The sequence below is a fragment of the Panicum virgatum genome, chromosome 6N (assembly GCF_016808335.1).
Source record: "Panicum virgatum strain AP13 chromosome 6N, P.virgatum_v5, whole genome shotgun sequence".
Lineage (NCBI taxonomy): Eukaryota > Viridiplantae > Streptophyta > Magnoliopsida > Poales > Poaceae > Panicum > Panicum virgatum.
In genome coordinates, this window is record NC_053150.1 from 51,770,766 (window position 1) to 51,899,862 (window position 129,097).

The 129,097-nt window shown below is 49.5% G+C and overlaps 17 protein-coding genes and 2 pseudogenes across 28 annotated transcripts; 11 read left to right on the forward strand and 8 right to left on the reverse strand.

Annotated features, from left to right (window-relative positions):
- Positions 1-2,800: 2,800 nt before the first annotated feature.
- LOC120678761 (MYB-like transcription factor ODO1) lies at positions 2,801-9,474 on the reverse strand. 10 transcript variants are annotated; one of them, XM_039960083.1, is made up of 4 exons: positions 9,286-9,474; positions 6,309-8,948; positions 4,868-6,233; positions 2,801-3,666 (listed from the first exon to the last, which is right to left on the reverse strand). In XM_039960083.1, the coding sequence occupies exons 3-4, from the start codon at positions 5,128-5,130 to the stop codon at positions 3,144-3,146; spliced, it is 786 nt and encodes a 261-aa protein (XP_039816017.1). In that variant the 5' UTR covers positions 5,131-6,233; positions 6,309-8,948; positions 9,286-9,474; the 3' UTR covers positions 2,801-3,143. The 10 variants fall into 10 exon arrangements, with proteins under 10 accessions (XP_039816017.1, XP_039816015.1, XP_039816016.1 ...); XM_039960081.1 differs by having other exon boundaries at positions 6,309-8,960; XM_039960082.1 differs by lacking the exon at positions 9,286-9,474 and having other exon boundaries at positions 6,309-8,710; positions 8,811-9,022.
- Positions 9,475-10,338: 864 nt separating this feature from the next.
- Positions 10,339-13,982, forward strand: LOC120678655 (ER lumen protein-retaining receptor erd-2.2-like). The gene is made up of 6 exons (XM_039959916.1): positions 10,339-10,680; positions 11,897-12,096; positions 12,466-12,606; positions 12,697-12,777; positions 13,423-13,547; positions 13,637-13,982. The coding sequence occupies exons 1-6, from the start codon at positions 10,455-10,457 to the stop codon at positions 13,683-13,685; spliced, it is 822 nt and encodes a 273-aa protein (XP_039815850.1). The 5' UTR covers positions 10,339-10,454; the 3' UTR covers positions 13,686-13,982.
- Positions 13,983-15,038: 1,056 nt separating this feature from the next.
- On the forward strand, positions 15,039-17,882 carry LOC120678654 (E3 ubiquitin ligase BIG BROTHER-related-like). Its single transcript, XM_039959915.1, has 7 exons — positions 15,039-15,429; positions 15,563-15,842; positions 15,923-15,984; positions 16,498-16,539; positions 16,663-16,784; positions 16,877-16,985; positions 17,511-17,882. The coding sequence occupies exons 1-7, from the start codon at positions 15,199-15,201 to the stop codon at positions 17,562-17,564; spliced, it is 900 nt and encodes a 299-aa protein (XP_039815849.1). The 5' UTR covers positions 15,039-15,198; the 3' UTR covers positions 17,565-17,882.
- A 483-nt stretch (positions 17,883-18,365) lies between these two features.
- Positions 18,366-19,198, forward strand: LOC120678656 (chaperone protein dnaJ 11, chloroplastic-like). The gene has a single exon (XM_039959917.1). It carries the CDS (start codon positions 18,514-18,516, stop codon positions 18,925-18,927), a length of 414 nt encoding a protein of 137 aa, XP_039815851.1. The 5' UTR covers positions 18,366-18,513; the 3' UTR covers positions 18,928-19,198.
- A 708-nt stretch (positions 19,199-19,906) lies between these two features.
- On the forward strand, positions 19,907-22,714 carry LOC120678653. The gene is made up of 2 exons (XM_039959914.1): positions 19,907-22,253; positions 22,348-22,714. The coding sequence occupies exon 1, from the start codon at positions 20,255-20,257 to the stop codon at positions 22,154-22,156; it is 1,902 nt and encodes a 633-aa protein (XP_039815848.1). The 5' UTR covers positions 19,907-20,254; the 3' UTR covers positions 22,157-22,253; positions 22,348-22,714.
- Positions 22,715-29,605: 6,891 nt separating this feature from the next.
- LOC120678526 (thaumatin-like protein 1) lies at positions 29,606-32,336 on the forward strand. Its single transcript, XM_039959758.1, has 3 exons — positions 29,606-30,107; positions 30,238-30,913; positions 31,656-32,336. Exons 1-3 carry the CDS (start codon positions 30,035-30,037, stop codon positions 31,855-31,857), a joined length of 951 nt encoding a protein of 316 aa, XP_039815692.1. The 5' UTR covers positions 29,606-30,034; the 3' UTR covers positions 31,858-32,336.
- Positions 32,337-33,356: 1,020 nt separating this feature from the next.
- LOC120678307 (F-box protein At5g49610-like) lies at positions 33,357-34,668 on the reverse strand. Its single transcript, XM_039959433.1, has one exon. The coding sequence runs from the start codon at positions 34,655-34,657 to the stop codon at positions 33,458-33,460; it is 1,200 nt and encodes a 399-aa protein (XP_039815367.1). The 5' UTR covers positions 34,658-34,668; the 3' UTR covers positions 33,357-33,457.
- A 2,863-nt stretch (positions 34,669-37,531) lies between these two features.
- Positions 37,532-40,466, forward strand: LOC120678527 (proteasome subunit alpha type-7-A-like). Its single transcript, XM_039959759.1, has 3 exons — positions 37,532-37,839; positions 37,957-38,371; positions 40,060-40,466. Exons 1-3 carry the CDS (start codon positions 37,667-37,669, stop codon positions 40,219-40,221), a joined length of 750 nt encoding a protein of 249 aa, XP_039815693.1. The 5' UTR covers positions 37,532-37,666; the 3' UTR covers positions 40,222-40,466.
- Positions 40,467-53,086: 12,620 nt separating this feature from the next.
- Positions 53,087-54,327, reverse strand: LOC120678525 (myb-related protein Zm38-like). Its single transcript, XM_039959757.1, has one exon. The coding sequence runs from the start codon at positions 54,151-54,153 to the stop codon at positions 53,473-53,475; it is 681 nt and encodes a 226-aa protein (XP_039815691.1). The 5' UTR covers positions 54,154-54,327; the 3' UTR covers positions 53,087-53,472.
- A 2,816-nt stretch (positions 54,328-57,143) lies between these two features.
- On the reverse strand, positions 57,144-60,899 carry LOC120678528 (probable L-ascorbate peroxidase 4, peroxisomal). Its single transcript, XM_039959760.1, has 9 exons — positions 60,604-60,899; positions 59,819-59,943; positions 59,011-59,060; positions 58,846-58,911; positions 58,718-58,766; positions 58,021-58,103; positions 57,867-57,946; positions 57,674-57,776; positions 57,144-57,550 (listed from the first exon to the last, which is right to left on the reverse strand). Exons 1-9 carry the CDS (start codon positions 60,714-60,716, stop codon positions 57,350-57,352), a joined length of 870 nt encoding a protein of 289 aa, XP_039815694.1. The 5' UTR covers positions 60,717-60,899; the 3' UTR covers positions 57,144-57,349.
- A 475-nt stretch (positions 60,900-61,374) lies between these two features.
- Positions 61,375-66,350, forward strand: LOC120678529 (beta-galactosidase 11-like). Its single transcript, XM_039959761.1, has 15 exons — positions 61,375-61,968; positions 62,042-62,154; positions 62,263-62,329; positions 62,507-62,599; positions 62,722-62,865; positions 63,027-63,121; positions 63,255-63,360; positions 63,519-63,603; positions 63,717-64,003; positions 64,138-64,322; positions 64,456-64,565; positions 64,707-64,816; positions 64,920-65,129; positions 65,231-65,376; positions 65,458-66,350. The coding sequence occupies exons 1-15, from the start codon at positions 61,675-61,677 to the stop codon at positions 65,954-65,956; spliced, it is 2,544 nt and encodes an 847-aa protein (XP_039815695.1). The 5' UTR covers positions 61,375-61,674; the 3' UTR covers positions 65,957-66,350.
- Positions 66,351-67,528: 1,178 nt separating this feature from the next.
- Positions 67,529-70,183, reverse strand: LOC120678531 (acyl carrier protein 3, chloroplastic-like). 2 transcript variants are annotated; one of them, XR_005676619.1, is made up of 5 exons: positions 69,916-70,183; positions 68,743-68,841; positions 68,314-68,436; positions 67,723-67,979; positions 67,529-67,675 (listed from the first exon to the last, which is right to left on the reverse strand). XR_005676619.1 is itself a non-coding variant. In XM_039959763.1 (4 exons), the coding sequence occupies exons 1-4, from the start codon at positions 69,961-69,963 to the stop codon at positions 67,851-67,853; spliced, it is 399 nt and encodes a 132-aa protein (XP_039815697.1). In that variant the 5' UTR covers positions 69,964-70,183; the 3' UTR covers positions 67,537-67,850. The 2 variants fall into 2 exon arrangements, 1 of the variants encoding a protein (XP_039815697.1); XM_039959763.1 differs by having other exon boundaries at positions 67,537-67,979.
- A 5,242-nt stretch (positions 70,184-75,425) lies between these two features.
- On the forward strand, positions 75,426-76,494 carry LOC120678530 (protein FD-like). The gene is made up of 2 exons (XM_039959762.1): positions 75,426-75,873; positions 75,975-76,494. Exons 1-2 carry the CDS (start codon positions 75,538-75,540, stop codon positions 76,062-76,064), a joined length of 426 nt encoding a protein of 141 aa, XP_039815696.1. The 5' UTR covers positions 75,426-75,537; the 3' UTR covers positions 76,065-76,494.
- A 1,906-nt stretch (positions 76,495-78,400) lies between these two features.
- Positions 78,401-79,017, forward strand: LOC120679930. Its single transcript, XM_039961588.1, has one exon. The coding sequence runs from the start codon at positions 78,483-78,485 to the stop codon at positions 78,873-78,875; it is 393 nt and encodes a 130-aa protein (XP_039817522.1). The 5' UTR covers positions 78,401-78,482; the 3' UTR covers positions 78,876-79,017.
- Positions 79,018-88,205: 9,188 nt separating this feature from the next.
- On the forward strand, positions 88,206-89,210 carry LOC120679328 (trinucleotide repeat-containing gene 18 protein-like). The gene has a single exon (XM_039960898.1). The coding sequence runs from the start codon at positions 88,530-88,532 to the stop codon at positions 88,998-89,000; it is 471 nt and encodes a 156-aa protein (XP_039816832.1). The 5' UTR covers positions 88,206-88,529; the 3' UTR covers positions 89,001-89,210.
- A 6,712-nt stretch (positions 89,211-95,922) lies between these two features.
- Positions 95,923-99,259, reverse strand: LOC120678363 (probable 26S proteasome non-ATPase regulatory subunit 3). The gene is made up of 8 exons (XM_039959510.1): positions 99,056-99,259; positions 98,764-98,954; positions 97,831-97,968; positions 97,618-97,754; positions 97,438-97,492; positions 97,236-97,346; positions 96,766-97,005; positions 95,923-96,684 (listed from the first exon to the last, which is right to left on the reverse strand). Exons 1-8 carry the CDS (start codon positions 99,141-99,143, stop codon positions 96,172-96,174), a joined length of 1,473 nt encoding a protein of 490 aa, XP_039815444.1. The 5' UTR covers positions 99,144-99,259; the 3' UTR covers positions 95,923-96,171.
- Positions 99,260-99,634: 375 nt separating this feature from the next.
- Positions 99,635-102,199, reverse strand: LOC120678362 (protein DETOXIFICATION 33-like). 2 transcript variants are annotated; one of them, XM_039959509.1, is made up of 5 exons: positions 101,916-102,199; positions 101,487-101,885; positions 100,859-101,400; positions 100,663-100,749; positions 99,635-100,532 (listed from the first exon to the last, which is right to left on the reverse strand). In XM_039959509.1, exons 1-5 carry the CDS (start codon positions 101,946-101,948, stop codon positions 99,959-99,961), a joined length of 1,635 nt encoding a protein of 544 aa, XP_039815443.1. In that variant the 5' UTR covers positions 101,949-102,199; the 3' UTR covers positions 99,635-99,958. The 2 variants fall into 2 exon arrangements, with proteins under 2 accessions (XP_039815443.1, XP_039815442.1); XM_039959508.1 differs by having other exon boundaries at positions 101,487-102,199.
- Positions 102,200-105,796: 3,597 nt separating this feature from the next.
- LOC120680148 lies at positions 105,797-107,470 on the reverse strand (annotated as a pseudogene).
- Positions 107,471-110,616: 3,146 nt separating this feature from the next.
- On the forward strand, positions 110,617-113,320 carry LOC120678308 (annotated as a pseudogene).
- The last annotated feature ends 15,777 nt before the right edge of the window (positions 113,321-129,097 follow it).

Here is a 129,097-nt window from a genome sequence, read left to right on the forward strand (position 1 = left end):
CTAACTTATGCGCATTAAGGTATCATTTCAAAATTCGAACTCAAAATTAAATTAAGAATATTATCTCTAATCGATACTCATCTGGATCGTCTTTTAATGGTTTAAGGAATTTATCACATAACAAAGACTCTCAAACAAAAATTTACATAACCAGCTAATAATTAAAAATTATACTCATGTTAAGAAATTTTAAAGTGTGTATTGAGTTAAAAAAAATATTTCTACATAAACTGTTCCCTTTTTCTTCTGACCCATATTACCAAAAGAATAAGGCACAAAATATGATGGTGAAAAAAACATAGGTGATATCTTCGATTTAGATCATTAGGACTTCCATAACAGAATTAAATGAAACTATACACCCATTTCTTCAAGTAATAAAACTTAAATATCAACATAAAAAAATGCTAGCTACCCCGCGCAAGTTAGTCTATAGATTCAAACAGCTCATCTTGGACTAATTCTTAGCCTACCAATTCAACACTAAAAGTTAGCATTCAAAATTAGCTCTAGACTAATGTTGCAAACATGATCCAAATCTTGTACCTTGCGGATAGTACACGAGTTTCTTTTTTTTTGGAAATGAACCGGGTAGGCGAGGTGACGTTCCCGTCGACAGCGAGACGTCTGTGGTAACTTCGTCAATCTCGAGAATTTGCCGGTTCAGTCTTCGAATATATGTATGTTCATAGGGGTGTGAGTGTACGTGCATTGTAAATGTCTGAGTTGTACTATTAATCTTTAAAAAACCAAATCCTAATCAAGTCGTCATCATCACTGAACAACCCCCCGCACACTTTTCAACGCATACAGTTGGGGGCAGCTAGTTTGCGGTCGCCCGTAAATATCAAAAGTAGCGGTCAATTTCCGACCGAAGCTATCCTTTCGTTTTGTTACGGAGCACGACTGCCTTCCTTTCTGATAAGAACTGATCCCCACGCCTATCTCAACACATGCGCCTAGAAATCGATAAATTTATTATACAAACAAAATAAACAAATGTAAAACGTAATTTCAAACAAAAAAATCTAAGAAAAAAGTTGGGAAAAAATGGGAGGCAAAATTAGGAAACAAAATTCAAAGAAAAAATAAGAACAATTGGAAGGAAAAAATTTGAAACAGAATTTCAGGAGCAAAATTTGAAGAAAAAATAACACACAAGATTAGAAAATTTGAAAGGATGGAATTTTGGAAATGTTAAAAATTAGATAGATAAATTTTTCAAAAAAATATGTAACATTAATTTGAATAATATTTAATAACAAAAATTAAGCAAAAAAATTGAAAATAAGTTAAAAGTTATATAGAAATAATTGGAAAAGGAGAAAAATGAAAAAAAAATTTGGAAGAACAAAATTATGGAAAACAAGAAAAGTGGGGGAAAATTTTGAAAAGGAAAAATTAGAGAACAAAAGTTAGAGAAAAATATCAAATAAGGTAAACAAATAAAAATTCGCCGCTCCGATTAGGTGGCGCCCCGCGCGGACCTGGTTGCTCTGATCCGCTCGCGCTGCCAGCCATGTGCTCCTGTGCAGGAAGCTTGGCAGCCACACCGCCGCTCGTCGCGCCCCGCGAGCTCCGCGGCGGGGAGCTCGCTCGCCGTGTGCTGCGATGCAGGAAGCTCACAGGTCTTGCGGTCGCTCGAAGCTCGCTCTGGCTCCCGCTTGGCGCCGCATGCCTCTCTCACCGCCGCTCGCCGTGCGCGCTGACCTTGTGGCACGTGACGCCCAGGAGGAGCGAAGGGCCGGAAAGAGAGATTGGGAGGAACGGAAAGAAGTGAGCACGATACATTTGGAGTGGGCCCCACAGCCGAGAGGGTTCCGTGAAAAGAAAAAGGAAATGGGAGTGGGTGCTGCTCATCGACCTTAAGAGCAAGTATTGTGGCGGGCGCGGAGCGGGCGAAGAGCTTACGTGAAGAAAAAGAGAATCGTACTGCCGTCTCGCTATGCGCCGACTGCGGCCGACGTCGAGAGCCTGACTCTGCTCCTATTGGCTGAAATGCTGGGGCCCACCACCATCACGAGTTTCTCCCAGCCGGTAGCGGGCGGGCAGCGGGCGTTGCCATAAAACTTGCTCTAAGCTCGTAAACGAGCGGGCGATTGTAGAATTAGGATTTCGGTCAGGGGCCTTGCTTGCTTTTGGGGGCAGCAAACTGGCATATATCCTCTCCCACTCTCTCTCTTTTCTAGAATGCGCACGCAGTGTATCATTGTATTAAGATGAAGAGAAAATTGATACATTGTTCGATTACAACCCAAATGGAACGGACTCCACATGAACACAAACCGGCGAGCCAGCTAATCACAACCCGAAAGAGAAATTCCAATATGAACTACTCAGGTCCCGCACAAACTCTCTCTCGCGCGCGCTGGTCTCTCTGAAGAAAGAAATCTTCAGGGAGGAGGTCCCGTCACCTCGGTCTATCCTAGCGTATGAAGGAAAAGTCTTCTGTATGGGGTTGGAAGGATCACGTCACCATGACGCGGCATTGCAGAATCCTTATCAAACTCTTTCCAGTCTCATGTACGGCATCGCACGACATTCTTCTCATTTCTGTTGTGCTCGTGCTGCTTATTACCCCATAAACAAGTTTTAAATTGGCAGCCAGAATCAGTCAAGACTGTAAATGTACGAGTATATCACGACCATGTGTATGACTGTTGGTATTGGGAGGAGGGCCGGGCTTCTAACTTGTTCTGAACCCTGAAATTGCCATGGACTGCTACAGCCTATACAGGGTGATGGCCAGCGTGTGTTCCAGGAGACAAACCTCGCTGTCGCCTCAAAGCGCAGCCTCAACTTGCACAAATCAACAGGTTATGCATTGCTGTTCAGTAGAAATCAGGAACCTGCTGAGCATTACACAACCTCTTGCACGTAATGTACAGTCAAGTTGCTCATTGGATGTATCGCATGTTCAGACAATGAGACTCTGTAGTCTGTACTCCTACAACTTCTCATACTGAAGAAACATTTGGGTTCTACCAACACAAAACCCTTAATTTTAAGGGCAAGGTATCACTATTCTATGGCCTAAATACGCCTCAAGCCCGTATGTTTTCAGTCTTATTCATGTATGTATTGATTGTCGATACTAGGAACACCGCAGCGCACACACACCTGACGCCTGTCTTCTATGATCTTCAGAAGTTTGATCCATCTAAGCTGGGAAGTGTTGAATTGTCGATCAAGTTCAAGCTGCACATGCCAAAATATTGGTAGTCAAGCAACCAATCTGTTGCTCCGTCCCATGGCAAGGGCTCCTCCACGATGCCAAGCGCATCATGGTTGGTGCTCATAAAATTCAGCCACGGCTCATCCATGGGCAGATCTGTCTCTGGCAGCCAATTCACCAGCTGCTCCTGGTCCTGACCACTGCCATCGTTTCCTGACTCCACCCAGCTGGACTGCTCCGACGAGTCAGTGGGCAGTGCCATGTCCCTACGGCTACCTTCCTTCACACCCTGCTCGTCTCTGGTGTCACTGGATTTTGTCGATTCAGCTGTATCAGTGGATTGTGAAGTAGACGCCTTGGAGTTGGCCAGAGGCTGGTGCGTGGCTGGGTCGATGCCCATCTTGATGAGCTTCTTCTTGATGTGTGTGTTCCAGTGGTTCTTGATCTCGTTGTCTGTTCTCCCAGGTAACTTGGCAGCAATCTTGGACCATCTGCACAGATTTAAGCCAATTAGGAGTGAAAAAAAGGCTGCTAATATTTTTTGAAAAAGACCAGCTGACCAGCCCTTTCCATTCATTTTGCAGACTCCTGAATTCCAAGCAACGTATTAATTTGCAATTTTCCATCGTTTTCACAGATGTGTGCCACATGGCTGAGGAGGAGTTTGCACTACACGTGAAAGAGCTTGAGAATGACCTGGCCAGTGCAATTAGTATCGTTCTCCAATTTTGGAGCGCTCTTCAACTCACATTCAGGTATCTTGTCTACCTCGGCATATCATTAACTATCGATTCAAAGTGCAACAACTAAGAAAAGATAGCAACTACGGGCCTATTTGGCACAGTTCCAGCTCCAGCTCTGAGATTCAGGATTGTCTAAACTGTAATATAATGATTCATAAATGCTTTCCGCGTACCTCCAGCTCCAAACCCAATATTTATTGGAGCAGGAGTTATGCCAAACAGGGCCAACATTTAGTGCTTTTTTAGATAACTTAGCATTTACAAGAGCACCAAATGCATTGAAGCAACCAAGACTCCAAGCGGTTACTGTTAACCTAGGCTGAAGAACAGAAATAAGTAAAAAAAAAAAAGAAGAAGAAGAAGAAGAAGAGAAAACTCTCTCTGCCAACTATAGGTTTATACAACGCAAGATGCAATAAGCTCAATAACCACGAAAATTGTTTTTCTTCAAATTATAGCAGATATTGTTAGGTAAACCTGATTAACTGATTCTGGTGCTGGAGGACTTATTCAATTTATATCTCACTAGAGAACTTTGTCTCAATGGATACCCATGGTACACAAGGGGTTTTGACAACAATACCACACAGATATGACTTTGCTACTATTACTTGATGCTCATGAATTCAGCTGGCTTCAAAATTGCACCATTATTTTTACAGTAAGGAGTGCTGCTATACTTTGTATAGACACTTATGACGTACACACTAGCTGCACTTAAGTCCGCTAAGTCTTAACTGAGTATGAAGCAAGTATTCCTTGATCAATATGTTGTGTGCTTTCCTGTGCACTTCTAAACTTAACCAAGGGAATTCACCCATTCGGGGGGGGGGGGGGGGGGGGGGGGGACAGATGCGTATCATAGCACAATGAAGATGGATGGACATGCAAAATGTTGAATATGCATCCATGCACTCGTATGATATATATACCATGCAAGCTAGTATACCTATTGCCGAGCTTGGCATGGAGATCAATGACGAGCTGCTCCTCGGCAGTGCTGAGGAGGCCACGCTTGAGATCAGGGCGGAGGTAGTTAGTCCACCGCAACCGGCAGCTCTTTCCGCAGCGCAGCAGCCCTGCCAGTTTAGGCACTGCTCGCCAGCAGCATCGGCCGTGTGTCAGGATGAAGCTGATGAGCTTCTTGTCCTCCTCTGCTGTCCATGGCCCCCTCTTCACCCCCTGCTTGTCACAGCACGGCTGCCTCCCCATCGATCAATTTACTATTAGCTGGCGCCAGATTAAGTACTGAGTTAACAAGGCTGCCATTAAGCTTCTATTGCATTTTATACATGTTGTGAGCCACCAAACTCTGCAGACAAGCATCAGACAAAAGGGTCATGAAAGCTCTGTTGCAACTGCAATGGATGTCTGCCCGCATATATGTATAACTCCGTGCAATTTCACTAGAAAAAATTGTCCAGTCCTTTTCAATTTTCATGCTTTTCTATTCGCTGATGGAGATAGTGATGGTGATTTGATTAACTTAGTGTGATCTGGAAGCAAGAGTCCAGTCTGACCCATAATAATCTGTGCTGTGTTTAAGTTTTTTGTTTAAAAAAACAGTTACCGAAAGTAATGCAGCATCACGGGGTACAACTACTAGAGTTGTTGATCCTGCTTGTAGAATAGTAGATGGGGAAGAATAGCATTTATTGATTACGGATACACATGAGTACATATAGGCCGTAGCCTGGAGTATCCCGACCGGCCAGCACCGGGACTCTAGGAGCTATCATGCACAGCATGTACATGCATGTAGCACGTACATGCATGAGTATCTCAAACCAACATTGCTCACTCAAACAAAAATATATGAAGCTCTGTGACCAAGTCGATTCTTGTACTTCAATATTCAATATGGTACAAGGGGTTGGTAACTTGGTATGATCTTAATTAGTTAGCTATCCTTTTCTAAAACGACAATTTGTTTGCAAATGATGCCACAGGAACCAAAAGTATGACGTCCCCTGAGTATAGAAGCTGCAGCACACCTGATGTATCACAGCTTTTATATGTGTCTTGACCTCTTTGCCATCTTAAGAAACTATATTTCAACAACATTTCATCATCTGGTGCACTATAGCAGATGAGTGGATGAGAAACAACCTGACCTTCATGTGTCCACTGCAAGCTGCACGCCTACCGTATGTCTATGGATTTATGGATTATGAACTAATATGATGATATTGAGCATCCTGATGTTAAAATGTGTTAAGAAAGTTGGAACATACAGGCAGTCAGCATCCTAGGCTTGTAGCTCTCCGGAACTGGTCGGCAATGACTTATGGGGTAAGCTTAGCCTCTGCAGAGTTCTATTTACGTATCAAGTTAGTACACCAGATAAGAAAAACAGTAACTAATCTACATATGCGGCAGCGGTACATCACCTCGGTTCTTTTCTCCTCCTTAATGCAAAAACGTCCAGTGCACAATCATGTTTGCTAAAACAACAACGACATACAACTTGAGCATAGACCCCGAATCTTTGTGACTATGCTCCGGCCTTCACTGAATCTTGCATAGAAACTTTAATCTGCTAAAGGATGTGCGCCAAAACTTCAGCATCTTATTATTTATAGACAATGATAGCATAAAATGATGAAACTTGAGCAGATTACTATTTCTGGACGAATGCAATCCAATAAAAAAAAGGCTGTGTGCTCTCTCAGGTATACTGCAACAATAAGAGACATAATTTTGGTTGAATAGAAAATTATCTCATTTAATCTAGAATATAGACATTTTGGATGAAATAAGAGGGAAAATCTATGAAAAAATGGCCACAGCACAAAAATTGCATCTGTTAAATTGTTACTCTCATTGTACCGTTTCTAGGCCCAGGTACTGATGTTTATTTCTGCGCTGAAAGTAAAAGCAGTAAACAGAAGTTTGCCTTTCGTAGATAACTAATGGCATAATAAAAATAATATTTTTCTACATCAGGTCTATTCCATCCTGCCTTCCAATATGTATGCAAGAAGCTATAAGTTGTGATGTGCATTTCTAGGAGACATCCGATGCAGATCACGCAATAGGTGTTATACCGCTATCATGATAAATACTATTGCTTTGTTATCAAAACATAATATGAAAACTTCCAAAAAACTTTAAAGGTAGTACTCAAGGATCTGGCATCATATAAATTCTCACTCTGACACTGAAAACTGTGGACCTAGAGAAAACCTAAAGGGAGAAAACTGCGCAAATCATGATTTCTGTTTGTAATTTTTCTTAATTTTGTTCTTTGTTTTTTTCGAACAGTTTTTATTTCTTTGTCATAATTCCCCCCTTGGAGGTCATCAATAGACGGTGATTAATTCATTAACACTTGCTGAATATCATTTGGTGGGCAGTTTGTGTATTTTGAAAAAATAAAACCTTCAAGTAATATCATGTCGGAGCCATTTCTAAGTACTTCAAGGACTTAAATACTCTTTAATAGACGAAAATAAAAGGATTTTGACAGTAATATCATGTTGGAGCCATTCCATTTGAATTGGCACTTCCCCATCACGACTCATGGAAAGAGACATCGGCAATAATTCACCTTGGATAATTTATTTGTGAAAATGTAGTTGTAAGATCAAGTGATATTATCTCATAAATGTGCCCAGTCAGTAAAAATAGAAAAAAGTATATAAGCAAGTGATATTATCTCATAAATGTATTTTTATGATCAAATTTTATACCATATTTTAATTTTTCAACTAACCTTACAAGATAAATCAAACTACTGAAGTCCCAACTTGGAAGTCTTAGACTATTCCCTTCAAGTAAGGATAGTGATTCACCAATGTTCGAGCTGGACAGCTCTGGCTAATGATAGAGAAGGCGCACAGAGCAACTATAAATTGACTGTCTCATGCCTGTGCAATTACTGACAGTCAAAAACGCAGTATAGTGTAACATCTACAAGACAATACTTGGCCTTACTGATCATGTTATGAAGAAACTATTTTTATGAGATACTGTTAAAAGTGAATGGGTTGAGTGTCGCCAGATCCCATCAGCCTGAATTCACTGAATAACAACCTGGATTACCAACCTTCCAGCTAAGAAACGCTGCAACTGATGTGGATTGACAAGAAGCAACAATTGTTTAAGGGGAAGGACTCTACATATTTAGGCTTTGAAACTTTTTATCTCCTAGACACTTTGATTTTCAATGAAGACGTCCTCAGTACCACATCCCACTATACTTAGCGCAAGGACTTCCTAAAAAGGTTGAAAAAGATGAGTAGGCTTCCACAAAATATTATATTTATCTCTTAAAAAAGAAGCCAATTTTGAATGAAGCCAATCTGCAACTGATGTAGATTGACAAGAAGCAACAATTGATTAAGGGGAAGGACTCTACGTATTTAGGCTTTGGAATTTTATCTCCTAGCCACTTTGATTTTGAATGAAGATGCCCTCAGTACCACATCCCACTATACTTAGCACAAGGACTCTCTGAAAAGGTTGAAAAAGATGAGTAGGCTTCCACAAAATATTATACATCCCTTCAATGAGAAGCCAATTTTGAAACTCACTAGTAAATGTAGCTTCTGACTGACTAAAATTCCTGAATATTTCTTACCCTATTTGGCAGATAATTAGCTGGTAAGTCATCCCGTTTGAAGAATTCGATGGAGAAGGCTGTACTGACATGTTCATGACGAATTCATACCGACAACATCTAGTCACGACATTTGAGTTGGAATGTTCCTCTCATGCATTCATTTGTGCTTGCAGGAATATGAGCCGCGGGGCAGCGTCGTGGCATTACATGCCTTGGTTGAATCTCCCCCTTGAATGCAGTGGATGCTAAATTATATGAGAACAGAGGTACAAGCTTCCCAAGGAAGCAACGATACTACCAAAAAGGACAGGACCATGCTAGTACCTACTTTGATCACTCTCCGTGACCAAATGCCATGACTTTGATCAAGCTGTTCCAAACAGACTCTAATTCCAAAACTTTTGCAGAACCAAGTGCCCGACGAGCCAGGACGTTGATTACCATAGCAACAGATAAAAATGGGTACCTGCGACAACAGCTGTGGGTATAATTAAATTAGGCGTTGCATCTTGTTATGCATTGCGGCGATTTTCTAATCAAAATTAGCGACAAGATGCAGATGACTTTAGGTCGCAGCGATTACCTTGTCGGCCGTATCAGAACAAAAAAAAAAGGGGGGGGGGATCGGAACCTCTCCGTATCTCCTCAGAAAGTAAATTTTGAGCCATCGTGCTCCTAGGCACAGAACCAGCAGGCCCCCACCAGAGATCTCAGGGAAACGAAAAAAGCTAGGGCTCGAATCCGCAACGTGTGGCCGCAGACAACCCGAGCGAGGAGAAGCAGGAACCTTTGGTGGGACTCACCCTGTGACGCTGACGACACGGCGCGGTGACGGACGGGAACCTCTCACCCTGCGCGGCCGCGGGAGTGGCACCCGGCCGACCGCGCGTACCCTACCGACCCCCTCTCCTCCGTCCGTAGCTCCTGCTGCCCACGACGGCGACGCCCGGAGAGCGACCGGGCGGCGGGGCAAGGATCGCGTGGGCCCCATGGCGGGCAGCGGCGGCCGGCGGGGGAAGGATAGCGCGGCGCGTCCGGGAGGGAAGGAAGATTAGCCATGGACGTCGCGCGAATCGACCACGGCCCAGTCTAACCCAGTGGCGACATGGGCCTTTTCAAGTTTCGTAACTGGACCTCTATTATCCGCGGCCCATCGGTCCGGACCTAGACGACCGATGATGATTCCCAGCCCGTTCGTGTACACTGGCCCATGGTGTAGACTTCTGCGTGGAACGTGCGTTGCCTCCCCCTTTCCATGCTCCAAGACCGAGAGCTACCTGCTCAAAAAAAAAAAAGACCGAGAGCTACACGTACTACCTGACAAGTGACGACTACTAGTGATGAGATGAGATCACGAGGAAGGCAAGTCGCCGTCGCCGCCGCCGTCGTGGTGGTGGTGCCCCCCGCTTCACGAGGCGCACTAACAACTCTCGCGCCGGGTCAAACACCGGGTGGCGCGTTCAGTTCGATCAGATGCCCTAACCCCACCTCCCCCTCGAACCAAACCCTACCGCCCCGGTTCGTCTGTCCCACAGCTTCCACGACGTGTCGCGAGGATCGAGCGGGAGTTGAGCTGTACGACCATGGAGGTTATTTAGGTGGTGCTGGTGATAATCGGCCGCCTATTTTAACATTGGACTATCACGTAAAACCCCACAATTAGTTTTGTATTTTTTTAGTGTCATTTCCAAGGATTTTGGTCTGCAATAGACGAAAAAAGAAAAGTTTGTTCGTTCGTTTAAATTTGAAAAGATTTCAAAAAGATTTGCTTGCTCGAGGGGGGGCCGGGCCCACAGTCCATGAATGCCACGAATCGAAACAGCTGCAACAACTAACCCAACCCGACCCGACCCGTCCCCATTAACCCCGCCATCCCTCTTCCCCGCCCGTCCCAGCCCCCTCGCGCCGCGCCGCACACGAGCCGGAATCCGGAGCCGGAGCTCGCCTGCCTGCGCCTCCACCGATCGGCGGGATGAGGGGTTCCTCGCGGAGGCCGCTGGCCGCGGTCATGGCCTGGGTGCGGCGCCAGCCGCCCAAGGTCAAGGCCTTCCTCGCCGTCGTCGCCGGGATGGCCGCGCTCGTCTTCATCCGCTTCATCGTCCACGACCACGACAACCTCTTCGTCGCCGCCGAGGCCGCGCACGCGCTCGGGATCGCCGTGCTCATCTACAAGCTCACCAAGGAGAAGACCTGCGCCGGTTCGCCCCCCAGCCTGCCCCCTTTGTTACCGCTGTTGCGCCCCCCGCTGCTATCCGCTCGATCCGTCGGGCTCGATGGTTCTCGATCCAGATTGCGGGAACCCATGCGTTTGTTTTTCACTTTCACCTCGTCTGTTGTTAATTTCCCCCCCGGGAAGCACCGGGTGGTCCTCCGTTTATGCTATATAAGCTTATTCTCGTGCGAATCATGTTGCCTGCTTCGGTCGATTTTGCCTCGCCTGTCCGCCTGATTCGACCAAGGCAGTAGATAGCTTCTTTTGCTGTTTCAGTTGGGTTTTTGCTGTTTCGGTTAGGTTGTATGAATCGACAGGTTGGATTTAGGAGTGAGGTAATTGCTATACTGAATACTGCATGCAACTTGTGCTGTGTTGAATACTGCATGCAACTTGTGCTGTGTTGAATACTGCAATGGAAGTGAGAGGTTAATGTGTGCCTGCTATTTGAGGAAGGATTCTCAAATTGTTCCATGGTGGTATCACTGGGTGAGCCTTCAGTCAGAGTCTTCTGTGGTGATATCACTGGATGAGCCCAAGAGAAGTATATAAAGCTTGCACCTGTTCGATTCGATGGCAGATTCCAGGCAATTTGCACTTTGTTCCAGTTATAGAAATGCAGTGCTGTTCTTGGATTTGTATGACATAAGGGTAGGCACACTGGTTTATGCAAAATTGGGAAGACATGTTTGCCGGGAGAATGACATCACTCACTCTGCTGTAGAGATGGTAGTGGTTTTAGTTTTGCTTCATCCGTACTACGACACCTTTCTCATTTATGGGCTTGCTGAATTTTGCTTTCAGAATCTTTCCTGATTCACCTTTCAAAAAAATTGTGTGCCTAAATTCTTTGTTAATGCAAATCAAGGATTTACTGAGGGGTATAACTCTGGATATTTTTGCATTAAAAGAATTGGCTATGGACAATATTAATGGCATGGTTCATACATAGCATCTTCATTTTTATATTATCGTATATTATGGTCACCCTGCTGTGACGGTATGAGGATGGTTTGTTAATCTGTCCTGTAAATGATCTCTAACATGTCACTGTAGATAATTGGCTAGATTTAAATGCTACTAGAGTGGTATATCAATTTCATATTAAAAACTAAGATAAGTTTTACATTTTTTTCATGGTTCAGGATGTATAGATCTATATTCATGTTCTAATTTTATCCAAATTTTTCGCTTTCTTGCAGGACTGTCACTCAAGTCTCAGGATTTGACAGCATTATTTCTGGCTGTTAGGTTGTACTGCAGCTTTGTTATGGAGTATGACATCCATACGATTCTGGATACAGCTACACTAGCAGCCACTCTTTTTGTTATCTATATGATTCGGTTCAAACTGAGGTCAACATATATGCTGGACAAAGACAACTTCAAATTGTACTATGTGGTAAGAACAATATTAGATTCTTGACTGCAAAGTTAGCATCTAGGCTATTCAACATAATGGTGTAGTATTCTGTATTTTCAAGATGTGTACGTTGCTGTTTTACACTGCGTTGCTTGACCTGGACTTTTCAAAAGGTCAATTGCTTGGGACCTCTTGAGTTCCCTGCTGACCAGAAACGAGCATTTCCGGTTGTATACTTTAGCCCCCCATAACCACTATCACACTTTGATGACATCACTTGTAGAATGGAATTAACCTTAGCTAATGAATTGCACCAATGTTGGTGCCTATTTCTGCCCATTTATCATTTGTTTTATTAGCCCGCTTCTTATTCAGATACTGTAGTACCTTACTAGACTTCCTTTCCAGGTAGTGCCTTGTGCTGTGCTAACGTTTATTGCCCATCCTACAACATCGCACAACATAGTGAACAGACTTTGCTGGGCCTTTTGTGTTTATTTGGAAGCTGTTTCAGTGCTGCCTCAGTTGCGCTTGATGCAAAATACCAAGGTGAATCTTTAAACATACATGGCTCCAATCAGTAGAGTAGTAGACAATTACTCTATTTATCTGAACTTTTCTTTCTATGCGATTTTGCAGATTGTTGAGCCATTCACTGCTCATTATGTGTTTGCACTGGGTGTTGCAAGGTTTCTGAGCTGTGCACACTGGGTCCTTCAGGTTCTTGTCTTTCTGTCTCCTTTCCTTTTTGTTTTCTTTTAAAAGAACTACCGTGCTAGTTTGGTTTCCTCCTTTTCGCCAAAGAGTTAACTGGTCATCTGGTTCTGTGCCCCTAAATGTTAGTAGGGACAAATGCCTTCCGTGTCAGTCACAGTGTGAAACAATCATAGCAAAGGTCTGGACTTCCAAGATACCCCAGCCTGATAAATAACACTGGAAACAGAGCTTAGCAGAATAATTCAATACATCATTGAGTATAGATGGTCAGTGATTAATGAAACAGCAAAGTGCCTTTTTTCTAAAAGAAAATAGATGTGTTTACCTCTTTGTCGATGCAGAATATACTGGAAAGTACTCTGTTTTACCTCGTCCCCTGATGTATGGTATCTTAGTATCTGCAGTTTCAGCTGAAATTTGTTTAGTTTATTTAGTGGTCCTTGTTCTCCTTTACCTGTCAAGTTTGTTTGAAAAAACAGCTTTGTTAATGTTTGCCTTATAATTATATCTGTACATTATCCCCCAATCTTTTAGGTTTTGTGGGAATATATGAGGTTTTGGAAGGATGAAAGTTTGTGTTTTGCAGAATCCAAGGTTTTTCTGCGTTAGTCCATCTCTGATATAAGCTTCGATTACTCTGTCCTGTAGGTTTTGGATACCCGTGGCCGGTTGTTGACTGCTCTGGGCTATGGTCTGTGGCCATCGATGGTGCTTCTCTCCGAAATCGTTCAGACTTTCATCCTCGCAGATTTCTGCTACTACTATGTGAAGAGGTACGTAGGATCTGTCATTTCTGATAATCTTATCACTCAGGCAAGGCCCTGGGCATTGAATAACGAGTCATTTCTGATGGGGCACGCAGTGTTTTTGGTGGGCAACTGGTGCTGCGGCTCCCCTCCGGGGTGGTCTAGAAACTGCAGCAGGATACAAAGCATACTGTTGGTTTCTTCTCTGCTCATCAATCATCATACAATGCAACAGTCATTATGCTCCTTGTGCCTAAACTCTAGCATTATCGAGTGGTTAGCAGAGCCTCGTTCGCTCTAATTTTTTTTCTCTTTTCATCTGTAAACTGTTTACGTGAAACCTGTACCAAATACCGTGAAACGTAGGTTGTCCATCAGACTTTTCCGTCCAGGCTAGAGTTGTTGCAGTTCCAGAATAGAGACAGACGGGATTTCCCCATTGCAATGACTGCGTTCCTCCTTCGTTGTCGCTGATCTCGTCCTATCGCTTGGCATCGCTCTGGACTGACGGCTTTGGTTAGTTCATCAAGGCTGTTTACCATTTCGGCCTGAAAGATTAGCTAACTTTCTCTCAAACAAACTTGACATGTGTCGCTTCCTGTCTTCCTCGATCCTCATCGAGGACATGGCTGATTCTGTTCAAAGCAAAAACTTGGTCATGCCGGGCACAGCATGTGTGCATAGGCCCAGCAGTCTAGGGCCTGTTTGGTTTGCGACTGGCCAAAGCTGCCTGGGCCAGGCAGCGCTCCCAGGCATTGGATTTTGATCGCCTGGGGCTGAGATCGCTGCCTGGCTAGTGAGCTGCCTGGCAGGTCACCAACCAACTAGTCCCGGGAAACACCCGTAGAATATCCATGTCGCACCCGTGCACGGAACGAGGTGGCACCCGCCTGCAGGCAAAGCGCTAGCCCAGCCCAGACTCCCCATATGCCCGGTTGCTGGCAATGGCATGATCCTACGTACTTGCCGTGCCGTGAACCGGCGGGCTGCTGCTCTCGCTAACTAACTTCGCCGGCAAGGTAGAGATCGGCCACAAGTTTGATACATCCCGTTCCGTCCCGTCAGCTATTTCCCCAAAACCTCGCCTTCTTTTCCTCTATCACGGTATAAACACCTTCTCCTCTAACGAGGCCTATCCAACCATTGACCGCACAGATCATCTTGCAGCATAGCCGCGTTTGTCCTTTCACACACGTATCATGTGATGTGATTTTTTCCTCCAAGTTCTCAACGAGATTTGTGGGTTGAAACTTGACGAAACGAGGCGAAGCCAAGCCTCTGTGGCCGGCATGTGGGGCCCACCGCCTGCCGGTTACAGGGAACCGACCTGCCATGGGCCGCGGCCCAACACGAAAACTCGCCGCGCGTGCCACGTCTCCCACTCGATCCTGAGCTCGTATGCCGTTAGCCTTCAGCTCGGCTCGCGACAGGAGGGCGCCCCCGGTTTAAATGGGAACGCGACGGCTCCCGAGCCCGGGCCATCGCAACCGCAACCGCAACCACGCCACGCCGCCGCCTCCCCATCCCACCGCTGTTTCTGTTTGTCCGCCGCCCGCCGCCTCATATCATAACCCGGGCGCGCTCGCTCGCTTACTTTCCCGAGTCTCAACGTTAACCCACGCACGCCACCGATCCCCATCCGTCCCCGTCCCTCTCGAATCCCTCCGTGCGCGCCGCGATGGACGGCTCCTCCAAGGGGATCGGCGGCGGCGGCGGCGCCGACAAGCCCAGCCCCGATCTCGACCAGAACGCTAGCCCCAACGTCCCGGCGCCCGCAGCCGCCGGAGACGACGGCTCCTCGGCCGCCGCCGCCGCGGCGGTGGCGGCGGGGGCGGAGGGGAGGCGGCCGTTCACCAGCCTCAGCCAGGAGGAGGCGGACCTCGCCCTCGCCCGCGTCCTCCAGGAGCAGGTAAGCGCTCGAGATCTCGCGGGGTTGGTTGCGCCCGGCCCGGGGTCCCATCACCCCATGGGATGGGGTCGGCATGGGGAGTGATCTCAGGCCGTTCTGATTCGTGGCGCGTTCTGCTGGATTTGCGGCGCAGGAGCGGGCGTACATGATGCTGACCGCGCAGTACGGCGGCGGCGAGTACGAGAGCTCGGACGCCGGGAGCTACGACTACGACGAGGACGAGGGGAGCGACTACGAGGACGAGGAGGTGGGTGGGGACCCCATCGTCGAGGACGAGGTGGTCGCCGGCGCCGAGGGGGCCGCGGCGGACCCCGCGCGGTACGAGGACGACGAGGCGTTCGCCCGCGCCCTGCAGGACGCCGAGGAGCGCGACGTCGCCGGCAGGCTCATGGCGCTCGCCGGGATCGGTGATTGTGAGTGCACAAAACGAACGTCAAAATTCAGATCCCCACCCACCTTTGAGTATGTTGCTGACCCTGCCGTTGTGTACCAGGGCGAGCGATGGAGCAGGATGATGCTGAGATCGAGGAGGAGGAAGATGGGGATGATCAACAGGTGAAATTTCTTTCAATTCTCTTCATGGTTCGATTGATATGGGCAGGCTCAGGCAATCATGAACTCGCTGAATTGGATTATGTTGTGCACCTTTAAATAGTCTCATAAAGATTTCTAAGTTTAATGTTGGTAATAATGCAAAACACAGGCACTAGTTTGTTTCTCCACTACCCATTTATCATTGCTCTAGGGATAGATGTTTTACCACATCATTTCTCATTGCTCCAGGATTGCTATTATTTCAGATTCTTGAGCGGGTAGTTAGAGTTGTGTTGCTTATTGGTAAGAAATGGAATGTTAGTGGAATTGACTAGAAAAGGTATAATTTGAAGTCGAATTTTCATGTTCCTCTTGATTGAGTTGACTGTGAAGCAATTTTTATAGCTGCTTCCATCTGAAACTGCATATTCAATGCAAATTCATCTATTTGGAAACACCCCTTGTACTCTTTGTATATTCCCTGAAAAATCTCCTGGGAATGATGCTAGTATCTGACATTTATTCAAACTTTAGGATGCACGGGAAGATGTTGACCCAGATGAATATTCTTATGAGGTAAGTAATTTTTCTCTGAAAAGAATATGATGTTCTCTACATTTTAAAATTTTAATGTACACTATTGTGTGCGTAGCTGCAAGATGCATTATTATTAATCATTCATGGTTGTGGTGATCTCAGGAACTAATTGCATTGGGTGAAGTTGTCGGTACAGAAAGCAAAGGCCTATCTGCTGCTACTATTGCCTCACTACCTTCAGTAACTTACCAGGCACAAGACAAGCACGAAGGCAACATGGAACAGTATGGACTATGTTTTCTTATGCCTTATCCACTCACAGAAAAAGTTCTCTCTGTGTAGAATGATATACCAATCGATCTAATTTCATCTGCAGATGTGTTATTTGCCGCGTGGAGTTTGATGAAGGCGAAACATTGGTTGCACTTCCTTGCAAACATCCATACCATTCTGAGTGCATAAACCAATGGCTGCAATTAAACAAGGTATAACCACCAGCGCCACCACTTACCTTCTGAATTCCCCTGCCATATATGATTTTGAAAGGATGTTCTTGACGAACACTACATCTGTTCTCAAATAGATATCATTCTATAATGTGGGCAATCCTATCCTACTTCGAACTTTGACTATAAATACACACAAAAATTGTTAGGATTTGACACATGAATATCATGTGTGGATTTGCCATGAAAAATCTTTCACTTGGTATTTGGTAATATTTCCAACAATCTCTATTATAAAAGGTAGTGTCAAAACAAAACATGTGTGTTGGAGACTATGTCGATGCCTAGACAACAAGTAAAAAACAGTGATAGAAAGCCATTGGAAGTGCATTATTAGGGGGATTTTTTTCACAACCCTCAGACTGCATAATGCTGCAGTTCATTCCAAGATACACCATGTGACATGCTAAATTGCTAAAACAAACAAGAACAGCTCATTGTAATCACAAAATCTAAATACCAGACACTTGAACTGTGTGACATATATCATTTGATTGTTTGCAGGTATGCCCGATGTGCAGCGCTGAAGTTCCCACCTCTGTGAACAAGAAGGGATAGCTGCTTTACAAGTAAGGAATAGCGGCAGGCGGCAGCGTGATATTTATATGCCATTAGTGAAACGAAAGCAGCGTGCCAACTGTTGAGTTGTTCAGGGAAACAAGGGAAATGGCAGTGTCTATCTGCCCGTTTTCTTCAGTTCAATTCAACAGGTTTAGTCGCCCCCTGTACCTGCTCCTGCCGCTGACTTCCATGACCATGCCGCTGGTTATTTATGCATTGCGTTAGACTGCTGATGATTCGTGCATGATTCATTGTTTGTAGATGTAAAATGACAATCATATCAATAGCCAATAGCCATTCTTTGAAGTCTTAGTCTGCTCTTTTCGTATTTGAATGGTGTCAATGTTTTGTTCCTCGAGATGCTGGTTTTGTTCAAATTAATTAGTGAGTTGCCATCCGTTGAGAGTGACCATGAGCCGGAAGAAACAGGACTGTATGTACGGTTTCTTGCCGAAGAGTATCTGCCGGGTAATGGACCTGGTATTGGTTTGTAGATTTGTGCTTGAGCCGGAGATAGTGGCAGTGGCGTGTGGCGTGATAGCGGGTAGCCACGCCGCACCTGGGAAACGGAGAGCGCCCAACGTCCATCCGGAACCCGGCACCGGCAGGCGGAATCTGAATCCACCACCGCAGCAACCAGCCAGCAAGCGAGCGGCGCCTCCCGTCGATCAGGGGGCCGCCCAGCCAGAATCCGGCGGGCGCCGCGCGTGGGCGTGTCCCCCAAGCACAAGGTCGACGCTGACGCGTACCCACCTCCTCTCTCCCTCTCTGCCTCGTCCCGTCCGCTTCTAGAAACAGACGGAGGGCGCCAGCGCCGCCCCACGCCCCCAATCCACCCGCTATAAAGACGACCACGGACTTCAACTCCTCACCCAACTTGGCTTGCCTTGTGCCATTCCCTCCCAGATCTGCGCGCCTGCCCGATTCGATCCCCTTCGTCTGTCCGATGATCTCCGCGCCTCCGCGTGTGCCGGCCGCCGCCGCCGGGACGCCGCCGTTCCGGTTCCGGTCCGCCCCCGCGCCCATCAGGATCCGGTGCGCCGCCGCGGCCGCGGCCGCCGCGCCGGCGGCGCCCACGCTGTACGAGGTGCTGGGCCTGCGCGCCGGCGCCACGGTGCGGGAGATCAAGGCGGCGTACCGGCGCCTGGCGCGGGAGCGGCACCCGGACGTGGCGGGCGCCGCGCCGGGCGCCGCCGCGGAGTTCGTCCGCCTCCACGACGCCTACGCCACGCTCTCCGACCCGGACAGCCGCGCGCGCTACGACCACGACCGCGGCGGCGTCGCCCGGCGCCCGCGCTGGGGCGGCGTCTCGGGCTACGGCCGGCCGCGCCGCACCTGGGAGACGGACCAGTGCTGGTAGCGGCAGTGTTCGGATTGCTAGTTTGTTGTGAATAGTAGGTGTCAGCAGTGTAGAAACACCTCCTCCTCCTGCCGCCATGCGGCCGTGGCGGCTCACCTTGGTTGGATTTTTAGTACCGGTGGCCACCCATGTGACTCCTCCATCTCGTTTCCGTCCTTGTTCTTGCACTTTGTGAGATGCATGTAATCTTGAGAAGCGATTGCGAGCAAATTGATCTACTATGTAAGATGACTGCAGGTTTGAAGTAGCCCTGCCTGCCTTTGTCGTTCAATCTGAGCTCTTTTTCTCTCGTTGATTCCAATATGCCCTGCGGTTTCACATCACAAATTCCGGCGAGCAGAGCAGTCTTCTTTCTTCTATAGGATTATTATCGGAAGAGGAAGAACCAAAGAAGAAAAGTCGTGCCTCGGCGTCATCGATGCCATCGCGGGGCGAGCCCACAGGAGAGGGAATATTCCATGCCACGCCTTTTCTCCTCTCGCCAAGGTCAAACCATGCCAATTGGCAGCCGGCACCGGCGGCTCTGCTCCGCAGCCCTTCCTGAGGAGTGACGAGGACATCAAGTTGTTATTTTTCCTTGCTTCTGACTCATTTTTTCTACTCTATACAAACTCCCTACTCTATCAATATATACTCCTATGCGGGGCAGTTTGGAGTGCCAAATTGCAGCTCGATGAGGCTAAACTTTCGAGTGCCACGGGACGAGACACAGCTTGGTCAGACGGCTGAACACACAGAAACAACATTGGGCGCTTTCTCGTGCGAGTAAAAAGGGGTCTTTTGGTCAACCAGGATCCATGTCCCGTGTTACGGTAACAAAGTTGCACCTGCACCCCTGCGCGTGCTACAGTGACATGCCGCTGTTTTGGCACGGGCGAGTGAGATACGTGTTCCACGCAGAATCCCAGGCCCCAGGGTCTCGTGGCGCTCCATCCTGGGCGTCGATCATTGATCCAACGGCCTTCGATCCAAACCGCATCGGAGAACTCGAACGGAGCAACGGAGAACTGCGCGCGCCTCGCCTTTTTTCCCTCCATCCCACATTCCCACCACGATCGCAATGGGGTGGTACGATCGCGGCATCTAGGGCAGGCCACCCGGCTCGCCTCCACCCTTCCTCTCCCCTTCCAAATTTAGCTCCTCGCCTCCGGCATCACCGCGCTCGCTCGCGTCCCACCTTCGTCCCCAGCCGCCGGACGGCAGCCGGCCGGCCGGCCGGCCGCGACCCGGATCAGAGGGCTCGTCGTCGCATCGCGCGCGGCGGCATTACATCGAACATTGATCGATCCCGGCGGCCGATCGACCGGAGCTGTACGTCCCGCGGGGGATGGACGACCTGAGGGCGAGCCTGGCGCGGCCGATCCAGCTCGCGGAGCAGCTGATCAAGTGGGCGGACGAGGCGCAGGCGTGCCGGTCCGAGTGCCAGGACCTCAGGTCCCGGATCGAGCGCCTCTCCACGCTGCTCCGGCAGGCGGCGCGCGCCGAGCTCTACGAGCGCCCCTCGCGCCGCATCCTCGGGGACACGGACAGGGCGCTCGACAAGGCCGCCGCGCTCCTCGAGCGCTGCTGCGGCCGCGGCATCCTCCACCGCGTCTTCACCATCATCCCCGCGGGCTCCTTCAAGAAGGCCGCCCACCTGCTCGACAACTCGCTCGGGGACCTCACCTGGATCCTCCGCGTCTCCAGCTACGCCGCCAACGACGACGACGACGACGACGAGGACGACCACATCGGCCTGCCCCCCATCGCGCAGAACGAGCCCATCCTCTTCCTCATCTGGGAGCAGATCGCCGTGCTGCAGTACGGCGGCCTCGAGGCCCGCGCCGACGCCGCCGCCAGCGTCGTCTCCCTCGCGCGCGACAACGACCGCTACGGCAAGCTCATCATCGAGGAGGACGGCGTCCCGCCGCTGCTGCGCCTCATCAAGGAGGGGCGCGCCGACGCGCAAGAGAGCGCCGCGCTCGCCATCGGGCTCCTCGGCCGCGACCCCGAGTGCGTCGACCTCATGATCCTCGCCGGCGTGTGCACCTCCTTCGTCAAGATCCTCAAGGACGCGCCCATGAAGGTGCAGGGCATGGTGGCTTGGGCCGTCTCCGAGCTCGCCGCCAACCACTCCAAGTGCCAGGACGCCTTCCTGCAGCACAACGTCATCCGCCTCCTCGTCTCCCACCTCGCGTTCGAGACGGTGCAGGAGCACTCCAAGTACGCCGTCGCCTCCAAGATGTCCATCCACTCCGTGGTCTTGGACAAGAAGACCAACGACAGCTCGCAGGAGCCGCCCGACGTCGGGGTGCAAGCCACCACCAGCGCGGCGAAACCCACCGTGGGCGGGGGCGCGACAGGCGCTGGTTCGAGCGCGGCAGTTCCCGGCCCCAGCAGCGCCGCAAGCAGACCCGCCGGCATCGCCGGGACGAGGATGCACAACGCGTCCATGTCGGCGACGAGCACGCGGGGGAGGGAGTACGAGGTCCCGGAGATCAAGGCCTACCTCAAGTCCCACGCCGCCCGGGCGCTGGGCACGCTCGCCACGGGCAACCCCGCCATCTGCAAGAACATCACCGAGTCGAGGGCGCTGCTCTGCTTCTCGATCCTCCTCGAGAAAGCCACGGGCGACGTGCAGTACAACTCAGCGATGGCGCTCGTGGAGATCTGCCGCGTCGCCGAGCAGCACCCCGAGCTCCGGCGGTCGGCGTTCAAGCCGACGTCCCCGTCGGCCCGCGCCGTGGTGGACCAGCTCCTCCGCGTCGTGGACAAGGCCGACTCCGACGACCTCCTCGTCCCCTGCATCACGTGCCTGGGATGCCTGTCGAGGACGTTCCGCGCGACGGAGAAGAGGGTCATCGGGCCGCTCGTCAGGCTCCTCGACGAGCGGGAGTCGGAGGTGACCCTGGAGGCCGCGTCGGCGCTGACCAAGTTCGCGTCCACGGACAACTACCTGCACGTCGACCACTGCACGTCCATCATCGCCCACGGCGGCGCCAAGCACCTGGTCCAGCACGTCTACTTCGGCGAGCAGGGGGTCCAGACGGCGGCGCTCATCCTCGTCTGCTTCCTCGCGCACAACGTCCCAGACAGCGACGACCTCGCGCAGGCCGAGATCCTGACGGTGCTCGATTGGGGCTTGAAGCAAGGGTACATGTCGCAGGATCCCTTGATCGAGAGCTTGCTGCCCGAGGCCAAGATTAGGATGGAGCTCTACCAGTCCAGAGTAGCCAAAGGGTACTATTGATCAAACAGTTTCTGTTGCAGAGAGGCAATGTTACCAGGACAACGGAATGGCCTGCTCCTGTTCACATCAGCTGACTACTGTATATATATAGATTCAGGTAAGTTTATCCATAGTTCGATCAACCTTCTCTATGTGTTCGGCTAACAATTCTGAAGTAATCTATGTGTTCTTCATGTTTGGCTGGGACCTAGGTTCTTGATACCAGAGGCGATCCGTACAGATTTTTGTTCTGAGGATATCAGAAAAGTTTTGTTTTGTAGGCTATTTATGCTCAATCTCAACTTGTATCTCATTTGGTGATGAACAGAGCATATATAGCTAGCCCCTTTTAGGGGACCGGGAGATCATTAGCCCTTGATACTGGAGTCAGTCTGTAAACTTTTGTTAGAGGATATGAGAAGTTTTGTAGGCTTAATTTGATGTTTGCACTTGAGTTTTTCCTGTATCTCTTTTGGTGATGAAAAGAAAGAAGTACAGCCCCTTCCTGGGGGAGATTAGCATGTTGTACTCTGACTTGATGTATATTAGGTCTTCATTTACTGAGAAGAATTTATTTGACTCCAATAGTGTTGTTTCTTTTCTGACTGTCTGAAATCCGGATATACTGTGCTAATTCAGGAAGTTCTACCATTAAATATGCTGATCTTTTTTTTTCTCACGAGTCACGAACTATGTTAGCAAAAAAGAAGTTGGATCTTCATTTGTTAATTTTAACATTTATTGGCAGCAGCGCCCCTGTTTGTTATTATGCATCCATATGATGAAGTTCGGAATCCAGAACAATTTAGCTCCCGTTTCCACGAAGTTCAGTTTGCAAGTCTAAGGTATAACCGACCATGTTATGAATAAAACATTGGAGAAAGTAGGCTTGATGCCTTTTATTTGGATGTTTGCACTTTTGCTACTTCTGGAAGTAACTAACCATCTCTCGGTTCAGAAAGGGAGAAGCTTTCAGGTTTCCTTCTGGGATGTCAAACTGCTAACAGTTTGGGTTAAAACTGGTTGTAGTGGTTTGGAATTTATATTGGTTCTACTTTAATTTAGTGGGAAATGGTTTCTCTAGCAATCAATCCAACTTGGTTTGGTTTTACAAGAGAAACTGTTTGCTTTGGTTTAGAATATTAATATCTCCGAGAGGTTGCTACACTGTTTTGCACAGAGTAACTGTCAATTGTACTGATTATCTCCAAAAAATTCCAAACTATTTGGATAAAATTTGTAGTGTGGACAAGGGTTATTTTCGGGTCCTGCCCTTGATGTGGAGTCCACGTGTTGTTCTAACCTCATTTGCTTTGCAGAAAGTAACTCTTAGTCATACTAAATCATGTCCAATAAATCTCAATTAATTTGACGGGATCGTTTCTGCTGACGTACTATTTGGATCCGATTCATACATGATGCGATCAACATCTTATCGTCGTGCGCACACAGTAGACAACTGCTTCTGCGAATTGATAGGTGTCTGTCCAGGTGATGTGGTCATCCGTTTTTTTTTCTTTGGTGATGGTTGGGATCACGAATGGTTTAGTCCCGAGCAAATCTTACTCAGATCACGCCAATAAATTATAAAAAGTCCGCGATCATCTGTGTTCCGTCGGTCGTCCACTTGCAGCTGATCTTTCTTAGGCTGGGTTTAGTTCATGAAATTTTTGGGTTTGAATATTGTAGTACTTTCGTTGTTATTTGATAGTTAATATTTAATTATAGACTAATTAGATTTAAAAGATTCATCTCGTCATTTCCAGTTGAACTGTATAATTATTTATTTTTTAATTGTATTTAATACTTCATGTATGTGTCCGAAGATTTGATGTGATGAGTACTATATAAAAAATTTTGGGAACTAAACAGGCCTAAGGCCCAGCTGAAGAATCTTATCGGCGTCGCAATTTGCAGCGCCAGAATCCGAACCTGAATCGAATGGCAGGTGACTGACATCGAATGCTCTACTCAAAAACCTCTGTCTGACATCGTCCAAAATGACAGATTCTTGTTTGGCAGGTTAAAAATTTGCAGATTCTCGATGGGTAATTTGGTAGGCAGCGGTAGCTTTCCATCAAGCTGAGCTGCAAGGTGATGTGCAGCCACGGCGATGCAGCATGACCAGTGATCAGCGACGACGACCCAACAGGGAAAGGCCGAACAGCGTCGTGGCCGGGCCGGCCGACTTGCAGACGCCCATCTTTAGTTTACACGCACAGTAGGATCCCGGCGAGAAGGAAAAAAAACACATAGAAACCTGTCGCTGTCTCGTGCTTTTGACCCCGATCGTTGTTGCTTGTGTGTGTCCTAATGGGATCCGATGGAGACATGCAATCAACATCTTATCGTCATGTACACCGTCGGGTTCAGTCAATTCTCAGCAGTAGACACTTGTGGTTTTTCCCGATGAATCGAGATGTGTCGTCTTGTGCTGAAGTTGCCCGATGTGGTGTATACATCTTATCGACATGTACACCGTCGGGTTCAGTCAGATGGCCATCGCCCATTTCAGCCTTTCAGGTTCATGATGATCACCAAAGGTCTGACTGCTCTCGAGCGGATTTTACTCAGATGTCGCGAACAAAAAAGGGGCTCGATCATCTTGCGCTGCAGATGAATCTTACCCGCGCTGCAACTTGCATCGCGTCCAGATGACCAGAATCTGTGCCTGAATCCAAAAAGCAGGTAGGCATGCTCCGCAAGATGCTAATGAGATTCGATCCAAAAATGCAGCGTCGCATGCTTACTGAAAATTGAAAAGGCTCTGACTGGCATCCAAGATAACAGATCCTTGAGCTTGATGCAGGTTGCAGGGAGCCCGTCCCGACTAGTCGGCTCTCGGCTGGCTGGATGGAACAAGGGGCTAGTATCTCCCGCCATTGGTAGTAGCAGGACGACCTGCAAAAGTTGCGAGCAGCCACGAGGGCGCAGCTGCAGATCCTGATGACGACCGGTCACTGCTCACCCAACAAGAAAAGCGCATGCAGCGTCAGGGCTGGCCGGGCCGGCCGCCCGATAGTGCGGACGTGGCGCTGACACACGCGACGCTGGCGACGTTTTTTTTCTTCACCTTGCGCCGGTGCGCTCGCCGGCCGGCAGGATATTCCAGGTCCGGCAGTAGCCGTCGACGGGCGCGGCAAACCCGGGATGGTGGGGAACGACGCGTCGCAAGCCCACTTTGCGCAGGAGCTTGTGCTGCGGCGCGATGCTTTTCTTCCCTATCTTTTCCACGCGGCTTCTTCTCTTTCCAGGCAGAGAGGGAGGAGCGGTGCAGGGCAAAGGATCAGGGGCAGGGAGCGACGGTCAGGAAGCTTTTCGTCGGTCGATCATGGAGACGCCGTGGCCATGACCGGCCGCTCGCTTTGTTAGTTTGCTTACGTGCGAAGAATCGTCGGCGACCCGACCAGGGCGTTCGCACGTGGATCCCCACCATTTCCTGCTGGCGCGCGCCTGGCCCTCGGATCGCCGATCGGACGGCTCATAGTGGAGCAATCCACCGCGCCTACTCCGACATTCAGTCACGGCGCACTTCATTGGATTTTTTTTCCAATGAAGTATCCAGTATCTCAAGTAGGAAACTCCAATCTACTAGGTGGACAACTCGTACCGTCAGTTCTCAGCTTGGGGATATTCACTCACACACACACGAATCGTGTCAAACTGATGATATACATGGGTCCCGGTCTTTCCAGGATCGCACACACAAGCAAAATGACAAGACCAAAACCAGGCAGAGGAAATCATCAAGCAATAATGTTGTGACCAAGCTGCTCACCAAGCAAACTACTCCAAACACCAATCATCGCATCAGCCAGCCACTGGTGAACAAGTCTCAAGTTTTTTTTTTCTTTTTGAAAACAAATATCAAGTTTTAACCCGTAGAAAAATTTGATCCAGAACGAATCTGCAATTTAATCTAAATAAAAATGGGCCAAACGATGGCAAAACGTTCCAAATTTGTATTTGTCCTTTAGAGCAAGGGCAATAGTCCTCGCCCGCTGCCGGCTGGGAGGGCCGCGGATGGTGGCGGACCCCACCGAGAATTGATACGTTGGTGTTTAGTTACCAAAAATTTTCACTTCGAAATTTATGCATTATTTTTGGACACATGCATGGAATACTAAATGTAGTTAAACAACAAATTAATTGTACAGTTTTGATATACACGACGAGACGAATCTTTTGAGCCTAATCAGTGCATGATTAGCCATAAGTGCTACAGTAACCCACAAGTGCTAATGATGCGGTCAAAGACCTCAAAAGATTCGTCTCGCGGTTTCCAGGTGAGTTCTGAAATTAGTTTTTTAATTAGTGTCCGAAAAACACTTCCGATGTCTAATCAAACCCTCGATTTGACATCCGAAAATTTTTGGTTCTGGAAAACGGCCCGTTTGATCCCAACCGGCGGCAAGCGAACGGTTTGGCAGATGTCCGTTTGAGTTTTCTCTCTCCGCCACGTTGGATCCAACCGGCTCTCAGTCGATTATTAAGGGCGTGTTTGATATCAGGGCTGTGCAAGGCCTGGCCAGCGAGCCAGCCCAGGCCAGCCACGGCCTGGCCTGCGGTGCACAAGTGCACTTGTTTGAATTGCATGTAGCATTTGGGCCAGGTTATTACTTTTCTGTGTTTGATTCACAGCCAGCAGTCTGGCCCAACCCCAACTACCATCAACTACCAAAACGAGATGGTGTTTGATTCCAGCCAATCCAGCATGGCCCATGGATTCACAACTCAACATATTTCAACAGCAACACATGAAAATAGCAAAGTTCATATGATCAGGTCTGAAATAATGGCCTCAGGTAATTACCCAACATCATCGGCCATTTCAAAATAACAACATTGAGTTGGAGTTAGAGTTGACCAACATCATTGGCCTCAGATTCAATTTGCCTTTTCATTTAGTCTATTAACTTGGAGCATAAGGGAAAGGTAGGCAATCTGTACAGTCATGAAGGCCATGAGAGCGTGACCAACATCCAGCCCAGCAATCAAACACGCCCCAAGTATTCATAAGCCCAGATCCTGACAAGTTACTTGGGCATGGATGTTATTCACGGTTCGATGACAGTCATGAAAAATAGTTTCATCATATGCCCAGTACCTCACAAGTTAAAGACCATAAATGTAAACCTTTCCTCACCATGGCATTGGTATCATCATAGGCATTAAACAGGAGAAGCACACAAATCAGAGGGAGAAACAAGGCCTCAGCTGCTGGCATAATCTATAAATCATCATGGGTGCAAAAAATAATCAGGTGGCATGAGATTCAGAAAAAAAGTCACAAGACATCAAATGCTTTTGGAATGCAACAAAGCCTGGCAGGAGTATGAACTCAGCTTGGTTACAGCTACCACTAGGCTCAGTTTCATTCCAAGAGACAAGAAGAAGCAAAGCCACCTTATTGATATGGAAAACAAGCAAATGCAGTGGTGGGGTGGTTTCTGTTCCCAAACTCACTCAAGTGGTATCTGACCCCCCTAAATGGAGGCAAGAAGCCAGGTCTGCATGCATATCCACCATCTACCAGGTAAAAATGACCTACAATGTGTGTAGAAGCAGTGTCAACATGTGTACTAGGTTGCAGTGGGCATAAGTAAATCTCTAGCTAATGCAGTTACCTGCAGGGACAGTGAAGCCATCATTTCTCTCAATGGCATCAGCCAGGATTAGTGCATCATGGGCTGAGCCCTCCCAGCCAGCAAGAACATATATAAACTTTAGGTCAAAGCTCACTGCAGCCATCACATTCTGTGTTGGATGCTTGTGTCTACCCCTGAAAGCTTGTTGCATGTGTCTAGGCACCCTTGCCAACACATGTGTGCCATCAATGGCACCAATGCAATTCTACAAAAAATTGGCGAAGTGCATTTAAGCAACAAGTGTACCAAGTGTCGCCAACCTAATGAGATGTGCATCTAATGAACAATTACCTTCAAAAAAGGAAACCATCTGTGGCTCCCCAAAATCTTTGGATGTGTGGCAGTGGAAGGAGGCTTCATCATGTCAGCCCTTAACTCACCAATTGCATACAACACTTGGTGAAAGACTCTACTCACCGTCTCAATGGACCTCCTAAAAGATTGGTGCACTACCCTAAATCTCTGGTTGTGACCAACCACATGCAAAAACATTGCCACCTGCTCTTCCACAGGACACCCTACTGTCTCAGGTACAAGGCCTCTATTTCTGAGCAGGTTACATAAAGAAAAAAAAGGGACTCTTCTCATGCGCAGCATTGCAACGCATTCAACATCGTTGTAATTGTACATCAATTGCAGTGTGCTCTGCCTATGCCTCTCAGCATGAGTCCTAGGGCCATAAGGGATTACCTCTTCTCCACTAATCCTTCTAAGCCTATTTACTACAAAGGTCACCATCACAACAACCATCCCAGCTGCTTGCCTAGCCATCAAAGCATGTTGTGCATTTGCATCCATCTACATTCATTCACAAATGTATAAGTAATTTAGGTAGACCCTGGCTGGCCTCTGCATGGTAGTGGAAGCATTCACAAAAAGGCACGGCCCGCATAAAAAATGCCTCCCTGTGCCACATAAGCTATTCATCATCGACCATTCATCTCCCAGTACCAACAAAACATGAACATCGACAAGAATAGTAACACTATGAAACAAATCAACGAAGTACCAACAATAAGAACAAGTAACCATGGACGACAATAGGCAGGATTGACCATGAGTATAGTAAACATCAAAAAAAATATTGAGATCCGAGGCAAACATTAAAAGTAGACCGAGAAGGTTGGGGGAAAAACCGATTTCACCTCGGGTGAGTCGGAGGGGTGCAGATGCTGCTCAAATCGGAAGGTGGTGGGGAGGAAGGAGCAGATCTGGACGACGAAGCACAAGAGACGCAAGATCCACGAACAGAAACACCGCCTCGCCGGAGAAGAAGAAGAAGGAAGAAGCCCGCCTCGCCGGAGCCCGCCAACAGAGGGAGCCGCGCCGCCTGGACGCAGATCCACACCGGGAGAACGGAGACGAACCCCGCGGAACGCAACTGACGCGCCGGCAACGGAGCTCACCTCGACGACAGTACCTCAACGGGAGTGGAGTGTGGAGAGGAGGAGAAGAGCAGAGAGAGGGAGAAGGGGGTTCATATAGGCCATGGATTTCGGCGGGGAAGGGAGCGCGCGGAAGTTTCCCTCTTCCCGCGCGAGCCCGCCAGAGCCGCGCGCAGCCGCCGCGAATCGCCAGCGCGAGCGCCGCAAGAGCATGGCCGAGGAGAAACGAAAACCTAGAGCGTATGGCCAGAGCCAGGAGAGAGAAGGGATTTTGCACGCCGCAGGCCAGGCTCCCAATCCGGGCCAAGTAAATCAAACACCCGCTCTGCACGCCATGGGCTCGGCCTCCCCTTTTGGCCCATATCAAACACGCCCTAAACTTGCTCTTAGAGAGGACCGTTGCAAATTGCTGGTGCCCGCCCCCATGCGATGCGAGCGACGAATGAGAATCCACCCACCAGTCAGCTGACTGGTCTGGTTGGCGGCCCACGGCCAGCCTTCATCTCGCCGCCGATCGACCGGCCCGGCGGTTATAAAGCCGGCGAGCGCCAGCGGGGGAGGCTGGTTTCCTTTCCTACACGGCCGCGCCGCGCAGCCTCGCCCACGCACGGCACGCCTCCCCGCAGCCCCACCACCCGCAGCGAGCGCGAGGTGGGGTTATGGGCCGTGCCGCTCGCGCCCACCTCCCCCTCCTCCTCCACTCCTCAACCGCCGCCGCCGCCCCCGCCGCGGCCTCCTTATTACCCGGCCGCACCCGCCCCGGCTCCTCCTCCCTCTAGGCAGCACCAATCGCTGGTCCAGTCCGGCAATCGAGCTCCCCAACCACCAGCACGCCTCGGCCTCCCTCTCCAAAGAGCGCGGCTTCAATGGCCTGTTCGCGGGCGCGCCTGCTCGGCTCGCCGGCCTCGATCGCCGTCCTCATCCTCTCCTTCTTCCAAGGTACGACTGATTCGTCGCCGTTAATGCTGCAGGGGCTGTTCGCCTTGGGTTGCTTTGGATTTGGGGGGCAAAGCTGCGAGCTTTCGGGATTTGGATTTGAATCGCGGCGCTCTCCTCTCCTCTCGCGCAGGGTCGGTGTGCGGCACCACCTTCAGCTTCACCAACCGGTGCCCCGACACGGTGTGGCCGGGCCTGCTGGCGGGCTCGGGGACGCCGCCGCTTGAGACCACGGGCTTCGCGCTCGCGCCGGGGCAGTCGCGCTCGCTGCCCGCGCCGCAGGGGTGGTCGGGCCGCTTCTGGGGCCGCTCCGGCTGCGACTTCGACGCCTCCGGCAAGGGCTCCTGCGCCACGGGCGACTGCGGCTCCGGCGAGGTCGAGTGCCGCGGCGCGGGGGCGTCCCCGCCCGCCACGCTCGCCGAGTTCACCCTCAACGGCGCCGGCGGCAAGGACTTCTACGACGTCAGCCTCGTCGACGGATACAACCTGCCCATGCTCGTCCAGGCCGCCGCGCCGGACTGCCCCGACACCGGCTGCCTCGTCGACCTCAACGAGCGCTGCCCCGACGAGCTCCGCGCCGACGACGGCCGCGCGTGCCGCAGCGCTTGCGAGGCGTTCGGGAGCCCCGAGTACTGCTGCCACGGCGCCTACGGCAACCCCAACACCTGCCACCCCTCCCAGTACTCGCAGCTCTTCAAGTCGGCGTGCCCCAAGTCCTACAGCTACGCCTACGACGACGCCACCTCCACCTTCACCTGCAACCACACCGACTACACCATCACCTTCTGCCCCAAATCCACTCCGTCCAGGTGCTCACCTCTTCTTGCCCGGATTTTCAATCATCCAGCAGTGCCGCCTCCTTCAGTGTTTACTTACTTTAAGCTGCAATCCTGAGCTTCAGATTTCAGCATTACTACATACCCTTGTTTGAGATAGATTACTTGAGAAAGGTGAGATCTTGATTCGGAATGTGGAATTCGGGGGAAAGAGTTAGGCTTGGAGCAAAGCAAAGAAGCTTTGATCTGTACTCTTCTTCTCTTTCCATCTTTTGCCTTTCTCCTGTCCCCACACAGCACCTTGCCATCTTTGTGTGTTGGGTCTGACAAGGAAGTTGCAATTACCTTGTTGGAACTTTGCAACTGCAAAGAAACACATCACTCTGAAACAGGGTCTAACATCTACTCCCTTCAGTCCTGAAATGTAAGTCATTTTGCTTTGTCCTAAGTCAAAGCAGTCTAAGTTTGACCAAATTTACAGAGAAGAATACTAACATCTAACACATCAAATAGGTAAATTAAGAAAATATATTTCATAATGGATCTAATTATTCCCATTTGACATTCAAAATGTTATTACTTATTTCTATAAATTTGGTCAATCTTGGAACAGTTTGACTTAGAACAAATCAAAATGCCTTGCATTTCAGGACAGAGAGAGTATTGCTTAAATTAACTTCATATGTTCATGGTACTAATCTTTTGACAACCAACAAAATATACTGTGCAAACTTGAACTTATGTGAGCAATCGTTTGTTTTTGACATTTTTGCAGCGATAAATCCAATCACTCATCACGGAGACCAAGCCATGAGCAGCTTGAAGATTCAGTTTGGCTTGCTTCCTTGAAAAAAAGTGACGCCGGCGCTCTGGCAGTGGCTTCATGGTCGGCGTCCATTGTGATCCAATTTGCCCTGGCAATTGCTGTGGTGATCACAATTGTTGTATTGGAGCAACCTCTGTTCGGCTTGCTATGATTTGGCAAGGTTGCAGTTCTTGATCCAAGCCTTTTTTTTTTCAGACCGAAAGTGGATTAGAGAGTAGTGATGAGCAATGGGGTAGAGAATATTGTGTAGCCTTTTTGTTTGTGGATAGGTGCTAGAGAAGGAATTATGAGTTACAAGTTGGCAATTGCAGTTTCCATAAATGCATTGCATTGGTCCATTGCCCTTCAGAAACATTGCTCTTTGCATTAGTAGTATTCTTTTTGTCCATCAACTGTTTTTATTTGGGGGCATGATCGATGTTGCATGTTGATCCAGCTGCACCCTGGAATGAGAAGAATATGAGATCTGATACTCTGTTGTCATCAGGTCCCTTTCTCTCTAGTTTGTTCAGCAAGGTGCACAGAAAAAATATCGCAAGTAGATTTTATACCATTTGCTTTTGCAGAGGTGTCACTTTGCTTTCTCCTCTGATGTAGCAATTGCAAGTTGAATGATAAGCATGTTAGTGAGAGATCTCATCTCATCCAGAGGAAAAAAAAAGTTTGAGATCACTCCCATGTTCTTTCTGATTAATATAAAGGAGTGAGCACTTATCTGAATGAAAAAGGAAACAGATGACCCTTTCTTTTTTTTTTGAAAAGGACGAAAGGGGGAATATAGGAAGGCAATTAGGCAAAGTCGTTGGTAGCGCTGATCAAAAGGAAGATCAGTGGCCGGCTGTGATAATCTATTAAATCGATGAATTGATATCACACTGAAGCCAAAGCAACCAGAATTTGACAGAACAGGTGTGGTAGATTACTCCTAGTCATTCTCCTGTCAGTATGAGCAGAGGAAGCTTCTACGGGCCATGGAATTCGATTTTGTATGCAGATAGGATTACTTTACTTCAAGCAAAACAATCGACCTCCTTCCCTGAACCCCTGTCAAGTTTCATTCGGCCCATACTGACATCCCGGCTCGGACCACAATCTTCGAAACCCAATAGGCAGCCTGCAGCGCACTGTTCCACTGCCTGGTCGGAGTGCCCTAAAAAAAAATCGCTGGTCGGAGTCGGAGGCGAACTCACACCGGCGGCCGCTTAGGGTTAGTTAGGTCGTGAGCAAAAATGGCGTTGTCCACTCGCCGGCGGAGCTGCTCTCCTCCGTCCACCGCATCCTCGCCGTACTTCCCGCCGGAGCTCTGGTCGCAAGGTGCCTCACGAACCTCCAGGACTTCTTCGCATAATCCTCTGCTCTTGCCCTGAATTCATCTCTCCCGATCCCAATTGCTTGATCTCTTCCTACCCCCGCTATCTGCTGCTAACACGCCCCCTGGTCTGGACGGCGTAACGCCTCTAGTAGGTTGGCAGGATTGAAGTTTGATTTTGGCTAATTGAAAAACCGGTTCGACTAGTTCAAAAATGTTTTGTGAAAAAGAATAAGCTGAAATAAACCGGAATGAGCTAAAAGCAGACAAGCCGACCGACGCCAACTGGCAAAGCTTGCATTGGCACCAATTACCAGCACATTTAACTCTCATCAGTACCAGTATATGCCCACCGCATACGATGAATACTACTACATAGGATCAATATAATCCTCGAATAATGGTAAACTAGTTAACAAGAGCACCTGATCGAACACAACACCTATATATCTAGAAAATGATCAGGAGGAGCATGGCAGCGTGCTTTGCCCAACTCGCAGGGGATCAGGTCAGATTCGTACTTGAACACCTCTTGTATGCAGACGTGCTTCACCTTCACCTCGGCCATCTTCTTCCCTCTCGAGAAATCATACCACATGACTCTGCAGAAAGTGTCGAGGAAGGCGACGTCCGAGGAGTAGAGGTGTTGGAGGATCACGGCGCGCCCTTCCTGCGCGTGGAGGCCATTCAAGCTCACCGCCATCTTCTTCTCCCACCTCCCCTCCGCGTACCCGGCCATCTCCCACACCTCCAGCACCTCCTCGTCCGCGCCGCCCACCTCCGAGGTCACCATCAGGCACAGCCTCCCGTCCACGGCCGATATCTGCTTGCGCGCCCACCGGTCGCCCCTCTCGTCCACCTCCCGCGGCAGCGGGACGAGCCGCCACGCCTCGCTCCTCAGGTCGAACGCGAACACGTCCTGCACCTCGGTCTGCCTGTCGGCATGCCGGAGCCAGTGCATGGCGCCGTGGGCGCTCACGGCGGGTGCTGAGGGGGCGAGCGACTCCGGGCGCAGCGGCACGTCCGCGGCGCGGCGCCACGCGAACCGCCGCGAGTCGAACACCTCGCAGCGGAGGCGGTCCCACACCTTGGGGACGACGGAGAAGCGGGCGATCTTGAACTCGGCGGCCGCGCCGGCGCCCGACGAGGGCCTCGCCACCATGGCCGTGGCGACCGTGTCGAAGCGCACCCGCGGGTTGGGCAGCGCCCGCCACTGCCGCGTGGCCGGCTTGCACACGTAGTAGCAGGGGCGGCGCCGCGTGTCGGCCTCGACGCAGCAGGCGAGGCCGCCGCGCGCCGCCACGGCCTCGAGGCGGACGTGCGCGGACGGCAGGAAGTCCAGCGAGACCCCCGGCGCGGCGTGCATGGAGACGAAGTCGGCGCGGTAGCGGTGGCGCGCCATGCTCTGGACGAAGCAGCCCGAGACGGCGGCGGCGCGGCGGCAGTGCAGCGGCGCGAACGCCGGCTCGTAGGTGATGCGCCGCCAGCGCGTGGACACGACGCGGCACGCGGCGAGGTCGTCGAGCGGCACGCGGGTGAGCAGCTCGAACACCTGGTCCTCGGGCAAGGCGGCGGCGGCGCCCTTGTCCTCGTTGTCGTCGTTGGTGGTGGCGCTCCGCCGCTTCTCCGGCGACAGCGACATTGCCGGCCGGAGGTAACAACGACGACCTGCTGCAAGATCTCTCCTCAGTATGTAACGGACTACCGGTAGAGAACCGCGAGCGAGCTCTGGTCAACCCTATAGGCAAGGTCGACCAGGAACTGTGGTGCCGTATATATATACAGTACCAGTACCATGGTGAAAACTAAACGTGCTCGGTCTAGTCCGTCGAGAAGAATTAGGAATCGGACGGGAGGTGGACGACGACAGCCCGATCCGACCAATAATCAGGCGCCGCCGCCGCCAAGGAATCGCAGAAAAAACTAAACTTGGCATATTTATTTAATTAACATGGTGCACGTTTATACACAAGAAAAAAGAGGTAAATATCCGTGCTGGACGGCAGTTAACCCTCGACCAAGTTTCCGTAGCAGCCAAGTAGGGTATGGTCTCCCTCCCGTTTCTTTCCATTCATGCAGGGACTGACTGAGCCGGCCGTTGGCAGGAAAGGGCTACCTGGCTGCAACCGCATTGTTGGGTTCTCACCAGCTAGTAGCCTTCCTCTCATCCGCCGTGTTTGGTTGGTAGGTCAGAAATTTTTCAACCCGTGAATCTTCAATGCATGGGGCACTAAATGAAGATTATTTGTAAAATCTTTTTATAGATGAGTGCAGTTTAGCGCGACGAATCTAATGAGCCTAATTAATCCATGATTTGCAACAGTAATACTATATTTCTCTAATTATTCTCTAATTATGCGGTCAAATGTCTCATTAGCTACAGTATATGCTACAGTGCCATAGTTATGGAGGTTTTTTTGTAATTAGACTTTATTTAATAACTCTAATTAGTGGTCAAAGTGACGAAAAGTTTTCATGAAAAATTTCTCAGCCCCATTCAACACACGATAGGTTAGCTAGTGATAGATCCCTGGATGCATGCATGCATGCTGGGATGGCGGCCGGCTTTGACCAGGTCGGTTTCTTTTCTAATTGAACGCTGGATCGAGAACCCTCTAGCCTCTTCCCGGCCGGAAACAACTTCAAATCTAGGGTTCGGACAGCAAAACGTGTGAATGAAATGAACAAATAGCATTACTTTATTGGATACATGTAAAATTCTATGCTGACTGCCCGTCCCGGCGGACGCGGTCGTAGGCGTGGCGCGCGCGGCCAAGCGATCTGCATGCCGCAGCTCGCAGCTGAGGCTAGGGAGGCTGCGCTAGCCCGGCGGACGGCGCGGGGGGTCGTTGCCCACTTGCCCTTGCCTTGCCGCGCGAGTAACAGGCCGCCGAGACTCGTTTCTTGGGCCGGCATGTTTAGCATGGATGGTCGCCCTGTTCATGGTCCGGGTTCAGCGGGTTGTTTGAACCAACCCGCCTAGCCCGCAATGGAGTTAAGTTGAACGGTTTGAGACCCGTGGGTTAGATGGGTTTCGACGGATTCATTGCCGCAGTTCCGCAGCGCATGGCCGATCACGGCGTGAAGTTGCGGCTTGCGAGAAAACTGTTGTAGTGGTCACCACCACCGGGGAAGGAAGGGAGTAAAGCTTCTTCCAAGATGCTGTCTTGCTCGGAGAGAAGTCGATGGAGAGCTGCTTGTGCTCGAACATCCGCGGCCTGGCGATGAGATGCAGTCGTGATCCCCGCAGTCGACAGGAATGGGTTCGGAAGAACCTGTGGTCGCGAAGCTAGTGCATAGCGAGCTTGTGCTGCTTGTCGGCGGCGATTGCCGATTGGTGTAGTGTAATGGCATCTGGTGGTGGCGTCCTCGCTCCTTCTAGAATAGCAGACCACAGGAGGCGGGTGTCCTGTGTGAGATGATGATTAATTGAATGGAAAAATAGAGTAAACAGCAGCAGAGTGGCATGAGGAATCGATTTTTGGTGGCCGGCGGCAACATCTACTACTCCCCGCAATGGATCTAGAGAGCAACGCTCCATTGACGGACGAGCGGCGAGAAAACTGGATGCGGTGCGAGGAAGAAGACGAGTTGAATAACTTTTCGCTTCCTTTTCTTTTAAACGGGCCCACAACAATATATGTCACCGGGTTATGCGGTAGAACCCGTGCTAAACCTAACCCGCCGGAGGCATCCAGAAACGAATTGTTACGGGCCGGTTTGACGGGTTTGGTGGGTTGAAACCAGCCCATGTACAGGGCGAGATGGGATGGGTTGTCACCCAGCAGGCTGGCGGCTGGCCCGTGGTTCTCACTACAAATGGCCCGTGTCCCGTGTTGAATGAATCAATTTTTTTTTGTGTGTGTTGTGTGTGGGCCGCTCACCTGAGGGATTTGATTATCTGCTCACTCGATTTTTTTTCCTTCAAATTCTTCCTTTCTTTTTCGACTCTAAGGAGATTCCGGTGAGGTTTGGATTCGGGTTAGAATTTCGGTGAGTTTCGAGTTATACTCATATAATGATACTAATGAAGGAGAGTCGTTGAACTTTGATCCAACGGTCCAAAAACATTGAGGGAGAATTTTTATTTTCATATTTTCGATTGAGAAAGGGGGCAACCGCGCTTGCACGTATCTATTCTTATCTACGGAGAAAAACTGTGATCGCCGGCAATTATATTGTTGCTGTACTAGTATGAGTTTGCAAGCCTACCAAGGAAGATCAGCAAGTTTATCGTGAGAAAAAGCTTGCTAGTTTTAGTTTTCTAGAAAAATTACCAATCAAAGTCTTCTAGTGGACGAGGTGCGTTTACATTAACTTCATCAGTATTATTATACGAGTATAACTCGGATTTCTTTTCTGTATACTGTGCACTGCATGCAAAAAAGAAAAGGTTAAACCCGTCAAAATAAACAAAGTTTAAATCCAGCTCTATAAATTTTGCCATCAAATCAAAATTTACCCAAACGACACGAGCAGCTTGCCTTGTTTCTTCTTCTCTCCCAAGAAAAGAAAAGCCAAGGGCCCCCTCTCCCTCAACTAGACTTAAGACTTCGCAGAGGGGAGCCGCGCCGCGCAGACCAAACTCCCTCCCAAAAGCCCCTCGCCGGACGCTCGCTCTCGCCGGCCGCGACTGAATCAGGCGCCCAGGATGGCCCGCTACGACCGCGCGATCACCGTCTTCTCCCCCGACGGCCACCTCTTCCAGGTCGAGTACGCCCTCGAGGCCGTCCGCAAGGGCAACGCCGCCGTCGGCGTCCGCGGCGTCGACACCGTCGTCCTCGGCGTCGAGAAGAAGTCCACCCCCAAGCTGCAGGACTCCAGGTCGGTACCCGCCTGCCTCTCTCTCTCTTCCCCTCCCTTGCTCGCTCACCAGATCTATCCATCCCCGCCGCCGCCGCCGCCTCACCACTAATCCCCCCCGGCCCCAAATCCCCGCAGGTCCGTGCGCAAGATCGCGAGCCTGGACACCCACATCGCGCTGGCCTGCGCGGGGCTCAAGGCCGACGCGCGCGTCCTCATCAACCGCGCCCGCATCGAGTGCCAGAGCCACCGCCTCACCGTCGAGGACCCCGTCACCGTCGAGTACATCACGCGCTTCATCGCCGGCCTGCAGCAGAAGTACACGCAGAGCGGAGGGGTCCGCCCCTTCGGCCTCTCCACCCTCATCGTCGGGTTCGACCCCTACACCAACAAGCCCGCCCTGTACCAGACCGACCCGTCGGGGACCTTCTCCGCCTGGAAGGCCAACGCCACCGGCCGCAACTCCAACTCCATGCGCGAGTTCCTCGAGAAGAACTACAAGGAGACGTCAGGCAAGGAGACCATCAAGCTCGCCATCAGAGCACTCCTTGAGGTGTGTACTTGCCACTGAATTATCCCCTGCCTCTCGCTCCCCTCCCCAGTTAGATTTATAGACCACGAGCACTGATTATTATTCAGAGAAAGATAGATAGTCAATTGGACTAACTAGCATATGAGGACAAAGATCAATCAATTTACTTAATGTTTAGCAATAATTTGTGAATTAACTGGTCCGAATGATGTGCCATGTGGTGGTGGACATAGATATAATCCAACATTGCCGAATCCAATGTACCAGTGGAATGTTGCAATCCAGACTTCGTAGGTGCTGAGTGTGTTTCATATATATCATGGTTGATTGTTTACAGATAGTGTTATCATCTACTCCTATATATATCCCAGTTTCACTGAAAATTGGATTGAGTTCTGGAAATCTTCTGTGATCAGGTGCGCTGAAACAGCAAGGCTGACAATAGACAAAGTTGGGTGGAATTAGTTTTGTTGCATTGCATTTGCTTCATCTTAGAACTAGTAGCGGATCAATTAGAACTAGGTGCGCTGAAACAGCAAGGCTGACAATTAGTTTTGTGTACGAATGTTTCTTCTTCTTATATGACAGAGTAGTGCTCCTGCTTTTATTTCAAAAAAAAAAAGAACTAGTGGCCGATCCGCAATGAATTCTAAGTGAGGGCTCATTAAACAAGAACACAAAAATTAGGCAAACATAATATGGTGAAAAAATTGTAGACTTCTAATGTGGGCTTGGATTTGTTCAGTGTGGGTGGAACCTGTTTGGATTGGAATTATTTCGCTGGGAAGTTTCAGATCTAATTAATCTGAACTACTTACTGAGATTTTTCAATGAAATGCCTTCATCCAAACACCCCCTCAGAGAGTATACTTAGTGCGTTGTTTTTTTCTGTTGAGGACACAATACATGAACATAGCTATTGCACATAGTGCCTTTTAGTTCTGTAGACCACAGTGTACATGAACATGCTTTGGCATATTGTCATCCAAACACCCCCTCAGAGATTATACGTAATGCGTTGTTTTTTCTGTTGAGGACACAATACATGAACATAGCTATTGCACATAGTGCCTTTTAGTTCTGTAGACCACAGAGCACATGAACATGCTATGGCATATTGTTTTTTATTCTACACCCTTTGTCTGGTTGGTGAACTCTGATTTATCTTGTAGTATAACCATTGTTCCTTAAGGCATTCTTATGTAAGTTCATTTTCTTTCTTGATTTCTGCTTTGTATTGTGGAAATCGTGTCATTGACGCGGAGAGTTTGCCTTTCTAGTTGTCTGCTGTAGTCCTCTGCAATGGTTGAAAACAGGGCTTTGTCAACTTCACTGCTGCTTTTAGATTTTTAGCATTATTAAGGCATGGATATGTATATGCCTAGGCCACATCAAGTGAAATTTGCATGTACCAAGTAGCACAACTTCACAAATGGCAATGTCTTTCATATTGGCATTCTTTTTGTGTGTCCAACTTCAAGTCAGCCAGTTTTATTGCGTGGAACGACTGTTGATAGCCAAACTTCAAGTTCTTAGGTTGGCATTATTTCATCACAATATGCACATCCAATATGGTAGTTGATGTTTCGACAAAAGAAATTAGCTAATTCTTATTGCCAGGGAGAGGTGGCTACGTATCTCCTTTTTCAGCACATTTTTTTCTGGTGAGATGTCTTTGGTGGCACTGATTGATGCTTCATAATCTCTAGGTTGTTGAGAGTGGTGGCAAGAACATTGAGGTTGCAGTGATGACACACGAGGATGGCCTTCGCGAACTTGAAGAGGCAGAGATTGATGAATATGTTGCTGAGATCGAGGCAGAGAAGGCCGCCGCTGAAGCTGCAAAGAAGGGCGCGCCGAAGGAAACATGATCCAGCACAGCAACTCTAGACAACTCTTGTTCCACAGCGTGCCTTAGGATTCACATCTTTTAGACGGAGGCCTGGTTGTTTGGGTGAAGGGATTTTTATTTCTGTTGAAGTTGCTTCGGTGAAACTCCTCATGCTATATTGCTACGCGGATGCACACTGTTGCATCCGCCATGCTGGTGAACTAGTAATTGTTGTCGCAGTGTTGGTCTTACAGTATATCTGAGTTCTGATACATGGTTGCCTAACTTTTTCTTTTTTTTGAGCAAAACATGGTCGCCGATGTTCGGGGTTGCGCGTTCGGGGTCGCGCGCGCGGGTGGGAGCCCGCGCGTCGCACAAGCCCCGCGGCCCACGAACGCTTTTTGGTGCCCTGTTGCGGCCCACTGATGGCTCGCGGAGGCGGCCCACTAACGGTCCGCAGCCCAATTTGTGGTTTTTTTTCTTTAAGTTTCAACAAAACATTTTTTATTTTTTTCCAACGGAACATTTGTTCAAGTGGAACATTTTTTGTTTTCAAGCGTAAGATTAGATTCAACCGAAAAAATTTTATTTTTTGTTTTGATTGAATTTTTTTTTCATCCAACGAAACATTTTGTTCCGGCAGAACAATTTGTTGGAATTTTTTTTTCAGTGGAACAATTTATTTTAGTTATGGAGGGAGCGGCGGCCCAAGAAGTATCAGCCCAGCTCCCCCTCGCGGCCTAGCTCCCCTGCAGCCCAGCTCACCCTTCTGTGACGTGACGGGTCGGCTCGGGGTCACGTGGGGCGAAATTGACGGAAGGAAAGCCCACGACGAAAAAAACAGGATGCGCGCGGCGTTTCTGCGATGAGTCGGATCCCAGTAACGCGCGTTACCTCCAGCAGGACCCAAACATGGTTGCATAACTGTGTTGGTGAGATTTGTGTGCTGGTGCTTCCCTGGCTGTATGACTTGTTTGAGCCATGTGATTTGGTGGGCCCAAACTTAGGCAGCCCAGCCGTCGTCGTGGAAAGAGAGAGGCCGTGGCCCACTTAATTCTGGGCCTGGCCTCTTAGCGAGACACGGGCTGGGATATCGATTCCCTTGGAGCCCAGAAAGGGCTGGCCGTTGATGTCGCAGGCAACTCAACTATAGGAGTTGGTCACATCATCGGTCTGACGTGGCCGGTGCTGTTGCCACCAGGCCAGTCCACCACCAAAAATTGACGAGGAAGACCTGGAAAGCAGAAACCGAGACGGGAGCGTGGCAAAGAGGGAATAGATGATGGATGGATCATGGATCAAAACAACAGAGCAAACCTCCCCACGCAGATGCAATTGTGGCCACTCACCTAATGCCAGTATCAGTAGAAGTATCATCGCATAATTATGTGAACTAGGTAACCATGTTGGAGAAGTGTCATGTTGATGACATTCCCTTATATCTCATTACACTTCTCCTTCTCTTTTTTTTCTGTTATATCAAAAATTTAATGCTCATGACATTTCTATAATATTTCTATTGAGATTAACCTAACAAACTAACGATGGTGTGATGATGCAATTGGTTACCTCAGTCCGGCTGCCCACCACCACCCCACCCACACACTGAGACACATTCGGATAAGACCAATCAGGTTCCGCGCGGGCTAGAAGATGTGGCCAAACCGGGCCCACGGTGCCCGACCAACAAACCAACGGTCACCGCCTGGGCCTGAGGCCCGCGAAGAAGGGGACAAGGAACAGGAACTTTTTCATTTTATATTTTTTAAAAATTAAAATTTCAAAAATATATGTCCGTTTTGAAATATTTCAAAAATACCCCCGGTCGCCCCCCCATAGGGCGACAGGCCTTAAGTGAATTTTTTTTCAAATTCGCAATAAGGTCCCTGGAAATAAAAAAAACCTGTCGCCCGTTGGGGGGCGACAGGGGCTGGGCGCCTGTCGCCCAGCCCACGGGCGCGGCAGGGGGCCTGTCGCCCCCCCCCCCCCCGCGGGCGACAGGGGGGCCTGTCGCCCCCCCCCCCCCCCCGCGGGCGACCGGGGGTACCCCCCTATATAAGCTCAAGCCCTCCCCTTCCCTCCTCATTTGAGCCCGAAAATTCCACCAAAAATCCAGAAAAAAAGAGATGAGTGAGGAGAAGGAAAGCGGCGAAGCCCTGCCGGATTCAGCACTTGTGATCTGCAGGTTAGTACATTTAGTTTAAATATTGTTATATTTAAGTACTACGTATTTTAATATGAGTAATTTGATTTAATTAGTGCTATAGTAGAACCATTTAAGTAGGAGTTCAATGATACTTTAGTTTGTAGTTACGTAGTAGTAAATTAGTTTAGAAAATTAGTAGAACCATTTATGCAGTATAGAATTTGAGTGTCATCACGTAGTTATGAATACTTATACGTTGTAATTGAATTTCATACTTAGTTTTTACGGATTATTGAATAAGGTAGTGAAGTAAAGAGTATAACTCGATAAGTATTATGTGATATACAGATATGTCGAGCAAGATGCAGTTTCAAGTATTTTATGGTGAATACAATGTTATGTATGGGCCAAATGGAGTAGATCTTTCTGCCTTTAAGCGCACATCTAGCGGCATAGATAAACCTCTGGAAAGGAGTTTTGGTTCCATATGTAAGTGGCTGCAGCGTGGTTCCATGTTGATCCGTTGACACATGTGATCACTGTCCAGTCTCTTGTTAATTGGGAGGTAGAAAGTGAATTATGGGAATTAATGATGATACACAGCACTGATGACTGGCAGAAGTACATGCAAGCAGCTCTAGAGCGTGGGTGGCCTCTGGCCATTCTTGTTCAAATCTGGGAGAAGACACAAAATGAAATCCAACATTGTGCAGATCAAGGAACTCCGAGTATTCGAAGAGAGACCAATTATGTTGAGCAAGATGAGTCAGAAGAGACAGAGAACCAAAACATGGGACCACAGGGCCTTGCTGATGAGGGAGAGAGGATACATAGCATTCTGGACGAGATGGAGGCAGAAGACCAAACCGCAATACAGATGGAAGAATATGAGGACTCATCTGATGACGAGCAGTACTCATTGCCAAAATAGTGGAAAGAGCATGGTTTTGGCAGTCATGTCGCAGAAGATGTACGAAATCAGGAGTAGGAGTACAGAGGGAATGAGGTAGTGCAAGGTGCAACATATCCAAACATTGAAGCCGTAAAAGATGCTGTGAGACTATGGGCAATCTCATTGAAACGAGAATTCAGAGTCGTAAAGTCTGGCATTAAAGAATATGAGGTGAAGTGTGTGAATGCTGGATGTCCATGGCGAGTACATGCATTCAAGGGAAAATGGAAGTCAAACTGGAAATGTTCCATTGTCACAGAGCACACTTGTTTGCTGTCAGAAGTTCTTCCCTCGCATCGCAATATATCATGCGACTTTGTTGCAAATCAAATGTATGGGTTTATTATGGACAACCTAAATTATGAGCCAAAAATGATTGTTCGACACATTGAGCAGACTTACCAGTACACCATCAGTTATTTGAAGGCATAGCGGGCTAAACAAAGGGTGTTCGAGATGCGGTTCGGCACATACGAGGCATCATATGATAACCTACCTCGTATGTTATCCCAGGTTGCTGCTAGAAATCCTGGAAACTTTTATGACACATACCTTTTACCAGCCGTGACTAGGGGACAAAGAATTATGCAACGAGCCTTCTTTTGCATAGGTGCTTCTGTTAGAGCATTTCAGTTTTGTCTTCCGGTGATCTGCATTGATGGCACATTTTTGACTGGAAGGTATAAAGGTCAGATACTCACTGCAATCGATGTAGATTGCAACAACCAAATTGTTCTGCTCGCATTTGCATTTGTTGAGAATGAGAACATAGACAGTTGGTATTGGTTCCTTGAACGAGTGAAGAATCATGTTGTTGCTGCACGTCCAGATGTGTGCCTTATTAGTGATAGGCATGCAGGTATCCTGCAATCAATACTGAAATTGCAATATGGAACTGCGACAATGCCTCCATTATGGCCTGATGTCCAAAACAGGTGGTGCATTAGGCATATGGGTGCAAACTTCTATGAACACTTCAAGAACAAGGATCTTAAGAACCTGTTTAAGAGATTGTGCACCCAAAATCAACAGAGAAAATTCAATGCATTATGGCAGATGCTTGATCAGTTGACTGCAGAGCTAGTGAAGGTAAGGGCATCAGGAGCAGGCACGAGTCAGGCTGCAGAGGCTAGGGATTCAATTGAGAAGCCATTTTCACACTGGATTCGAGGTGCACCTAAGGAGAAATGGGCATTCCTTTATGATACCAACGGAATACGGTATGGTATTCAGACAACGAAACATGCAGAGTGTTTCAATATGGTTATGCGTTCTTGTCGTGCCTTTTCACTTGTGGGAATTGTTGAGTTCATCATGTATGGGTGCATGAAGTATTTCAGAGAGCGTTACACGGCTGCAAGCATAAACATCAGCAACCTCCAAATTCAGTTTTGCAAAAGAGTGACACAATATATGCAAGAGAATATTGAAAAGGCCAAACTGCACCGCGTCATATCCACATGTACAATGGAGCATAGATTTGAGGTTCTATGTAAGGATAGAAGTGGTCGTGGTATCCGTAGAGATAGAGTGGTACAGGAGAGTTTGATTACAGTTGATGGCAAAGCATTCTGCTCCTGCATGAAGCCTAAATTATTGCATATGCCATGCTCCCATCTCATTGCGGCATGTGCAGAGTCTGCGTTACAGCCAGGACTATTTGTTTCACCGTACTTCAGCAAGGAAGCAGTTGTATCCACATGGGGACATGAGGTATACGGGATTGGAATTGTGGGGCCTTTCACTCAGGATAATGAGAATAAGATGTTTATTCCTGATCCAGCCACTAAGAAAGGCAAAGGCCGCCGTCAGACACGTCGTATTCGGAATGGTATGGACGAGTCGGAAGCAAGCAAGGCACAAAAGCGTTGCAGCCAATGTGGATCATTGAGTCACAACTACAAGAAGTGTCCTCAGAATGCACTTCACGATGCTGCTGACGTCGGTCCTTCCGGAAATCCCAGAGATGGAGCACCTCCTACGTTCAGACGAGCATCGGCGAGAATTGCTCGTGGAAGGCATTCGGTGTCATGATCCACATTCGGTGTCACGATCGCTGGAGGCGTACCTACTTTAGTTGTTTGGTTACATCATGTTCAACAACACTCATGGCAACTCGGTCGATAGGATTCTACTTCCGTATGCACGGGAGATTGCGGATGGGGACGAGGACGTACCGCCCTACAGCTGGGGTGAGGCGGTACTTGCAGCCACTTACCGTGGACTCTGTGATGGCTGCATGAAGACACATGGGAACGCTATCCTGTCAGGGTGCCCACTACTGCTACAGCTTTGGTCCTACGAGAGGCTAGCCGTTGGTCGGCCCTTTGTCAGCCACGAGCCTTACCACGGAGGCATGTACAGCGACGAGGAGGACGAGAGGCCCACTATGGGAACTATCTGGATCTGGCGTCAGGTACGTTCGTATCAAATCTAATTTTGTTATTCATTGTTACATGATGTATTAGCGCAATTTTAATTTTACTTATTCGGAATGCAGAGGTCCTGGGCACATGCGCGGGTTAGACGCGCATATCCTGAGTTTGTTTCGGAGCTCGACATGCTGACGCCCGAGGACGTTATCTGGGAGCCTTACAGCCCAGAGGCTGTGGCTAGACGTGCACCAGCAGGCCTGTCTTCGCACTGCTCCGCGAATGCGAGCCTGTGGCTTACTTCCGCCGTCCTGGTTTATGACATCGCGGTTGAGGCATATTGCCCCTAGAGAGTCAGGAGACAGTTTGGGCAGCGCCAAGAGTTTCCGGTGCCCACCGCGTTGGAGCGTGTCAGTCGCCAGGACCACAGGTAATTATGAATGAACTTGGCTCATACATTCGTGTCGAATCTAACGATTCTTCGTAATCCACTTTGTAGGTTGTCAAGGAGTGGCTTGCCGTGCTCTGATGATTGGCTCACCAAGATCCAGCCGTGGGTGGACCAATGGGAACAGGCAGACGAGCTCTTTGTCCATCCAACAGGAGCACACACAGACAGCTCCTTTAGGGCTTACCTCACCTGGTACTTACCCCGGACTCGGGCTCGTCTGGTTTTTGTTGACACTCACCCGCAGCCACACCAGGCGAGGCCTCAGGATGGCTATGGCCGGCACCACGTGGAGGCACTAGCTGGCGCGGTGAGTCTCTTGATCATATTTGCATATATATATAATCATATTCATAAGATAATTCATGTGTTTGTAACTTTACTGAATTGATGCAGCTTCGCCTTTGCAACATGATGGAGATGGACTGCTCGACTTACCTGACGAGGGTACGTGCCGGATCCCCAATGACCCAGTTTGAGCAGACAGAGGCATGGTCGAGGCAGCGTGATCAGTTGCGTCAGGTAGCGCACAACTTCGGAAGCCGTGTGCAGTACGAAGACAGCCACGGGTCGTCTCAGGCCTCATCGTCGTTCCCGTGTCCGTCGACCATGCACGGGCCGACGTCGCAGTTCTTCCCAAGTGCAGGTAACGTACATATCTCTTTAAAATTACATCAAGTGTTCCTACATATTTACTAATATCACATACAGGATACGATCCAGCTACTGCGTTCGGCCATACTAGAATGTTTAGAGGGACAGCACCAGTTGGCGGACCGTATCCAGGGATGGTACCGGGGCCACAGATACCGGCGTACACAGGTTAATTTATGTTTCGTATTTCGGTTTCTACATGTCATTACGAAATATACGAGCGTACGCTAACATCCATATTTTTTGCGTAGGATTCTACCCCGATGCGGGCGCCGGACCTTCTTCTTCCTCTTTTCGACCAGATAACGAGACATTCACCTTAGACGACTTCGACAGCTTGAGTCCAGAAGAGCCTGCCGCGCAAGGTGACCCCGATGTCTTGGGGTATTCACAGCTAGGAGGAGCACCACTTGGGATCTCTCAGCAGCAGACACCGCAGCCCCTTGCGCGTCCTGAGCGACAGGTGAGGTCTCCGGATGTTCTCACCTACTCCGAGGGACATGTCCGTGCCCAGCAGAGGGCTAAGAGGGTCCGACGCCCTAGGGGTGGTTAGATGTATATGATGTTTATTTGTAATGAGATAGTTGTGGACCGCTTATTTGTATCCGATGTTTATGATTGTGGTAGGTTACTTGTCATTTGTATCTATAGATATTATTGATGTGAACTTATTATGTTTGTGGGTTCCATAATGCTCGTGAAATAAGGGAAGTTCTTGCGATTTTTTCCCGTGATTTAATGAAGGACAAGTTACGTGCGGTAGGAGTTAGCGGCCGAGATCTTGCCGACGATGATGACGAATACACGCTCGAATAGCTCAAAATAGGTCTCTGGAAAAATAAAAGTCCCTGGAAAAAAAGGGGGGGCCTGTCGCCCCCCCCAACGGGCGACAGGGGCCTGTCGCCCGAGGGGTGGGCGACAGGCCCCTGTCGCCCGTTGGGGGGGCGACAGGTCCCCTTTTTTTTCTCCAGGGACTTCGTTGTAAATTTGAAGAAAAAAATTACACTTTGGGTCTGTCGCCCTATGGGAGGGCGACCGGGGTATATTTTTGAAATATTTGAAAACGGACATATATTTTTGAAATTTTAATTTTTTAAAAAATATAAAAATAAAAAATCGCCAAGGAACAGAAAGGGAAAGTCCCCCACCAAGCAGGCATGCAAGCTACCTAATCCAGGCCCAGCTTCTCGTCTCGTCTGCCTTGTGTGATTGGTCACATGATAAACAATCCTGTCAGCCTCCACAGATTAGATCCAAAAGTTAGCATGATAGGATTAGGTTATTCTCATCTCACTGGTCAAATAATATAGCAGTTTTTTTTCATGTCATAAACAGAAGCAAACAGATCAGGGCTCCATCTTGTTAGGCAGACATGTCAGGGATCAGATCAGATCCATAAGGCTGTTCGACTGGTAGAATGAATAATATTCGACTGGTAGAATCAATAGTATTATATGAGAGAAAATAAGCCGAAATAAACTAAGCCGACTGGTAGATCAGATCAGCTGAACAAGACCACAACGTCCGGATTAACGCTAAGACCCAATCTGCTACGAGACACAACAACGTCTGGTTCATCACGCGTTCACACTCAACCTATCTGCTACGAGACACAACGTCTGGTTCATCACGCGTTCACACTCAACCTATGCTTTACTACTTCTTTTAATGATCCAACTGACTGGAAGAGTCCAAACAGCAGCATGTTTCATTCTCACCACCGGATGCTGATGGATGGTTGGATGGCATCGTCTGGGGCGGGGTGAGAAATGAAGGCGCGCGGCCGGAGGAGGCAAGCAGGCAGCTTTACGGCGCCGGCGGCGAGCTAGGCGGAGATAAGCTCGCCGGTCGCTTTCCGCCTCAATCAATCCCTACCGCCGTTTGCTGATCCCCTCCAGCCAAAGAGGATAAGGAGAAGGGGCAAAGCAACCACACCTACTAGCTAGTACCTGTGTGTGAGTGTGAGTGTGTGCCTGTTCCAACTCCATCCATATTGGATGATGCCTGCCTGTGCCCGGGGATCCGGCCAAGTGGTTGCTATCGTGGTAAGGCGAATGACCGCGTCGGCGTCGCCAACGGATTGGGATCCGAGCGAGAGCCGTGCTCCTGGACCTGTTTGGTGGATACCCGTTTTGTTTGAATGCAGAGAGATGCAGCAGAGATCCACTGAACTTGGCAACATCCAGCAGTTTTTCTCTTTCTTTTTTCCCTTGGTTTTTAGTTTTTACCTCATATGGATTGGACTATGCCATGCACGGCGTCATCAGCCACTAGACAGCAGCAGGTAGTCAGCCAAACAAAGTGTTTTTGTTTGAGGCTTTGAGGAGAGAGTGAGAAGTTGCCGGACGAGCGGTCAGCGACAGCACTGGGAATGTCCCTGTCGCCTCAGAAACTGATGCTCATGTGTGCGGCCCAACCAACGGAGAGCCCACTCTACTGGCTATCCTGATGGCTGCTGCACCACCCATTCACCCTCTCGCCTTTCTCATGCAATCAAGGGCCCTGTTTGGATGATTCAGGGTAAATTTACCTCAAAGAAAATGGTTTATGCCTACCATTTACCTCTAATAGTTTTACCCTATAAAGGTGTTTGGATTAGGGGTAAATATGGTTGGGTAAAGGTGTTTAGATGATAGTTTTACCTCTATTTGACACCCAAAGAGGGGTAAAGGAAATTTGGGGGTAAAACATTTACCTCAACTCTTTTTACCCTCATGTTTGGATGTTAAAAGTAAAAAGTACCTCCTTTTACCCCTTTTACTCCATTTACCCCTCTATCCAAACAGGGCCAAGGTGTCAACAAGCAGTTGAGCAGTCCAATAATCGAATTCATGAATCCCCGCCGGCACCTAACCGCTCAACTCTGAAGTTGACACACAGAGTATTAATTCTGTCTCAACTCTGAAGCAGGCAGGCAGGCAGGCAGGTTTCCGGAATCAGCTGGCAGTTGCATTTCGGCCGGACGAGCGGTCAGCGACAGCACTGGGAATGTCCCTGTCGCCTCAGAAACTGATGCTCATGTCATGTGTGCGGCCCAACCAACGGAGAGCCCACTCTACTGGCTATCCTGATGGCTGCTGCACCACCTTTCTCATGCAATCAAGTCAACAAGCAGTGGAGCAGTCCAATAATCGAATTCATGAATCCCGGCCGGCACCTAACCGCTCAACTCTGAAGTTGACACACACAGTATTAATGCTGTCTCAACTCTGAAGCAGGCAGGCAGGCAGGTTTCCGGAATCAGCTGGCAGTTGCATTTCGTATTCTGTCTTATATCCGTTTTCCGTATTAGTGCCTTGTTTCAGCAATCAGTATGCTTTTGCAGGACATACCCACCCTGCCATCACCGATGTCAATCTGGCCCCCTGTTCGTACGTGATCAGTTCAGTTGATGAGGTCCATGATGGCCGGACTGGACCGAGGGATGGTGTTGGTTGGTTTGGTTCACTGACGATGACGATGAAGATGGAGAGAGAGAGAGAGCGCGCGCAACAGCCACAAGAATCCAGGGAGAAGAGACGCGATGCAGCTGCAGGTTGAGCACATCACCCAGGTCCGCTACTACAGTACGGAGATACTGGTCTCCGATCGTCGATACCGTACCCATCGGTGGTGGGGGGGGGGGGGGGGGGGGGCTAGCTACACCGCTACACCTACGCGGACAAGATGCATGGCATGGATCGACCACCGTAGGCCGGATTCTTCTTACTGGTTTATCAACCTTGCTTCCGCACAAGCTAATTAAAAGTAATATAAGAATGAGATTAATAATTATAATTACCTATCTCATACTCTTTTTCATCTATTAAATATTCTAACACATACTCTAAAATATATATTCATCATTATCTAGTTACAATAAATTTCATTTTGCATCACACCTCCATATCTCCATATGTATTTGATATATATTTAGTTGAACTATTTGTTTGTAAATTGGTATTCTTGTCTCTTCTGTCATACCTGAATACATGGTGACATATATCGTTGATAGTATTTTTATATAAATAATATATTACTAATAATAGAAATATTAATTTAAATTTTTATATTGGTGCACTTTAATATTTATTATATTATATAATTCAGATTTAGATTTAGAGTAATTTAACTTGTAATAATAATAATATAATTGTATAATTTATATGCAAATTTAAAGAGATATTTGTATTATTTTTATAATGGTATAGGGGGTAATTTATATAAAGATTAGGGGGTTACTTTAATTTTTTTTATAATGGCACATGTGGGTAATTTAGATACATATTTAGGGGGTTACTTTAGTCTATTTTCATAATAGCATAGATGGGTAATTTATTAGGAAAGATAACAGATCTGATGGTTATTATAATTAAAATTATAGGATTGATGGCTGGATGTTTCTGATTTTTGTGATACATGTTTAAGGGGTTACTTTAGTCTATTTTAATAATGGTAGAGGTGGCTAATTTATTAGAAAAGATAACAGATTTGATGGTTATTATAATTAGAGTTATTGGATTGATGGCCGGATGTTTCTGATTTTTGTGAGAATTTATAGGATTTCTCTATTTTTTAGAGCGTCCATCTAGGATCCTAAATGGCTTGATGTAGAGGCTCCAAAGGAACCTCCAAATAGTAATAGTAAGATTTTTTTAAAAATAGTATGTCAGTTTTTTTTTAAAAAAAAACTCTACATCCATGTTGTGCCAGGCCTTGAGCTTTCACCGTCAGCTCGCCCATGCAGGCCGCCCGTTCCAGCAGCATCCAGGCCCCCCTTGCATCATACCCGACTAGGCAACGCCGCCGCCCACTGGAGGAACAAAACGAACAAGTGGTGCCAAAGGAAACAGCGGCGGCGTTCGTCATCAGCGACCGAAATGGGTAACCTTGCATAAACTATGATAGGGTCTCCATTAGCCCAGCCGAGGGGTTTAGCTAATGATCGGACTTTTTTTTTTTTATCCAGCTAATGGTCGGACTTGGGGAAGGTGAAACCATTGCAAGTTGGCAAGTTGCTCCCCGGTTTGGGAAAGGCCCGGGCAGGTTCAGAGTAGCGGAATCCAGGCCCAGCGGACGCAAGTGGAAACCAAACCACCACCCACAAATCCGGGGCTGGCATTGGCAGGACAGGAGGGGATGTTGGTTGCTCCCCTGTAGGCTCCTAGTCCTAGCAGCACACACAACAGAAGCCCTCAAATCTACAAGAACCACCGGATCATCGTCGGAGGGACTACCTCCTTTCGACCTACTAGTATATTATTGTTTATTTTTCCCCATCGTGAAAAGACCACGAGGAAGACTCGGCGCGTCAAAATCGCAGGCGATAAAGGCCGTGATGAGATAGATCAGCGTGACTGAACCCCCATGGACGATGGGGGATATCAGGATATGGGCACGAGAGCTGTGAACAGTGAGATCCAAGAAGAGCGAGCAAGCCAACCAATCAGTTCCGAGCAGCTTCTGATTGGTTTGGTTGGTTGGTTCCTGCCCGCTCCAACTCCCAGGGGATGGATCATCAACAAGGCAGGGAACAAGGCCAACTTCACATGTCCTTCCACAGGACTTCGGACTCTGGAAGGCGCGCGTCAGTGTGTCATGTCGGCAACCGATCTGAATCCGCCGGGACAGGTGTCGATCCATTCAGTCCGCTGGGTGTACCTACCCGATCCCGGTCGTCATGCCCCGGCCGCCACGACCTCCCCATCCATCCTGCCGCCATGGCGACAGTCCCACGCTCAAACTCGCCTGCACCCAAAAAAAAAAGAGAGAGGAAAGGATAAAATTTGCAGGAGCTTATCAATACGCCGTGCAGCAGCTGTCCGGACGCCGAACCAGCTTTATTTAGCAGGAAATCAAGCACCAACCAACGGATTCCATTCCATCCCATCCCATCAGTGATCAGCCGAGTCCTCCTTGACATTCATGGCGGTGACGGCGACGCAAATTAAGCGGCGCCGCGGCTGCCGGCCAACTTGAGGCGGCAGCATCTGGAGCCCCACAACTTGCCGCCGCCCGCCCTAGAGGAGGGCCAGGACGCACCTCCTCTGATGCGGCCTGCGGCTCAAAGGAGACGATGAGCTTTGCCTGACTGGCCGGGAGCACTGTTGCGTCGCGTTGCTCTTGCTCTTTTCGTCCATCGTCCTCTCTCTCTCTCTCTCTCTCTCTCTCTCTCTCTCTCTCTCTCTCTCTCTCTCTCTCTCTGTCTGGACCAATAGGCGATGGCAGCGGCTCGGTTGAAAGGAAGGCACCAGCACTTTTTTCAGAGCAGAACAAAGACCATGGGGAAAGAAGATCTACAAGTAGTGATGTTCAGAAAACAGAGTTGAGGTGATAGGATCGAGCTGATCATCATCATTATCTGAAACAGAGCAATATCTTTGTTTTTTGTTGAAAAGCTGAAACAAAGCAATCTTATAACTCAGTATCATATAATCTAATCACCAACGCAGGAGTCTTGACCAAACAGAGAATCTAGCCTTTGCTCTTCAGAGAAACAAACTACCATGGGACTCAACATTTACATGGACCTAGGTACCTAAGCTAGCATCAGAGTAGTATACCATATGATTATTTCCTGACCATGAGGCAGCCAGTAATTTACACAAAATGGAATGAGAAGAGAGCAGCCTTCGCTTTGCTTCTCATCCTCTGCTGCACTAAGTAACCCTCCTACAAACTGCTTGCCTATGAAACAAGAGGAGAGTGAAAAATAAGACTGTTCATTTGGTTGGGTGGTTTCACTTCATCTCGAGGCCTCTGAAGTCGAGCATGCCGACCCTGGGCCCCAGGAAGTGGCTGTCGCTGCAGCTGCACCCGGCGGCGCCCTTCTGGAGTCCCAGGCTGCAGCCAAAGCAGAGCCCTGCGCCGTGGCCGGACTGCAGCAGCTCGCGCTTGACGACGACGACGGGCTTGATGAGCTCCTGGTCCTCGTCCTGGCGGCACGGCGGGCTGATGCAGAGGTCGAGGTTGAGGTCGGGGCACCTGGGCGGCTTGAGCTGCGGCGGGTGGAAGGAGACGGTGGCGTCGGCGGCGACGGGGCGGTGCGTGACGGGGTCGATGCCCCTGGCGAGGAGCTTGCGGCGGATGTGCGTGTTCCAGTAGTTCTTGATCTCGTTGTCGGTGCGGCCGGGGAGGCGCGCGGCGATGAGCGACCACTTGTTGCCGAGGAGGCTGTGGAGGCTGACGATGAGGTCGTCCTCGTCGGCGGTGAAGTTGCCGCGCTTGAGGTCGGGGCGGAGGTAGTTGATCCAGCGCAGGCGGCAGCTCTTGCCGCAGCGCAGGAGGCCGGCGGCCTTGGGGAGGGAGCGCCAGCAGCCCTCGCCGTGCGCCCGGATGTAGGCCACGAGGCGGTCGTCCTCCTCCTTGGTCCAGGCGCCCTTGTTGGTGTGCGCCTTCTCGCAGCACGGCGACCGCCCCATGGATGGATCGATCGATGATGGTTGGGCGCTAGCTGCTGGTGGTGGCGTCGATTGGGTTGGGTGGGGTTGGAGAAGGAATTGAAGCGCGGGGATGCGGAAGGGGGGCGGGGGCTTTATAGGAGGCCGGCGGGTTGGTTGGTTGGTTTGGGTGTGGTTGGGAACCAGGAAGGTGGTGGGTGGTGGGCCGTGCCCGGGGTTGGGCTGCCGCTGCTGGTGGTGGTAGGCAGCGGGAGCCGGGAGGGGAGAGGAGAGGGGAGACGTGACGTGACGGCGGCGCGACACGACCCGGCCTGGGCTTCCCGCCGGCATCGGCGCGCGCGGCTGGTATTCTTTTCTAGCGCGGCGGCGGCGCGCGCGTTTGGTGCGGCCACGTGGACTGGTCTGTGGGCGCGCGGGGACGAGGACGGGCGGCGATGCAGCAGCTAGGCACGGCGGGCGATGGATGGACCGTGGACGGAGGAGGAGGTGGGCGTCGGCCAGAGCAGCCGAAAGCAAGGCTTATGGAAGGGCGGCACGTGTGGGTGTGGCGGCGAGGCGGTGACGCATGCCTATCTCCTACTGCTTGTATCTTATCTATCTCCAAGGTAGCTTCTTCGCCGTCCACCGAGGTTGGATTTGGAGTACACTGCACACGGTCTCGCCGCCTCCCTCCATTCCCAACCCAAGTACTCGTAGTGGTTTCAAATAGTACGTGGTTTGCTTGCTTGCCACCATCCATCTTATGATCTGACGAACTCGCTCCCATATGATTCGCATCGCGTACGGTTCAATTCCCGTCCAGGTGCGTAAAAGCCAGGAGCAAATTAGATTAGAAGGGTGGTAATGAATCATGATCCTAATGCTCCCTATGTTACCATCGTACTTGGGCTTTGTATATTTTTAACTTTAAATTATGTAAGATAAAAGCTCTACTCTTTCAGAATCTGGATTTTTAGATTATCTACTCTAAATTTTAAGATCCTCTAGACCACCTCTACCACCTCTCACACACACGCAGCCGCGCGCGGTGCAGACACGCAGCTACGGGTATGAACGACCGCGAATCCGGCCATGTGCCCGGACCGGACGACGCACGGGCGCGGCACACGTGTTTCTTGGTTCCTAACCATAATAATTATACTACTGGCCCGGCCGGATATAAAAGCCAAAACAACTTTAGCAACGCACTTATATAAAGCTTGACTTTGATCGATGCGCGTGTTTAGCACGGCTGAACGGGTTCACTAACAGTAACAGCACGTGACTTTAATTTGATGGTAGCTAGCTAGCTTGATCGTTGACCCGACAACCCCACTGCCTGGCTGACCATGCCCTCGGCCGGCCGGCCTCTTGACTGTGACTGTTACTGTGGCGACGGCACCGCGCGCACCAGAACGGATCAACGCCACGTGCTACACAGATCAATATACGTCGTTACCAACGTCAACGTACAGGTACAGGTCTGCACTGCAGCCGGTCGGACAGGCTTGGATTCGGTGGCATCGTTGTGGTTGATCTGCGCACATCTCTCCTCCGATCCAGGGGTTCGAAGAAACTTTCGTCCTGCCTGCCTCTACCAACCACATTGTTCTCCCAGGGCTGCAACTAGTTAGCAGCCTTCAATTCGTGCCGGTGATCTCGTGAGAGGTTAGGTTGGGTCTGGTCCTCGCCTCGCCGCCATGACTTCAAGAGCTCGATCACTGTTCCGTACGTTCCGTTCCAGTCCAAAACCATGACCATGGATTCAGGCAGCCTCGACCTCGATCGCGCGCCATCCGTGAAGGCGAAGCTCCCAGAGTCAGGCCCCGCGCACGTTGCAAACGCAGCGGATGACGAGCTGCACCATTGTTGGTGGCGGCGGCTATGCATGGTTGACTTCCAAGTTACAAATACCATAGACGACCTTGCACGGTTAGCTTGCTTATTACTAGGAAGTAGCTTGCTTATTACTAGGAAGTAGCTTGCTTATTACTAGGAAAGTAGCTTGCTACTGGGCCCGATCCGGAAGTCAACCTAAACGTGGTGATTAAAGGCGCTGTCAGTCGCGTACTAGAGGATCCTGTACATGCTGCTTAATCGGCACCTGCCAGCTAGCTTTTGACTCGCTACTGTTTACTTTTTGTTTAAACAGCCAGCTGCCCAAAAGCCGCCGTTCCAACTTCGGCTTGTTTGTTTGGTCGCCCAGGCAGGGAGATCCAGAAAGATGCCAACTGCAACCTCCTCGTGCAGTTGCGTGTTCATGTGATGCAAATTTGGATGACAATCTGTTGTTATTAGCGTCAAACTAAAAACTACCGAGAAAATTTGCTATCTAATCCAATAATAACGCACGTGTCGGGTGTCGTTGGTGCAACCACCCCCAGGGCCCAGACCAACCCCTGCATCTGCTGTTGCTTTACACAGCAAGGGATGAACATCCTTCAGATATGCTTACTTTCAGTTGCACGTCATACACGACTGCTACCTGCTTCGGGTGTATAGAATAAAAGAAAAAAAGAGAGAGGAAGGAAGCCTCTCGACATGGCATGCCCTGACAGTTACAGTTTGGGTTGTTCAGGCTACGATTCTCTTCACACATGCTGATGAGCTGATCCACCTCGATGGGTTTCTCTTATCGGTTATACATAGGCATCAGGTTTGACCGTTAAGAGCCTGCTGCAGCACTACTGCTCTACGCAGCGGCCGCCTGCAGCAATTTGCACATCCGTTCCCTTATATGATCCGTAAATTGCATGTTCCCAGCCTAGGATTTGTAAACCACAGATTCTAAAACATTATTACGGTCAAGGTTTCTCTCCAACTACTTCGCTCTTCGAATGCACGAGATCAGTTCAGCCTCCATGGCGAGGTGGAAACATTTGTCTTTGAGGAAAAAAGATTACGCCCATGATCATGAAAACACGACACACGAAAATTTATGAGAACGCATGCAACATTACTCCCCAGAGTCCCAGTTCCTCAGAGAAGTTCGTCCCAAGTGCAACCCAAGTGTAGGTTACACAGATTGCAGATACGTTCAATAAGTAGGCCATGCCATCTCCATATCACTCATTCAAATACTCATGAGTACAATGTAAACATGAAGGCAATGTTTCTGTTTGTAAGAATTTCGAAATATTTTCTGAGACAATGCTGTGGCACCTTATTCCTAGGATCCTGTTATTCGGTCTTCATACGTACTTACTAAGCGAAGCGGTGCGACAGAGAACTTTGCCATCTACTTGGCCTTCCTGGCAGCCTCGTACAAGTAGCCAGCAACAACTACAGCCGCAGCAACTGCTACCCCAAAGGCACCCTGTGCAAGCACGGCACCGGTTGGAAGATCTGACTTTGCAGATGCTGCGCCGCGAGGAGTGAAGCCAAGCTCTGAGAGTTTCTTGTGGGATTCAGCGTAGTCTTTGAAGAAGGCATCTTCATCCTGGGGCATGAAACAAGGACATGGTTCTGAATCAGTGAATCTGAATCTTGTATGATGAGAAAGGGCACTAACATACTAACGAAGTAGGCCCCTGTACCGAAGAATATTAAAATTCCAGCGTACCTTTGCGTAAAGCTCAACATAGTGCCTAAATTCAGGATCTGACAGCAGTGCCTTGTCAGTAGGGAGCTGCAGAAGCCCCTCAGATTCCCCCTTCAACAGCTCACTGCGATAATATAAAAGATGAGTGATCTACATAGCACTTGTTTTCTGTATCAAATGTAGTCTACAAAACAAGTAGAAATATTCAACTTACACAAAGTATGAGTTATCAAACTTTAGAGGCTCTTGTGTCCAGGCGCCTTCGAATCCAGACCTCTCAGGATGAGCCTTTCCCTAAAAGAACAAACAAGGTTATTAAAATGGGTTTTTCAACAAATGAACATCTCCTCAGACAGTATAATAATTACCAGAGTGTGGCCACCAGATAGAGCTACAATGTCTTTGTCTGTTAAGCCCATCCGATAAAAGATGTCCCTCAGATGTGGTGCACCTATTCATGAAAAAAAGTACAAAATCCAAGAGATGTACATCAGAACAAATATATTCCATAACAAGTATTTAATAACAAGCATAAACCAGGACAAAAATATCAAAGCTAGATCCTCATGCCTGCTGTATGGCTGTATCAAATGTTAGTTATATGGACAAACAAAAGAACATTTCCTGAATAGAAAATGTTATTTGTATTGCTAATAAAGCTTCAGGTCAACAGATCATGCGGCTAACATGGAGCCAGATAAATGAAACAGTTTGATTCTGAGAAGCAGGAAGAAGATTTTATGCATTAATAGCAACAATATCCAACTTTCCGTCCCTCACCTACACAGACATGAATATTGCACGAGCACAAATGTGCAGAGTTTGTTGTGCAAAAGAATAATTCTAAATGACAAATTCTGCCCATGTGAAAATAAAAGAAAACTAAGACACTGCAACTGTATTGCAAAATGGGCCGTCTGAAAAAGAATTAAAGTGCGCATTGCAGACACAAACATGAGTAGTAGAGCAAAAAACTTGAAATTCCACGATTGATACTTACCAATAGCATCCAAATCAAATGATCAAAAAACAATGAAAAGCACAAGAAACAATACTAGAACGTACCTTTCTTAGCATCTGGTAGACGCCCTTCACGGGGGCAGACTGATGAATCCTGATTCGTGTCAAACAGTTAAATAGTGAGCATCAAGAAAGATGCATACAATTATTAAAAAGAATGTTATGTAACATACGCGTCGGCCAGGAACAAACTCAACAGTTGGCCCACCAGTCACTTCAACTGCAACCACTCCAGCAAGCTGCGAGTAAACTCTATCATGTTAACTCAATCAAAAAGGGAAACGAAAAAGGCAGATATCTTAACCTATAGAAGAGCAAATTAAAGCATCCCAAATTACCTGATAAAGGTCTGCGTATGTTATCTTTGGGTTCTTGGCTTTGATAGGCTCTAGTAGAACACAAAACACAATTGGATAAGCAATAGCAGTGTTTTCCTTTATTAAAGCAGAGAAAAGAAACAACAAAACAATAAGCATGCAAATCACCATCATCACGCTTGGATAGTAATTTGAGTGATACCATAAGTTGCATTTACACTAAGACACTTTGATTTTACATTTAAGGCTTTATGGTATACATGTAACCATTGTTATGAGTATATATAATCTAACTGCATGACAGGGCAAAGACCTAAGTAAAGCAAAGCTGATTCCAGTTGAGCTTGTATAGGTAACTTGTGTGAGTTTTCTCCAACCACTCTATTGTGCTTGCATATGGGATTGAGAAAGTGTGGTTGTGAAAGCTGCACAGATCTATGTATTAATTATATGGGTGGGTTCTAGAAACAAATGTTGTAACCAAGCAGATATTTATGGGAAGGACCTGTTTCTTGAGTAGCTAAACCCACACTATAGTTTCCCAACTTAGCATCCCAACAATACTGACATGAAAAATAGTTTCCCAACTTAGCATCCCAACAATACTGACATGAAAATCAAATATTTTGTAGCCTGGCCTTGACAATATTCAAAGAAACCCATGGCCAGAGAGAAGGAGTTTCAATTTATGAGAAAGAAACTAGAAAAGGGTGCAGAATGATTTCTTCAAAGTCATCTTTCATGTATCTCATACTTGTTAGGTTTAAAGGATGCCGTTCAGATATTCTCACAAGGAAGAATATTCTTTCATAGGTTTAAACATGCATACCAAGAAGATCGATAGCAATCTTTAAACCAGCATTAGAACCATGGGTGTACTCTTCCTCAAATCTAATCGAACCATTTGCGCCACCAGTTTTTGTTTTCACATCATAAGTTCCAGCATCATGCCATCTGCAAAGGACAGCAAAGGAGCTAAGTCTTGAGTGTTCCAAGAAATGACATAATGGTCTAAGGCAATCCATGAAGCAGAATGTATCCCTGGATTAATCATGCAGACAATGTTGAGTAATTAGTGGGTCAAACATTTTATCTCGAGTCCTAAGAGTAAGCTAGAACAGTAACTTGTGTGAGTTTTGTCCAACCTCGCTACCGTGCTTGCATGGGGGATTGAGAAACAACGGTTGCAGCAGTTGCATAATAGCTACTGTAAATATACATAGTGGGTTATGATTGCGATTTGACAGAGGACTGTTTTAAGGATTCTAAGATTCGAATTCATCACCCCTTGCTCTAATGCTCTTCAGAGCTGGGGATCGCACGCAAGGTGTTCGATAAATTGCCTAGCACAAACCCCGAACCGAACCAGCACAAACGATGCACGCTGCCGGCAGCACGGAACCACGAACCAGGCGCGCAAATCTCAGAGGGCAGTAAGATCAACAGCGACGCACAAGACCAGGAAGCAAGCAAGCGCGGCACGCACGGCACGAAAGCACTAGAGCACCCAGCCAGCTTCCAACCAGACACGCGGACACAGCGTACTCCTCGCGGCAAGCAGAAGCGAGCGCGAGCAGGGGGCGCGGGGAGTCAGGGAGCGGGGGAGCCACGTACGCGAGGCGGAGCATGATTGGGGCGCATCCCTTGTTGGAGATGAGGGCGCGGAGCTGGCGGCGCGCCCTGTCGACCTGGCGCAGGTACTCGGCGTCCACCACCGGAGCCGCCATCCCTGCCGCCGCCGGCGCGGAGCCCTGGAGATCGGAGGCCCGGGGAGGCGGAGGCGAGGAGGCGTGCGGGGGAAGACAAGACTGCTGGGGTGGGGTGGGAGCAGCGGGATGGAACTGACAAGGCCGGCCGAGGAAGATAACGTGAGCGAGCGGATTCGATTGGCCTTGAATGAATTGGCGGCGCCAACGAACCCGCTCCACGGGGTGGGTGGGTTGTTACGGCTACGGGTGGGGCCAGCAACGTGATGGGCCGGCCAATTGTCAATTCTTGTTTTCTCCGCCCAGCCAAGCCCATTTCGGATTTTTGTGTGTGAAGACCACGGGCCTTGTTCTGGCCCAATCAAATGCAACCGGGCTTTGTCCACAGATTGCCCAACATCTTTCCTTTTTTTTTTCGCGGAAAAGATTAAAATCAATCAAATCACAACAGGAGATGATTATGACGAGGTTAACAACTACTACTATCACATTTTTTCCCATAAAAAAACAACAACTATCACATTACCGGAAATGGCAACAATATTTATGGTGGGAAACTATTAGCTAGCTACGAACAATGAGATCATTTCCTACCATTTTTGCTCCTCGAAGATTTTTTTTTCCAGTAAAAGACCATCACAAACAAACCGCCAAGAACACCATGCGCGCACACGGCAACCGCTTCGCCTGCGTGCCTGGCGGTGGTGGTGGTGGATGCTGTCTGTCGTGTCGCGGCAGCCATAGGTTCCCCACCACGCCGGTCTCGTCTCGCTCTCGGACCCGCGCGCGGCGCCCGGCGTTCCCGGGTGGCCGCTCGCCTCCCGCGGCGGCCTCCGCGCCCCTCCCTTCCCGCGCCCTTCCTATTTCAGGATCGCTAGCCCCGCCGACCCCCAGCCCCTAGCCCCTCTCTCTTTCTCCCTCAATCCCGGCCGCGTCGCGCCACGCCACGCCCCGCCGGTTCCCTGCGCCACCACACCGCATGCGCGACAGCATGTCCGGCCACCGCGCCCGCCTCGCCGCGGTCGTGCTGATCATGATGGCCTCCGGCGCCGCGGCGGCGTGGGAGCTCACCAAGAAGGGCACCGTCGTCTCCTACGACCGCCGCTCGCTCATGGTCGACGGCCGCCGGGAGATCTTCTTCTCCGGCTCCATCCACTACCCGCGGAGCCCGCCGGACATGTGGCCCGACCTCATCGCCAAGGCCAAGGAGGGCGGCCTCAACGTCATCGAGAGCTACGTCTTCTGGAACATCCACGAACCGGAGAAGGGCGTGGTAAGTAAGCAACATGTTGATCCATCACTTACACGAGCGAGATCGATCGATCGGCTCCTTTCCTTGCTTGCAGCTCAACTTCGAGGGGCGGTACGACATGGTCAAGTTCTTCAAGATGATCCAGGATAACGACATGTACGCCGTCGTCCGGATCGGGCCCTTCATCCAGGCGGAATGGAACCATGGGTTTGTTCGTGTGGCTTCCTCTCGTCTCAGCATTCAGCCGCTCCTCTGATCGATATTCCCAAATCATGTCTAACAATCTGCACTGCTCTGTGCCGATTCTTTTTTCAGAGGGCTGCCCTACTGGCTGAGGGAGGTCCCTGACATTGTGTTCCGGACGAACAACGAGCCATTCAAGGTGACCAATCTGATCCATTGTTGCAATTTCTGAAAAACTGTCGATTGTGCAGATTAAATAGCCATCTCTAATCAGATGCCATTCGAGAAGAAATGATACGATGGATGGAAATTCTGCAGTATATATGCGTGTTTAGCCTGCTCGGCGGCGATGAGAATTTTGGTTTCCTCTTTGCAGACGCACATGGAGAAGTTTGTGAACCTCATAGTGAAAAAGCTCAAGGACGCCAACCTGTTTGCATCGCAAGGAGGTCCCATCATTCTAGCACAGGTTCATTCAGAATTGCTGCAGCAGCCTTTTGAATCTATCTATTATTTGGCCTGATGATTAAATTATAACACTAGATTCGTACGCTCCTTTCTGATGAAATGTTTATGATCTCTGCCTGGCAGATTGAGAATGAGTACCAGCACCTGGAGGCGGCGTTCAAAGAGGAAGGCACCAAGTACATCAACTGGGCAGCCAAGATGGCCCAAGCTACCAACACCGGCGTGCCCTGGATCATGTGCAAGCAGACAAAAGCTCCTGGTGAAGTGGTAACTTTATCGTTGTCAAAACATGCATTTTCCAGAATTTCATCATAAAAACTTAAGCAACTGATAGATGTACTGTCAATATGATAGCATATTCAACAAAAGCGCGCTTGTGCTTTCGAAAGAACATCAGCAATAATCTGACAGCCTTCCCCCCCTTATAGATCCCTACCTGCAACGGGAGGAACTGTGGAGATACATGGCCAGGTCCAGTCAACAAGACCAAGCCTCTCCTGTGGACTGAGAACTGGACGGCACAGTAAGTTACCCAATAATAATCCATTAGCTCGTCTGTGTTCAGCAAGCTAGATCACTATCCATACAACTTGATGATCACTGCACTTCTCATTGCAAAATGATCAACTACTGTTTTGTTTGTTGTAAACAAACAGGTACAGGGTATTCGGTGATCCACCGTCCCAGCGTTCGGCCGAGGACATTGCATTCGCCGTGGCGCGCTTCTTCTCTGTCGGCGGTACTATGACAAACTACTACATGGTACTCAACAGTAGTATGATCTTCTTCACATCATACATATAGCAGGGGTTCAAACAAATAGCCAAAAGAAAATCGTCCAGTTATACATTAGGATGAGACTGTATATGTTCTGATGCTGAATTTTTTTTACCATCGCATCTGTTTGAAACTCTGAATAGTACCATGGAGGGACAAACTTCGGAAGGACAGCTGCTGCATTTGTGATGCCAAAATACTACGATGAGGCACCTCTTGACGAATTTGGTAAGACTACACAATAAACATAGCAGTTTTTCTTTTACCAACTCTGAATCAAGAGTCCCATTGGTTGCAACAATTAAGATAATAGTTGTAATACAATAATGCTTGTTGTTCAGGCCTGTACAAGGAGCCTAAATGGGGCCATCTGAGGGACCTGCACCAGGCGCTGAAGCTGTGCAAGAAGGCCCTGCTGTGGGGGACGATGTCGACGCAGCCGCTGGGCAAGCAATTCGAGGCGAGGGTGTTCGAGATAAAGGACCAGAACGTGTGCGTGGCGTTCCTCTCCAACCACAACACCAAGGACGACGTGACCCTGACCTTCCGAGGGCAGCCCTACTTCGTCCCGCGCCACTCCATCAGCATCCTCGCCGACTGCAAGACCGTCGTCTTCAGCACCCAGCACGTACGTAACAAGCGATCGCCCGGAGCTCGATCTCATGTTATTTCCTGCATCCATCGGGCATGGAAGAACAACGATCTAACCGATGTCCGATACCGGCCATGGCCACTGACGGAATAACGCATGCTTGCTTGCAGGTGAACTCACAGCACAACCAGAGGACGTTCCATTTCGCAGACCAGACGGTGCAGAACAACGTGTGGCAGATGTACGACGAGGAGGAGATCCCCAAGTTCAAGCAGGCCAAGATCAGGACACGCAAGGCGGAGGAGCTCTACAACCTTACCAAGGACAAGACCGACTACGTCTGGTACACAACCAGGTACGTATCTATGGTTAGTTGCTTTGATCATTTGCTTGGCAAATACAATGAAGCTCCTCCTGCATGCTCGATGCAATGGCGGTGTCGTGTGTCAGTTTTTCTGAGCGAGTGCCGGTGAACGAATGCACTGCAGCTTCAAGTTGGAATCCGATGACATGCCGTTCCGCCGTGACACCCGCCCCGTGCTCGAGGTCAACAGCCATGGCCACGCCTCGGTGGCGTTTGTCAACAACGCCTTCGTAGGTAACTTACTTGGAGCTAGCACCTCCATTATATTGTTATCTCTTTTCCGTGGTTGTTTCGTCCATTCTGGAACTTGCATTGCATTGGGGAGAGTATGTAGAAATAAGGTCCGGTCCTCACAACTCCTTAGTATAAATACAGGATGTGGGCACGGGACCAAGATGAACAAGGCGTTCATGCTCCAGAAGCCCATGGACCTGAAAAAGGGCGTCAACCACATCGCCGTCTTGGCATCAACACTGGGAATGATGGTGAGACTAGTGTAGAACTATACATAGCATCAGAAAATTGTTGTTCGTTCATCTGAGGCTCCGGCAGCGCCAGGAAACATGTATGAATAATGGTTTGTTTCAGGACAGCGGCGCTTACCTGGAGCACCGAGAGGCCGGCATCGACAGGGTGCAGATCACGGGGCTCAACGCCGGCACGCTGGACCTGACGAACAACGGCTGGGGCCACATCGTCGGCCTCGGCGGCGAGCAGAAGGAGATCTACACCGAGAAGGGCATGGGCAGCGTCGCCTGGAAGCCCGCCGTGAAGGACAAGCCGCTCTCATGGTACAAGGTAATAATAACTGCATTGCTATTATATATCTGTCAGTAGCAGCTTGCAACGTACAGTCGTACGTGTTGTGCACACTAACTAAAACTTGTGTTGTGTGTCAGAGGAACTTCGACATGCCGTCGGGAGATGACCCGGTGGTGCTCGACCTGAGCCCAATGGGCAAGGGCATGATGTTCGTCAACGGCGAGGGCATCGGCCGCTACTGGATCTCCTACAAGCACGCCCTCGGCCGGCCATCGCAGCAGCTGTAAGAAATGCAAGCTCCATCTTGGTTGCATTGCATTGCATTTTCTACCATGATGATCGATCGATCGATCCAACAATATAGGTACCACGTGCCGAGATCCTTCTTGCGCGAGAAGAACAACGTGCTGGTGCTGTTCGAGGAGGAAGGCGGGAATCCGGAGGCCATCATGATCCTGACGGTGAAGCGCGACAACATCTGCACCTTCATCTCGGAGAAGAACCCGGCGCACATCAAGTCGTGGCAGCGCGAGGACAGCCAGATCACGGCCAGGGCCGGCGGCGACCTCAAGCCGCAGGCGACGTTGACGTGCCCGCCCAAGAAGGTGATCCAGCAGGTGGTGTTCGCGAGCTTCGGCAACCCGCAGGGCATCTGCGGCAATTACACCGCCGGCAGCTGCCACACGCCGCGCGCCCACGAGGTGGCGGCCAAGGCCTGCGTCGGCCAGCGGACCTGCACGCTCCCCGTGTCCGCCGACGCCTACGGCGGCGACCTCAAGTGCCCCGGCACCACCGCCACGCTCGCCGTGCAGGCCAAGTGCTCCAAGAGGGCGCCCGGGGCCCCCGCCGCCGCCGCGCAATGATCAACTACTACTCAACCAACGCCGGCTAGCTGGTAGCACCTCTTGGTGATCTGATGATGATGATGATGCATGTCCCATTATTTCTTGATGAGATGCTGCTGTAACAGTACACACCGCCGCTTTCTTGTTCGTGGACGAGGCTCATGACCTGGCCGGAGACGACGTTGACCATCGATCCATGCGTGGGAGGTTGGGGATCGCGTAGATTGCATGCATGCATATTGTCTGTCGACCGGTATTATTGTTGTATAGGCTTGCTTGACATACATGTAGGATTATTAGAATGTTAATTTGATGATGATGAGTAACATGTATGCAGATGATTTGGTGATTAATAATGGTCGTGTAATAATGGACAGCCTAGCTAGTGCACTGACTGACAGATCATTATTCATTCCTGGGTAGCTGAACTGAACAGCATCGATCCTTTGCTTTGATTCTTAACTAGATCAGTTAAGTAAACAGATTTAAGTGAACCAAGAAAAGACTAGTAGTGTATTTAATTTTTTTGATTAATAACCATAGCAGGATCTCTTATGCCTATGGATGCCGCTTTGATCGACGATCATGGGGGGAAAGAAGACACAGAAATAGTATCATTGCAATGAAAGAAAAATACACAAATAAAGCAAAACGAAGACATAGAAATAGTATCATTGCAATGAAAAAAACACACAAATAAAGAAATACCAACAAAAATCACGCCACCTCTTGCACCCTAAGCAATAATCATACCACTAGACTAAACGCCCTGATTTAGATTGTAAATTTAAGCATAAACTATTGTAGCCATAATATTTATTTTATTCTATTAGAAAAGGTAAAGATTTCACCTCTTGATTGATAGACGGTTTGGGAGCAGCAAAGAGAACTCTTATAGGCAAGCGTTTTATCCATGGCAGAGATATGTTTGTTGTTTGTAACCACATGTTACTTGGCCATTGGATGTCATTTAGATTGCTCGCAGAAAACCCTCGACATCGTTTGTCTATGACGTTGATTATAATTGGCATTATATTGGACCATATTATTATTGTAGACAGTAGTGCTCTATACTATCGCACATGCCCTTAGATGGGAGACAGGCCAATCCGGTAGGACGCTGTGCATGCAAATGGTTAGAGTAGGCACAGGAACGCCGTAGGAGTTAGTTGAACAAAGGAGGAAAAAGAGGGAAGTAAAAAAAAAAAAGAGGAAAAAAAAAGGAAGATGTCACTTGTTTGTCCGCTGGAACTGGCCACATTGGCAACAAGCACTTGCCTTTGAGATGTCACATGGCACTTCAAGCATGATGGAATTAAGGAGAAAAATTATGTTTTAGAAAGGAATAGTATTTATACCTGTCCTTTATGGAGTATGTATGACATGCAGTTAGCCGTCGGATTTCTTTTAAAACAAAAAACAGTTTGTTCGAAAAGTACACATAGCAGCTAAGTTCTAGAAAAGCAGAAGGCAACCAACAAATGACGGACAACTCGGCTTCATCAGTTGGTCACGGTGATCAGTAACGCTAATAATGCTTCTGTTCACAGGACGTCGCAGGTGAACATTGCTCATTATAACACCACGAACACGACCAATTTGGCAATCTTTGCTACATGCTCCCAGGATTCCATTTTCTTCCAGGAAGAATCATTCATTTCTTCCAGGAAGAATCACTCATACAACAATGAACTGACAGAATACGCACCACCGTAAGGTTCAACAGCTTAAACTCATTTCGGTATTATTACAGACACAGTGGACAACAATGCTGAGAAAATCATTTCGGTATTATTACAGACACAGTGGACAACAATGCTGAGAAAATCGCCAAGCCTACAGAGCATAGAAACCTAGATATGGGGTGAGTGGGCAGGACACGAACAAGGTAGATCCATCACGCCTTGTGACTTTAGGACGATTTCTCAGCAACAAGCTTGTCGATGAGCTCAGCAGCATCCTCAACTGTCGCAATTGACTGAGCGCTTGATTCCTCGACGCTGATCTGAAACTCCTCCTCAAGGCCCATCACAATCTCAACCTTCAACAGATATAGGGTAAAAGTGCTGTTTTAGTACAACTAGAGAACAGATCAGACACTTATTTGCCAAAACAATTTAGGTGTCACATGAGTAGCAAGTCATTGCAGACGCAATAATACCGCAAAAAATTGTGAGTAGCAAGTCATTGCAGACACTCATTTGCCAAAACTGAATAAGGCTGGCACAACTGCCTAATACCCCAAAAAATCTACATAACAAGATTATAAGACTACTTATAGACCCTGGGATAATTGGTTAAAGTTGCTACACAGCCTCATGATTCAAAACAGCCTGAAAACATGCATCCACTAAACAAGGGGGGTGTAGATTTACCGTATCAAGTGAATCTGCACCAAGATCAGAGAACTTCGAGGCACCACAAACATCAGTGCCCTCTGGAACAGCAAGCTGCTTCTTCACAATTTCACAAACCTTGTCCACTGTATCCTTTTTGGCCTGTCAGGATGCATATTTTAGAACACCTTATTAGATACTGCATAGCAAAAATAACATAGGGTGCAAACAGGCACTGAATTGTATCAGTGGAGGATAAGATTATCCGCCTAGCACTGTCATCCTCCCACCCCACACTAGGTACTGAGGAAAGAAAGGTCAATCATGTCTTAAATCTCAGAGGGTACAGTAACTTCTTAACGCTGCCGGGCACTACTAGATCAGTAAAAGGCTAGCAATGTGACAGTAAAACAACACTTTTGACATATTTATGCAATATCATGGGTCAGGGAAGAGGATGGAACTCACAGCATAGCAAACAGCGAATCTCTTCTGCACTGGCTGCAGGCGGAGGAATGCATTGCCCTTCCTCGCAGCAGAGAAAGAGAGCGAGCTAGTGTTGACGGCCTGCAATTCAAGGAACAAGCATCTTGAGACAACAGAACAAAAGTACATCCATGCTATCTACTCAACAGAAGCAAATTCCAGGCACAAAAAAAAAAGAGCAAGCACATATGAAGAGAAATTATATTTAAACAATAGTGGTAGATTGCTAGAATTCCAAGACAACCGATAATTCCAGTACAAAATTACTCGGCAGAAAATGAACGAGCTAGGCAGGTAACAAAACTGAGACGCGCGTAAATATTAAGTCCTAATTCGTGATCATTTATTTGCAAAACATGTTACTATTTACGTCACAAAAGCCTTGATGAAAAGATGTCAACTTTGCGTGAGAGCATATCTGTCCAAATTCACTGTGGAAACGGCTCAGTGAAGCCACAAGCTCACACAGTAAGGCCCTGTTTAGATCACACCCCATAAACCCGTAAACTTGTAAACACAAAAAAAACATCATATCGAATGTTTCGACACATGTATGGAGTACTAAATGAAGTCTATTTACAAAACTTTTTGTACGGATGAGCTGTAAATCGCGAGACGAATCTAATGAGCCTACTTAATCCATGATTTACAACAGTGATACTACAGTATCATCCGCTAATTATTGATTAATCATGGATTAATTAGCATCATTATATTCGTCTCGCGATTTACAACCCATCTGTAAAAAAAAATTATAAATAGACTTCATTTAGTACTTCAAATTAAAGATTCCAACACAAAAATTTTTGGGCGCGGAACTAAACACGGCCTAAGGCCATAAAGGTAGCTTTCCCCGTGGAACGAAAAAGGGGGCGTGGAGGCCTTACTGAGCCGTGCAATCAGACACGCGCTTTCGCCGTAATAAACCAGAACCTCACTACTACGGTTCTACGAGTGCAAATCCACAAACACGGCGAGGGTGTTCGTCAAGCCCCAGATGACGCGCGCGCGCGCGCGCAATCAGATGGAGGGAAGCACCATACGGACCCAGATCAGAGGCAGGTAAAGGTAACCCCACCCCTATTAAACCCCAAGCCCACAGACCCCGAGGGCGACGGATCTGGACGAACCAGCGGCGCAGGCAGATGTGATTACCTTGACGGGCCCGGCGAAGAAGAGGGCGGATCCGGCGATGGAGGCCATGGGGGGCGCGATGCGGAAGTGGGGGAGGCGGCGAGCACGAAGCGCGTGAGAGCGACAGGGAGGGTGGCTGCTGGGAGGGTAGTAGCAGTAGGTCTGAGCGGCGGCCCTGGCCGGAGCGAGGGTTGGTTTTATGCGCGGCGGGGTGGCGATGCGAGGCGGCCGCGGGCATCGGAAGTATCGACGGGTGGCGGGGTCCCCGAGGCCGTCCACGCAGTCAGGCGGGCGGGCGGGCAGTTGGGCGGGTGGGGAATCTCAGAGAGCACACGGGCTGGGCCCATCCGCGTAAAAGTCCACAGAGTACGACGGGACCCGGGCCCGTCCGAGGCCTGCTGTGGACACTGTTAATGTAATGATGACATTATGAACTAATTAAATATTTGATCAGATATGGAAAGAGTTTTTTAATACTAATTAAAAACTAATTTTAGAATTTATTTTGAAATCGCGAGACGAATCTTTTTTATACTAATTAAAAAACTTATTTCAGAACTCATCCGGAAATCGCGAGACGAATCTTTTGAGGACTTTGACCGTATTATTAGCACATGTGAGTTACTGTAGCACTTATGGCTAATCATGCACTAATTAGACTCAAAAAATTCGTCTCGTCGTGTACATACAAACTGTGTAATTAGTTTTATTGTTTAACTATATTTAGTGCGTCCATGCATGTGTCCAAAGAGGAGCATAAATTTCGTGGTGAATTTTTTTTTAACTAAACGCCCTTCTCGTTTTTTTTCACTTTCAGGGGCTGTTTAGTTCTCAAATAAAAAAAAATTTATTGTCAAATCAACGGTTTAATCAGATGTCGGGAATACTTTTCGGATACTAATTAAAAAATTAATTTCAGAACTCACCTGAAAACCGCGGACGAATGTTTTAAGGCCTTTGACCGTATCATTAGCACATATGGGTACTGTAGCACTTTTGGCTAATCATATACTAATTAGATTCAAAAAATTCGTCTCATCATGTACATCCAAACTGTGTAATTAGTTTTGTTGTTTAATTATATTTAGTGCTCTATGTATGTGTTCAAAAGAAAAAACATAAATTTCGAGGTGAAAATTTTTGGAAACTAAACGCGCGCTCACTGGCAGGCAGGCACTATTCGGTCGCTACGTCAGGGTCGCATTCATGCCGGTGCGCTGTGCTGCACCGGCCTGTGTTCATTCGTATGGTGCAGCACATAGCCCTACCCCTACGGCCCGTGCTAGGCTGCTGCAGACCTTCATTGATCGGAGGGAGTACCGTCTCTTGATTCTCGGGCCGTTCTACCAGCCTGGATGATGGGATTGGGAATTGGGATTGGGGGGCGTTTACTTCCCAAAAATATTTGCGTAGTATTCGTCACATTAAATTTTCAGATATATACATAAATTATTAAATGTAATTGAATAAATAATTAATTATATAATCTAATTGATTCTTACGAGATGAATCTAATAACACTAATTAATTCATAATTAAACATTAATTATTAAATAAAAATATATAATGCCGTATTTAAATCCAAACTTTTTCACCAAATAAACGGACAACCGAGACAAGAAAAAGGGACCACGTTAACGCGCGACGGGTCGCGCAGAAGACGATCGCGCGACTCGCCGTATAGGATAGCACGCTCGTTGTTTAGAACAAATTATGTGCATGTGACAAGAGTGCTTTATGGATGGAGTTAATCACATGCATGTTGCGAGAGGAGGATGGTACCATGCAGCAGATAGATGCTGATGTCACTGCATTTCTTTTGTTTCATTTTCTTTTAAGGGTGATAACTTTCTGACCACACATCCGATTTCGAATCCGTTTTCATATTTATATTCCTTACAATTTTATCTACGAAATAAGACCCACTTTCCATATATTTTGAAATAATTTTATGTTTATCGTCAACTTATGTATATTGATATTAGCAACTTATGTAGATATTTTGTGTCAATTTGTATAGATGTTATATGCCAGCCGTATATATCAACTTGTATTAGAAACTATGTATCAACTTATATTCAAACAATATGTCAATTTACAATATAAATTTAGAAACGTATTTGTCTAGTAGAAATTTATGCATGAATATAGTAGTTATGTTATATGGCACTTTTATTTGTATAAAGAATTTGTATCAAGTAGTTAGTATCTATTTATATTGTTGCAACTTACGCGGAGACAATAAAAAATTCCTGTAGAGAGGGATGTGGCACAAATACTCCAGAGAGGTAATGATGTTAGGTAAAATTTATATTTTGTAGCAATTTATGTATATAATTTATTGATAAGTTTACACTTAAGTTGCCACGCTTAATACAGAATTAGTTATTATGAATTCAACATAAGTTGTCAGTAGATAAAAACTACTTTAAAATATATGTATTATGGGTCTAGTTTCGTAGATCTCATCGTATGGAATGTAGTGGTGCAAACAAAATTGAAAAGGATATCTCAAAAGAAAGTTATCGCATTTTAAAATGTAAAATATATAAAAAAAATGTGTGCATGTGGCGAGTTTTATTTCTCATGCAGACCCTAATGGGCTATAGAAGGGCCGCAGCAGGCCGTCCAAAAAGTCGCGCGCTCTGGCGTTAGCGTGACCTGACGCGGAATAGCTTTTACCAAGAAAAAGGCGTGCTGACCATGCAATGCATGCGCGGATCGGGACAGCTGGGCCGCCGGACGATGGATAGGCCCAAAGCCCAACCAAGTGCTCTCTCTCGGCCCATCTGCTGCCGCACTGCACTGCTGTGTGGCGCGTTGACGACGACGACGAGGGAGTCTTCCCCTGCGGCCTGCCTGGTGCCTGCGCTGCGGCGGTGGGGCACGTCGCGTACGATACGAAGACGTCGGGCAGCGCCATCGACGCCGGCAAGCATAGGAGGCCGGCCACACCGCAAAAGCTATTTATCGCGCGCAATGAATGAAAATCACATCGCAGCAGTGTTTTTCTTTCCCTATTCATCTTCTACCTCGCGACAGGTGAGGGGGTGCTGCCCCAACGAGCAAGGGGGGAGGGGGAGGGGGCGGGAATGGGTGGTGGGTGGGTGGAGCGGCAGCCGACGAGGTCGCCGGCGGCAGAGTGGTGGCGGGAGGCGGCGGAGCTTATGGATCCGGGTTGCTGGGGGTTTGGGGCTCACCGGACCTAGTGGAGGGCTCGGCGGCGGAGGCGGTTCGGCCGGCGGAGGGTGCGGCGGCGCGGGAGTGGTTAGGGATGGCGGCGGTGGAGGGCGCCGGCGCCGGGAGCGGCGCCGGAGTCGGGGGAGGCGGGGGAGTCAGGGAAGGAAGAAGAAGACCCAACCTTCTGCGATTGGGTGGTTGAAAATCGCAGATGCGATATATAGACTCCCCCGGCCACACGGAGGACGAAACAAGAAACAAGGACGTGTCCTGAGTACCATTGCAATGGGTACGGTGTGTCCAGTGGCGGATCTAACCCATAGATATTAGAGAAGGTAGGACGTCTCCAGAAATTCGGAGCCCTCAAGTGAAATTAAAATAGGATCCTAAATAATTTATCTACATAATTATGTAGCTTCGTTCCATACAATAATATATGAAATATTAAAGTTAAGAAATGATATTGTACCCATCTCATGTTCTACTAAAAGACATCATTCATATGGTAAATTTTGGATCGAGGAAGCAATTTGTATCATTGGAAATTCCACAGTTGGTCTATAGGATATTGCTAAATGCTGATAATAGCTAGATGAACTACATGTGTAATTATGGAAACTAATCAAGTGCTAAGACAATGGCTGAATTGTGTCATAACGTGAGTTAGTCGGCGATGCCATAATCAACCCAAGCACTACCATGAATCAGTGATGGTGTGTGTGTGTTGCATGATGCCTTCAGCTCTAGGAATCAAGAGAGGACGAAGAGTGGACAAAAAAAAAGAAGAGGATCAGATAAACATAAATTAGGCTAGACAGGAACTCAGAACAATCAACGTGAAACAGAAGCTCGGACGGTCAAGGCTATGCACTAGCGGACCAAGAGGTTAGGGATTGGATTTTTTCTCTCTCCGATAAAACCACTACGCACAGCAGCATTTAATTCAGAGACTCATATAATCATATTTTTTTTTGGGCTGTATGCAGTCGCCCTGACTCCAACAGGCGCAAGCCATTTCGGCCAGCCATCCGGGGCTTTGCCTGCCAAGTTGCCTGCCCAACCATATCACGAGTGAATCCAACAGCAAAGCTACTTTCCCTTCTCCTCTTGTAGTAAATAGTGGTGGGTCCGAGTTGGTAGGCCGTGGGGCCATGCTGGCAGAGATGGAGCAGCGTGATGGCTGCCGGCCAGAGCACTAGCGATTTTGGCTGATTCTCTCTCCTACCGCGATTTTGGCTGGCCCGTTTAGCTATCCCCTTGGAAGGAGATTTCTGCTGCTACAGTACCCGCACGGCAGCTATTTTAGCTTTGCCTGGCCCTTTGGCTGCTCCGTTGGAGTCAGCCTTATCGACGGGTTTGAGAGGGGGCTCATCTCCCCTATTTTTTTTCTTCTTTTCTTCTTCTTCCTTCCTTTTTTCTCTTCGTTCTTTCATTCAAAAAAAATTGAGCAGTTTAGAAAGGTATCCATTGATCTAGCGAGATAAAAGGCTTCCCTCTAACCCACCATATAGATCCGCCGTGTGCCATAAATGTTCCTTGGCACTTTACCAGTGACGGCCATAAACTTTGATTTTGTTTAGATCACTTTGTATTTTAGACTTTTGAATTTTTGGAAGGGAATTTTTAACATTTAAAGTATTAAATATAGACTAATCACAAAACTAATTACAGATCTCGTCTATAAACTACGAATCTAATGAGCCTAATTAATCCATCATTAGGGCATGTTTATCGCAGTATTACTGTAGCAATTTAGTATCTAATCACATCCTAATTAGGCTCATTACATTCGCCTCGCGATTTACAGTATATTTGTGCAATACAGTTTATTTTTTAACTATATTTAGTACACCATACAAACCATTTACCAAAATTTTACATTTTAACTTTATAGATCTAAACCGCATCTTTTTCCTCCTCAAAAGGGCTGGCAGCGCAGGTGCATGCAGACTGCCTGCTGCTGCTACTGCTCGCATCAGAAACAAGGAACACTGTTGTGTCTGTGATGACAACGGGTGTGTTTAGTTCCCACAAAATTTTCAAATTTTCCATCACATCTCCTATCACATCGAAACATTAAATATAATAAATAACCCATGTATGGAGTATTAAATATAATTAAATAAAAAAACTAATTGCATAGTTTTGATGTACGTTGCGAGACGAATCTTTTGAGTCTATTTAGGTCATGTTAGGACAATATTTACCACAAACAAACGAAAAGTGCTACAGTGTGTTACAGTGACTGACTGATGTGACTTTTTCTCCCTCTTTCCCGCTCATGTAAACACAGCCAACGTACAACGGTACGAGTAGGCTGCGAGCACCCGTTAACATCAATGAATTATCAGGCTGCTCAAAAAGATCGAGGGCCTTTAACTTTCGAGACAAAAGAGAAGAGAAGCCGACCGAGCGCCTCCGCCGGCTACTTTACTGCGCCTGGCCGCGGAGTGGTGACGGAGCATGGAGCCGCAGCGCGGAGGGGAGCAGCACCTCGCGTGGGGAGCGCCGGGCGCCGCCGCCGCGGCCTGCCTCTGCCCCGCCGCCGTGGCATCGTCAGCGGGCGCACCCGCAGGTAACGTGCTAGCCCGCCAGGAGCTGGAGCAGGAGATGCTGCGCCGCGCCGAGCTGCAGCTGCAGGGCGGCGGCGGGGTCGACCGGCGGAGGGAGCGGAAGATGAAGAACCGCGAGTCGGCGGCTCGGTCCCGCTTGCGCCGGCTGGCGTACGTGAACGAGCTGGAGAAGGAGGTGAGCCTCCTCCGCGCCGAGAAAGAGGAGCTCAGCAAGCTCTGCCAGGAGGTCGGTATAGATGCGTTGCTGTATTTCTTTCAGGTAGAGGCTCATTCGCTTTGCAGATGTCACCAGCTGCATGTGATTGTGGTGTGCGCGTGCGCGTGCAGCTGAAGGAGGCCGCGGACGAGGCGCCGGCGCCGGCGAAGAGGGCTGCTCCCCGGCGGCTGCTGCAGAGGACGTCGTCCGCGCCGTTCTAGGCCGGCCCGCATCGATCTACAAGGCTTTTGGTGCAGTGTGAATCTAGTTCTTTTGTTCGTCGATGAGCAAGAGATTCATCGAGCGTAGGTATCTAGTGCTGCTTCCAGCAGGTAGCTAGTCCGGCGAGAGCTGGTCGCTCTTGCTTTGTTCAGTTGTTGCGTCGCCGCTGCGTCGTCCCCCCCCCCCCCCCCCCCCCACCCCCACCCCAGCGGCGGCGGGGATGGGCAGCGCAGCGCAGGCAGGGTTGATCTGTGCCTGCCTCCCTGGACAGAAATGGTAAAAGCCGGTTCCTGCAGCACACCACGTTTCGGGGAAGGAGCCGATAATTGATGGGACGGTGATCGATCGGCCGGCCCACTGGTACGGTCCACTGTGGAATCTGGAATGGAAAAAAAAAACGATGAAATGATGGGATGCTCTTCTTGTCTCCGCCCCTTTTCTCCACCCTCTCTTTGCTCCTCCTCCACGTTTGCTTGCTGGCCGTCCGTACTGTTCGTCCCCACGCATGGCACGACGCGCGCGGCGACGGCGCCAATGGCGTTCAGCTCACGTGCTGACGTGCAAGGTCTCCTTCCCGTCGTCGTGACGTCGTTGCCGTTGGCCCTTGCTTCGCGTGAAACATGACGACGCCGCGGCCTGAGGCCCCGTTTAGTTTCTAAAAGTTTTCAAGATTCTCCATCACATTAATTTTTTAGACACATGTATAAAATATTAAATGTAGTTTTAAAAAATAACTAATTACACAGTTTAGTTGGAAATGATGAGATGAATCTTTTGAGCATAATTAATATATGATTAGACACTAATTACTAAATAAAAACAAAAATACTACAATAGCCAAATCTAAAAAATTTCACGAACTAAACACGCCCTCGTTACGTAGGCTACTCCAGCTACTCCCAGCCATCTTCCGATCCGGCAATCAAAGGTCTGCAGCACTCATCATGGTCTCTTGGCGTGCAAGCTCCTTCATAGCATTATCATCTCCTACTTCACGAGACGAATTTAATGTGGCCTTTTACCGTATGATTAGAGATTAGTTACTATAGCGTTACGTAGCCAATTATCGATTAATTACTGTCATTAGATTCATCGCATAAAGTTACATCTATCCGTGAAAAAGTTTTATAAATAAACTTTATTTGGTACTTCATGCATGTAGCGCGAGTAGCCCAACGGAATCCAAAGGCTCCTGTATGAAAAGCTAGCGGCGAGCGAGCGAGGTCACCTGCTGCTGCTGCTCCGTTGTCTGTGTCCTATTTGATTGTAAGTAGCGCAACGGCGGGGGACCGGCAACGGCAAGGCCGCACGCAGCAAGCGGCCCAAAACACCCGAACACGGACGGGGCATAAGTGGGCTGGTCACTGCCTTATCTGTGTTTTAAGCCTTTTCAAATTCTCTGTTGGGCTCGATGCATTTACGGCCCGTTAGGAAAGTAGTAAAGAAGGATCCAGAACATGGTGTGGCCGGCTCCGTCCGACTCCAGTATAGGAATGCAACGGAAAATATCTTCGCCAGCTTTAGGATCGCACGTCCAAAAGCCTGAAAACTTGCGGAGCCACCTCATTCCCAGTCTGGATTCCGTGCGGCAAAGAATTTGTAACCTCCCCCTTGTTCCTCTCCTCAGCTTGTTCCTAGGAGTGGGCGGACCTTAAGATTAACAAAATCATACTATGACAAGTGTTTCGTTATTTGCATCGACCTGCACACGTGGGAAATGGCCGTGTTGTTTGTAAAATACAGATTGTGTTGAACCCATCTTTAACAATCATTCCTCTGCTCCAAAATAAGAGCGGTCTTGATTTGTCTAAAATTGAATTTCTCTACTTTCAAATGAATTTTATATAACATATCTATACATCAAATTGGTTGTATTAGATCCATCGTACTTAGCCCCCCCTCCCACCTAAATGTTAATATTTTTTAATAAACTTGATTGCATTTTTTTGAAGTTAAAACTTGGTTGCATTTTGAATTTAAGACAAAACTACAAGAGCGCACGGGCTAACCTAGTTTGGACTCTGGACGCTACTAGCTCCACATAAGATCCAGGACCCGGCACCGTCCCTCCATCGGGCGCACGACACGATGAGCAGCCACACCACCCTGCTCGGCTGCTCCGCCCCTCCATCCTTTGGCCGCCGCCGCAGGCCCTCGCTTAGCCGACACGCGGGCCCCACTGTCAGCCATCCTCCCTGTCCCACACGACAGTGACCCTCGCGCCGCCGCCATCCGGACCCCACGTGGCAGCCAGCGGCGGTGTAAGTCGGTTTCCTCTCCGTATATAAACACGCTTCTCTCTCGTGTGTTCCATTCCACGGCGTTATTTTTCAAATCAAATCCAACTCAAAGCGTTCCAGCCTTCTCCTCCACCGACCAATCGGGAGCAACAGCGAGAGCCGAGAGTAGCAGCCCGCATGGAGGCCGAGATAGTCAAGCCGCCGCCGCCGCCGCCGGCGTCAGAGTCCGCCATGTCGTCGTCGGCCGCCCGCGGGGAGTTCACCGCGGAGGACCTCGCGGCGGCGGACCAGCTGGTGCAGCTCAGCGTCAGCGGCGGCGGGGACGACGACGAGGAGGACCAGCACGAGGCTTTCTCCTCCTCGTCGTCTCCTCGGTCGGTGAACAACGCGGCGCGGGGCGAAGAGGAGGAGGAAGATCGTCGTGAGGATTATTACTCCGGGGTGGTGGACCGGAGGGCCAGGAAGCGGTTCCGGCTGGTGTCGGAGCTCTACGCCGCCACCAGGCAGGTCAAGGCCGGCGCCGGCGGCATGAGCAAGCGGAGGAGCAACAGGGACGGGATGCGGAACTGAGCGCTGGAGATTGCGACGCCGGGGCCGGGGGTGGTGGCTCAAATGCAGAGAGAGCTTGGCTGCGTTGGGCTACCTTGCATTGGGACCGTGTAGATATTTCCCCCCGTTTTTTTTGTGCGCAAACAGTTGTGAGCGAGAGTTTTGTCTTGTCCCCCCCCCCCCCCCCCCCCCCCCCCCCCCAAAAACAGTTATGAGGCTACTAGCTAGGAGTTCTAGGGATAGAACTTGCTTTGTTTCTGAAAGTTTTGAGATCCGAATTTGAACTGTGCCAGCGTACGTCGTTCAAATTCAGACTAAATTTGGTAACCTTCAACTTCAACTGTAAATTTAATTTGCGGGTACCCTGTCTACTGTTTCTTTCTGGATCACACTACCGCTAGTTGCTTCTGGAACGTTCCACGCGGGTCGTTGCTTTGGCCCGCGCCCGCCCTTGTGTTTGCGAGCGAACACGCAGGGCAACCAAGAACCTTCGTCCTTAAGCATAGCAAGGGGGCAGCAGGGATATATAATTAATTAAATTGTGACTAGAAGGTTACTAGCATTTGGTTATAATTGATATAATATTATTATTACCACATCCAGCGGCAAGGCTGCATGCTTAATTAAGCTAACCACGTGCGCGCCCCCTACGACCTACTATGTCAATCTGAATTTATTGCATTTCAAGAAAAAAAAAGTGCCAACACTTTTTCTATAGAGTGGCAAAAACTAATGTCCAATCAACGGGTAAATCAAACAAATTATGGCGATCTGTTGATGATTCGTGTGCTTTTTTTTTTGTTTTCTCTTGACTTGAAAAAACTAGAGTTAGCTAGAGCATATCAAAGTAACTCGCATGCTTGCTTAAAAGGAAATTTTTACACATAGCTCCGCCGGGAGGGGCGCTTGCTTGAGCCCCTCCTGCTGCCCCTACGTCAATCTAAATTGTGTATTGGGGGAAAAGTTTACCAATTGCGTATTAAAACTAACAATAGTATAAGAAGCTGCTCTGATCCTTTTACTTCTTCATCTGCCATTTTTTTAACTATGGAGCCGTTTAGTTACCAAAAAATTTCACCTCGAAATTTGTGCCTCCTCTTTGGACACATGCATGGAGCACTAAATGTAGTTAAACAACAAAACTAATTGGACAGTTTGGATGTACACGACGAGACGAATCTTTTGAGTCTAAATAGTGCATGATTAGCCATAAGTGCTACAGTAATCCACATGTGCTAACGATGCGGTCAAATGCCTCAAAAGATTCGTCTCGCGGTTTTCAGGTGAGTTCTGAAATTAATTTTTTAATTAGTGTCCGAAAAACCCTCCTGACATCTGATCAAATATTTGATATGACCCTTGAATCAAAAATTTCCATCAACTAAACACCCCCTATGTAAGACTTGGGCTGTTTCTGTGTTGTAAGATTATTTTTTTAAAGAACGTAACGGATTTTTTCACTCTGTTCGCTGTTTGGCTCCTCCAGACAGTCAACAGTATTTTTCTCTCACATCGCTTCAGCACCAGCCTCCAGCCACCAGCCAGCCAACAGTATTTTTTTCTCATACCACTCCAGCACCAGCCACCAGCACCAGCACAACGAACAGAGTGATGGGCACAACCACGGATCTCAAGAAATGGTGGCTAGACCTGCTGTCTGATTCGTAAAAACGAAACCAAATCATCCTCCTGATCTCTGCGCACTTGCTGAACGAGTTAACTTTTGGGCTGACCGATTGATTGAACATTTGCATGGTCTACACGCCGTGGGATGGAACGGGACAAAAAGGTTGGTTGGCCATGGTGCGTTCGCGTAAGCTCCCACCGATGTAACAAAAAAAAAAGTGGCGCATATATTTGTCAATCATATATATATATATATATATATATATATATATGACTTTTCCAAGCAATTAGTATGTATTTGGTGTACTGTCGATTGATGCTACTTGCTATAGTAGCTAGTGTCCTGCTAAGCTACGCGTCGAATATAGCTCTCGCGAGACAGGAGTACGTATATAGTATATGGAAGGGCCTACTACACGTAAACGTATCGTGCAAAGGCGTTCTTGCATTCGTGTAGCTAGCTAGCTAGTTTCTGTTATGTCGTACTCCCTCTGTTCCAAATTAAAGTTATTTTAGAAAAAATTCAGACATAAAAAATAAATTTATTACCTTTAATTATTACTTCTAGCAATTGTAATTGAAAATCATATTATTTATTTAATTTTCTAGATCCTCAATAAGTAAATATGCATTGGAACTAAAAGAAGTAACATATACAAAGTATTTATTGGCTCTATGCGTTTGCATATACAATATTTTCTTGGTACTTGGTATATTATTTTTTTAATTATATAGATCCCATTACAAGCTAAAACAATACTCTTTGTAGGACAAATTTTAAATGTTGAACAACAATTATTTTGTGACGGAAGGAGTACATAGCATGAAGGTAGGTCTAGTGCATGAAGGAGAGAGAGGATAGCTTAGCTCTTGGGGCAATCCCATCCCATAGAGTATTGGTGGGTCTATTTTTTTTTGCGGGTAAAGAGAGAGCTTTATTAACTAGGCAGGAGGCTGAATACAATCGGCATTGATGAGGTCTATGGCTCACGGAGGAGCCTGACCTAACCATACCGCTGAGTGAGTGTTACGCCTAGCTAACGCAGCTAATTCATGAGCAACTTTGTTACAATCTCTCTTAACCTTCACTATCTTCAGTTCCAGTAGAAGCTGAGATAGCTCTTTGCCCTCGGCTATGATGAAGCCGAGTTCTGACCTATCCGGTCGCGTGGACAACAATGTCTGCGTCACACGAGCACAATCCGATTCCAGGATGATCGAATGATGGCACCATTGGGAGGCAAGTCTTAAACCTTCAACACAAGCATGTGCTTCCGCTTCCGCTGCACTAGCACAGTTGAAAAGCGCACGCCAGGCAGTAAATTTCACCCTTCCCTCGCTGTCTCTTGCTACCATCCCGGCCCCCGCGCAGCCTATGGCGTCCACAAAGGATGCATCAACGTTCAGCTTGATCCACCCGTCGGGTGGATGTGACCAGGTTTCCCTGGGATTAGATGCCTCCTTGCGCAAACCACTTTGTGCAGATCCTATTTGCATCTCCTTTGCCATTGAACTCGAGCTCTTGATGATTCTCTGCATCTTGCAGGCTTGATTTCAGGCAGAGCAGCGCATGAACAGAATCCGTAACTCCCGTTGGCCCTGATTCATGGGTGATGTTGTTGTGCACGAGCCAAGCTCTCCATAGCATTAGGAGGGTGTTTTCCTTCTGCTCACTTGTGCACCCATCGAGAAGTACCAACAGCCAATCCGGGCCGCTAGGAGCAAAGCGATGCTCTGCTGGTAACTCCCAGTGTTCACGCATAGCTAGCCTCAAGTTGTACGCCTGCTGGCAGGTCACCACAGCATGAAAGCTTTTTCTGAAGCTAGCCCGCATAAGTCACAGGTTCCATCGGCTTCCAGCTTCCTCTTGAACTTGTTGTTTTTGGTTGGCAGAATATCCTTGCTTAACTTCCATGCAAAGATTTTGACTTTTGGGGGCACCCTTGTCTTCCAGATGTTTGACCATATATTTCTTTCCCCATTTGGCGAAGAGTTAGATGCTTCTTCACCTTGCTTATGTTTTAGTTGCATGGCTAAGTTATAGGCACTGCGGACTGTGAAGGTACCAGTCCTATCAAAATGCCATGCAAGAACATCTTCTGAAGCACGAGTAGGAATTTTGATCCTGGCAATGGCGTCAGCGTCTGCAGGATTGAACATGGCAATCAGCTTGTTAAAATCCCATTGTCTACCATTTGCATCCAATAACTCGGCCACCCATTTGCTTCTTTGTCTGCCTTTTGTCGTTGTCACTCTTAGCGATAACTCCCTGGGAATCCATGGATCCCTCCATATCCTCACTTTCCTACCATCCCCAATGCGCCAAATCACGCCCTGCTTTAAAAGTTCTAACCCGTGTAGAATATACTGCCAAGTACTAGAAGCATTAGAACAGAAGGATGTGTCAACCAAACATCCTCTTGGGTAATACCTGGCCTTAAGCAGACGGGCGCATAAACTATCTGGGTATTCCATCAGCCGCCAAGCTTGCCTAGCCAACAATGCTTGGTTAAATAATCCGAGATCCTTGAAACCCATACCTCCATAATTCTTTTTCTGAATCAACGTGTTCCATCCCGCCCATGCATGCCATCTTCCTTTTTCCTTTTTCAGTGCCCCACCAAAACTCCCTAATAATGCTAGTCATGCTATCGCACAACCCTAATGGAATTTGGAAAACACTCATGATGTAGGTGGGAAGTGCCGGCGCCACAGATTTAATGAGCACTTCTTTAGCCCCTGAGGACATATGTTTCTCCGAGTAATCTCTTAATCTCTTACTCAGCATTTCTTTTAGAGATTGAAATCTGTCCTTTTTCATTCTTCCCGATGGGGTGGGGAGCCCCAAATATTTTGGCTCAAAAGAGGACAGTTCCACTCCCAGAATATGTTTGACCTGATTCCGATCGTCCTCGACTCCCTTCTTGTTAAACATTATTGAACATTTGGACGGGTTCAGCAACTGACCCGTGCACCTCGCATATGTGTCCAGGATTTCCTTCACGACTAGTGCTTGTTCAGGTTTAGCCTTGAAAAAGAGCAAAGTATCATCCGCGAAGAGGAGATGGGATATACCCGGCGCCCCTCTGCAAATTTTCAGCTCTAACAGAGTATTGTCCTGCACCTTCCTGTGAATCAACTGCGACAAACCATCAGCTATAAATAAGAATAAGTATGGCGATAAAGGATCACCTTGGCGAAGACCGCGTGTCGGGGAAAAAGGCGGCGACGCCGACCCATTGAGTATTGGTGGGTCTATGTTGCCGTATTATCAAGATATCATATTTAGAAACTACACTCTAGAAGAACTCAAGATATCTTAGTGTAGATTTCTATTAAACACACTCTCTTTTCTGACACCACCTCAATCTCAATGTACAACTTGAAGTATGTGACATCCCGAAAATCTACCAAAATAAAACACGCGCTAAAATTTATTTCTCAAAACTTTTTCATCGTTGAGCTCAGACTTTTCCCGCCCGATCTCCCGATCTCCCGAAAAACCGGTCCCGACATCCGAATCCATCGCTGTCCCGTCTCCCTGTTCGCCCTCGTCCCGCGCGTCACGCCAGACCAGCGCGCGTGCGCGTCCAGTCGCGATCACCGCCGCGTTTCTTGCCATCTCTCTCTCTTTCTCTCTCTCCTTTTCTTTTTTTTTCTTTTTCCTTTTTTCCTTTTTCCTTCTTTTTCTCCTCCTCCTCCCTTCCTTCCCTCCCTCCTCTCCCGCGCGCTGCAGAACAGCTCGCTAGCTCGCCGCGTCGCCCCGGCCACGCACGCGTGCGCGCCTACCCAGCTCGGCACCGCCCACCCACGCGCCTGCTCCCGGCCTCCCCTCCCCGGCGCCCTGCTCGCCTGCCCCGCACGCCGTACCCCCTTCCCTTCCCCGCGCGCCCCGGCCACGAGCACCACGTGGCCGCGCCGCTAGCCGCGACGCCCGCCGCTCGCCGCGCCGTCCGGCCACCACCTTCCCCACTCGCGCGGCCGCCTCCTGCTCACCCCGTCCCCACCTCTGCGTGCACCCGTGTCCCCTTGCTCGCCTCGACCCTAGCTCTTGCCGCGAATGCCGCGAACAGAGCCACGCACAGTGCCTGCCTTCGCCGCCGGCCGACGCCCTGCTCTCGTCCATGCGCACGCACTGCTCCCACGTGAACCACGCGCCGCACCGCCCGCCGTCAAGCACAGCGCTGCCTGCTCGAGCCGTCGTGTCGCCCTGTGCCGACCTCGCCGGCCGCGCCGCCGCGCCGCGACACCGAGCAGCATTAAAGCCACCCCACCAGCCACCACCGTTCCACCGCCTCTCTCGGCCTATAAGTAACCCCCTCGCGTCGCCCACCACCATCACAACGCCGACCACCGCCGCTAGCCACCTCCCAAGCTGCGCAGTGCAGCCGCTCCGAGCTCCTCCGCCCGCCGCCGCATGCCATCGTCGCGCCGCCTCCTCGCTCCATTCCAGTCCAAGGTGGGGGGGGGCAATAGAATGCCCTCGCCTCCCTCGACATTTCCCCCTAACCCTAGCCGCTGCCGGGCCTCACAGTGCCGCCGCCGCACACGCCGGCCGCCGGCCGCTGCCATGGTGCCGCCCCTGCAGACCGCCTCCGCCCAAATCAAGAGGGGGAAACGATTCCCCGCAGTTCCCTTCCCCTTTTTCCCCGGCTCCCGCCCGCCGTCGTGCCCCAGGGCCGCCGGCTCAGGCGCCGCCGGCGCCCTGATCCCCCTCCCCTGTTTTGCCCCATCGAGAGGTAGAAGAAGGAGGGGCACATTTGCCAAAACCCCCTCCCCTTCCCTCTATTATATTAAGAGTCCTTCCACCTCTCTTGACCTTTTGCAAAAGAAACCCTTCCTTTTATTTTTATTCGAAACCAACCCTCCTACCTTATGAAAACATTTATAAATAAGCCCCCGTCCTTTCTAGTATGCCCCAAATATTTCTAGAAATTATAATCTAGTCCTTCCCTTTCCAAAAATAATTACAAAGAGGCCCCTGAACCCCGGTTTAACCCTAAACCCCTCTCTGACCTATCATTTCATGCGCCAAACAATCTCCGATCGACCTGAAACTTTACCATGCCAATTCTAACATAGTTTTGGCCATGCCATTAGGAAACCGCCCAAAAATATTACTCCTATCTCCATATCTTAATTGTTTCTGATTCGAGCTCAACGATAAGATCTTTATTTCTTTTTTTTTGATTGTGTGCTTGCTTGTGTGCGTCGTAGATCACGGTGTGAACGAGAGAGAACCCATCGATGAGCAGTACTGCGAGCAAGTGAACGAGGAACAGTACCTCGAACCCAAAGGACAATACCTCGATCAGGACTTCCCGGAAGGCTTTGAGAACGGCAAGTTCAATCCCATCTTTTGATGCATGTTTTGTCCTAGTTTTTATAAACACAATCTATTGGCCTGTTTTACAAAACTGCATATGTTTTGCTTGCTGAAAACATGGTTGGATAGCCACCCCTTGATTTGTTATAACCATTTCTTGACCACCTAGATTAATGTCTGAATGTGAATTGTTTGGACGTTAATCGCTGCTAGAACGCTTAGGACCTTAAACACGATCCAACTTGTTTTATAAAAGGAAAATGCGTGAGTGTGTGGGAAGGGAAAACTGTGGAATTTTCGAAAGATGAGTTTAGATGGGAAGGATGGCACTTCTGTGTGAATTGCCGAATGGTGTTCTCTAACCTGTGTGGTTGGGCAAGGAAGGGAGATATCCATCTTGTCACAATTAAGGACCGAGTTGGTGTGTCATCTCACCTAACTCCACTATCGTGCAAACCACTCGACCGTTGTATGGGCAACGGCTTAGCATAAACCCCACTAGTTAGTCTGATAGCCATCAGGAGAGCTGAGAGCAATGGGTGACTAAGGAGAAGGGATAAGCTCTGTGTGACTTATGCCCCAGTTAAACCTAGGTGAAAGGTCAATAACCCCTTGGTGGATCCCGTGGTGGCTAGTCAGGTCTAGCTAAGGTGGGTAATGGTTTTGTTGGGATCTGCACCGATACTAAGGTGATCGAGTTGCGGTACCCCGCTTGTGGGTAAAGTTGCATACCTCTGCAGAGTTAAAATCTATTCGAATAGCCGTGCCCACAGTACTGGGCGACTTACGGTGTGGTCACATAACTAGTGTTTCTTCTGGGAATGGATGGGTTGGCGTGAGTGGTTTTGGAAAAGTGCCAGGCAGTTGTGCCATGTGCTACGGCGGATGAGGAGTCCGGTAGCAATTTAAAACTTGGATCCTGTGTGGATCAACACTACGTGTTACTCGGTACAAGAAAACTTGCTTTGAAAATCCTTTCTTTTAAATGAACCCCTGCATAAAAATTTGCTTTCCGCAAATTAAACTCTAGCCTCATCCTTGATTTACCATGTGCATTCTATTCTGTTTATACCCCTCCATGGGTGTGGTTGGACTTGCTGAGTACGTTTGTACTCACCCTATTCTTAATTTTTACAGAGGAAGATTCAGATTTCGTTTCCGAAGACGTTGAGTAGAGGTTTCGTCCTGCACCCAACTTTGCCTGTGGATAGGGTCACCCGTAGGAAGTTCCGTATGGCGCAAGACTCTGATGACCCCCTTTTCGTAGTTAATATCATTGTGTGGGTGTTAGTTGTTATCCTCGCGATAGTGGCGCTTCACTGCCCACTTCCACGTAGAGTTGTACGGTGATGTACCATCTGATGTAATTAGGGGTGGTAATGGGCCATGGCCCTAATGGCCTCTTCACAGCCCAATAAAGCCCTTAAAATTTTTAGTTCAAAAATACATATGTTTAGAGCCCGGCCCTTTTAGGGCCCGATCCTTAGATTTTCTAGTTCAAAATGTTGGGCCCTTTACCACCCCTAGATGTAATAAAAGTGTTATCAGCCTCCTGGGACTGATATTATATCACTTTTAAGTCTTCTCTTATGAGGGAACGCTTCAAAATATCTTGAGTATTGGTTATGTGTTAGCATTGGACTTTGCATAAGACCCACTTTATTCCCCCCTCCCCCGCGCGCGCTTTATCTCTTTCATTTATTGTGGTACCAGATAAGTCATTTGTGGCAGTATAATTAATGTTATGAAAACCATCCTTCTTACATGGAGGGTTGGGGATGCTCTCATCCAAGCAACAAGATGAACACTAGGCAGAGGTGAATCCAAGTAGAAGTAGATATGAGGGGTGGATAGCAAAAAAAAAAGTAAGCCGTAATGTATGAATTAAACAATATCTTGTAGACAGACAAAAAAATGATTGTTGTATAATTTAGCTCTTGAACCTTGGCTTATAGCCAAGCACTCAACTTTATTATTAACCATACTCTAATGACAAATCAAATAGAATACACCTATACACAGTAGCAGTTTTTTTAGGAGTATATATACAGTAGCAGTTGGGCTTGGGCGGGGCGGCGCTGCGCACCACGTGAAGTGCGCGGCGAGGACGTGGGCCGTCGTAACTGGCTGGGCTCGGAGCCCGCGACTATATGTTGATCTCCTCCACACAATAGTCCCAAATTCCACGCGACTCCCCCGTGGCTTTTAATTTCACGCAAACACCCCCCCGGCGCTGCCCTCTCCACGAAGAAATCATACAGACCGACAAGCTGGTGCCGCCGGTCGAAGCGTTCGCCGCGCACGGAATCGTGGCGGCCTTGGTCCGCACGATAGGCTAGCCATGGTTCCGTCCGCCCGCAACCGCGGCCAAACCGTTTTCCAGAAAGCCCCCTCCGGTTCTCCGTTTTCACGATCCAGGTCGGTTTGCGCCCAGCCACGCCGCAGCAACCAACCGGCTACGGTACAGGGTCACCAATATCGATTAACAACATTGTTTATTAGCCTAATAATAATAATAACCCCAAAAATCAACCCGAGGCCGCCGGGGTAAAAAAAACCAGAGAAATTAGAGGGTGAGAACGAGAGAGTGAGGGCACGCGAAATCGGCCGGAGCCCCAACCCTTCCTCCTGCAAGCACGCCCCGTCCTCCATCCGACCCCTTGTGCTGGCGCCGGCCCCGATCGATCGAATCGATCGCCCCGGGTATCGAGCGAGCGAGCGCCATGGCCGGCGAGGCCGCCACCGCCCTGCGCGGCCGGGCCGCCGGGCCGTCCCGGTCCCGGTCGCCGTCCCCGCCGCGGTTCACGGCGCTGGAGCTGGCCGCGGCGGAGCACCTCATCCACCTCAGCGAGAGCAGCTGCTCCTCCGGCGCCGCCGCCGCCCCCACCCCGCGCGCCGGCCTGCTGCTGCTCCCGGCCTCCGCCGCGTCGTCCTCCACCTCCCCGCGCTCCGTGAACAACGCCCCTCCCCCGCCCGCGGCGCCGCCTGCTGCTGCGGCGGAGGGCGACGAGGACGACGAGCAGGAGGTGGGCGGGAGGCGGCGCAGGAACAGGCGCTACCGCCCGATCGCGGAGATCTACGCGGCCACGGACCCCAAGCCGATCGGGACGCGCCGCAGGAAGAAGGCCGCCGAGGACAGGCCCAGGACGGACGGCGCCGCCGCCAAGGCCAAGGAGCTAGGGGCGACCCCGTAGGGAGAGAAGCTGGACTTGTTTGTAATTATGGATAATTACTAGGGACTAGCTAGCTAGCTTGATGGTATGTATGTGATCAGGAGCTTGGGGTATGTAGCTAGCTAGTAGAGGATCAGATGCTGGATTAACTGTAGATTATATATACAATACTGTATCCACCAATAATATCTATCACAGTTTGCTTTACATGTATATATATATGGATGGATGGATTGTATGATCGAGATGAGCACTCAGCAGCCTAGCTCGCTAGCTCCTTGTTCCTTGAAAATATATATATATAATTAGCCTTTTAATTTGCTGTGAGAAGAGACCAATAATGATATAGATCAGGAACACCATCCGGCGGGTGTGATTAGGCGTAGCATCCTGGAATACATTATCTTGAGCTGGTGCATGCTCATGCAGTTTATTTATAACAAAAACAAAAAAAAATAAAGTATCCTGAAGCAGCCGCTATATAGTGAACAATCATTGATCCGGAACCTCAAGTTTCAGTGGTCGATCGATACATAGTGACTAGGGGTTAATAGATACTGTAGTTAGCTAGCTCATGGTCAATCTAATCTAGATCCATTGGTGATATCGACCTATCCATATCCAACAATCAGTCAGTCAATCCTCTATCCATATGATCGAGTTCTGGCTCACATGGCTAGGAATCGTCGTCATACGAAGATGAGATCCAGAGAACAAAGTGTTGGTGCCTCCATGCGCGCGCCGATCTAGTGTAGCTACCTATAGCAGGAATAATACTCGAGCGCTAGAACTAATTGTGAAGATGATCAATCATTCACCGGCCGGTTGATGATCTGAACCGCTTCGTAAGAGTACTATAATTCCATCTCGAATGGCAGAAGATGGCGCTGCGGAGCTTAGAATACGGTACCCACTGCCGATGGAAGCAGCACCTCGATCTACACACGAGATGCAACATACTAATGGGGTTTTAGATCGACGCGCAGCTAGCTAGTTGTATGTGGAGGCTGGAACTGCCGATCGACCAGCTTATCGTGCAGACCAGCTTCTCAAGAACACGGCCAGTCAATGTAATGCAAGAAGGCTGAAGGCAGCCTGCAGATTGATATCAGAATCGCCTAGAATTCGATCGATCTGCAGCTGCTAGAGAACAGGGCTTACATTCTGGGGCCAGCCGGGGAACCTGCTGCTGGTCTCTTCTAGATGCTTCTCAAATCTGCCCTTCCGGGCCGTGCATTTGCAGTTTTGGATGTCGCCAAAGCCCAACTGCACAAAGAGCTCACGCAACCAAAAAAGGAAAGAAAATTGAAGGCTCGATCCCCGTACCTCTCGCATGCTAAGCGAGCGCTCTACCATCTGAGCTACATCCCCGTACCTCTCGCATGCTAAGCGAGCGCTCTACCATCTGAGCTACATCCCCGTTGCTGATTTTCAAGAGAATATAATATTATTAATTCGCATATAAAACCTCACACCAGCAATTTTGACCCTGTTCGGATGGGCTAAAAATAGCTGGCTGGGCTGGGCTGGTTGCAGACTGAACAGTAACTGCTTGTTTTTACGGTAGCGGCTGGATGGATCCACTGGATGGCTGGGATGCTGGCAGAAGTACCCCATGCGTCGGCCTCCATTCCCGCGCTGCAGCTGCCCAAGCGAATATTCAAATTCAAAACTCCTCTTTCACACTCCCATTCAAATTCAAATTTTGGCGCCAATGCAGCATATGAAAAGAATAAAATGGTGCCACTGCTGCAACGGAAATGCACCCATGTCCATGAACCGCAACAATTATCCTCATCTCTTAAGTAGCACTTATTTTCATTACAAGGAAAAGACCTGACAATGGCATTCAAATAACAGTTAATTACACATAACATTGAGCATCAACTAAAGTTCATAAAACGGTCTGTAGTACAACAACCATGACTCGAAGCACGCAACACTGGAATTAATGAAAACAGATACACACGACGGCCACGCAACAACATCGTTTGTTTGGATCACTTGGACTTTAGAGTCATCATGTCCAAAGTAACCTTGACATCTGTACCAAGGTTTGGCATTTGATTGTATTATCTACATGGATCTTATGAAAATGAATGTAAGCAGACGACATAAGTACATAATGGACATGACACTTACTTGCTCAGTTGGCTTCGCGTGTCTTGAATGGAGGTTGTACTGCCTGGCTGGAGGGGGGAGCACGAGGAAGTAGATGAGGCTACCAGGATGGTCAACGTTGGCCAGGGGCTGACTAAACTCGAAGTAGATCAAATCTGAAAGGAACAAAGGGCATCAGGGATTAACATTACCAGGATTAATATTACCAGGTTTATTCCTCAACGTGAGTAAGTACATCACATATGCTTAGCAAATAATGAATTTATGTTGCATTTGTAAAAGCAATGGCAACAAAATACAAAACATAATAAATAACAAAATATGCAAGTGGTGAAGCTGGCAATCAGAACAAATCAGGGTCTGGAACTCTGAATCCGGCAGCATCACGCCCAGATCCGACGATCAGGACGCCCAGGCTACCACCCCGCGACCGCAAATCGAGCATACCAGTCCCAGTTCGCCGACGGCCAACGCCGCGCCTACCAGCTACCCGAACCAAGCGACCGGCAACCAGCGCGAACACCCTTGCTCCGGCGCCGCCGGCTGAAACCGATAAATCCGATAAGGGAAACACAGGATCCGAAGCCTGGAGAGGCCGCTACCTACCTAACCCCCGCGGATCGAGTCGAATCGAATCGGAACGGAACGAGCATAGCAAGCAATCAACGAGCCAAGCCGTGGACGAACGGGAGCGCGGGTGCTCACCTCGGTGGCGGGGCGGAGATCTGGAGGGGGCGACGGCGAACCGGGGCCGGGGCGCGATTAGGGCAAGCGATTGCGGGGAACGGCGGCGAGGCGATGGAGTGCAGGGGAACGGCTGCACGGACGGCGGCGCGGCCCCCAACCCTAGCCTTGGGTGGTCGGGACGCGGGGGAGGAGGGGGGCTGTGACCGGATGAAGGCGAGAGCCTTCGGGCGGACGTTTTTTTAGAGGAAGTCGGGCGGACGTGGTAATAAGCCGTTCGGCTTCTCCGTCCCTGCCGAACGGCTGGGCTTATCAGCCCAGCCAGAATCAGCCCAGCCAGGGCTTTTAGCCCATCCAAACAGGCCGTTTAACGTTTCGTCAGGCATGTAGTTCGGACCGACATGCTTTTGATCTGTCGACTGCTTCAGAGGCGAGTATACAATGTCATACACAGCATACAGACTGCCTCAGAGACTGGCTCCAAGATCAAACGTTATTGTTATCGAACTTAGCTATTCGCAGATAGGCACACGTTAGATATTTCTGTAAAATTGGGTGGGGAGTGAAAGTAAAAGCTAGTTTCAAACAGAGAATAATATATATGTAAAGGTATATGGAACCAAACATATGTTGAAATATTGTAGTGTTTTTATCCTCATTATTCTTTTTTTTTTGAAACTATCCTCATTATTCTGGCATAAATGTAAATTAAAACAGAAAAATTGCGTCCTAAGCTGAAAATGGTTGAGGCAGCACACGTCGTCACCGTTCTGCATTGTCAATAAATTAAAATAGAAAAATTGCGTCCTAAGCTGAAAATGGTTGAGGCAGCACACGTCGTCACCGTTCTGCATTGTCAACTCTTCGATTATGCTTGTAAACCCTACGAGAAAAAACATAGATGTCAAAAATAATTAGTAAATCAAATGACACAATGAAACCTAAAAAAAGTTTAATATATAGATTGAACCGAAGGAAAAAAAATAGATCAATAGGTTCATATGTATGTTTAGAATAGAAAAGATTTGAGAAGCAACAGGAGGGGCAAATACTGACAGGGGAGAATTTTTTTTATGAACTTTAAATCTCAGGAACATATTTGGGTCTTAAAAAATTTCCCACCATTTCATCCCAAGGATCCCTGCATACAGAAACCCATTATACAAAAAGTATATGGTCATAGAGTCGAATCCTAAAAAATCGAGAGCACCCTAACTTGTTGGGCCGAGTTTGACAGTATGACGTGACCGATCCTAACCAGTTAGGACGAGAATGGCAGTATGACGTGACTGACCCTAACCAGTCCTAGTTAGGACGAGAATGGCAATACTACGTGACTGATCCTAATAAGTATAGCATGTTATCCTTAGTATATAGTAAAAATCCATTATATAAAAAGTATATGATCATGGAGTAGAACCCTTAAAAATCCAGAGCACCCTAACTCGTTGTGCCGAGTATGATAGTATGATGTGATTGACCCTAACCAGTTAGGACGAGAATGACAGTATGACGTGACTGACACTAACCAGTTAGGACGAGAATGTCAGTATTACATGACTGACCCTAACTAGTTAGGACGAGAATGGCAGTACTACTTGACTAACCCTAATCAGTATAACATGTTATCCTTAGTATACAGTAAAAACCCATTATACAAAAAGATATGGTCATGGAGTCGAATCCTAAAAAATCCAGAGCACCCTAACTCGTTGGGCCGAGTATGACAGTATGACGTGACTGACCCTAATCAGTTAGGACGAAAATGACAATACTACGTGACTGAACCTAATCAATATAGCATGTCATCTTTAGTATATAGTTAAAACACATTATACAAAAGTGTATGGTCATGGAGTATAACCCTTAAAAATCCAGAGCACCCTAACTCGTTGGGCCGAGTATGACAGTATGACGTGACTGACCCTAACCAGTTAGGACAAGAATGGCAGTACTACGTGACTGACCCTAATTAGTATAGCATGTCATTCTTACTATATAGTAAAAACCCATTATACAAAAAGTACATGGTCATGGAGTCGAATCCTAAAAAATCCAGAGCACCCTAACTCGTTGGGCCAAGTATGACAGTATGACGTGACTGACCCTAACCAGTTAGGACGAGAATGACAGTATGACGTGACTGACCCTAACTAGTTAGGACGAGAATGGCAGTACTACGTGACTGACCCTAATCAGTATAGCACGTTATCCTTAGTATATAGTAAAAAACCATTATACAAAAAATATATGGCCATGGAGTTGAATCCTAAAAAAATCCAGAGTACCCTAACTCGTTGGGCCGAGTATGACAGTATGACGTGACCGATCCTAACCAGTTAGGACGAGAAAGTCAGTACAACGTGACTGACCCTAACCAGTTAGGACGAGAATGGCAGTACTACGTGACTGACCCTAATCAGTATAGCATGTCATCATTAGTATATAGTTAAAACCCATTATACAAAAATATATGGTCATGAAGTAGAACCCTTAAAAATCTAGAGCATCCTAACTCGTTGGGCCGAGTATGGCAGTATGACGGGAATTACCCTAACCAGTTCGGACGAGAATGGCAATACTACATGACTAACCCTAATCAGTATGGCAGGTCATTCTTAGTATATAGTAAAAACCCATTATACAAAAGTATATGCTCATGGAGTCGAACCCTAAAAAAATTTCAGAGCACCCTAACTCGTTGGGCCGAGTATGACAGTATGACATGACTGACCCTAATCAATTAGGACCAGTTAGGACGAGTATGGCAAGAAGTTAAACGAGATTGACTCTAATCAGTTGGGACCATTGTGTCTTGTTCAAAAAGATTGGCCCTAATCAATTAAGATGAGAATGACAGTATGACGTGATTGACCCTAATCAGTATGACATGTCATCCTTAGTATATAGTAAAAAACCATTATACAAAAGTATATGGTCTTGGTGAAGAACGATGAAAGACAAAACAAAAAAATGTTGACAAAAATATTGTACTGTTGGATAAAATTGATTGGGCAAAAAAAAATTAATGATAAGAAAAATAATTTAAAGGAAACTTTTTGATAGCAAAAAAAGGGTTATGACAAAACTTTGGGTATAAAATATAATTAAGAGAAAATATTGAGACAAAACTTTTCAAGGAAACATTTTGAGAACATGCAACAATTTGGAAAAGATATTTTTCTAAAAAAAGTAGAAAAAATATTCGTTGAAAAAACAAGATGAGAAACAAATAAAAATGGTGGCAAAAAAATATGTAAATATTTTGCTGTAGAAAATTTTAACCATGAAAATTTTTAAAGTAAACTTTTTTTAAGAAGCATATTGTCAAAAAAAAAAGAGCAGGGCAAAGAAGTTGAGGACAAAATTTTATACTAGAAAATTTTAATGAGAAATTTTTTTGAAAGTAAACATTTTTTGAACAAGCATATATTCTCAACAAAAAAACATTTCGTACGGAAAAAGAGATGATGACAAAACCTTTGAGGTAAAAAACATAATTATTGTAAAATTTTTGATTTTATGATTTTGCAGAAAAAAATAGAGACTGAAAATTTTCAAAGAATATTTTTTTATAATAAAATTAGATAGATAGAAAAATTGGAAAGAAAAATTTTCAAGAGGTAAGATGAAAAATATAGTATAAGGAAACCTTTTAAAGTAAAAAGGAGTAGAACCTAATAAGATGAAATCTGAGCTAATAATAAAACTAATTACATAAATGGTGGCTAATTTGTGAGACAAATCTATTAAATCTAATTATCTTACTGTAGCACCATATTCCCGCCGCACAACTGCCCGCCCTGCCGGTTGCCGCGCACAGCGTGTCTTCCCATCCGTAGCCGCCCGGCCCGTCGCACGCCTGCGAAAATATTGTAAGATGAAAAATATTTAGTTCCATTTTGCAAACCATTACCAGTACAAAAATAGAATGGGCCGCTGGGCCAGTTGCGCGACAGGCCGGGAAAGAAAAATGCGAAGCACGAACCCCGTGAGCGCAGCGCACGTCGACCGTGAGTTTGGAAACTCACGGTCAACCGCATATTCAGCGTATGGGTCCTACTCCTACCATAAAACACGAGATAGACAGACAGAGATAAAGTAGTCAAAATACAATTCACTCACTAAGTAATGAAGCTGAGTAAAGAACACGAATAAAAATCCTTGCATTGTAGGCAAATTCTCCATTCCAACAGTTCTGGGAGGGCGAAACGTAAATGGCCTAGCAGAGGCATTCATGGAGTTAATACAAAATCTGGTCACCATAAAAGTTACAGCAGATGAATTCAAACTTTAATGTCTGCATGACTGGAGTCGGAGGAAATGCTTTCAACCTTGGCCATCCCTAATCGAGCAGCCACACATTGTCTGCTCAAAGGCAGCTAACTTAGAAATCGTCATCATCCTCCTCGGCCATGTGTTTTGCCAATTCTTCCTCCTGCTGAAGCCTCTCACGACGCTTCTCCGCGCTCTCCTTTTCCTTGTGAGAATTAGGGGGGAACCTCATCGCCTTGACCGCCTCATTGTGCATGTTCAGGCAGAAAGCAATCCTTGAGTTGAATGCGATCTGCGGCTCATTCGTCGAGTAGACATCGCCAGTTTCCTTTGACACCATCCAGCCATTCGCATGATCTATGGTGGCGTCAATTGCACCATCTCTTATGGCCTTGGCTACAATGCTCTCGGCATCAGCAACAGGATTCTCGGAGTCTAGTCTGAGCTTCTTGGCAATATCAGCAAGGGAGATCCTTGAGTATGAAATGCTGATGTTGCGAAGTCCAGTTCGAATGACATTGTGGCGCAGCCTCACAATCAGGTTTCGGGTCCTGTCTGCACTGAATGTGCTTGCGAATTTGTCTGCAACGGCCATGAACAGCTCCAGGTCCCCCACCCTAACAGCCTAGAGATAACAATACAAGTTTTAGAGTTTTTTGCCAATTTATAACATGTACTCCAGGTTAAACAATGACAGCTAACTTACATTTGTGAGCTCAAAATAAGGTGTCAAAGCTTTCTTCATTCCTTTCTGCATGAAAACAGTTCTCTCTGGAATCTCTCCAAGAAGTAGCCTCACAATGATAGCCCATTTGTTACACTGAATACGAAAACCACGAGCTGTTGTGGGTGCCTTCCGAGCAGCTTGCAGAAGGCTTTCTTTAGCATCAGTGTACTCCAACTGAATTGTCCTAATTTTACCCAAGTAGAACAGATATCGGCAGAACTGTAACAGAAGGAATTGTTTGTTAGCATTTGCTTAGAAACCTTCCCTACAAAAATAATTTACTGAAGGAAATATTTGAATCACCAACGATGCGCACACATGCTAAATCTAAAACATATAGTAAATCAAACAATTCCTTCTGTACAAACAGTGCGCACACATGCTAAATCTAAAGCATATAGTAAATCAAAATATTGTATCACAATGAACGGAAAAAGCAGATGAATTACTTGTTGGTTGGAATGCGCTTCAAAACGAGGCGCCTTTGATCTAAGCTTTTCTGCCTGGTCATACAAGTTGTAGTGGAGGTAATTGCGGAGGAGGAGATTGAGCAGAGTTTCCTGCAATTGAGAAGAAAATACATACAACCAGATCAATTGGCAACTCCAAAACATAACAACAGGTTAGCAGGGACCAGAAAATCAGACTTACCTGGCCAAGCTCATCACGGTGCAAAGTTGCCATCCTGTGCAATGCGAGAAGATTCCTGAAAGATAAAGTAAAAACAAATATAGGAGACATGAGTGTCAGGTTAAGTGGAAACTGAAGAAACCAACTACTAAGGTTGGTACCGACAGTGAACAGTAATCATGAATGAAACATTTGACTTACCCACGGATTTCAGCAAGGCGGTTGGTAAGCTCATACACATTGGAGTAATAAAAGTACAGACGAGAAGCCAAAACATCAACAGTTCTCCGGTTCAAGTTCTTCAGACGAGCAATGCTCGCAGTTGCGCATGCTTTAGCCTTTATACAAATGCAGAACATCAATAATCATGTTTCACAGATCAAACATAAGGAAAATCAGTGGTCCCCGATTTACCTCATCATACTTATTTTGATCAATAAGGAAAATCAGGACAAGCAAGTAGCAATATATTTCAATTTCAGGGAGACCATGCTTGATTGAAATCTGTGTTGTTGGAGCCGCAGCATCAACATCCATCTCAGTATCATCTTCCTGAAGGACATTACACATGAACATTAGGAGTTTTGAATGTGATAAAAGAAAATAAACCTCCGTCTCTTTCTTCTTTTACTCTATTATACAAAATAGAAGTATTAGTGTGACAGGCTGTAACTGCACACTATAAAACAAGCAGCAGACGCAGCAGAATTCTATATTAACAGGGCATGAAGAGCTTCTTCAGTTCTTCACATATGAAAATCAGACCAGTTACGAATCTACCAAATTAAGCAATTCATCGTACAGTTGTCATCCAAATTTATTGGTGCCGAGGCAATATAGTCGCGCGGAGCAGCAAAACTAAGCCCTGAAGATGCAATTCTACAGATGACTCTTTAACTCATCATAAACTAGATATGAGCATCTTGGTATTGATAGACAATGAACATATTTGCAAACACATGACACTGAGAACACGGCATTTTTGAAGTTCAGAGCACAACATGAAAGGAATCCAAATCATTTATAGGAGATATATACTGCTTAGTAATAGCAAGTCTAAAAACATTCTAGCCCAACGTGATTAGCATATTCAAGAGAAAAACTAATGGCATGAAGAAAATATCTGAGAAATCATTGAAATCAATTAACCACAGGGAGCACATTGATATGGTTGACAATAGAGCACTACTGTGACAGAGTGATATCTTAGCAGCAACAACAACTCGTTTCATGACGGTAATTGCAGCACTAGTGGTGAGAATCAGAGTCCAGTTTTGTGTAATTTACTCTACGGTGATGGTAGATACGAGCTGGAGCGGAAAAAAAGAATATATTCGTTTTTTTTACCTTGGGCACCAGGGCGGTGAGGCGAGCGTAGGCCTCAGAGGACGCGGGGAGCGCGAAGCCGAGGAAGGCGGAGACGTCCCGCGCGGCGAGGCGGCGGCGGAGCGCGACGGTGAGGCGGAAGGCGCGGGAGATCCGGCGGACCTCCTTGGACAGGGAGCCGGCCTCGATCACGGACGCGATCTCCTTCAGATCTGGCACAGGCGCCGCGTCAGCCACGCCAATTCCCGCGGGTCGCGGAGAGGAGGGAGAGCTAGGGTTCTGGGGAGGGGGAGGATGGAGTGGGGAAGCTTACGGTGGAGGGTGGAGAGCGCCGGCGCCGCGGCGGGAGGAGGGGCCGCCGGCTGGGGCTCCGATTCGTTCATCTGCACGTCTTCCGGCATCGTGGCGGCGGCGGCGGCGGGGAGTAGGAGGAGCCGACGCGGAGGATGTGGTGTGGTGGCGGATCGGTGAGGCCAGTGCGAGTGCTTTCTTCCGGCTCAAGAAGGTCCCTCCTCGCTTCCGGGTTGGGGTTACCTGCGCTGCGCAGATGCCAACGCCCCGCCGCCGTTTTCGTCACGCGCGGGTGGGCCGCCTGCTATTCGGCGTTGTTGGGCTTGGGAATTGCGATGGAGGATTCTGGTGGGCGGCAGGCCCGACGCGTCGTTTGAGCCCGTGCTCTATGGGCTGGGCTTCTCTATGCCGTCTCAGTTTTTTTTGTTTGCGCGCTGCTTTCTATCGTCTCGTTTTTTGTGTGTGTTTCAACATTTTCTCTCTATACTAGACTCTAGAGACTAGAGAGGGCGCCGAGGGGAAGTCCTACCGATCAGAAGAATTCCTAATAAAAACCATACATCTGAAGAACACGCTTTTCAGGAAAACCAGAATCAGTTTATCTCAAAATTAAATTTTTTTCTTGAGAAATTTGAATCCATGCCAAATGGGACCTTAATGGTATTGGGAATAATGAGAGAGGCATCATCGGGTTGCCCCCCAGGCGTGCTTATGAAAAACAATGCTTGTAACTAATATGTTTTCCTATGAACAAAAATACTAGTAACATACACCTCCAATAATAATCCAATATAAGCAGAGCAGCACAAACACGACCTGCAGCTAGGTGCAGGAGGCACACAATCCAATCAACGGGGAGGCGGCGCCGGAGGAGGAGGACCTCACAAGCACACACAAGATGAAGAGGAAGAGCCGCCCATCTTCCTCAGTGATGATCCGGAGCCTTGGCGGCGGCCGACCCGCCCCATTTCCGTATCCTGGACACGGCCTCCCTGGCCTCCTTGCCCCAGTCGGTGCGCAGCATCATGGCCACCAGGATCACGGTCTGCAGGCCGACGCCGGCGAGCATGCCGCCCCACATGCCCCGCACCCCGCCGCGCAGCGGGAAGGCGATGAGGTACCCGACGGGGATGCCGACGAGGTAGTAGCAGCCGAGGTTGATGTAGGCCACCAACCACTGCCACCCGACGCCGACGGCGACGCCCGACAGCACCGGCTGCACGCTGTTGAGCAGCAGCGTGAAGGCGAACACGACGCCGAGGCTCGCCACGGCGCGCACCACGGCGGGGCTCTCCGTGAAGGGCGCGCCGTAGACGTCGCGGAGCGCCAGCACGGCGGCGAAGAATGCCAGCCCGATGGCCACCGACGACATGAGCACCACCAGGATGGCGAACTTGGCGGCGCGGGGCCGCCCGGCGCCCAGCTCGTTGGACACCCGCACGCTGATGGCGGCGTTGAACCCGAAGAACACCATGATCTGCCATCCGAAAAGGTTGGTGCTGTATGTACCGATCAATTTAGAAGCAGAGGGTTATTAGAACTTGCTGGAAGCAGCAGCAGCAGCAGCAGCAGCAACCATTTCATTTCATCTGGAACAAATCGACACGCGACACGAGCACTACTGCTCACCAGATGGAGACTGCCGCAACGGCGACCTGAGCGTTCTCCAGGTTGCCGACGATGACGATGAGGAACATGTAGAACCAGAACTCGAGGCTGATCAGACAGACAATATACTACTCATCAGTCAACACTCTAATAATTAATGCAAGGTCAAACACGAGACACGAATCTCGATGCCCCAAGGACGTAGTAGATAGCCGACCAGAGCATGACGGCGGATCCGAGGGAGAGGCGCGCGAAGCCGACGAGGTCGGAGAAGGCGAGCCAGTCGAATCCGTTCCACGCGCCGGGGCAGTAGCCCATGAGGATGTAGGCGAGCTGGCCGAGCACGACGAGCCACCAGGACGCGTTGAGAGCGAGGGCGAGGCCGGCGAGCCCCATCCGCATGGGCCCCACGAGGAGCCAGCTGAGCGCGACGTGGAACGCGAGCCCGACGGCGGAGACGGCGGCCATGGCCATGACCTTGCTCTGCGCCTGCAGGAACTTCTGGATGGGGAAGTTGAAGGCGTAGGCGAAGAGCTGCGGGATCATGTAGAGCGCGAGCCGGCCCGCGAGGGCGGCGATCTCGGCGTCCTGGTGGAAGAAGCCCAGGATCGGGGTGGCGAAGAGGTAGATGGGGAGCATGAGCACGGCCATGGCGGCGAGGATGATCCACGAGCGCTGCAGGTACACGCCCAGCATGTGCAGCTGCTTCGCGCCGTACGCCTGCCCGCACAGCGTCTCCAGCGCGCTACCCATCCCAAGCTGCATGCGTAGGCATGTGTTTGTTTGTTGGTTTCGAGCAAAATCTCATCCAATTAATTAATTAAGAGCTTGTTATACGTACATACCATGATGCCGAAGGCGAGCCCGGCGACGACGTTGTTCTCGGTGGAGACGGCGTCGAGCTCGAGCGTGGTGAGGTGGCCGGCGAAGACGAGCGTGACGGCGCCGAGCGAGTACTGCGCGATGGACGTGAAGATGGCGGGGCCCGCCAGGTACCAGAGCCGCCGGTTCTCCTCCGCCGCGTGCCGCAGGAACGCCCGCACGCTCCGGATCTCCTCCAGGTCCGCCACCTCCACCTTGCCGCCGCTACCGTTGCCGTTGCCTGCCGGAGCCAGCAGCGCCTCCCTGATCAGCCACTCGTTTCCTCCTCCGTTGTTGCCGCCGCCGCTCGACGCCATCTCTCTGCTTCTAGCTAGCTCGATCCGGTATGAACTGAACTGAGGGATGAACCAATCTCTCTCTCTCTCTCTCTCTCTCTCTCTCTCTCTCTCTCTGAAAGAATGGAGGAGAAGGCCAGGGTGATGCATATCACCAGCTACAACTCGTAGCTAGCTATAGGTAGGTATCGGTATATCGTAGCCGTGCGAGCCTGGATGAGCCAATCGGGCCCCGGCCGGGCCGGGGACGGAGAATCGGTCACATGAACCAGCACAGTAGAGGCTGCGATAAATTCTCAAAAAAAAAAAAGTAGAGGCTGCGACCGAGCTTAATTTTTTCTTGTTTTCTGGAGAAGATGGAGATGGAGTGCGCAGTGCATGCAGTGATCGGGCGACGACCGATCACCCAAGGGGATTATTTCCCCCGTTTTTTATACTACTCGTGAGACGTCGTCATTGTGATTGGCAGGCACACGTTGTGAAGTAAACGAGGGTGGGTGGCGTGGTTGCACGCCGCTGGACGCTCCTCCACAGCCACAGGCCGTAGCCGCCGCGCCGGCCACTGCCTGATTCAACCGCCATTAATTTCCGTGTTTAATTAATGTGATGATCTGATGAAGCTTTGCAAGTTGCAGGGTCCCGTGTAGCCGTTGTTATTAAATGTTGATGATCCTTACGTGACACGATCATCTTCCTCTCGTGCCGTCGCGCGCGACTAGAAAAAACACAAGGTCAACAGCGCCAGCGAAAAAACATTAATTCCACTGTGTCACGCCGTGTTCGTGTCGTGGTTTTAGTGCTGTTTTTCGTATCTCATATGACACGGCTCATTTGGTCATCTATAGTCGATCGGTATCCCACCATCCGTGTTTGTTTTTGTTTTTGTTTATTCAGGGCGCGATCCTCGTGGTCGAGTATGAATGAATTAAAAAAAGAAAACACCCGATCGAGGTCTAATATAATCGATCGCTAGCTCTGCTGTGCGTCTCTCTCGGTCGTGCCGGTGTTCGGTGAACCACGAATCCCACTGCGTCGTCGTCTTCCTCCTATGGGTCGATCCATTCTTCGTCAGGGACAGGTAGCGGACAGAGACGCTGCCAATAATAATCCACCGGGGAATGAAGGTAGCGGACAGAGCTATTCCTTTCCATCGGGCGATCGGTGGTCCCCGCGATGCACGCGCGCCCGGCGTGGCGACAGCCCTTATTTGGCGGTGGCCACACGGGACGGGTGGGCGTCGCTGGCCGGCCGGCCGGCCGGTCTCCGCTCCGGCGAGCCCATGGGCGACGTACTGTCCTAGACTGAGGTGTGTCGGTGGTCGTCTCGCCGGACGGAGAGAGGAACGAATGAGTTGGTGTTTTCTTCTGCTGCGCAGGTTGGAAAATAGTGGCGTTTAAGATCGATCGACCAGCTGACAATAACATCATATATAAGCACTAATTGACTATACGTCCATTTATACCGTTTACACGACGTGTAAATACTACTTGATGGATAGTCGTGTAGGTCGATTAGCCATATAAAACCGTTTCGACTGTTTATAAGGACGTTTAAACGGGTGTGTATTCTGACTATTTGCTACACTGTGGGTGATCCACCATTCACCATTTAATATTTAGGCTAACATTGTATATAAGTAGTATACATAGACAATCCTGTTTGTTTCCATTAGCTTTTTTTAGCCCCTGTCACATCAAAAAAAATCTTACCATTTAAAAGTATCAAATAAATTTTGTTTATAAAATCTTTTTGACAGATGAGCGCTAATTTGCGAGACGAATCTAATGAACCTAGCTAATTAATTCATAATTTGCTATAGTAATTATTCGCTAATTATGGATTGATATACCTCGTCAGATTCGTCTCGCAGTTTAGCCCCAGGATGCTGCATTTAGTTTTATAATCAGACTTTATTTAATACTAATAAATATCAAGATTCTTTTTGATATGATATAGTAATCTAAAGTTTAGCTCTTGGAACCAAACTACCCTATAACCCTATAGTAATTCATATATGGACCGGACCAAGCTGACGAGATCGCGATGGGTACGTGTTTGCTTATTAATTATGAATATATTTATATGAACTAATATCGTCTCTCGTCGGCATCGACTGGCTGCTGCTGGACGCTGGTCCGCCCGTCTCCCGTCTTCTTCTGGAGATGACGCCGCCTCATGTTTTGTGTCGCAGCAGTTACTACGTAACAGAGATCGACGCTCCATGGGGTCCACCACGCTCTCCGAGAGCGATCACGTCCTGAGTCCTTACGTCCAGTGATCATTGATCCACTACAAGCTCTCAGCTCCTCATCGGCAACCACCAAACCCGGCCGGGAGATGCCTCCTCGATCGATCAGCTCGCGACGACGCCGCAGTGCACGAACCCTAACCTAACTAGCTATATATCTGTATATCTATCGCTATTGGTGCGTGCGGTAATTTTATTCGGATCCATCACAGTCACAGCACAGGACGACACGCGATCCTCGTGCGGACGAGCCAGCGGCGGCCCAGGCAGACATCCACGTCCTCGTGCCACCGCACGGCGAGGCATGCAGCTTTCCTCGGTGTCGTCGTCGTCGTCTTCCTCCGGGCCCAGCCCGCTGATCCATCTCGGCAGGCTTTTCCGACCGACGGCGGAGACGCCCGCCATCGCCCTGCGCTGCTCAGGACCCCGGGGCCAGCACAGAAGGCCGGCCGGGCTGCAGCCTGCAGCCTCGTGCGTCGTCGGTGGCGGATCGGAAGCGAGGGGCCACCACGCCGGCCGCCACGTTCCGGCTGTCCCTGAGATGGCTCCGGCCGGCGAGACCACTGCACGGCCATTTATTGCTGCGTCACCTATTAATTCGTCGACACTGTAGTTGGTTTGGTTGCCGATCGATCGATGCCTTAGTTGTTCTTCTCGATCCACGGTACATTCGGTCGGACCTATACGTTGGACACCAGTACGTCTCTACCAGAGCATCACCAGATGGTGAAATGCATCATCATATATATGCCGCTCTAGATGCGAGTTCTATAAATATTTTTTGAGTTCATAAGGGCAGTCCCAATGCAGACTCCACTCATAGAGTCTAAGTCTCAAAGACTCCATCACAAGAAACTATACTTCCCAATGCAAAGTGTGTTACGCAATATGCCGACATGCCATCGCAATTGTGTCCAATCTTATTTATGTCGTTGATGTACGCTATCACCATGTTGAAATATGTATCGGAGTACAAAACAATATTGTATTTCACAATTGAGCCTGCACTTGTGCATGTTCTGGTCAATGTACCGTTGGGATTTCAATTTATTCTATCATCTATATTTTTAGATAACTACATATTTCTATGTGTATATTCTTATTCGTAAATTACTAAAATTTCACAACTCAGCCTTTTTAAATTGGGGAGAGGGCCTACCGCCCCCCTACCGGGCGGCCGCCTGCGGCCAGGGGCATACACGCGAGAAAAGTTAAGTTTTTATTATGTACAGGTCCCTACCGCCCGGTAGGGGGGCGGCAAGGGGCCGGCCGTGCCGCCCTCCTGCCGGGTTGTAGGCGTACAAAACTGTAAATTATGAAACCAAAAATATATTTCTATAAAAAATATTTTTAAAAAATATAAAAATAAAAAAACCGCCCATCGTCGTGCAGAAGTCAGTAATCGGGTGTGGACCGGCCCGCAGACGACGAACGCATATTGTGTCTTTTTTTAGGGGGTGCAGAGATTTTGATTTTTCTTGAAGGGGATGCTGAGATTTTGTAGCATTGAGAGTTTGAGTCTAGTAGATTTTGCATCTTGCTGTCAATTTTCAGTTCAACCAACGCATTTCTCTGTTCCTTATCAAAAATAAAAAAATAAAACTCAACTCTGCAAACAGTAGAGTTCTAGATAGGCCGCTATGGCATTTAACCCGCTAAAACCGAGTATAGCTCGTTTGATCCGTCGATGTAGCAACTCTGTAACCAGTCGATGCTAGCTGCACAGTAGTATAATATGTATACTAGTGACTAGTGAACAATGAAAAATAATTTTACTAACAATGAGAAAAACTCAATTCTACAAAAATATAATCATCTACAGCATTCACCTCTATACATATTTACAACCATGGCGTGTATACGGCCCACATGGATCTAAAGTATCTGTATCTGTACACTGTACGTCCTCAAGCTCAAAGCGACGACCAAGAAATGAGCACTCCAAGGTACTACGAAAGAGAGCAAGCGTCTAGATGCCATCCCGATGGAGCTAAGCTAACCAATGAACACCGCGTGCCCGGCTACGCGCTCTGCGGGCGCGGCAACGGCCTCGACCGCGCGGCGGCACAGCGGGCACGACGCGTGGCGGAGCAGCCAGGCGTCGATGCACGGCAGGTGGAACGTGTGCCCGCACCCCGGCAAGCTCCGCGCCGTCTCGCCGGCCTCAAAGTCCTGGAGGCAGACGGAGCAGCCGGTCCGGTCGCCGGTGGCGGCGTCGTCCAGGGCGGCGCGCTCGGTGAAGGTCACGGACGGGAGCGCCTCGATGCCGGCGGCCGGCATGCCCTTCGCCGCCGCCGCCGCGGCGCCCGTCTCGAACATGTCCGCCAGTGTCGGCGCCATCTCCCCGAACGGTGAGTCCACCGCGTTCATCTGAGCGGCCGGAACAGAAGCGCGATAGTTTTTTTTTTCCTGAGCAACTTGAAACTAACTGCTTGATCGATCGATCGAGCAGGATGAAGATGAACAGAGAGATGATTAGTAGCGCGTCGCGTACCTGGCTGTCGACGGCGCTCTGCACGGCGGGGTCAACCTTCTCGCCACGAGGCGGCCGGTCAGGAGGCTCCAGATCACGTCGAGCTGATGAAGCGACCAGCAGAAATTCGTTTAATTTCAGAGCCAATTGTGTTGGACTGGATGATGATGATATCCAAAGGAAAGGAAAGGAAAGCAATGCAATTCAATTACCACGTAGAGGACGCTCCAGATCCCCGAGTGGTGGGAGCGCCAGATGGCGACGGAGGAGTCGACGACCTCCATGGACACGACGGCGCCGGAGATGGCCCCGACGCCGGCGCCGCGCACCAGGCCGCTCTCCGTGGCCAGCCCGATCAGCGCGCCCGTCACGGCCCCGAGGACCATGCCCACTGCCGCGAAGACGAAGGTGAGGGCGCCCCGGGCCACCGCCCCGGCGACGCGCGCCGGCAGGCGGGAGACGCTCCTGGCTCTGCCAACCGCGCCACCGCTCGCCGCCGCCGGCGTGTCGCGGCGCGTGGACGGCGCCGTGCTAGTAGAGAACGACCACGACGTGCTGGCCAAGGAGACCGCTGCCGCCTCCAGCTCCATGATCGATCGCTCGCTCGCTCGCTGTGTACGGACAAAAGGAGAAGGGGGAGAAGAGTTGAATATCTTGGGGTACGGAGAGATTGACTAACTCCGATCGGAGAGGACTTTGCGGACTCGTAGCGCGTCTGGAAATTTATAAGTTCTTCAGGTGGGGCGGCGGCGGCGACGACGCGATGCTCTCCTCTCTCGCTCTCTCTACGGTTGGAGCAGCGCGTGGCTGCTGCTCCGGCGGTGGGTGATGGGTCTGACGTGGCGAGCCCGCCGCCGGTGGAACGCGTCCAGCAGCGAGGGCACGGCAGCATCCAGGCAGCTTGCGTTGCGCCGGGCGCATAAATGCCAACCGTCCCGGCACGCGGCTGACGGCGACGGCGCCCCCCCGGGGTGGTTGGCGCCGCGACGCGCCTCCTGTCCCGGCAGAGCTTCCTTGCCCCGCTCGGTGGTCTCTTAACGGCTAAGCTTCCCCTCTTCGCGCACGCCACGACCAACCACGGCGACGACGACGCGATCCGTGCTGCCGCGCGCTCGCCACTCGCCAGTGACCGTCAACCTCACCTGATCACGTCCTCACTCGTGGTGGCTCCTTGTTGAAAGGGAGTTCCGAAGCCTCTCGCCGGCTGCGGCCTGCGGGCGTGCTCGAACGTACGTGTAGGGGCCGGCCGGGGAGGAACAGGATCGAGCCGTGGACGACGACGTGGGCACCACAGCTGGCTCGCCGGTCACTTTTCGAGGACCAAGTGGAAGGAGAAACGGAGAAACCAATGCAATTGGTTTTGTTTGGTTTTGTCCCCGTATTACTTTGACCGTTAATTATGGTGTCAAACAAACCCAGTTTATAAAACTAACTTCAGAACCCCCGCGCTAGTGACCCTGAATAATATAACGAGGCCTTTGACCACGCGATTAGAGGATGATTACTGTAGTATCACTGTAACAAATCATCGATTAATTATCGTCATTAGATTCGTCGCGAAAAGTTACACATATTTCTAAAAAAATTTTACAAATAGATTTCATTTAGTACACCATACATGCGAGATTCTCTTTTCGAGAAGTGTGCGTGCTAGAATCCTTACGGAACCAAACAATGCCATTGGCCATGTTTGGTTTAGATGTGAAAACGTTTTGAGGAAAAAATTTTGGTACTTTGACCACCAATTAAGGGTATTAAATAAAGTCTAATTATAAAATTACCTCCACAACTATGGTACTGTAGCAGTTACTCTAACTAATGAGGTCTTTGACCGTACGATTAGTGAATAATTGAGCGCGGTCACTGTAGCATCACTGTAGCCAATCATGATGAAATTTGAGTCATTAGATTCGTAAGGTGTAGCGGCGTCGGCCTGTGCGGGGGACTCCAATCTCTCTCTATCTCGCGCGGCGAGGCGCAGCGGTGGCGGCCTGTGCGGGGAGGGGCCAAATCCACTGGCCACATCTACTCCCTCTCCGATTCCTCATGCCCAAGGCTCTCCCATCGCCTCCTCCACCTTACCTAAACCTCAGCCGAGCTCCTCCCTGGCCGAATCGACGGGAATCGATTCCGCAGCCATTGGAACCACCCGAAGCTTCTGCTCCCCACCGAACCCACACCTTCGTCCCTCTTCCTCGTCCTTCAGCCGCAAAATCCGAATCCTCGGTGAGCCCTCGTCCTTTCCTGTCCTTTCCCCGATCCATTCCCTAATCGCGCTGCCGGGAACGGCACCGTCGCCGCGCCAGCTGGCCCGCCACCATCATGCGTCCGTATCAAACCACCTCTGCTTGTCCCTGTGCCGCGCCTCAGTAAACCGTGGCTTTGCGCCACATGCTGGCTTCGCCGGTGGCAGGAGCGCCGCGCCACCGCCGTGCCGAACTTGGCCATGCCTGCTCCTCTTGGCTCCCTTTTCGCGCCCCAGAAACCGAACCCAGGTCCCACCCAGGCACCTGCAGTCCCACGCCTCCCCCCTCCCTCGCGGCGTCCTCACCGGTATAGATGGCCAAACGGGCCGCCCGGCACCGGCCCGCTAAAGCACAGCCCGTTTAGGCACGATTAAGAATACGGGCTGTGCCGGGCCCGCCCATGGGCTGAGCAGCCAGCCCAGGCACGGCCCAAAAATGTTTCGAGCGCATGACGGCCCGATCGTGCCGCGGCACGTCTGCACCTCGCCGTCTCACCCGTCTGCCTGGCCTCTTCGCGCCGCCGTCCTCCTTCTCCCGCTCCGGCTTCGCCTCCCCGCCACCCTTAGCCTCCGGCTGTTGCCGCCGCTCGCCATGAGCCGTGCGCATCGCCCTCGACCTCCATCTGCGGTGGCGCTCCGGCGGTGGAGGAAGCCCATCATGTCCTCCTCCTCGGCGGCGGGCACGTCGTCCTCCTCCTCGTCCGGCAGAGGGGAGGGAAGGGAGGTGCACCGGGGAGCCTAGGAGCAGGGCATGCGCAAGAAGCAGGGGAGGCGCCAGGCGGTGGCTAGGGATATCCGCCTCGTCGTCCTCCTCGTCCGTGTCATGCTGGGGCGGTGGCGGCTGCCGCGGGGGCATCTCGGTGGTTCAAGAGACCGGCGGCGCGGGAGCAGCGCGGGGAGGAGGTCGAGCCGACGGGAGAGGGCACCGGCCGATGGCGACGCCGCCGGCGTGGTACTCCGGCGTGGGTCTGGTGGCAGGCTGGCGGCTGCGCCAAGACGGCCAGATGGGTGAGGCCGTGAGGGGAAGGGGAGAGATTGGGCATCCGTTAGGGTTTAGGTGGATTTGTGGGCCTAAATGGGATATATGGGCCACTGTGCTGCCCGTCGGGCCGATCGGGCCAGCCTTTTCGGGCCGTGCCTGGACGCGTCCAGCGGGCCAGCATTGAGGCCCAGGCACGGCCCGGCATCGGGCCCGTGCCACCCATGGCGCAATAATCACCATGCCTGGGCCGTGCTCGGGCCGGGCTATTTTGGGCCGGGCCTCGGGCCCCCATGGGTATCGGGCCAAATGGCCAACTATACTCACCGGTAGTGGCGAGCGTCCCTTCGTGCGCCCCTCTCCACCGCCGCACATGCTCCAGGCTGCGTTTGGATCCCCCCTCAAATCCCGTGGTTAGATGCGAGAGATCGAGAGGAGTCTTATGGTGGTGCTCTCAGCACCGAGATCCTCGCCAGCGACAAGCTCTCATTGGTCAATGCGTCGCCCCTGCTTCTGTCCCTATGACTGGTGGGGTCGTTGACCTTGCTGACAAGCAGGTCCCACATGCCAGGTCTAGGACATCGTCTAGTCATCATGCCACTCGGATAGTTTAATGTAAGTGATGAAGATTTGGATGTATATGGCACAAGTAGCAACTTTGATGATTTGAAAATGCACTTTAGAAATTTGAGGACCTAGATGATATAGCCAGACAAGTTCATGTACCACCCATGCATTTTACTCCTAAATTTACAACTAACTCCGTTATGATTTTAAGATCGTGTCAACTTCAGATGACACAGGGCCTGCAAAGTGCCTATTCCGGGGCGTCTTCCCGGTCCCGGCCACGAAAGTCATGGCCGTCCCTCCAATATGGACGGAAATGTCGAGAACCAAGCCACGCGTGCAAGGTCTGCATGCTCGCCGCACTACCCCGGAGTTGCAGGAGACATCTGCTTGCAGGAGGAGTCAGGAGACGAGCCTTGCCGCACTACTCCCGGGGGGGCCCCTCGTCGGCGGCGGCGGCCGACTGCCGGGGCTAGCTGCACTGCACGATGGCTAGATCCTTACCCATCTGCCCGCAGATCGACACGGCGGCGCTCACGCGCATCCCCGGCGTCTCCCTGGACATGCTGTTCCTCGTCGTCCTCCAGGCCCTCGCCGTCATCTTCCTCGCCAAGTTCCTGCACCTCTTCCTCCGCCGCTACAACCAGCCCAGCGCCGTCTCCCAGATCCTCGTACGTATCGTATCTATCGACTCCTTAATGAATTGTTGTTCATGTTCGTCGGAAGAATAATTAGTTATTAATCTCAGGCCGGCGTCGCCGTGGGCGGCATGGGCCTGCGCAACGCCATCGTGCACGTGGACGTGGACGACGTCGAGGACATGTACGGCGGCTACATCGCCGCGGCGCGCGTCGTCTACATGTTCCTCGTCGGCCTGGACCTGGACCTCGGGGCGCTGCGGAACGCCACGCGCCGCTGCGCCGCCCTCGCCTACGCCACCGTCGCCGCCAGCCTGCTCGTGGCCGCCGTCGTGTCCAGCGGCATGTACGGCAGCATGATGCACTCCCCGGTGAAGACGCCCGAGCTGCTCGCCGCCACGCTCATGCTCGCGCTCACCAACACCTCCTCCATCACCGTCGCGCGGGTCGCCGGCGAGCTCAACCTCACCGCGAGCGAGAACGGGCGCCTCGTCGTCGCCGCCGCCATCATCACCAACCTCATCTGCGTCGTCGGGGACGGCCTCCTGTCGTCCACGACGCTGGCCAGGGAGAAGATGAGCCAGGACATGTACCGCGGCTCGCCCCAGATCAGGAAGGGCTTCCTGGCGCTCGCCGTCGCGGGCGTCGCCGTGTGGCGGGTGCGCCCCATGGTGACGCGCATCAACAGGCGCAACGCCGGGCAGCACCACGTCCGGGGCCGCGACCTGGCCACCATCCTCCTGGCCATCTGGTTCATCAGCAGCTTCCAGCAGCTGCTGGGGTTCGACGGCATGCCGACGAGCCTCGCGCTGGGGATGGCGTTCCCGAGGGAGGGCCCCGCCGCGCGCACCGTCGCCGACGCGCTCGTGGCCCCCGTCAACGGCGTCGTCCTGCCCTTCTACTTCGCCACCATCGGGATGAGGCTGGACTACAACTCCATGTCCGGCGCGATCATCGTGCCCGGCATGCTCCTGACGCTGCTCGGCCTGGTGGGGAAGGCCGTCGGCGCCGCCGCCGCCTCGAGCTACCTCAACATCCCCGTCTCCGAGGCGCTCCGCTACAGCGTCCTGCTCAACGTCAAGGGCCACGTCGACACCATGAACATGAAGTTCGCCAAATCGGAAGGGGTGTGGGCGGAGCAGGCGCTGTACGCCATGATCATCGGCAACCTGATCAGCACCATCCTCGCCGGTCCGGCCGCCGCCGCCGTTCTGCGCAGGGAGAAGGAGGAGTACCGGACCAGGCACCAGGCCGTGGAATCGCTGGGCCCGGAGCAGGAGCTCCGCATGCTCGCCTGCGCTCACGGCGCGCACGCCGCGCCGGGCATCCTCAGCCTGGTGGAGCTCCTGGTGAGCGCGCCCCACGAGCAGCCCGCCGTCCCGGTGCTCCATTTCTTCGAGGTTCCCCGCGACCGCTCAACCGGGACCCGGACGCCGTACCACCAGCGGACGCGGGACGACGACAAGGGCGGGCCCGACGCCGTCACTCAGATGAACAGGGTGGTGGACGTGTTCTCCCGCGCGACGGGCGTCTACTTCCGGCAGGTCGACGTGGTGAGCCTCGGCGCCGCCAAGGACGCCGCCGCCTTCTGCCGCGCCACGGAGGACGCGCACGCCGGCCTGGTGCTCCTCCCCTGCTACAAGGAGCAGCGGTTCGACGGCAAGATGGCGTGCCGCCTCGAGGAGCGGTGGAAGCTCAACGCCGAGGTGCTGGCGCGGGCGCCCTGCACCGTGGGGCTCCTCGTCGACCGGCCCTACCGCCACAGCGGCACCAGCTTTCAGACGCCCATCGGCATCGCGCCGGAGAGCGGCAGGACGCTGGTGCACCCGTGCAGCGACCGGACGGTGACCCACGTCATCGCGGCGGTGTTCGTGGGCGGGCCCGACGACCGGGAGGCCGTGTCGCTGGCGTGCCGCCTCGCGGAGCACCCGACCATCGGGCTGACGGTGTTCCGCTTCGTGAAGCGGAGCACCTACGACACCGTCACGTCCTCCGCCTCCCGGGCGTACGCCGGCGCCGGCGACGAGCTGGACATCGAGTTCCAGGAGGGCGACGTGGACGAGCGCTTCCTGTGGCGCTTCTACGAGAGGTACGCGTCGCGGGAGCTGGCCCTGTACGTGGAGAAGGTGGTGGAGAGCCCCGCGGACGTGGTGGAGACGCTGGAAGGGATGGCCGGGATGTTCTCGCTCGTGGTGGTGGGGCGCGGCGGCCGGCAGCCGGCGGAGCTGATGGCCGGGCTGGAGCGGTGGGCGGAGGCCGGCAGCGAGATCGGGCCCGTGGCGGAGATCCTGGCGTCCAACGAGTCGCTCGAGATGGGCTCCGTGCTCGTCATGCAGCAGCACACGGTGGCGCTCACGCCGACTAGCAGCTAGCCAGCAGTGTACGATCACACAGGACAGCGCAGAACAGCTTGTGTATACTTAGTTTCAGAGTAGCAAGCTAGCAGATCATGCATGGAGAACTATGCGACCTTTGCCATGTGGACATTTGTAAGAAAATTGTATCACTTCTCTTCTCTTTCTTTGATAGCAACAGTTACCTGAAGCCTTGTTTCAGCAAAAAAGAAACAGTTACCCAATGACTGAACTGAAAAATAGGGCAAAAGCCAAGGGAAGCGACTCCACCGCCACCCGCCAGACCTCACCAGCCATCCCCGGCCGCCGCCGCCGCCGCCGGCGGCGGCGGCCAACGCGGCGGCGGCGGCGGCGCCGAAGCCGGCCCCCGCTGCAGCCTCCTCTCTCCTTGCTACTCTCTTCTTCTGTTCCCCTTTCTTCCCCTTTAAGCTTGGTACTACAATGACGTCCGTGACCATGGCTGCCTGCCGAGGCAACAGATCCAGGGTCCCTAGGGACGGATCCCGTCCTCCCCCTACCGGATCTGGTGCCCCCGGGCTCGAGGCCTCCCAGCTGCGCGAAGATGGCGCTACTGCCCGGGTTGGAGCTTCTACGGTGGCCTGAGGTGGCGCTGCTAGCCGGGTTGGTGCTTTTGCGGCTGCAGGCCATGGTGTGGTGCCTTGCTGCTCGCTCGAGCCGTCAAGGGCTCAAGCAGCACGGTTCCGACACTATGGCGGGCGGCTCCAACAGGGACTGCTCAGCTGGCTGCCCCAGCTTCCTCCACCGTGTAGAGCCAGGTTTGAGTCGTTCCTCCCCACTGCACCTTGCTGCTTGTGCGAGCCGCCAAGGGCTCAAGCAGCAAGGCGTGGTCGCTACTACCTGCTGCTCGTGCGAGCCGCCAAGGGCTCAAGCAGCAAGTCATGGTTGGTCGCTACTACCTGCTGCTCGTGCGAGCCGCTAAGGGCTCAAGCAGCATGGCGTGGCCGTGGAGGCGCCGGCTTGGCTCTGCTAAATCACACCATGCCTGTCGGTGGTGCTCGAATGCTCGGGTTCCGTGGAGGTGCGGTTGGTCTTTGTGCTTTGGTTCTTGCAGCTACAGGGTTTCGGAGAGCTCATGGCGAAAGCTAAGCTCGATTTGTCGGGCCGACGACGGCGATGCCCTCGGGCGCCGTTCACCTTCTTGGAGGCGTCGTCGCAGCGCTCTCCTCCCTTTGATGACCGCCACAGGCGTCGTTGTGGAGGCACCTTACCAGTTCATCACCAAGTGACTTACAAGATCCTTCGGTCAATCCCTCCCTTAATGGTGCTCAAGATGTTTGCTGCTTGAATGTCCGCCACCGGTGGATGTGCTCTGGCCATCGTCCATGTTCCTTGATTGCGTCATCTCACTTTATGCCGGGTTGCGGGACCATGATCCCCTCTCTTGGATCTCCTCGTTCTTCTATCATGGTCCTCCCCCTTTTGGGGATTCCTCCCTCAAACGGCGTTGGCGGATGACGATTGGATCCCAGATGTACTCCATTGATGTTGCAAATCACGACTGTCGTCTGTCTTCTCGACTCAGAGCTTTACAGTCGTCTGTGGAATGGAGGTTGTGGGAGTGCCAACACCTGGTGGTGGCTTTGTTCAGCAAATGTCGACTTGCACCCGTTGTGGGGGGCTAACTTTTAGTCTTGTAGTTTTGTCCTTGTTGGAGTGTATTGTTCTGATGTTGTTTCGTCCCCACCGGTGATTTCCCTAAAAAAAACTGAAAAATAGAGTGTCAGTACAGAGTCTGGTAATCTGATCCAGCAATTGGTGGCGGCCGCGCGACGGGGAGGGGCGAAGCGTCTCCATCGACCACGCCACCACCAATGTTCCTGGTAAGGATCCCATCCCACATTTCCGTGGCTACGAGCCCCCCTGTTTCATCTTAGCGTGTACGGATGTAGGACGATGAACTGATTTCCTGCAGATTCGGGTCTTTCTGAGCATCTAGCGTGTAGAGGTTCAAGGCAATGTATGCATGTCCTCCTCAATCATAACTGGACACTGAAAGACCCTTTTTTCCAATACATCTAGAGAGTATATGGGGGGTGCCAACAGTAAAGGCTCACACTGAACTGGCACTGAACTGCATGGTCCATAATCCATCTGGATTCTGATGCAGAGAAAACAAACCATTACAAATCCTACAAAACCCGCTTCCTGGACACCCAACCTGATAAGCATCAATCAGTTGAAAAAACCTGTGTAGGAAAAACATCAATGGAACCAGCAAGGTACAAACAAAGCCGTACCCTCAATTTGGGGGCAGGAAGCAGCAGTACCCTCAATCGTTTAAACCTTAGGCGTCTCAGTACCTCTTCAATACTGGTCCATTTGGGTTCTTAGCAAGTTGGGCCTGGATGTCTTCCATAAAGTCCTCTTTGTAGTCACCATTGTACAAGAAAAATTCCTTGAAGCTTTGAAGAGATCCTAGTGTTTGATGAGATTTTGTACAACATTTTGATACAAATATCTTAAATATGGTCAAATGAGCTGCAGAGATTGATATGGGTTATACGCTTGTTGTGCATAAAGAAGCAAGAAGCTTTGCATGGGCTAGCTTCACGTACGAGCATAGTTCAATATATACACGTACTCAAACCTGGTACCGTACTAGAGGAACGACGACGACCGTATGGTCAGGCCCGCGCGACAGCCGGCGCGGCCTAGAAGGTTCTAGAAGCATCCCGACCCTGTCGAACTCTGCCGGTGATATCGGCTGGGTGCATCGACCCATAACAAAATGAGAGAAGTCCGCGCGCATCATCCTTAGCCTCTTAGCTTCTCACGCACGTGTGCTAGAGGGCATGCTTGGTCAGGCCCACGGTGGAGCGACTGCTTGTTTAAAACTACACAGATATATATGCATCGCTTTGCATGCGGAGCGGATGAGCAAGACTGCAGATTCTTCTCAACAAACCAGTGGCGGCGCGGGTAGAAAACGCGGCGAGCCCGTCACCGGACTCCTGCCTATATAAAGACCTGCGCCGTGCAGGGCGGGGGGTCTTCCTTTCCTTGGCGGGAGCAGCAGGCGGCTGAAGGACCCATCGGAGATGCAGACGATGTCGTGCACCTCCTGCTCGCCGTGACGAGCGGAGACAGGCGCGCTCATCCATCAAGCCACGCACTGGAGTCAAGGGATCGCCGGCCACCATCAAGCTCGTCATCCATCATCAGAACCAGAAGCCGGCGACTGCGCCGGAGTAGAGGGATCGGATCGGATCGCCGGCGACATGCTGCATACTTCCAAGGCCACCACCAGCGACAAGGTGAAGTTCTCACGGAGGAGCGGGAGTCCGACCATTAGGACCCCATCGATCTGCTCATCATCGACGACCACCTCGGCTCGGCCGCCGGCAGAGCGGTGGCACCCCTCATCGTCAACGACCCCACCTCGGCTCGGCTGCTAGCAGAGCGGCCACATCCCTCATCGTCGACGACCCTACCTCGGCTCGGCCGCCAGCAGAGCGGCGGCACCCCTCATCGTCGACGACCATCTCAGCTCGGCCGTAGGTGGAGCGGCAGCACCCCTCGTGCCCATCATCCTCACGCCCATCTGGCTGCAGGCATGGATAGCTGGATGTCTGCTCATGGAGCCGGGTCGGAAGAGTGGCTGCCGGAACCTTGCGCGGCGCCGAACCAGATGTTATCCTCGCCCACGAGGAGCCACAAACGACAACGCCAACATGGCCTTCTACGAGCGGCCGAGGCAACGATGACGGCACCACTGTGAAGGCATTGAAGCACGGCACGACGAGGCCGACCCTACACGTCCAAGCTTGTCCCAAGGACGACAGCGCCGCTCGTGAGGGCGCCGAGATGAGAATCGACATCGAGACGGCAAGACGACACCGTGATGGAGGGCCGCCGCGAGATACCGTCACGCTGACGTCGAGGAGCCGCGCCGAGCTGGAGCTCCGGTCACCGGTCAAGCACCCGGGCATTATGCAACGTGTGCTCTTGACGAGAAGACAAAAGGCTACAGTGGCATGCACAAGTGAGTACGTGCGCCACTACAAGAAGCAAGCTACGAGGCACTTCTTTTTCCAGGAGGGCCGATGCACGGAGCCACGAGACACGTGTTGATCATCCCCTTCGCATCCACCATCGCCCAGGCCGCCGGTGGCCTCCTGTCACACCCGGTTTTAAGGACAAAACCGAATGCATAGCTATATGTATGCCAGGATCAAGTTTCATACATATAGAGACATCATAAGTGAATAATCAGTAACAGTATCACGAAAAAGAGAACTAAAACAAATAAAAGACTATCAGAGTTTACAGCTTATCCTGGAAACGAAGGCTTCATACTTCACAGGCAATCGACTGGGGGCTGCGTACGTCTAGAACTCAGCAACGTCTTCAAAAGACTTCACCACAACTTTCTCCTTCTGAGCAGCAGTAAGCAAGGGTGAGTACACTTATGGTTGGTACTCAGCAAAGCCACAGGAAATAACCAGAATGTGATTTACATCCATCTTTAAGTTTATTAATCATGTGAGGGTCCAAGCCGCTCTTGACCGTGAGCACGGCTGATATATCAGTTTTACACTCTGCAGAGGTTGTACACTTTCACCACAATTCGCGTAAAAGTTCCGAAGAACTTTGAACCCAACCACGCAATGTGCTAGCTAGGCACAATACCACACTTCCGAGGTGTGATTGCATAGGGACGCTACGAGGCCTTTACAAAGATTCCCTAACCCATGACAATCCGCTAAGGTTTCAAGTCAAAGCGGTCATAACACTGTCCTAATGAGGTGGTACCTTGCCAAAGGACCATTAAACAATACCAATTGCCCCAAGAGGACCGAGCTATACCCCATCGATGCATCCCCTCTTGCCCTTTCGGTAAGACTGTCACAAGCTAGAGTCTCTAATTAATCAGCCAAGACCAGAGCCATATAGTATTGTGGTTGTACTGTTTTCTTGGGTGGTTCTCCATGTTCCAATTAAATCATATCATCTTGTAAATAAAGCATAGATAGAAGTATGGTTAAGGTCACTTGCCTTTCTCCAACGAAAAGCTACTCTTACTGCTCTTCAGCTTTTGCTCACTTAGAACTCTTGATCTTCAATCTTTGAACGGCGATCCTTCTACTCGGAGCAATCATCGGGCAAACATACAAAGCAAACAAGAAGATACATCTAAGAACAATACACCAAAACAAAGAAAGGCTTTAAAAGAACGTACTAACGGATAAGGCTCGTTGCTATGCTTACGGAGCGCAAGAAATGCAGAAAACAGAGCTAAAACGGCGATTCTATAGACTAAACGGTGCTTCAGGGATCTAGTCGCGATTAACTAAAAGGTTAAGGACTAACAGAAAAGATTTGCAAGACACAGAAAACTGTGCTCACAGAGGATAACAAAGTCATAAAACTATCACACACGTTGCAAGTATCACGTGAGCGCGAGAATCGATGAAAACGGAGTTAAAACGTGGAAGATATGGCTAAAACAAGGCACCAGGGACTTGTTTGAGAGAGTTTTGAATTTCTAGGGGCTAGATCTGAAGAAACCAGGGGCTAAAACCTAATTAACCATAGACTTTAGGGGCTAGCACGTAAAAACACCTAAGCAGGACTGCGGGTTCTATTTTGGAAAAGCTCAGGGGTTAAACCATAAAAGATAGGACTGGTTTGTAAATTCTTTTCACCTAGCATGGACGGCGGGTTGATTTGCATGAAACCGAGGGTCTCTTTTGCAAAGTGTACTAAGGTTGACCGGTATTCAGCTCGGTTGACTTGGGTTAGATCGGATCTGGATCGTCGGATTCGGATCTGACGGCTCTGAGCGGATCGAACGGTGCGGCGGCGGCGCTGGCGGCGGCTGGCGGCGGCGCACGGCGGTGAGCGGCGTCGGGGTCGCCGGCGTCAGCCGAAAACGGCCTCCAGGGCACGGATTCGAGCGCGGGTTGGCCTGGGAGCGAGAGCGCGCGACGGGGAACTCAGCTGCGGACCTTGGGAGGCGATTTGGAGACCGTGCATAGGAGCGCGGCGGCGAGAGGCGGCTCGGGTGGTCGGAGCTCGCTCCGATGAGCTTTCTGCGTGCGAACGAAGGGGAAAACAGAGAGAAAAGGGGGCCGGCGTGATCCTCACCACGGTGCGGAGTTTCGGGGGCACTCTAGGTCGATGGGAAGGCGACGGAGCGAGAGATCAGCGGCGGCGGCTCCGAGCTCCAGAGCTCCAATGGCGGCGGCGGTTAGGGTTTCCAGCGGGACGAGGGCGTCGGCTACGGGTTCGTGGGGTTTGGGGCTGCGGGCGCTGCCCTTTATAGAGGTGAGGGGGGAATCCTTGGCGTGCGCGCCACGAAGGCCGCGGCGAGGCGAGACGCGGTCGGACTTGGGCTCTGCTCGAGTCCCGGTCGGGCGCGAGGAGGAGGACAGCCCCGACAGGCAGGGTCCACCCGTCGGTGAGAGCGGGAGAGAGGGCGGGGAGGCGGACTGGACCGGGAGAGGAGAATGGGCCGACGGGGCTCCATGGGCCGCGGGAGGAAGGAAAAAGAAAGAAAAGAGAGAGATGGAGGGGTGGGCCGGATGGGCTGGAAACCAAGAGAGTGAGAGGGAAAAGCTTTCCATTTTTTTTCCAAAAGAAAAAACAAACACATTCAAATTTAAATTTGAACACAAGGATTCAAATTCAAACTGAACAACAAACAATAAAACAATGCATTGCGGCATGAATGCAACACAAACAAAACAACCTTGTTTAATTTAGAAGACAACCAATTATTTTTTTATACTAAATTCTCTGTAAAGAAAATAAATGTTGGGAAAATTTTAAATCTATAAGAAAATTGTTTATTTATTTTTAATTTTAATCACATCCTGAAATTTAAAAATTTCAGGGTGTGACAGAACTACCCACCTTAAAAGGAATCTCGTCCCGAGATTCACAAGGCTAGCATGAGACAAAGGTTTATGTGGGTAGCATCCAACACATATTATCTTTCTTCTCAGATCGTTCCTTCTTACAACGTATACTTCTTAATTCCTGGTAACTCATGCAAAACGCTTCACGGGTATTCAATCTAATTCCTCCTTTAACTTCCATTCTTTCCACAGCTTCGTTGGCACATCTTTCGAAGAACATCCTTCGTACCTTGATAAAGTGATTTGAATAATGCTTGATTGTTTCTTTCTGGCATAGAGTCTTGTATCACCTCTCAAGTCTTCATGTAATTCTGTCATTAATTATTTTTTTTTCACACCAACTGGCAAGATGTCCGTCTTCTCCACACTTGAGACAATACAACCCAAGATCATGGGACCTGGTCTTCTTATACTTTGTTGGACAACTATGGGCATTGTGCCCTCCTTTACCACAATCGTAGCATGACCACTGAGTATTGTTTACATCTCGCTTTGCTGGGCATCTTCTAGTGTGATGACCTAACTTGCTACGGTTGCAACACTGTTGTGAAATATTCTCCTGTTCACATGAAATAGCAAGACATCCATCTGGGCTATTTTTCTGCTCCACCATAACTCTTTGCACATCATGATTCTTCTTGATAGAGTTGTCATGCGGAGGTTGAGCAGCTTTAGGCTGTGGTTGGTTGAAACTGGATTGAGTACGGCTATCTGCCAATGGTTGCGGTAACTCCAACTTTTCTTGGCTTGCTTTACTAATTTGTTTCTTAGGCTGCTTGCTTCTTTTAGGCTGATATTCTTTGAAAGTGATAGTCCAATCCTCGAGGTTTATAGTCGGATTTCCATCTTCAGCTTGAGTAACTCCTTCTAGGTTTGGAACATGCATAGATAACTTTCCATTGATATCTGAATGATAGCGTTGCCTTGCTTCTGCTGTCATTAAGATATCTTCTTGTAGACATCGACGGCCATAATGCTCACAACATTGGCACTTTTCTGAAGTCTTACTAATCTCATGTTGTTCCTCTATCTGTGGCTTTGGTGCTTCATAGTTTCTCTTACGCTTTTCATTGTTCCATGCTTCAGCTACTTGCCTTTTCACTGGTCCAGTGGGGATCTTTGCTTTGGTTAACACCATGCGATGAGGTGATACCGTATTGGACTGCATTCTTCTTTGTAAGACCTGAGCTTGCATGGATATTAACTTTTCTTTATCAAACGGTGGCAGGGTTGTTGAGATCCGATGGTTATCTCTAGTGACATGGTTGCGGTTCTCCGGGAATAAGGCTTGCTATGTAACATGTTCTTGAGTATCGACCATAGTTGGAACCATTCCTTGTAGTCCCTAGGTTTGTGCTAGGATGTTGAGGTCTCCTTTATTGGCCCTATCTTCTCAATTTCTGTTGGGACTCACCATCTTCAGCTTCGCATTTGTTGATCATTGTAGATACTGGGAGGTTTCTACTATTGCTGCCAGTGTTGCCATAAACTTCCTTCTTGACATCCAAAGAATTAGGTAGAAAGACAGAGGATAACAAGGAGGGAGAGGTATAAAAGAAGAACCCATCTAGGCAACTGATGTCATTGTAGGTAGAAGACCCACAATACACCAACAATCATTACAAAGAAGCGAATCAAACAAGGTCATAAAGACAAGCATCATCATGCAAACACCGAATTCCACCAGTCAACATAGTAAAAAATGATGCTAAACGTTGTTAATAGAGTTAGAAGGGGTAATCCTAAGCTTGATTATATCTTCCAGCTTCGTCATGGATGACTCGTGCCTCCTTCAACTTATCCAATGTTGACTCCACCTTCGTGATTGTAGTGGTAGTGATAGTGTCACCATGTGGCTCAAGCTTGATTCTTTGGTAGTACTTTGAATTTTCCATCCAACATGAGCAGGAAGGGAGCAGGTGGTATTATTTCTAATTCAACTCGACTCTTTATGATGAACTAGCAGCTCTATTCTTCAGATGACTTGGATCTCAGATGACTTGGACAGGCATTAGTATACATGGCACGGATTATCTAATTTTCTTGAATCAGGAAAGATACTTTGGAATCAAAAATCAAGGGATGATTCCAGAGCGGTATTGTTATTATTATTATTATTTTGGAAAGAAGAGGCACAATGTGAAAACTAAGCACATTGTAAAAAAAATTAAAAGAAAAAAAGCTCAAGAAAGATAAGTTAAAAGAAATTCAAGGATGGAATTTGTATTATCATACATCAAGGAGGAATTAAAATGAAGGTGTGATCCAGAAGGGGAAATTAGACCGACCAGAATTGAGGGTCTAACATTTGCGAAATAATAAGGTGCAAATGAGAAGGGGTCAGACGAGAAAGGTTAGTTATCAAAGCGGATTGAGAGAAGAAAAAAGCTAAGGAGTGAGAATATTCAATGGAGGGGGTCAAGGAATAAGTATGAATGGATCTTATATCAAAAGAAATCTTAGAAAACGACCATTGCTACCTAGGCTTACGTCCTATAGTCGATACAACTCTGATACCACTTCTGTCACACCCGATTTTAAGGACAAAACCGAATGCATAGCTATATGTATGCCAGGATCAAGTTTCATACATATAGAGACATCATAAGTGAATAATCAGTAACAGTATCACGAAAAAGAGAACTAAAACAAACAAAAGACTATCAGAGTTTACAGCTTATCCTGGAAACGAAGGCTTCATACTTCATAGGCAATCGACTGGGGGCTGCGTACGCCTAGAACTCAGCAACGTCTTCAAAAGACTTCACCACAACTTTCTCCTTCTGAGCAGCAGTAAGCAAGGGTGAGTACACTTATGGTTGGTACTCAGCAAGGCCACAGAAAATAACCAGAATGTGATTTATATCCATCTTTAAGTTTATTAATCATGTGAGGGTCCAAGCCGCTTTTGACCGTGAGCACGGCTGATATATCAGTTTTACACTCTGCAGAGGTTGTACACTTTCACCACAATTCGCGTAAAAGTTCCGAAGAACTTTGAACCCAACCACGCAATGTGCTAGCTAGGCACAATACCACACTTCCGAGGTGTGATTGCATAGGGACGCTACGAGGCCTTTACAAAGATTCCCTAACCAATGACAATCCGCTAAGGTTTCAAGTCAAAGCGGTCATAACACTGTCCTAATGAGGTGGTACCTTGCCAAAGGACCATTAAACAATACCAATTGCCCCAAGAGGACCGAGCTATACCCCATCGATGCATCCCCTCTTGCCCTTTCGGTAAGACTGTCACAAGCTAGAGTCTCTAATTAATCAGCCAAGACCAGAGCCATATAGTATTGTGGTTGTACTGTTTTCTTGGGTGGTTCTCCATGTTCCAATTAAATCATATCATCTTGTAAATAAAGCATAGATAGAAGTATGGTTAAGGTCACTTGCCTTTCTCCAACGAAAAGCTACTCTTACTGCTCTTCAGCTTTTGCTCACTTGGAACTCTTGATCTTCAATCTTTGAACGGCGATCCTTCTACTCGGAGCAATCATCGGGCAAACATACAAAGCAAACAAGAAGATACATCTAAGAACAATACACCAAAACAAAAGAAAGGCTTTAAAAGAACGTACTAACGGATGAGGCTTGTTGCTATGCTTACGGAGCGCAAGAAATGCAGAAAACGGAGCTAAAACGGCGATTCTATAGACTAAACGGTGCTTCAGGGATCTAGTCGCGATTAACTAAAAGGTTAAGGACTAACAGAAAAGATTTGCAAGACACAGAAAACTGTGCTCACAGAGGATAACAAAGTCATAAAACTATCACACACGTTGCAAGTATCACGTGAGCGCGAGAATCGATGAAAACGGAGTTAAAACGTGGAAGATATGGCTAAAACAAGGCACCAGGGACTTGTTTGAGAGAGTTTTGAATTTCCAGGGGCTAGATCTGAAGAAACCAGGGGCTAAAACCTAATTAACCATAGACTTTAGGGGCTAGCACGTAAAAACACCTAAGAAGGACTGCGGGTTCTATTTTGGAAAAGCTCAGGGGTTAAACCATAAAAGATAGGACTGGTTTGTAAATTCTTTTCACCTAGCATGGACGGCGGGTTGATTTGCATGAAACCGAGGGTCTCTTTTGCAAAGTGTACTAAGGTTGACCGGTATTCAGCTCGGTTGACTTGGGTTAGATCGGATCTGGATCGTCGGATTCGGATCTGACGGCTCTGAGCGGATCGGACGGTGCGGCGGCGGCGCTGGAGGCGGCTGGCGGTGGCGCACGGCGGTGAGCGGCGGTGGGGTCGCCGGCGTCAGCCGAAAACGGCCTCCAGGGCACGGATTCGAGCGCGGGTTGGCCTGGGAGCGAGAGCGCGCGACGGGGAACTCAGCTGCGGACCTTGGGAGGCGATTTGGAGACCGTGCATAGGAGCGCGGCAGCGAGAGGCGGCTCGGGTGGTCGGAGCTCGCTCCGATGAGCTTTCTGCGTGCGAACGAAGGGGAAAACAGAGAGAAAAGGGGGCCGGCGTGATCCTCACCATGGTGCGGAGTTTTGGGGGCACTCTAGGTCGATGGGAAGGCGACGGAGCGAGAGATCAGCGGCGGCGGCTCCGAGCTCCAGAGCTCCAATGGCGGCGGCGGTTAGGGTTTCCAGCGGGGCGAGGGCGTCGGCTACGGGTTCGTGGGGTTTGGGGCTGCGGGCGCTGCCCTTTATAGAGGTGAGGGGGGAATCCTTGGCGTGCGCGCCACGAAGGCCGCGGCGAGGCGAGACGCGGTCGGACTCGGGCTCTGCTCGAGTCCCGGTCGGGCGCGAGGAGGAGGACAGCCCCGACAGGCAGGGCCCACCCGTCGGTGAGAGCGGGAGAGAGGGCGGGGAGGCGGACTGGACCGGGAGAGGAGAATGGGCCGACGGGGCTCCATGGGCCGCGGGAGGAAGGAAAAAGAAAGAAAAGAGAGAGATGGAGGGGTGGGCCGGATGGGCTGGAAACCAAGAGAGTGAGAGGGAAAAGCTTTCCATTTTTTTCCAAAAGAAAAAACAAACACATTCAAATTTAAATTTGAACACAAGGATTCAAATTCAAACTGAACAACAAACAATAAAACAATGCATTGCGGCATGAATGCAACACAAACAAAACAACCTTGTTTAATTTAGAAGACAACCAATTATTTTTTTATACTAAATTCTCTGTAAAGAAAATAAATGTTGGGAAAATTTTAAATCTATAAGAAAATTGTTTATTTATTTTTAATTTTAATCACATCTTGAAATTTAAAAATTTCAGGGTGTGACACCTCCGGCCGGGTTCGACGGGCAAAGGGGCCTGCGTGCGGCCGTCATCACCTTCGTGCTAGGCCGGCGGCACTCTTGTGCGCTCATCGTCGACGTTCACCTCAGACGCTGCCGTGGAGACGCCGAAGTGCTGCGCTGCGAGGCTGGCGCTTCACATTCAAGCCTGGCATCGACCGACGACGACGACGACACCACGCTTCGCGTCGAGGTCCGGCTGCCGAACCAGCGACAACGGCGCCGACACAAAGTTACTGAAGCCCGGCCACCACACCGACGATGACGTCGAAGCGCTGGCGCTGCACGCCAAACCGGCGTTGAGGACAATGGCACCGTCGCTGTGCCGACCGTCGAGGAGATGCCGAGACGAGAAGCGACGGCCAGGCGGCGACGACTCCATGACGAAGGGCCGCCGCAAGATGCCGTCACGCGCCAACGACCCGAGGAGCCACGCGGAGCAGTCGGAGGATTTGCAGGATCTGCACCTCGGCGCCTGGACGTGCGCTCACATGCAAGATCATGTACAGCACGCACAAGTGCACATGTACGAGAGGAGAAGCTAATAAGCTATTGCCGCCTGCACAAGTGCACATGTACGAGAACCTAGCAAGCCACACATGCAGTAGCATGCATGAAGATGTAGGTGCGCCTCCACAAGAAGCAAGCTAATGCATCTCCGTGCAGGCCCACGCCGGCGAGGCGGACCAGCTGCACTACACCAACTCCGTCTACTCGACGTCCGGCGCCGATGAGCTAGACGGCATGGGCGAGCGGGTGGCGTTGATGTATCAATCACGCCACACATGCTCATGGGTTAGCGACACCCTCCTCTTCGACAACTTCTACCACCTCGATCGAGCTGCTGCGACATCGATCCGGTCCAGCTTCAAGTCTTCTCCAAGCATCCACAACCTACTACAACGACTATGAAGCGCATCTAGACCGATAGATGCTAATGGTAAGTTTCGGTGATTAATGATAACCATATGCGACTATCGTGTGTTTTGAAAGAAATATTAATGATTAGTTAAGTCTCATATGGAATGTGAAAGGAGACCCCTCAATTCGGAACAACCATGCGTGCCAAGGACTCAATTTTAAAGATTAAGGACCTTTCTAGTCTCAAGTGTCACAAGGAGATGAAGGACACTTGATTTAGCTAGGGTTTATAGTTTTTAGTTCTTGACCATACTATTAAGAGGGGTTCATGAGTTAGTAGCTTGATCAAAATTGAGTTGACCTTAGAAATCTTGCACACTCGCTCAAAAACAGCTCAAGATGGTCAATAGAAGTTAACACAACACTTGGAAGAAGAAACAATCGAAGTTACATTCAAATCCAAGTCAATTCAGCTGAAAACAAAGAAAAACAGCAGCACCGGTTGAACCGGTTCCCTAGCGTCGGAGCATCCGATGCTTGGCGGAAGGACCGATGCCCTGTCGGTCTATCTTCTCTGGATGCAGGCAGGAATCAAGTCAAAAACTCTATAGCACCGGTTGAACCGACGGTCAAAAGATAAGCACCGGTGCATTGGATGTACCTTGTTCCAGAGAGCATGTTTTGGTGGACTTCAACTTCTCTTCAGCACCGGTTGAACCGACGCTTAAGAATCAAAGCACCGGTGCATTAGACGTCCTATGTTCCAGAGAGCTTGTTTGAGTTGATCAGTGAACCTCTTCAGCACCGGTTGAACCGATGCCCCATACGGAGCATGCACCGGTGCAATGACGCAAGCCTGGATACTGTGTCAGAACCCCAACAGCTACAATTTGGACACAGAGAAACCGGTTGAACCGACGTCTCAAATCTGACACCCATCGGTTCTTCCGGTGCTCACGATTTTTTTGTAGTGGACTTCCAACGGCCATATGATACTCTCCACTCTATATAAGGGCACCCCCTGGCTCATTTCAGTTGCCTTTGACACCCTGAATACCTGAGGCCACCCTTGAGAAGAAGAGAAAGTGCTTTGAGCAAACAAGAAAAGATCTAGCACTTTGTTTGTGCTTCAACCTTGAAGATTTCATCCTTTGCAAGTGTAGCAAGTGTGCTTGAGCTAGGGCCAACTGAGTGTAGGTCAAGTGAAGGCTTAGGAGCTTGTTACTCTTGGTGTTTGACGGCACCTAGCCGGTCTTGGTGATCGGGAGGTTCTTGGTGAGCTCTTGGAGTTTGTGGGAGCCCCAAGATAAGAAGATTGTACACAGTGTGAAGCTCGCCGTTCCGGAGATGGAGAAGGAGCATTCTTAGTGATCACTTGCTTCTTGGAGAAGCAAGGGAGCTATACCCTTGTGTGGGTGCTCCAACGTGGATTAGGGGGGGAGCGTCAACTCCTCGATACCACGGGAAAAAATCCGGTTGTCTCGTATCCCTTACTTTTATTTCAAGCAATTAAATCCTTTCGTTGTTATTCTTGCTTTTGATTGCTTGTAGTTTGACTAGGACAATTTGCATGGTAGTGTGATTTTTTTGCTTAGGCTTGATCTTGCTAGTGTGAAATCTTTAAGACAAAATGATCATGATAGTGTGCTTACCTACCTAAGGACCTTTTGCTAGCATGCTATAGTGACTAGGTTTCAAATTTGTAGATTGGGCAATACTAGTCTAGGTTAAGGACTAGATAGAAATTTGAAAAAGTCACAATTCAACCCCGCTTCTTGGGCCACGATCCTTACAGACTACCACGCAGTTCGAGACCGACGAGGCCGAACAACACGGGCGGGCGCTGCTGATGTTCCAGCTACGCTACACCGGCTCATGGACACTGACGAGGCCATGTATGACGTCGACGCCCACCTCTACACCACCACCATCATCATGCATGGAGAACGCGAAGCGAAGACCGAAGACGACGACCACAGCAGCTTAATCGAAGGTACTCCAGCAAGCTAGACTTGCGGAGGTAATTGACCGGGAGCTTTTTGAGGCCTCGGGAACCAGAAGACCACTTTCGCCCAAGTCAAATCTGCCCAACGGCGGCAGGCTATGGAGCGCACACATATATCGAGAACCTGTATTTGTATTTATAAAAATATGAATAAATCTTGTGTTCCCTATTTTTTTATCGTGTATTTTTTATATACACTGGCACGCCCACATCTTTATTTTCCACGCAGAGAAAATCTTGTGTGTGATTTTTCTCTCCAAACAAAATGGCACGCCCAGTGGAACCTGGTTCTCCTCCCATCTTTGCTGCGCAAATATTCATCGTCGTCGTCTTGCTCGGTCTTATGTTGGTGCTATTTTGGAAGCCTCCACTAATTTGAGGCTCCTCTCATCATAGCCCAACGGTGGTCCTTTTTTTTTGGGTCACTTCTTTTTTTTTGTGGTGTTTTCATGCAGAGGCCAAGGCGGTAGGAAGCAGTGCAACTCCGGCAAGGCCGAGTCTCATTATCTTCACGTTGGGGGGCTAGGGGTCCTGGCGCTACCGAAGTCGGCCCCATGCTGCAGCTTGCAGGGTAGCAACATCATGCATCTACATCGACAACATGGAGGCTGGATAGTCCCTGACCGGGACTCACAGCATCGAGCCCCTCGCTAGTCACTGGGGCAGCTCCATCAAGCCTCCACCGAGGCTGCCTGAGGTTTCGTGGTGGTGCAGGCCAGGCGTCGACCCCATGGGATGGCGACTTCGTCAACCTTGATGCCAATACAACAACACCGAGCTGAA

What these genes read in the sequence shown, in the direction of transcription:
- LOC120678525 (XM_039959757.1), bottom strand. Translation starts at nt 54,153, where the DNA reads ATGGGGCGGTCGCCGTGCTGCGAGAAGGCGCACACCAACAAGGGCGCC.
- LOC120678654 (XM_039959915.1), top strand. Translation starts at nt 15,199, where the DNA reads ATGGACGGCTCCTCCAAGGGGATCGGCGGCGGCGGCGGCGCCGACAAG. An exon ending in AAGATGGGGATGATCAACAG is followed by an intron (nt 15,985 to 16,497) that starts GTGAAATTTCTT and finishes TTCAAACTTTAG; the next exon opens with GATGCACGGGAAGATGTTGA. An exon ending in AATGGCTGCAATTAAACAAG is followed by an intron (nt 16,986 to 17,510) that starts GTATAACCACCA and finishes GATTGTTTGCAG; the next exon opens with GTATGCCCGATGTGCAGCGC.
- LOC120678655 (XM_039959916.1), top strand. Translation starts at nt 10,455, where the DNA reads ATGAGGGGTTCCTCGCGGAGGCCGCTGGCCGCGGTCATGGCCTGGGTG. An exon ending in CAAGGAGAAGACCTGCGCCG is followed by an intron (nt 10,681 to 11,896) that starts GTTCGCCCCCCA and finishes GCTTTCTTGCAG; the next exon opens with GACTGTCACTCAAGTCTCAG. An exon ending in TGCTACTACTATGTGAAGAG is followed by an intron (nt 13,548 to 13,636) that starts GTACGTAGGATC and finishes TGGGGCACGCAG; the next exon opens with TGTTTTTGGTGGGCAACTGG.
- LOC120678362 (XM_039959508.1), bottom strand. Translation starts at nt 101,948, where the DNA reads ATGCATCACCCTGGCCTTCTCCTCCATTCTTTCAGAGAGAGAGAGAGA. An exon ending in GGCTCGCCTTCGGCATCATG is followed by an intron (nt 101,401 to 101,486) that starts GTATGTACGTAT and finishes CTACGCATGCAG; the next exon opens with CTTGGGATGGGTAGCGCGCT. An exon ending in GGATCCGCCGTCATGCTCTG is followed by an intron (nt 100,750 to 100,858) that starts GTCGGCTATCTA and finishes CTGTCTGATCAG; the next exon opens with CCTCGAGTTCTGGTTCTACA.
- LOC120678307 (XM_039959433.1), bottom strand. Translation starts at nt 34,657, where the DNA reads ATGTCGCTGTCGCCGGAGAAGCGGCGGAGCGCCACCACCAACGACGAC.
- LOC120678529 (XM_039959761.1), top strand. Translation starts at nt 61,675, where the DNA reads ATGCGCGACAGCATGTCCGGCCACCGCGCCCGCCTCGCCGCGGTCGTG. An exon ending in CGAACAACGAGCCATTCAAG is followed by an intron (nt 62,330 to 62,506) that starts GTGACCAATCTG and finishes TCCTCTTTGCAG; the next exon opens with ACGCACATGGAGAAGTTTGT. An exon ending in GGCCGGCCATCGCAGCAGCT is followed by an intron (nt 65,377 to 65,457) that starts GTAAGAAATGCA and finishes CCAACAATATAG; the next exon opens with GTACCACGTGCCGAGATCCT.
- LOC120679328 (XM_039960898.1), top strand. Translation starts at nt 88,530, where the DNA reads ATGGCCGGCGAGGCCGCCACCGCCCTGCGCGGCCGGGCCGCCGGGCCG.
- LOC120678530 (XM_039959762.1), top strand. Translation starts at nt 75,538, where the DNA reads ATGGAGCCGCAGCGCGGAGGGGAGCAGCACCTCGCGTGGGGAGCGCCG. An exon ending in TCAGCAAGCTCTGCCAGGAG is followed by an intron (nt 75,874 to 75,974) that starts GTCGGTATAGAT and finishes GTGCGCGTGCAG; the next exon opens with CTGAAGGAGGCCGCGGACGA.
- LOC120678363 (XM_039959510.1), bottom strand. Translation starts at nt 99,143, where the DNA reads ATGCCGGAAGACGTGCAGATGAACGAATCGGAGCCCCAGCCGGCGGCC. An exon ending in TCACCGCCCTGGTGCCCAAG is followed by an intron (nt 97,969 to 98,763) that starts GTAAAAAAAACG and finishes AATGTCCTTCAG; the next exon opens with GAAGATGATACTGAGATGGA. An exon ending in AAGCGCATTCCAACCAACAA is followed by an intron (nt 97,006 to 97,235) that starts GTAATTCATCTG and finishes CTTCTGTTACAG; the next exon opens with TTCTGCCGATATCTGTTCTA.
- LOC120678761 (XM_039960083.1), bottom strand. Translation starts at nt 5,130, where the DNA reads ATGGGGAGGCAGCCGTGCTGTGACAAGCAGGGGGTGAAGAGGGGGCCA. An exon ending in CATGCCAAGCTCGGCAATAG is followed by an intron (nt 3,667 to 4,867) that starts GTATACTAGCTT and finishes AAATCTGTGCAG; the next exon opens with ATGGTCCAAGATTGCTGCCA.
- LOC120678656 (XM_039959917.1), top strand. Translation starts at nt 18,514, where the DNA reads ATGATCTCCGCGCCTCCGCGTGTGCCGGCCGCCGCCGCCGGGACGCCG.
- LOC120678531 (XM_039959763.1), bottom strand. Translation starts at nt 69,963, where the DNA reads ATGGCCTCCATCGCCGGATCCGCCCTCTTCTTCGCCGGGCCCGTCAAG. An exon ending in TCTTCGCCGGGCCCGTCAAG is followed by an intron (nt 68,842 to 69,915) that starts GTAATCACATCT and finishes CTTGAATTGCAG; the next exon opens with GCCGTCAACACTAGCTCGCT. An exon ending in GATTCGCTGTTTGCTATGCT is followed by an intron (nt 68,437 to 68,742) that starts GTGAGTTCCATC and finishes GCATCCTGACAG; the next exon opens with GCCAAAAAGGATACAGTGGA.
- LOC120678528 (XM_039959760.1), bottom strand. Translation starts at nt 60,716, where the DNA reads ATGGCGGCTCCGGTGGTGGACGCCGAGTACCTGCGCCAGGTCGACAGG. An exon ending in CCAATCATGCTCCGCCTCGC is followed by an intron (nt 59,944 to 60,603) that starts GTACGTGGCTCC and finishes TGTCCTTTGCAG; the next exon opens with ATGGCATGATGCTGGAACTT. An exon ending in CATACGCAGACCTTTATCAG is followed by an intron (nt 58,912 to 59,010) that starts GTAATTTGGGAT and finishes GTTTACTCGCAG; the next exon opens with CTTGCTGGAGTGGTTGCAGT.
- LOC120678526 (XM_039959758.1), top strand. Translation starts at nt 30,035, where the DNA reads ATGGCCTGTTCGCGGGCGCGCCTGCTCGGCTCGCCGGCCTCGATCGCC. An exon ending in CATCCTCTCCTTCTTCCAAG is followed by an intron (nt 30,108 to 30,237) that starts GTACGACTGATT and finishes CCTCTCGCGCAG; the next exon opens with GGTCGGTGTGCGGCACCACC. An exon ending in CCCAAATCCACTCCGTCCAG is followed by an intron (nt 30,914 to 31,655) that starts GTGCTCACCTCT and finishes ACATTTTTGCAG; the next exon opens with CGATAAATCCAATCACTCAT.
- LOC120678653 (XM_039959914.1), top strand. Translation starts at nt 20,255, where the DNA reads ATGGACGACCTGAGGGCGAGCCTGGCGCGGCCGATCCAGCTCGCGGAG.
- LOC120679930 (XM_039961588.1), top strand. Translation starts at nt 78,483, where the DNA reads ATGGAGGCCGAGATAGTCAAGCCGCCGCCGCCGCCGCCGGCGTCAGAG.
- LOC120678527 (XM_039959759.1), top strand. Translation starts at nt 37,667, where the DNA reads ATGGCCCGCTACGACCGCGCGATCACCGTCTTCTCCCCCGACGGCCAC. An exon ending in CCCAAGCTGCAGGACTCCAG is followed by an intron (nt 37,840 to 37,956) that starts GTCGGTACCCGC and finishes AAATCCCCGCAG; the next exon opens with GTCCGTGCGCAAGATCGCGA. An exon ending in CCATCAGAGCACTCCTTGAG is followed by an intron (nt 38,372 to 40,059) that starts GTGTGTACTTGC and finishes CATAATCTCTAG; the next exon opens with GTTGTTGAGAGTGGTGGCAA.